At 38.4% G+C, this 133904-nt stretch overlaps 8 protein-coding genes and 1 gene segment (V, D, J or C); 4 read left to right on the top strand and 5 right to left on the bottom strand.

Annotated features, from left to right (window-relative positions):
* Positions 1-14238: 14238 nt before the first annotated feature.
* gas7a (growth arrest-specific 7a) lies at positions 14239-49341 on the top strand. Of its 3 annotated transcripts, XM_079455597.1 has the most exons (14): positions 14239-14371; positions 17513-17633; positions 28815-28880; positions 30093-30178; positions 32310-32378; positions 39201-39290; positions 40002-40114; positions 41572-41646; positions 42626-42704; positions 43232-43363; positions 44131-44254; positions 47088-47167; positions 47360-47458; positions 49021-49341. In XM_079455597.1, the coding sequence occupies exons 1-14, from the start codon at positions 14369-14371 to the stop codon at positions 49132-49134; spliced, it is 1251 nt and encodes a 416-aa protein (XP_079311723.1). In that variant the 5' UTR covers positions 14239-14368; the 3' UTR covers positions 49135-49341. The 3 variants fall into 3 exon arrangements, with proteins under 3 accessions (XP_079311723.1, XP_079311725.1, XP_079311724.1); XM_079455599.1 differs by lacking the exons at positions 14239-14371; positions 17513-17633; positions 28815-28880; positions 30093-30178 and adding an exon at positions 30642-30672; XM_079455598.1 differs by lacking the exons at positions 14239-14371; positions 17513-17633; positions 28815-28880; positions 30093-30178 and having other exon boundaries at positions 32208-32378.
* A 2570-nt stretch (positions 49342-51911) lies between these two features.
* On the bottom strand, positions 51912-54626 carry rcvrna (recoverin a). The gene is made up of 3 exons (XM_079455579.1): positions 53878-54626; positions 53525-53636; positions 51912-53437 (listed from the first exon to the last, which is right to left on the bottom strand). Exons 1-3 carry the CDS (start codon positions 54256-54258, stop codon positions 53319-53321), a joined length of 612 nt encoding a protein of 203 aa, XP_079311705.1. The 5' UTR covers positions 54259-54626; the 3' UTR covers positions 51912-53318.
* A 5488-nt stretch (positions 54627-60114) lies between these two features.
* gsg1l2a (gsg1-like 2a) lies at positions 60115-64892 on the top strand (the record flags this gene model as incomplete). Its single annotated transcript, XM_079456243.1, has 5 exons — positions 60115-60415; positions 60629-60676; positions 62156-62308; positions 64416-64527; positions 64622-64892. The coding sequence occupies 5 exons, from the start codon at positions 60115-60117 to the stop codon at positions 64890-64892; spliced, it is 885 nt and encodes a 294-aa protein (XP_079312369.1).
* Positions 64893-68677: 3785 nt separating this feature from the next.
* On the bottom strand, positions 68678-98161 carry LOC306894217 (immunoglobulin lambda-1 light chain-like). Of its 4 annotated transcripts, none has more exons than XM_079456575.1 (4): positions 98072-98161; positions 97667-97992; positions 69934-69967; positions 68678-69157 (listed from the first exon to the last, which is right to left on the bottom strand). In XM_079456575.1, the coding sequence occupies exons 1-4, from the start codon at positions 98109-98111 to the stop codon at positions 68835-68837; spliced, it is 723 nt and encodes a 240-aa protein (XP_079312701.1). In that variant the 5' UTR covers positions 98112-98161; the 3' UTR covers positions 68678-68834. The 4 variants fall into 4 exon arrangements, with proteins under 4 accessions (XP_079312701.1, XP_079312700.1, XP_079312702.1 ...); XM_079456574.1 differs by lacking the exons at positions 97667-97992; positions 98072-98161 and adding exons at positions 90557-90885; positions 90966-91049; XM_079456576.1 differs by lacking the exons at positions 97667-97992; positions 98072-98161 and adding exons at positions 83253-83578; positions 83665-83726.
* Positions 98162-100221: 2060 nt separating this feature from the next.
* Positions 100222-109878, bottom strand: LOC306894023 (uncharacterized protein; the record flags this gene model as incomplete). The annotated part of the gene is made up of 6 exons (XM_079456242.1): positions 100222-100714; positions 100795-100839; positions 108093-108133; positions 108469-108802; positions 108882-108975; positions 109864-109878. 6 exons carry the CDS (start codon positions 109876-109878, stop codon positions 100374-100376), a joined length of 870 nt encoding a protein of 289 aa, XP_079312368.1. The 3' UTR covers positions 100222-100373.
* Positions 109877-110342, top strand: LOC306894022 (immunoglobulin kappa variable 3D-20-like). The segment is given in 2 exons: positions 109877-109916; positions 110005-110342.
* Positions 110343-110881: 539 nt separating this feature from the next.
* Positions 110882-113107, bottom strand: sco1 (synthesis of cytochrome C oxidase 1). The gene is made up of 7 exons (XM_079457645.1): positions 112697-113107; positions 112251-112364; positions 112019-112109; positions 111702-111899; positions 111475-111567; positions 111270-111385; positions 110882-111158 (listed from the first exon to the last, which is right to left on the bottom strand). The coding sequence occupies exons 1-7, from the start codon at positions 112841-112843 to the stop codon at positions 111030-111032; spliced, it is 888 nt and encodes a 295-aa protein (XP_079313771.1). The 5' UTR covers positions 112844-113107; the 3' UTR covers positions 110882-111029.
* A 422-nt stretch (positions 113108-113529) lies between these two features.
* tbl3 (transducin beta like 3) lies at positions 113530-127541 on the top strand. Its single transcript, XM_079456808.1, has 23 exons — positions 113530-113762; positions 113909-113960; positions 114042-114137; positions 114221-114268; positions 114377-114518; positions 114654-114738; positions 115084-115254; positions 115465-115540; positions 115696-115792; positions 116811-117022; positions 117118-117259; positions 117429-117487; positions 117612-117718; positions 118151-118286; positions 119845-120075; positions 120664-120734; positions 120887-121043; positions 122070-122128; positions 125250-125353; positions 125824-125895; positions 126004-126162; positions 126246-126339; positions 126955-127541. Exons 1-23 carry the CDS (start codon positions 113731-113733, stop codon positions 127289-127291), a joined length of 2739 nt encoding a protein of 912 aa, XP_079312934.1. The 5' UTR covers positions 113530-113730; the 3' UTR covers positions 127292-127541.
* A 2229-nt stretch (positions 127542-129770) lies between these two features.
* Positions 129771-133690, bottom strand: noxo1a (NADPH oxidase organizer 1a). The gene is made up of 8 exons (XM_079455568.1): positions 133510-133690; positions 132803-132883; positions 132618-132690; positions 132351-132534; positions 132010-132200; positions 131765-131872; positions 131200-131317; positions 129771-130931 (listed from the first exon to the last, which is right to left on the bottom strand). The coding sequence occupies exons 1-8, from the start codon at positions 133573-133575 to the stop codon at positions 130307-130309; spliced, it is 1446 nt and encodes a 481-aa protein (XP_079311694.1). The 5' UTR covers positions 133576-133690; the 3' UTR covers positions 129771-130306.
* Positions 133691-133904: the final 214 nt, after the last annotated feature.

The raw sequence follows: 133904 nt of genomic DNA, 5'->3' as shown, positions 1-133904 counted from the left end.
ACTAACACTAATGGACTGCTAACAGGGAAACAAGGGGGCGGGGCTAAAGGACGTGACACCGGAGAGAGAGCATATCTTCTCAAACCAAAACAATGCTCTTTCTCCACACAAAAGTCAAGTCAAGTCAAGTCAAGTCAGCTTTATTTATATAGCGCTTTTTACAATTTTCATTGTTACAAAGCAGCTGTACAAGAAAAAATGACTATAAGTAAAACATAAAAGGTTATGGAATTCAAAACACAGGTCAAATATCAGACACACAATAAATTCCTATATGCAGTGTTAATTAAATAAGACTACCAAATTCTAGCAGCCCCCCCGGCCAGGCAAAACAGTGCAAAACAGTATGCAAACGGTGGCGAGGAACCCAAAACTCCATTGGAGGAGAAAAAAAACCTCGGAGGGAAACCAGGCCTAACCAGGGGATTCCAGTTCCCCTCTGGCAAAAACTGCAGCCTCTGCACAAGCTCAACAGTGCTTGCACAACAAGGCGAAAATAAAAAAAAATTAGATTTAAAATTATCATTAATAATCTAATAGTGGCTGAAGTTTTGTAGGGACGTCACTTCCTTCGTCCAGCATTTGTCAGGTCTAGGAATGGATTGCGCCCTGCCCGCTCCGCTCTTGTAACCTTGGAACAATGAGACAAGACTGGCTGAGAGTAGAGTACTGTTCTGCACTCTTTGATGCAACAAATGCATCAGTTGTTATTGGAAGTGTCCCTGGTTCCGGTTGATCTAACTAGTGCAGCCTAGATCTTTGAAATACATATATTATGATAATCTAGTGTATGCAAGATTAAAAAGATGCGTCTTTAGTCTAGATTTAAACTGACAGAGTGTGTCCGCCTCCCGGACATTGCAGGGAAGACTGTTCCAAAGTTTAGGCGCTAGATAGGAAAAGGATCTGCCGCCTGCACTTGATTTTGAAATTCTAGGTATTACCAACTGACCTGACGCCTGAGAGCGTAGTGCACGTGATGGACTATAATACGTAAGAAGTTCTCTCAAGTAGTGAGGAGCTAAACCATGCAAGGCTTTATAGGTAATAAGCAAGATTTTAAAATTTATGCGATGCTTTATAGGTAACCAGTGCAAGGTTGACAGAACCGGGCTAATATGCTCATACTTTTTTGTACGTGTAAGAACTCGAGCTGCCGCATTTTGGACCAGTTGGAGTTTTTGTAATAGGCCTGCAGGGCAACCACCTAATAGTGCATTACAGTAATCTAGTCTTGATGTCATAAAGGCATTTATAAGCTTCTCCGCATCTGATGATGACAGCATATGACGTAATTTAGATATATTTTTAAGATGGAAAAACGCAATCTTACAGGTTTTGGCGACCTGGTTCTCAAATGACAGAGTACTATCGAATATAAAGCCAAGATTCTTAGCTGAAGATGAGGGTTTTATGGAACATCCATCAATAGTTAAGCAGTATTCTTGGTTGTTACGTAGGGCGGTTTTCGGTCCGATAAGTAACACTTCAGTTTTGTCCGAGTTCAGTAATAAAAAATTGCTACTCATCCACTTTTTTATATCGACAATGCATTCCACTATTCGATGGAATTGCTGTGTTTCGTGAGGCTTCGAGGAAATATAAAGTTGCGTATCATCAGCATAGCAGTGAAAGCTTATTCCGTGTCGCTTTATTATATCTCCTAGGGGTAACATGTATAATGCGAAGAGCATAGGCCCTAGTACTGAGCCCTGTGGTACACCGTACTGGACTTGCGATTTGCGTGATACCTCATTGTTTATTTTTACATATTGGAAACGGTCGCATAAATAAGATCTAAGCCATTTCAAAGCTATTTCCTTAATACCGACATCATTTTCAAGTCTATGTAGGAGCATGCTGTGGTCAATGGTGTCGAATGCAGCACTAAGATCTAGCAGCACCAATAAGGAGATACAACCTCGGTCGGACGCCATAAACAGATCATTTGTAACTCTAATCAGAGCAGTCTCTGTACTGTAATGTGCTCTAAATCCAGACTGGAAATCTTCATTAATCTTATTCCTTTGGAGGAAGGAACATATTTGAGTTGAGACTACTTTTTCCAGAACTTTAGATAAGAAAGGTAGATTCGAAATAGGTCTATAGTTAACTAGTTCTCCAGGGTCCAGATGGGGTTTTTTGACAAGGGGCCTTATAACAGCCACCTTATATGCTTTAGGCACATGTCCTAATGTCAGAGATGAGTTAATAATGCTAAGTAGAGGATCTATAATTTCTGGGAGCATCTCTTTCAGAAGATTTGTAGGTATAGGGTCTAGCATGCATGTAGTCGATTTAGATGATCTAATGATTTTCGATAGTTCATCGTGATCTATAGTAGAAAATAAACGTAATTTCTCCTTAGGGGTGCTGTAGTAAGTCGTTTGTTCAGCGGGTTTCGCATCTGGTTGCATAGTTATAATTTTCTCTCGAATATCTTGGATTTTATTTGTGAAATAGTTCATAAAATCATCACTGCTATGCTGGTATACAGCATCAGAAGTCGCTGACGATTTATTTTTGGTTAATTTAGCCACTGTATCAAATAAAAACCTAGGGTTATGCTGGTTTTCTTCTATTAGTGATGAAATGTAGGCGGATCGAGACGTTTTTAGGGCTTTCCTGTATTTTTTAGTACTATCCTTCCAGGCAGTACGAAATACCTCTAATTTAGTCTTTTTAAAGTTGCGCTCCATTTTTCGTGCCGCTTTCTTTAGAGCCTGAGTGTGTTCATTTTTCCACGGTGTCGGTCTGTCATTTTTAATCTTCTTTAAGCGCAAGGGAGCAACTATGTCTAGCGTTTCCGAGAAGGTGGCATTAATATTTTCAATAGTAAAGTCAAGATCTTCAACGTTATTACTCATGCTAGAGATTTGAGACAATTCAGACAAATTATCAAGAAACGCACCTTTTGTAGTCGAAGTTATTGTTCTACAATATTTGTAACTTGGAATTTGATTTGCCACCATTGGGTATTGAAGCAAGCATGATACCAGATAATGATCTGAGATGTCTTCGCTCTGCTGAAGGATTTTAACATCGACCACGTTTATACCGTAAGACAAAATTAAATCTAAAGTATGATTACGAAGGTGAGTAGGTCCTGACACATGTTGACTAACGCCCATGGAGTTAAGAGTGTCTTTAAAAGCCATTCCTAAAGCATCGTTATCATTATCTACATGAATGTTAAAGTCACCAGCAACAAGGACTCTGTCTGCAGACAGTACTAGTTCTGATAAGAACCCACCAAAATCTTTAATAAAATCTGTGTGGTGCCCTGGAGGCCTATATACAATAGCCAGAATAAATTTTAAAGATGTTTTGTCCTTAATATTAGGTATTGATGCATCAAGTACCATGACTTCAAAAGAATTATATTTAGGATTAGACTTCTGAGAAATGCTAAAAGAGTTACGGTAAAGTGCAGCAACACCTCCCCCTCTGCCTTTTAGGCGAGGCTCGTGTGTATAATAGTAATCTTGGGGGACAGACTCATTTAACGCAATATAGTCATCTGGCTTTAGCCATGTTTCTGTTAGACAGAGCATGTCTATTTTATGATCTGTTATCATATCGTTAACAAAAAGTGCTTTATTAGAGAGAGATCTAATATTTAGCAATCCGAGTCGTAACAGTCTATTATCTGTATTATGTTCATGTTTAGTTAGTTTAACGTTAATTAAATTACCTTTGAGAGGTTTACGCTTTATTTTATGTTTACTAATCCGGGGGACAGACACAGTCTCTATTTTATGATGTTTGGGAGAAAGTATTATCGCATGTTGTGTATTATGTGTGTTCTGCAACGTGAGACGGCAAGCAGACCGTTGGTTAAGCCATTCAGTCTGCTCCCTGACCTGGGCCCCAGTGAGTCAAGTTTTAGCATTAAGACTATGTGCCATATTTCTAGAGAGTAGAGAAGCTCCAGCCCAGGAGGGGTGGAGACCATCTCTTTTCAACAGGTCAGGTCTGCCCTCAAAACTCTTCCAGTTATTTATAAAAACAATATCATTCTGCAGGCACCACTCAGACAACCAGCCATTTAGTGATGATACTCTGCTATGTATCTCATCACCACGATAAGTGGGGAGGGGGCCAGAGAATATTACAGTGTCTGACATCGTGCTTGCGAGCTCACACACCTCTTTAATATTATCTCTAGTGATCTCCGATTGACGGAGTCGAACATCATTTGTGCCGACGTGAATAACAATCTTACTGAATTTACGATTAGCCTTAGCCAGCACATTTAAATTTGACTTGATGTCAGGCGCTCTGGCTCCCGGTAAACATTTGACTATGGTGGCTGGTGCCTCTTTGTTAACGTTCCGAACAATAGAATCACCGATAACTAGGGCACTTTCAGCAGGTTTCTCAGTCGGTGCGTCACTAAGCGGGGCAAACCTGTTCGAGACTGTAGTCGGAACGTTTGAGTGATGTTTTGACCTGCGACTACACCGTCTCACAGTCACAAAGTTTCCCAGCTGCGGGGGTTGTTCAACCGGAACCGAACTGTGCGCGCTAGTATTGCTCGCATCCAAAGTGTTTTCTAAGCTCCTTACATTCTTACTATCCTCAGATAAAGATTGGATGCGAGACTCTAATACTGTGATCTTCTCTGTCAGCCTAGCTATTTCCCTGCATTTATCGCATGTAAAACCCTCGCCGCTGACAGAGAAGGCTAAGCTAAACATATGACATGAGGTGCAAGTGACAATAATAAGAGAAGAAGCCATAACTCACCGGGTTTGAAGAGTAATTCCAACTTACCAAGGCTGCTCGGTGATTCTTAGCATATACGCTTTAAAGAGAAAACGTTAGCACACAAGACAGCTAGAAGGCGAGATGATATTTAGCAGTGTAAACAGAAAGCCCGCTAGCACGCTTGTGCTATGCTAACGGCGCTGAGTGTTTTGGTTTAAGATTTTAAGTAAATAACCAGGAGGTTATTGAGATATCAGGATAAGTTAGCAACGACAGTGATAATTAACAATGTGTGCTATGAATAAAATACACTAATATGAAAGAAGTGCAAGTTAAGTGATACAACAACCTGATTCCGTGTTGTAGTAGAGGGGAGAGGTGAATAGGTAACGGGTCGGGGCAGTTTAGCGAAACAATTCTTGGGCACAAAACACATGGGACTGACATGATCCTGCCACAAGACTCAAAAACCAAGACAAGGAGAGGCAGGATCATGACATACTGTCCAATACTTTATAAAGGAATTGGATACTTGACGGCGGATATTTAGCAACTTCATTGATTCAGTTGTTGCGACATTAAACCCATTTGCAATTTGAAAATGATGGAGGGTTTTCAGCAGTGGCGGCTGGTGAAAAATATTTTAGGTGGGGCTGTTTGTGTGTGGGCATCTGGGGGATCCTCCCCCAGAATTTTTTTAATTTCATAGATGTGATTTCCTGCATTCTGGTGCATTTTAGTCCATGTCCCTTGCCTATACCAATAAAAGAACTCAACCCAGTCAATACCAATGGTCTAAAAAGACAATATTAATTGAACTGCCATGTAAAAATCAAGTCTCACAGGTAATGATAATGAACAAGTTACATTGAAGTGCCTTTAAAAACAGTGGCGTTCTCCAGGTGCACCTCCAACTCACGGTCGATTGAGGCCATAAGATCAATTAGACCCAGGAAAATGCCAGGGTTTCTGATGCGTCACTCTCATCATGACCACGCAAAGCAAGTTCAAAGGCACCACAAAATTTCACGGCATCAATGATCTTTGACAAAATATGCAGATTCCTGTCCACCTCCTCGTTGTGCCTTCTTATGGCAATGCGGTGTCCCTCATCTAGCTGTGTGGCTATGCTAATTCGGGCTAGCTTCACAGAGTTGTCCATATGCACTCTTGCCCGTTCATGTTTCTTAATGCGTTCTGACATATGTTTCAGGTCTGTCACCCCTGTCTGTGTCCACGAGTTATCACAAGCACTTGTTTTAAACAGTAAGCAAGGGAAGCAAAAGATTGCATTGGCGTAACCACAGCTAGTAAGCCAAACCTTTCGATCGAACCAACCTCGGGAAAAGGTTCTCTTTTAGGTTTTCTCATTTTCTCGCGCCTGTTGGGTTATATTCACTTCTGGCTTGTCTGGTCCGAGTTCTTTTACAATTAGTTTTTCCGCTAATGTTCTTTTTTCGAATGGATACAGGTGTAGAGATTTAACTGAATTTGGGGCAAGATTAACTCCCACGACTACATTAATGCTATTCAACGTCGCCGGCGCCACCGTACTGCACTCGCACTCCGCTCTGAGGTAAATGTCCCGTGGTGCACTGCTCTAATCTTGGTACTACGGGAGCTGTTTTCAGAGCCCCAAACCTTAAAATTAGACAACGATGATTGGCCAAATATAAACTTTTTTTGCGTAGCAACCGGGGAACCATTGGCTTAAATTCCAGCACTGTAGGGCTGAGCGAACTGGAGCCCAGGGAAGACAGCCTATTGGCTACTACTACTACACCGACATGCAAATATCATTCTGGAGAGTTCTGAACACATTCTAAAGTAAAACCATTAATATCATATAATTAACACAGATTACTTTTCAAAATGAGAGATTATTAAAAAAAAACTATTTAAAAAAAATACAAATACAAATAAAAAACTGTCAGGGAGGTCGGCGCCCCAGCGCCCTCTATGGGCGAGCCGCTGCTGGTTTTCAGTTTCCTTACATGATGTCGATTGCGTGCTATTTAAAGATGTCGTAAGCAGTGAAAAAAAGCGTGCTCATATCAAGCTGCTGTATCGTCAGCCATTCATCTGATAAATTATGATAAAGATCACATGCTAAAGCTGCCTTGTTACATTACATTATTTTTTAAATATTCTCTCGACGTTTTGTTTATTAGTCGATAAGTGGCACAGATAGCAAGCATGTGTGAAATCATCTGTCAATATTAATTCATATTATATGATTTAATATAGATTTGGAGGCTAAATAGTGGTTTTAGTTCGAATTGTATATATATATATATATATATATATATATATATATATATATATATATATATATATATATATATATATATTGCATACAATATATTAAATAATACATAAAGAAATTATACTTTTAAGAAATAGATGCACTGAAATTATATTTATTAATATGTATTATATTGCATTATACCTTTTTGTTTAATAATGAAAGGAAATTTGTAATGGATAATAAATCTGTATTAAAGGCAGTTTGTCAAAGGGTCACCACTTATTCATATTTATTTGCTTTTACTTTTGTTCATTTGTATGCAAACAATGACTCTTTTACTACTATAGCACAGAATTTTGTTTTTTTGCCTAAATATGAAGATTCATATATCAATCAGATGTTCTATTTTTTGTAACATCTTTTTGTTGTATTTGTTTTCTGAATTACAATAATATGTCTGTGGATAAGTAGGCGACATGAGGAGATGCCGCGCGTATCATCCTCAATAACCAGTTTAGTCGTTTTGATTTGTTGATCAATTACTTATTAATTAATTTTGATTTCTTAAAACATTTATAAGGGTATAAGAGTCCCGACAGGAGAAGTCCACAGTCCAAAAAAGCCAAAGAAATATGCAAATTTATGATTATTTAATTAATCATTTATCTGTTTGAAATGCGCAAGGTTCCAAGTGAATACGTGATCATTTTGGTGATTAAAATCTAAGCCAGGATTTGAGATGACATGATGGGCGCCACGATCTTACTGTAACGCTGCCTACATGTCAACTTCTTCCTTAAGGATGTTGTGGGTGTCATTTGACTTCATGTGCTCTGGAGCTCTGGGTGCTTACTGAAGCTTGCAGCTTTCAAAGTTGTAGGGACAAAATGTAACCAAATGATGTCGCCCTTGCTTCATTTACGATAGCAGATGACTTTCTTGTGTTTAAGTAAAGAACTTAATAATATTAGGCTACTTATTTGAGTATAGTATTTGCATTATAAGTATACTTAAAGATATATCTTTCAATGTGCTAACTACACATTAAATGTATACCATCTTATTTAATGGGACAGTATTTGCAGTTTCCATCTTAAATCCCTCTCGAATACATGTATCTTGTAGGTACAACAGCATCGTTCTCAAGTAATGCTGTAGATTACAATGATCATACTGCCATTTGCCTTCACTTGAAACCGCCAATTTCCCTGTTATTCCCCATTGACAGCACTACAAGTTCTACAGCCATCTGCCACCTAAAGCTTTGGCAGCCATGTGATCATAACACGCCCATGCCGCATCATCAAAGTCCCAACTCATAAACATGTAGGACCAACATCAAGAATCAAACTCAGCTTTTCCTAAAGATTTTTTCTAATTTAATAGTAGACTTTACACAGGGGTAGAGATATTTTGTCACAAAGTTAGTCGTGTGGGAGACAATCGTTATAACAATCATTAGCTGAACCATGAAAGCAGAAATAAATGACAGCGGTGGATTAGAGGTGTTCTCATGAGAGCAAGATTAAGCTTAAAGCACATTTATTCATTTGCTAGTACCGGCTTAAGGCTAATGAGGGGACCGGCCCGTTCATTTACAGTACATGTAAAACTATGCAGTATGATTATTACCACGATATGATGATTGACACACTGGGAGCCATAGTGACTTTTGTCATCTCACAGCTGTGAATAGGAATATAACCCATTGATATCTGCTCTTTTTCAGCTAAAGACTAGTTTTGTGCGCTGTGGTTTGTTTGGTCTTATAAAATATAAACTATCTGGATATTTAAGATTTATTTTCAGCTTGTCTTTGTTTGCTGTTTTTTCTATGAAGAACTGGCAACACTTTAGCGAAGGGCTCGTGAGAGTGATTAGCCCCGTGTCAAACTGTACGAAAGTAATGCATGACAGGGGAGCAGTCAAGAATATGAATAGAGGAAACAAGGTCAGAGGTTTCACGGGGTTCATCGGCTAGGCATGCTCTATGTTTGGGGGATATATGATAATAGAAATACAATGTATATTTGAATTTGGTTTTATATTCCAATTGATATCAAATCTATTTGATTTAAGCCATAATAACACAGTAAAACACAATAAAAACATAATTACATAATAAAAAACATTATAACTGAAACAATTTTAAAACAGAGTTTTCTACTTACCTTTCCTTGCTATTATCAGAGAGACATCTCATGCGTTGTTTATCTGACCGCACTTTCATCACATCTATTGTCCATGGTGAAAGATGCCTTTTGGTGAGGTGCTGCTTATAATACATTTTGTATGGTTCCCAACAACGCAACACATTGACAGTTGTGCACCTGAACCTCATTGGGCGTTTTGGCCCTTTGGGGCCCACTGCAGGTTGATCAGACCTGGGTGTGTTGCATTGCTACACGGTCAATTGGCAACCCATGTTGTGTCCATCCGCCTCAACCACAGCCAGTGGCTTCTTCTTTCCACAACACTTGCCAGTTCTTTATTATCTTCCACTTGACCTGTCCTCTGGCAAGCATTAACTGGCACTTTTAATACATGTTCAGTGCCCCCGGTTCAGTATGGCTTCACATTAAAACACACAAACCATTTTTTATGTGGTCATTTGGCAGCCCATACTGTGTCCATCGCTTTCAACCACAGCCAGTGGCTTCTTCTCTCAACAACATCCTATTGACTACCCAGGAAATGATCTCCCTTTCTGGTTTCTGTTCTCTCCTCTGTGAGTTTTGATGGGTCTAGTTCACATCCTGCAGAGAGTTCTCCCTCAGTTGGTCTAGTTCTCCCCATGTGGGTCCACGTCTCTCTGTAGGGAGTTTTTGTCGGGTCGAGCCTCTCCCATGGACTTTAGTGCTGCCGGCAGCAGCAATGTCTTTATTGTAATGCGATCCTGCCGATATGCATTAGGAATATATGCAATATGCCTATCTCACGGAGCATGCGGCACAACTCCTTGCCCAGGCCCTGGTAATCTCAAGGTTGGACTACTGCAATGCTCTCCTTGCTGGTCTTCCTGCAAAGGCTATCAAACCACTTCAGCTGGTTCAAAACGCAGCAGCACGCCTCGTCTCCCAAAAGGGCTCATGTGACACCCCTTTTCACCTCTCTCCACTGGCTACCGGTTGAAGCCCGGATCAGATTCAAGTCACTGATGTTTGGATACAGAACTATTACTGGATCTGTCATACTTTCACACCCTACTACACTCCTACACCCCATCAAGAATCCTGCGTTCAACAAATGAGTGGCGCCTTGTAATGCCTTCTCATAAGGGCACTAAATCCCTTTCCCACTCATTCTCCTTCACAACTCCTTCCTGGTGGAACATTCTTCCTAACGCAATCTGATCAACCACATCTCTCACAACCTTCAAAAAACTACTTAAAACCCATCTCTTCTGTGAATTCTTCACAGACAAATGAAAATAAACCCTCTCTCTTCTCTAAACAGGTAGGGGTCTAGCTTTTGTTGAAACTAGTAACTTTGTTACAAAACTTAAGATTTAAGACTTGACTTGACTTGACTTGACTTGACTTGACTTGACTTGACTTGACTTGACTTGACTTGACTTGACTTGACTTGACTTGACTTGACTTGACTTGACTTGACTTGACTTGACGACACCAGGGGCAACAGGACAAGACAGGGATAAAGACAAACGATCCAGCACAGGACAGCAAACATGAGGACATTAAATAGGAGAGGAACAAAAGAGGCATAACGAGGGCAACAGGTGAAGGCAGAGAACTGATAATGGAATAATGAATAAGGAAACAAGGGGGCTGGGCTAAGACACAGGAAGGAAATACACAAAGCACAATCAATGGCTGATGACACATTTAATACTTGGTCACTTAAGTAGAATTAAGGAACATTAAGATTTTTATAATGAAATTTACATAAAATACCATGCGCAGTTGTGTACTTACATTATCCCAAATGTTCCCAAGAATGTGCAAATCCAGAAATTCCTATTTAAAATAATTTAAAATATTGTCCCTTGTCTCCCTTGTATTTGTCGCATATAAGTGACTTAATATCCGGTGCTCCCCAATACCTTCAGTTTCCAGAAATTGCGGCAACACGCAAATGCGGAAGTGGTTATACAGCATCTGGGATGCAGCATGTATAATTCTGTTATTATGTATCACGATTACTCTTTGGTGAGTAAAGGAAACAAAAAAGCGTAAATGTAATTTACATTTTAAACGACGACTGTTTTAAACATGTAAAAGTGTGTAGCATTATGCAACCAAATTGCGGGAGCGGGCAGGTTTACCTTTGCGACGGGCAGGAATGGGCGGGTAAAACAAATAGTGCGGGTCCTGCGAATTATAGCCACCAGCAAGGCCTTGCATGCCTTGCCTTGCCTTGCCAATATACAATGGACACAAATCTGGCTCCTCTGGGTTGAGGCGGCATACCTGCTTGATTATACCGGGTCAAAGTAAGCTCTGCTTCAAAGATGAAGGACTTCTCCCTGCATGTGTAAGGCAAGATACTACAGAGAAATGCGTTTTTGTCTTTGCTGTAAAGACATTCGGCCATACGACTTCGTTGCCGGGAAAGGCTTTGTTGACATAGTTCAACATTTCATTAATGTAACCGCTAAATATAGCAGATTTGATGTTAAAGATGTTCTGCCTCACCCAACCACTGTATCTCGACATGTCTTTGTGAGAGATCCAGGCGTCAGTGGCAAGGGAGATCAGCCATCATTGAAGCCCATCATTGAAACCTATGGATGTGCCATCACGACAGCTATATGGACCAAAGACTACCATAAAACTTCCTTCATATCAAGCACCATCTATTAAACAAACAATGACTTTCGTCTCGTTTCGAGGGTGTTGTTTGCAGCTCTGTTTGAAAATCTTGTGTGCAAAAAACAGCAGAAAACATCAGGAACCTTTTGTTCCAGAAACCTAGGTAGCCATGTTGTGTTTGTCATTACCATGGAGCAAATATAGTTGCTGCTCTGTGTGGAGACACCAGGCTGAATTGCAATGCGCATATACTGAACGTAATTTTGTCCAGCGCATTTGCCCCAGATGTCTTGGCCAAGAAACCAGAGCTGTCTGAACTGTAGACCAATACGAAAAAATTGGTCAAATATTTGAAAGATTCAGGTCTGCAGAACAGCTTAAAGACATAGCTCTAACAATCATCCGAGACCCGGCGTAATTCAACTTATTATATGCTGCCCTCCATACTGCAACAGCATGAGGAAATCGTCACTTTACTGGTTACCAACAACCAATATGAAAGAATTTTGCAGATCAATTAGAACACTTTGAAAACAGTGGTTGCATTTCTCAAGTTATTCAAAGATGTGACTAATGACCTTGAGTCTGACTAATAAACTCCCAGCGCATGTCTTGTGCTACCATGTTCCATCAGACTTATTGAACACTGCCAAGCAGCGTCTCCTGAGCACGTGCTCTCCGAAGTCAGCGGTGTATGTGTTTCACGTCCCGCGCAGGGCTCTACTACCACCTCAATTTCCAAAGTCCAATTTAATTCGCAGGCTAACGCAGCATTACATTTCACGTTTCTAATTCATTATGATGACATAAAGTAAAATTCCTTCATTACCTCGTGCGTGAACATGATGGGCAATCTCCATACTCCTCTGGATTGCTCTATATTTCTTAGTTCACAAGGTTTACTACTCGTTTCATGACTAATACTTAGACGTTACACCTTACATTAGTCGCAAGAGGTCGTCCTATTACTCATCCATTTTTACGCAGCGCTTTTATCGATTTAATACTAAACCTACGACTTACAGCAGGCATTGAATTGGATTTTTGAGATACAGGAGCAGTTTGTAGTAAGTAGTACAACCATTACAGCCAAACAGTAAAAACAATTTTTTTTGTAACACAAGCATGTTAACCACACATTACCCAGGGTTTACGTCGACTCTGGACCTCGAGATACACTTTTCACCCGTGTACTATGCAATGTACTGCTGTCTAAAACAGCTGTGAGGCAGTGGTCCAGATCTGTTCTGTTACCATGAATGTTGATTTGTATCTATGAGTATTGATGTTTTTATACTTTTTTATAGTGTTTAATTGTGTCTGTTTTCATTAACAGTCGTTTGATGGCTGCACAAGCTTGTGGTGTCCCCTTGTAAACATCATTATTCTTCATTAGGCCCAAATGCTGTAAGATCCCTGCTTTTGTGTCATGTGGAAGGACACGTGTCTGCCTGCTCACTGTACAGTGTTTGTTGGCAGAGGTGTTTTGCAGGCAACTGTTCTTTGCACAGGGTTTTGTTTGTGCAAATAAACAAGCAATGCTGTTGTTTCTTGCACTCAAATATATTGTTATAGTGTAGTGATCATTTCTGTAACTACACCACACTGGAGACAGAAATCTTTTTTTATTGATGCCCATTCAAATGAAAGCGTGTAAAAGCTTGTAAGTGCAGAGTTATAAATTCATACGTTTATGGAGGTACTGTATATAGCAGCCAAGTAACCTAACATTAGAGATGTCCAAAAAGGAGGTTGTTGTCAGATTTAGTCAGGCTTACAGATTTGTCACTGATCTAAATGATATACTAAACTAAAATGAACAAAACCAATAGTTGAGAATATGCTTCTTAAGACCATATGCATTCTGAGGGAATCCTTTTTTTCATTTTGTCATTTAGCATGTTCCTAAATATTAGACCTTAAATAAATCATAAGAAAGGTCTGTTGTCACCAAATCACAGAGACTGTTGATGTGTATTCCTATCAAGATTCCTGCCAGATTGGCCGGTTGGAGATGCAGTCTAAAGGATGTGTTTTGTCTCCAGTGTCTTTTCTTTTAGCGCTCATGTCAGTTGCAGGAACGGTTATGCTGTTTTCCAACAGTCGGAATGCGTGTGTTTACAGGAGGAAATAAGGGACTGCATGGACAGCAGACACGACACACAAGGGTCAATTTGATTTATTAGAAATGGAGAGTTCAACAGCACAAAACGAGCCTTGTTGCTCCAGAGAGTGCCATCGCTTCAACCAGACAGTGTCAAGCATTGTGCAGCTCCTCAGTCTGTGGAGAACTGAAGGGTTGGCAGCAGACACTTTGGTCTCTTACATCTGGAACTCCCAAACAAAAGCTTTCAGAATCTTTACAGCCCAGAAACCAGAGCGAGACATATTTCATATGACCTCTTTTTTGGGAAATGTGAAAAAAGATGAGCGGAGTGACATTCATTCTTGTTCATTCTTTCCGAGTATTTATTGTTGACCCTGTTCTTGGCTCATTTTATGCATGAAGGAGTGAGAAGCTTGGCTGACTCTCATGAGACTGCTCGTTGCACTGCTCTTGGATGCACATTGAAGTGTATTTTTAAACCAAATCAGACTTTTACATCACTACACAACAGCTCATTTGGAGGAGGGTGATATGGTAAGAATGTTGATTTGTTATTTAATTTGAGTGTTACAGCAATCTACATTAACTGTGGCTGTAACTCTATGAAATATAGTCGATATCTGTTTTTATTTTATTTTATTTTCCACGTTCTCTTTTTAAATGTCTCTATTCGTTATTTGTAGTCTTGATCCATTGACATTTCGGAGAATCTTCTTTAAGTTTACCCGAGTTAACACAATACAGTTTATAAATTGAGTGTTGCAGCGGCGGCATCATTTTATCACCGCAGGCATAATAATAATAATATTTTGCTTTGAACGACTCCATCATTGCATTTACAAAAATTTTAGGATGTGGTTGTTTTGTTTCAATTTAAAAACAGACCTGAACTTTCTGCTAATTTTCTGTAAAAAATTATAATTAAAAAAAATTCTGAATAAATCATAACAATCAGGTATTAGGGTAAGGCCTATAGCTGGGATGGTGACTGTTTATTTTAAAGGGTCAGTTGTGGTCATCTTTCTAGATCGGACAGGGGTATATATGTAGTTGTTGTATAGAAATGTTGTTTCAGGCCCTGTTTGACTCATTTAAATGTGCATTATAACACTGAAGAACAAAGGACTTTCTTGTGAACATAGACACATCAGTCTAGAAGCGGTTTCCTTGCTTGGTACCCTTAAATCAGTTACGTACAATATGAGTTATGTAGGCATCGGCTCAATGCACTAAAACCAGATCTACTGTGTGTCTGAACCTCCAGTCAGAGAGATGGAAGGATGATTCAGAAGAGAAATGACGGGTTGATGGAGTGGGTGTGGAATCTCTTTAATGTCACACATCAAAAGAGAGGATCAGTCCACAGTGGTGCTCTCTGTCTGACGCTGTAAAGTGCACGATCACTATTTGTGTTATTTAATTAATAGCTCTTTATGTGTTTCAGCTCAGTGCTAAAAAAGATATGGATCTGTGTGTTCACTAACTGACCAACAAACTCCAGTCAGATATACTCTGTGTATATACTTTATATATATATATATATATATATATATATATATATATAACGCTTCACAATTCAATTTTCAAACCATACAATGCAAATGCAAGATTTAAAAATTAAAACGAAATGTCAGTGTAACCAAGTTAAATAAAAGTAAGAAAGGAGACAGGAACCGGCAAACGTTAAACAAGCTTTTAATAAAGTAAACAAACAAACAAAACGAAAGTAAAATGCCACACAAATACACTACATACAGTCCAGACCTGGTCCTCTTTCGCCCTTCCCTGTTGTCGCTCCTCTCTTATGCGTTTGGAGCTCCTCCATGAGAGATGTGAGAACGGTGCACCGCAGCTGACCCTCATTATCACTCGCATCACCGGCCTCGCGTCGCTCTCACGGCTCTCATACCGCCTGCTCTCCCCAGTCAGTTCATTCATTTTTTGGGTTACTTTGCCAATGGATTATTGTCATGGATAATATACTGTACATATATGTATGTTTTACAGCTTGTTCTAAGTACTGTTTAATTTAAAGAGTTTATCTTTGTCTTGTTTAAAACACATTGTACAGTTTGATGCAACTTTTAAGAAGTCATTTGTAATGTATATATAGTTAGTCATTTAAATACAATGTTGATGATGTCATTAGTCATTTATTACTTTTTAAGGTATTTTGCTCAACACTGTGTACAAGTAATACCGTTGGAAACACATTTTATATATTGCCACACTTTCAGTACACTCTTAAAAATAGCGGTGCTTAAAAGTTTCTTCACAGCAATGCCATAGAACAGTTGTTCTCAAGCTTTTCAGATAAATTACCACTTCAATAAAATGAGTTGTTCAAAGTACCAGCTAAAGACCTCCATAGACAAATCACATGAATAAACTCTCATGCTAATAGAAGAGCTGTGAAACTTTACTTGCCCCATGATTAGATAGACCTTGTCCTCCAATCCTCGTCCTTCATTGATTTAACCTTGAATAGATGCAGATGTGCTTGTTGAATTAAAAGTTCAGAAATACATAAGAGGATTAATTTACATGTTCATCGGAAGACAGACTCACAAGCATCTGTTGCTCAGGCTCTGTTTGGGCTGCCTGCACACGCCTGAGTTACGTCATTTATCAATGATAAATAAACAATAATTCATTACTATTACTTTAACAACTATATAAAGGCTACATGTGCTGTATTCTGTATTTATCAATCATGTATAAATTTTGAAATTGTATTTAAAACACGAAATGAATATATAGAGTTTTTAAATTTCCTGTTGTGTCACGTACCACTAGGGGTCTCTTCAAGTACCACTAGCGGTACGCATAACACAGTTTGAGAACCACTTGCCTAGAAGAACCAATTTTGGTTCCACAAAGACCCATTCAGTCAAAGGTTCTTTAAAGACCAGATTTCATTATCTGTAGAACGTTCAATTTTCAGATGTTAAAGGTTCTTTGTGGCATCGGAGAACAATTTGAAGCACCTTTTGTGAGTGAGAGTGAAGAATTTTACTATTTCAAATAGATTATTTCTAAAATGTTTTTGGCTTTCAGATACAATTGATGTTCATTTGCTAGCAGACCTCATTTCTAATCCATTCCAAATGTCTGTTAATTCCACACTGAGACAAGATCCAAACAAATGACGTGAAGTTCACTACGATAAACACAAATGACTTCAAACAGCTTTTGTACCTTGAGGGCTACACAGTCCTTTTGAGAGGCTGCTGAGATGAGGGGACAGACTTTAAATGAGTAAGCAAAATATCTGAGATAAATATTGTAAATAAGATTACTGTACATACATCAAGTGACCTGTTAAAAGTGGCCTCTTTGTTGAAAAATCAGCATGGCAGAAACCCATGAGAGACCTCCATGATGTTACTTTCATGGGACCAAAACACAGAAAATAAACGATGTATTGTTAAAATATGTGATGGAAAGTATTAATATATTAATATAATGTTCCATTAATATAATGTTTAATAAAGAAATCTTTTTTCATGTTTTTGCCCTTTAGAGTCAGTCAATAGGGTATACAAAATATATTAATAAACAATAACCGTATATATTCAGATATTCTTCAATGTTTGCAACAGGTTTGTTTTGATCAATTTTGATGATAAAGGTTTTGCATGTATTTATTGTTTTATGTTGTTTTTACCATTGCAGCATTCAGTAGTCTCCTGTTCTGCTCCAGCAAAGGAAGTAAACAGTGGATCTCTTCCTGCGGGCTGGAAAAGCTTCAGGTCAACTGAGGGAAGGAAATACTATGTCAACACCAGCACTAATGGTGGGTCTGGTTTTTTCACTATATGCCAGTGAACTTGACTGCCAGCCCAATGATCAGTCTTTGTCTGAAAACTGTTAACACAGTCAGATTCAGATTCATCTTTAATAAAGCTTCCTTGTAGACCCTCTGAAAGTCTCGTATTGCTCTATGGACCTTATCGTAAGAGATCTCAACACTGGCCCAAACTGAGCTCAGATTAGCCAAATCTGGTTTCAACATTGATTTTAAGATTTCAATATGAATTCAATGAACTCAAGCGTCTCATCTTATTTGCCCAAATCCAGACCTTTAAAATCTTAATTCATTTTACACCTGCATCCTCTTCATGTATTTTAACCATATTGACCATATTGTTTTAATTTCTCCTATTCCCATTGTTGCCCATGCACACACGCGAACAGAACTATATATGGCTCAAAGCTTATTTTGCTGCTCAGTCCACCTTTCTTGTTGTGGTATCAGTAAGAAGCAGGTCTATGCCACCGTTTCTCGAGACTTGAAAAAATGTGAAATGTTGATAATGTATCTCAGTATGTTGTAGTGTAATCACAGAATCCATCTCTTCCCCGCACGGCACCACAGGCTGGAAAACTTCATTAGCATTCTCCATTATCCTTGTAGCCTATTCATATGGAAAGAGGCGAATCAAGCTGATCTGGAATCATCTGATACTCTCATATTCCTTTCTTCATATTCATTCACTCACTTAAAGCATTTTCTTTTGGCTCTTTTCTCACTAACACGTTGCCTGGGACGCATACAGATCATGACCTCTTGTCTTCCACTGAAGCGTAATTGAACAGAATTCTCAATTCATAATTCATCACGTTAACTATAACCAGTTTCAATGTTTTGCGTAATTCAGGATGCAGATGAGAAGACTTGAGTATTAAAACACAACTAAAGGAAAAATTTACAGTGAATATTCAAAGACGATTTCATGACCATAGTGGACATTACATATCTTTTATTATGAAATCTTATTCGCTGTTCAATGATGGTTTATAAGACTGTGCTGTAGACTGTCTATCAGTTAATCTGCTTGTAAACACTGACAGAAGTGTCCAGAGGTGGTTTCTGTGTACAGTGCAACCGAAAGCCATTTTTCACTGTAAACAGAGTTTCACTCTTTCCTGAAAACAAACTACAACTAAACACGCTTCATATATGATTAAATAAAACCAGCGGTAACACTTTAGTATGGGGATCAATTCTCAGCACTAACTTTAGCATGAACCTCTTGGATGTCTGTAGTTATTATCATAACTGTGTGGTCAGTTTAGCTCATTATTATTTTCACAACACTTTTTAAAATGGTTTGGAACTGAATGCTTGAAATGAGGCATGTTGTTTTGCAGCAAAATACATCTTGACTCACAGGAAACAGTGTTTGGAAAAATATGGTAACAATTTTCAGCCACGACTGTGAAAAAGACATTCACGTTATTTTTCAGAAAGTGCCACATTCTTTTGCCCATAGTTGTGAAAAAATCATGAAGCGTTACTGTTTACATTTTTTTAAATGGATATACTGAGAACGAATTGCTCCTCCTGATAGTTTCATTTATTTGCATGTGCTGTTGTAGCATCTGATGCACTAAATGAAAAGCAGAAATCATGTAATGCTACAAATATGACCATAAAATTAATATTAAATGCAGTTCACATGGCTATATTAAGCCTGTACAGTATCACTTCACCACTGTGATTCCAGCCCCTTAACAGATGTTGAAGGTGCAGCAAAGATGAGATCTAACTTGATATATGCCAGCCTATCATCACCTCATCAGTTGATGAATTACGGCCGCCATCACCAATAGAAGATGTAAACAAATTTCAGCAGGCTGTATAGCACAACATATATTGCTGCAAGCATGCGCTCACTTTGGTGAATAGGCATGATTTATGATCTGCCTAATTAACATATAAAGTGTTTCTACTTAAAGACCCTATAATGTAGCCCTTTCACAACATGTAATATAAATCGTAGGAGTCCACGGAATCCGTCTTTGAAGTTTTAACTCAAAATTCACCACAGATCTTTTATTATACTGTGCCCTGCAAGTCTATTTTCGCCTGTGAGGGAAAACTTATTTGGTGTGTGTCTCTTTAAATGGAAATGAACTGTTGGTCTCTGCCCCCAGCAGAAAGTGCATGGCTCTTGTCGGTACACGATCCGTTCCACCTGCACAATCCGTTCTGAGCATGCGCGTAATATACGTATTAGAAAACGTCCCGGTTTTCCTACACTATTGGTACAATTTTCGGTAGTAATTAAAGCTATTCCCTCTGGGTGTCATGATTCTGCCTTCTCTTGTCTTGGTTTTCTGGTCTAGGGGCAGAATCATGACAGACCCACGTGTTTTATGTGGAGAGAAACATATTATTGTCAATCAGGACATAATATGTGTTCTCTCCAGTCTCGTCATTGGCCCCGCCCCTCTCGTTCCTAGTATTGCTTTCCTCCTGTGTCTCATTACCCACACCTGCCCATTGTTATCTCCTTTGTTAGTCTCCCTATTTAATGCCCTCTTGTCTATTGTCTTGTGCTGGTTTGTTGTACGTGTTACCCTGCCTGTGCATGTCGTATTCCTTGAATGTTAGAGTTCCTAGTTCCCTTGTTCTTGGTTGTGTTAAGTTAGTAGTTTGTTTTTGCCCCCCATGTGGGAAGTGTTTGTTTTCTGTTTTGTATTCTAGTTTATTTAGTGTTTGTCCCCATTGTGTTTGTTTTGTTATTTATTATTAAAGTCCTTGTTAACCCCTTCATCCCTGTTTCGCTGCCTGCAATTGGGTTCTCCTTCAGTTCCATAACAGAACGAACCAGCCAAATCTGAACCCAGCAGGCAGCATGGACACTGACCGGTCCAGCGTGGCCCGTCGCCTCTGTAGTCTTCGCCAGGGAAGTGAGACTGTGGACGAGTATGTGGAGAGATTCCTGGACATTGCGGAACAGGGCGTCTTCGGGGAGAGGGAGCTGGCGGTGCTGTTCAACACCGGTCTCAGAGAGCCGCTCTCACGCTCGGAGATGAGGGCGATGAGGCCGTTGGATTTCGACGCCGTGTGGGTAACTGCCGCAGCGCGTTCGGAGTCCGCGACCTCATCGAACCCAGTTTACTCATCTCCGCTGGTTGCGATACCCGAGTGGTCCTCTGCAGATTGGTGTTGTGGGCATTGCCACGCACCACTATCCAGCCTCTGCAGCCTCTCCACAACCGCCCAGTCTCACTGGCAAGCGGGGGAGACGGGAATCCTGGGGGTCCTCGTCCGAGGCCTCCAATCCCAAGCCGCCCGTCCCATTCACATCGTTCCTGCAGCCGACCACCAGGCGGGTGGCTCGGCTGAAGAAGAAGAGGCAACGGAGGGCGGCTCGGAGTCCGGTGGTCCCGGTGGTCCCGTCAAGTCCGGTGGTCCCGTCAAGTCCGGTGGTCCCGGTGGTCCCGTCAAGTCCGGTGGTCCCGGTGGCCTTCCAGCCGGCTTTAATTCCTGCCCTGCCGGCCTTCCAGCCGGCGTCAAGTCCTGCCCTGCCGGCGACTTCGTGCTCTGGAGCGCCGCCCCCCAAGTCCCCTGGGACTCCGCGCTTCCGAGCGCCAGGGACAAGAACTGTTCCCCCATGTCCCACACCCTTTGTTGTGAAGCAGTTACGTGCTTCACCTCTCCCCTCTAATACAACACGGAATCAGGTTGTTGTATCACTTAACTTGCACTTCTTTCATATTAGTGTATTTTATTCATAGCATACATTGTTAATTATCACTGTCGTTGCTAACTTATCCTGATATCTCAATAACCTCTCCTGGTTATTTACTTGAAAATCTTAAACCAAAACACTCAGCGCCGTTAACATAGCACAAGCGTGCTAGCGGGCTTTCTGTTTACACTGCTAAATATCATCTCGCCTTCTAGCTGTCTTGTGTGCTAACGGTTTCTCTTTAAAGCGTATATACTAAGAATCACAGAGCAGCCTTGGTAAATTGGAATTACTCTTCAAACCCGGTGAGTTATGGCTTCTTCTCTTATTATTGTCACTTGCACCTCATGTCATATGTTTAGCTTAGCCTTCTCTGTCAGCGGCGAGGGTTTTACATGCGATAAATGCAGGGAAATAGCTAGGCTGACAGAGAAGATCACAGTATTAGAGTCTCGCATCCAATCTTTATCTGAGGATAGTAAGAATGTAAGGAGCTTAGAAAACACTTTGGATGCGAGCAATATTAGCGCGCACAGTTCGGTTCCGGTTGAACAACCCCCGCAGCTAGGAAACTTTGTGACTGTGAGACGGCGTAGTCGCAGGTCAAAACATCACTCAACCGTTCCGACTACAGTCTCGAACAGGTTTGCCCCGCTCAGCGACGCACCGACTGAGAAACCTTCTGAAAGTGCCCTAGTTATCGGTGATTCTATTGTTCGGAACGTTAACATAGAGGCACCAGCCACCATAGTCAAATGTTTACCGGGAGCCAGAGCGCCTGACATCAAGTCAAATTTAAATGTGCTGGCTAAGGCTAATCGTAAATTCAGTAAGATTGTTATTCACGTCGGCACAAATGATGTTCGACTCTGTCAATCGGAGATCACTAGAGATAATATTAAAGAGGTGTGTGAGCTCGCAAGCACGATGTCAGAAACTGTAATATTCTCTGGCCCCCTCCCCACTTATCGTGGTGATGAGATACATAGCAGAGTATCATCACTAAATGGCTGGTTGTCTGAGTGGTGCCTGCAGAATGATATTGTTTTTATAAATAACTGGAAGAGTTTTGAGGGCAGACCTGACCTGTTGAAAAGTGATGGTCTCCACCCCTCCTGGGCTGGAGCTTCTCTTCTGTCAAGAAATATGGATCATAGTCTTAATGCTAAAACTTGACTCACTGGGGCCCAGGTCAGGGAGCAGACTGAATGGCTTAACCAACGGTCTGCTTGCCGTCTCACGTTGCAGAACACACATAATACACAACATGCGATAATACTTTCTCCCAAACATCATAAAATAGAGACTGTGTCTGTCCCCCGGATTAGCAAACATAAAATAAAGCGTAAACCTCTCAAAGGTAATTTAGTTAACGTTAAACTAACTAAACATGAACATAATACAGATAATCAACTGTTACGACTCGGATTGCTTAATATTAGATCTCTCTCTAATAAAGCACTTTTTGTTAATGATATGATAACAGATCATAAAATAGACATGCTCTGTCTCACAGAAACATGGCTAAAGCCAGATGATTATATTGCGTTAAATGAGTCTGTCCCCCAAGATTATTATTATAAACACGAGCCTCGCCTAAAAGGCAGAGGGGGAGGTGTTGCTGCACTTTAGCGTAACTCTTTTAGCATTTCTCAGAAGTCTAATCCTAAATACAATTCTTTTGAAGTCATGGTACTTGATGCATCAATACCTAATACTAAGGACAAAACATCTTTAAAATTTATTCTGGCTATTGTATATAGGCCTCCAGGGCACCACACAGATTTTTATTAAAGAATTTGGTGGGTTCTTATCAGAACTAGTACTGGCTGCAGACAGAGTCCTTGTTGCTGGGGACTTTAACATTCATGTAGATAATGATACAGATGCTTTAGGAATGGCTTTTAAAGACACTTAACTCCATGGGCGTTAGTCAACATGTGTCAGGACCTACTCACCTTCGTAATCATACTTTAGATTTAATTTTGTCTTACGATATAAACGTGGTCGATGTTAAAATCCTTCAGCAGAGCGAAGACATCTCAGATCATTATCTGGTATTATGCTTGCTTCAATACCCAATGGTGGCAAATCAAACTCCAAGTTACAAATATTGTAGAACAATAACTCAGACTACAAAAGGTGCGTTTCTTAATAATTTGCCTGAATTGTCTCAAATCTCTAGCATGAGTAACAACGTTGAAGATCTTGACTTTACTATTGAAAATATTAATGCCACCTTCTCGGAAACGCTAGACATAGTTGCTCCCTTGCGCTTAAAGAAGATTAAAAATGACAGACCGACACCGTGGAAAAATGAACACACTCAGGCTCTAAAGAAAGCAGCACGAAAAATGGAGCGCAACTTTAAAAAGACTAAATTAGAGGTATTTCGTACTGCCTGGAAGGATAGTACAAAAAAATACAGGAAAGCCCTAAAAACGTCTCGATCCGCCTACATTTCATCATTAATAGAAGAAAACCAAAATAACCCTAGGTTTTTATTTGATACAGTGGCTAAATTAACCAAAAATAAATCGTCAGCGACTTCTGATGCTGTATACCAGCATAGCAGTGATGATTTTATGAACTATTTCAAAAATAAAATCCAAGATATTCGAGAGAAAATTATAACTATGCAACCAGATGCGAAGCCCGCTGAACAAACGACTTACTACAGCACTCCTAAGGAGAAATTATGTTTATTTTCTACTATAGATCACGATGAACTATCGAAAATCATTAGATCATCTAAATCGACTACATGCATGCTATACCCTATACCTACAAATCTTCTGAAAGAGATGCTCCCAGAAATTATAGATCCTCTACTTAGCATTATTAACTCATCTCTGACATTAGGACATGTGCCTAAAGCATATAAGGTGGCTGTTATAAGGCCCCTTGTCAAAAAACCCCATCTGGACCCTGGAGAACTAGTTAACTATAGACCTATTTCGAATCTACCTTTCTTATCTAAAGTTCTGGAAAAAGTAGTCTCAACTCAAATATGTTCCTTCCTCCAAAGGAATGAGATTAATGAAGATTTCCAGTCTGGATTTAGAGCACATCACAGTACAGAGACTGCTCTGATTAGAGTTACAAATGATCTGTTTATGGCGTCCGACCGAGGTTGTATCTCCTTATTGGTGCTGCTAGATCTTAGTGCTGCATTCGACACCATTGACCACAGCATGCTCCTACATAGACTTGAAAATGATGTCGGTATTAAGGAAATAGCTTTGAAATGGCTTAGATCTTATTTATGCGACCGTTTCCAATATGTAAAAATAAACAATGAGGTATCACGCAAATCGCAAGTCCAGTACGGTGTACCACAGGGCTCAGTACTAGGGCCTATGCTCTTCGCATTATACATGTTACCCCTAGGAGATATAATAAAGCGACACGGAATAAGCTTTCACTGCTATGCTGATGATACGCAACTTTATATTTCCTCGAAGCCTCACGAAACACAGCAATTCCATCGAATAGTGGAATGCATTGTCGATATAAAAAAGTGGATGAGTAGCAATTTTTTATTACTGAACTCGGACAAAACTGAAGTGTTACTTATCGGACCGAAAACCGCCCTACGTAACAACCAAGAATACTGCTTAACTATTGATGGATGTTCCATAAAACCCTCATCTTCAGCTAAGAATCTTGGCTTTATATTCGATAGTACTCTGTCATTTGAGAACCAGGTCGCCAACACCTGTAAGATTGCGTTTTTCCATCTTAAAAATATATCTAAATTACGTCATATGCTGTCATCATCAGATGCGGAGAAGCTTATACATGCCTTTATGACATCAAGACTAGATTACTGTAATGCACTATTAGGTGGTTGCCCTGCAGGCCTATTACAAAAACTCCAACTGGTCCAAAATGCGGCAGCTCGAGTTCTTACACGTACAAAAAAGTATGAGCATATTAGCCCGGTTCTGTCAACCTTGCACTGGTTACCTATAAAGCATCGCATAAACTTTAAAATCTTGCTTATTACCTATAAAGCCTTGCATGGTTTAGCTCCTCACTACTTGAGAGAACTTCTTACGTATTATAGTCCATCACGTGCACTACGCTCTCAGGCGTCAGGTCAGTTGGTAATACCTAGAATTTCAAAATCAAGTGCAGGCGGCAGATCCTTTTCCTATCTAGCCCCTAAACTTTGGAACAGTCTTCCCTGCAATGTCCGGGAGGCAGACACACTCTGTCAGTTTAAATCTAGACTAAAGACGCATCTTTTTAATCTTGCATACACTAGATTATCATAATATATGTATTTCAAAGATCTAGGCTGCACTAGTTAGATCAACCGGAACCAGGGACACTTCCAATAACAACTGATGCATTTGTTGCATCAAAGAGTGCAGAACAGTACTCTACTCTCAGCCAGTCTTGTCTCATTGTTCCAAGGTTACAATAGCGGAGCGGGCAGGGCGCAATCCATTCCTAGACCTGACAAATGCTGGACGAAGGAAGTGACGTCCCTACAAAACTTCAGCTATTATTAGATTATTAATGATAATTTTAAATCTAATTTTTTTATTTTCGCCTTGTTGTGCAAGCACTGTTGAGCTTGTGCAGAGGCTGCAGTTTTTGCCAGAGGGGAACTGGAATCCCCTGGTTAGGCCTGGTTTCCCTCCGAGGTTTTTTTTCTCCTCCAATGGAGTTTTGGGTTCCTCGCCACCGTTTGCGTACTGTTTTGCACTGTTTTGCCTGGCCGGGGGGGCTGCTAGAATTTGTTAGTCTTATTTAATTAACACTGCATATAGGAATTTATTGTGTGTCTGATATTTGACCTGTGTTTTGAATTCCATAACCTTTTATGTTTTACTTATAGTCATTTTTTTCTTGTACAGCTGCTTTGTAACAATGAAAATTGTAAAAAGCGCTATATAAATAAAGCTGACTTGACTTGACTTGACTTTGGACTTCCTCCCATGAACTCTTGTTTTGCCCCACCCCCCTCCCTTGTTTGTTATTTTTATTGTCCCATCCCAACCCATTTATTGTTCTTGCTTGTCTGCCCTTAGTTTTGTTTACCATGTTTTGTTGGTTGTTGTCTGTTTCCCAGTCGGTCTTGTCTTGTTAGTGTTCTCCCTTGGTGAACGCCAGGGGGCGTTCATTAAGGGGGGGGTTCTGTCATGATTCTGCCTAATCTTGTCTTGGTTTTCTGGTCTAGGGGCAGAATCATGACAGACCCACGTGTTTTATGTGGAGAGAAACATATTATTGTCAATCAGGACATAATATGTGTTCTCTCCAGTCTCGTCATTGGCCCTGCCCCTCTCGTTCCTAGTATTGCTTTCCTCCTGTGTCTCATTACCCACACCTGCCCATTTGTATCTCCTTTGTTAGTCTCCCTATTTAATGCCCTCTTGTCTATTGTCTTGTGCTGGTTCGTTGTACGTGTTACCTTGTCTGTGCATGTCGTATTCCTTGAATGTTAGAGTTCCTAGTTCCCTTGTTCTTGGTTGTGTTAAGTTAGTAGTTTGTTTTTGCCCCCCATGTGGGAAGTGTTTGTTTTCTGTTTTGTATTCTAGTTTATTTAGTGTTTGTCCCCATTGTGGGTGTTTGTTTTGTTATTTATTATTAAAGTCCTTGTTAACCCCTTCATCCCTGTTTCGCTGCCTGCAATTGGGTTCTCCTTCAGTTCCATAACACTGGGCTTATTAATTTAATGTGCAGCCACCTGACTTATTATAAAGTTGAAAATAAAGATTACGATCTCCTTATAAATGGTAAATACATATTTGATAAAAAATTTACTAACAAAGATATAAGGCAAGTATTTAACGAACAAAAGAAAGTTACTCCGAGAGGGAAATTTTACTGGAATTCCATTTTAAGAGATGTTATTTGGAGAAAAGCATGGCTGCTCCCTTACAAATTTTGTATTTCTAATAAAGTAAGAGAAATTCATCTGAAGATCTTACACAAAATGTATCCAACTAATATGTGGCTTTCTAATTTTATGGATATTGGGAAAGAATGTTCCTTTTGTAACAACTGTGAGGAATCCTTAAATCATTTGTTTGCTGATTGCCTAAGTGTAAAGTCATTTTGGAAAGATTGTTTTTTTACTTTTTCAGTTAAAATTAATCTAACGATATCATTGAATGTGAAAGAAATTATTTGCTATTTTGAGAATGATGATAAAACTATTCAAAATTTTGTAAATTTTGTCATCTTGAATGGCAAATTTTTTATTCATAAATGTAGATTGTCAAAACCTCCTCCTTTACACAAGGTTTTCTCTAACGAACTCATTCTGTTAATGAAGTCTCTTAAAATTGTTAAAAACTCGAAAGCTATGTCTATTGTAAGATATGCTCAAGGGCACTTCAGTAATGACCTGCTGGCACTGAGATTAGAACCGGCAACCTTCTGATCACAAGCCCAACGCTCTAACCATTAGGCCACAGCTGACCCCTTACAGATTATGAATCTGGATTCATATATAATCCAAATACAGATCGTACTGAAAAGGATGCTGTTTTCAGAGTGAATGCACAAATGCCAATTCTTAAAATCCGGCACACTGCTTTTATTAGTGACAGTTAACATTATAAACGCATCATATCTATGAATACCAGAAAACATACTCTCTATGAGTGCACAACGCGTCATGTCTTTACAACGTGCACATTGTTTTTATATGTGACAATACACAGGACAAATGCGTCATATCTTTCAAAACCGAAAACATGACCCATTATGAATTCAGCATTTTACTAACATTAATTTCACAAGCTCGCCTTGCATACAATAACTGTTGATAGGGGACTGATATAAAGTGTATTTGGCATGCTGTCCCGGGGAGAGGGCCCCGGGCCCGGTGTGTGCCCGGACTCGGGTCGTTCCCCCCATTATACTGCGGTAAAGATAGGCTGATGGTGAGGAGTTGTGGTGGAGGAGGGATGCTGCGAAAATGTGGAGAGAATGCGAGTGAGGTGACTTGTCTATTTGTAGGGGTTTTCTCCCGGGCTAAAAGATGATTGGTGAGATTGGTATTAGGAAGGCAGCCGGGTTAGTTATCTGCACGTGCTCCTCCCAAACTTTGGTAATAAAACATCATTTGTGAAGCATCCTGGTGTAAAGTGTCTTCACCTGATGTTTTCTGCACATTCCGTTGAGACATAAGCTTCAGAGGCTCAGATGTCTGGAGTAAATGAAGACTGTGCATATCATGTCTCTGTCAGAAGGTGGAATGTAGTTAGCGATAATGGGCCGGGCTTATCATAGTGACATCACTTTTCTAGGAGAATGCCGACAGCCTGTTCAGTGTGGTTTATATGAGATTATGAAAATCAGAATTGATGGATTTGTATAATTACAGGGTGGTTCTACACACACACCGGTGACTCAAGTTTAGTTTATAATTTTTTTTAAAGGGGAATGACACACAACTAATTAAACTGGCTTGTGTAACCCTAAAGTGTAACAGAGGCATCAACATATAACAATGCATTTGTTTACTTTAGAGACAACGTGGGAACGGCCGTGCGATTCCACAACCACATTGAAAACCACCAGTCACAGAAACTCAGGTATCCTTTCCATACACAACTGAGTTGAGCATTTATGTTGAATGCTCAATATAATGTTATTGACAAAGCTATTTAAATCCAATAAAATCAGTATCGCATGACTCTGGAATACTTGATTCAGATTGGTCAATCAAGACATTTCAAGGTACATCATGCCATACATGTAGCATATCCTGACCGTAACCTTAAAATAATGGAATAAAACATATACAACATTATATGAAGAATATATATAAAATATCACCTAAATGATCTTGATATAGCATTTAATAAATGTAGTGCAGCTTTTGATCCATTTAAGAAACAGATATCTTGTAAACTCTTCATGGTTCGGAGGCTTTTATTTATTTAGATTTTTATAAATATTTTATAAAAACACTTCTGACTATTTGCAATGCATATATTTTCATTGGTTGTACCAACATCAGCCAATGCGTGACATGTCTTGTGCATTTTCTTTATTGTCATTAACACTAATGTATGAAGATGTTGACAGACAGAGAATAAGAGGCTTGGGAATGGCTTTGTGTGAAAGTGTTTCTGGAGACTGTAGTGTATGTATCACAGGCTGGATGTCAAGGCTTATATCTGGGATGGCCGGCTCATTAATTCAGCATTTCCTCCACCCCGAGGGAGGGAGGGAGGGAGGGAGGGAGGGAGGGAGGGAGGGAGGGAGGGAGGGAGGGAGGGAGGGAGGGAGGGAGGGAGGGAGAAAAAAGCTCAAAACACATACTTGTGTCACAGCCATTATAATCACTCATTGCTGGACACGATTGCTGAACTCCAAGGCTAAATGATAGGATTTCCCGGATGGACAGTACAGCCTTATCCTGCATATTTGCCTGAGCACTGCATCACTGAATGTTCATGAAGTAAACGTTCATACATCAGTGAATATTACCATGTGTGTAATGTGTCAGGGGCCAATTAAAAGACTGACAACAGTATGAAACACAGACTAGATTATGTAAGTATCCATTTAGCAAAAAGTTACTAAAAGCACACATATTTCAGAAACGAATCTTTTGGATGAGTAACTTCACTCATGGGGCTCAAAGGTGATGGGTCATTCTTTTCAGGACTCAGGACAACCTTCTGTTGTATAGTTGCACTATACCACACCGGCCTATTGAACCTTGAACATATGGTATATGCTAAATATGGTAAACATATGGTAAAACTTAGAGTTTGACTCACTTCTCTCTGTTGTAGTTCATGGTCGTCCTTCTCTAGGAGCCACTGGGAACGTACTGGAACATCCAGATGGTTTCAAGAGGAAAACCAGCATGAACAACCAGGTGCGGTCCATCTACATTTACAGTAGCATGACTGTGTCTATGTATTTGAAAGAGCATACAAACCACATGACAAAGTCATAAATCCCAAGTCACGTGATCTTCCATTGTTACTCAGATTCAGATAACGGTGTGTAGATATCAGTAGATCTGGTACATTCTTTGCCTATTTGGGGACACAAACAGTTAAAGTAGATGGTAAACCAGGGCCAAGAAAAACCCTCCGCAGCACACGTGACCGACTAGCAGGCAGACAGGGGCAGCTTGTGTCATCAGAATGAGAGCGGTAAGAAGTGGGACCATATGGGCGGCCCAGTTCTGGATCCTGATACATGCTTAGAGTTTGATTCCAGGCCAGGATTGGAAAGGTGTTGGGTTTAAGCTGAGAGCTGGAAAGAGGTAGGCACAGAAGACGAGGGATGCAGAACAGTCACTGACGGGACGGAGAGGAACCGAACAAGAGATTCAGGGCCTGCTCTGCCATGTTCTGCAGGATGGTGAGAGAGTTTGTTTGTTTGTTGAGAGGTCACTGGCTTGCATGGTGGGCCATGCATGCTGGTTCTTTGGCCATATACTGACCAAATTCTTTAGCAGAAGAATCTGGAGCTGTAAGCGCGTGTACAGACGGTCGGCACAGTTAATACGGCAGGAGCATAGAGAAAAAATGATGTATTGCGCCTGCATGCTGGGAAATGTTTGCTTGTACACTCGCACTAGTCACAAATAAACACACAGTCCGCGATGCGTGCTGACACACGGATGGTGATGTAGGGTCTGCAGCTTTAAATAACACACACCTTTCTCAACGCACTAACACTGATGCAAAATGAGCACAGATACCTTGCAGCATCACCCGGAGATAAGCTCACATCAGCACATACACACAAATATATACAGTATGCTGTGGGAAATAGCTTTTTTGTGGGTCATGTGATTTGTCTCTCTTGACAGCGAGTTGTTGTTTGCACCCGTACCTGTGATGGTAATTACCCATCAGTTTTCATTGCATGCTTGTTTCACCTCCTCTTCGCTCCTTCTTCACTTCGCTCAAACACACACACACGGTATGTTGCTGTTTCCACAGTTTTACATCTCCTGTCATCTTCATACTGAATCCCTTTTTTGGTGAGTAACTGACAGTATGTTTATGCTACGGACCTAACTGATACACCTAACTGTGTGCTGTTCCTTTTTTAAGCCTTTTTGTCCACATTTGAAGGCTATATTTAAAGAATGTCTTAGAGATGGATCTTGTGATTTTTCATTCAAACATTCTAATATCCAGTGCTGTAGTACTTGAGTCTGGACTCGAAACATTTTTTTGTAGTCTCGAACTTAGTCTACGTTGGTATTGAGTCAAATTCTCCTTCGAAACAAAACCATTTACGAAGCATATACGTTTGCTTTTTATTTGGACTCTTGATTTCCATCAAGTTAATTTACAAGGTGGGCAATTCATATGAATGTGTGTGTTCGTTTTAACCACCCCTGAACCTGTAACCATTACTGGTGAGAAAGCAAATGTTCCAATGAAATGAATTTATATAATTGAGCTACTTCGTAAAATAATTGTGAATTGTTCTGAGGTTGTGTTGGATTGTTTACATTGCAGTGTTATTTTCAACCATCCAAATGATCCTGAATACATTTTTGAGTACAGAATGAGCACTACTGCGTACAATTCATGAAAATGATACAAAATTGACAAAACAAGCTTTGTTTTTAATTCAAAATGCAACTTTCTATTTTCTTCTTTAAATATTTTTTCTCATGAGCTATACTCTCTCTCCTTTTAAGTGTGCGTCTCGTCAACTCCCTGTGGGGTTGAAGTCTTGTGTATCTCACCGGCTATTATTCCTCAAGTCTCTCTCTCTCCCTCTCTCGCTCGCTCCGTCACGCCTCCACGACCACCCTCTCCCCTCGAGCACCCCCCTCCCTCACGCCCCCCTACAGCTCCACATCGCTCGCCACGGCACCACAGCAGTCAGACTGCGTGCGGGAGTCAAGCGTGCGGCGGAGCGAAAGTGCAGAAAGAGTGAGACAGTGCGAGGAGATGAGCCACGGAGCAATCGAGATGGAAGAAAGCTTTGACGCAGAGGGCAGCTTTGACGATGCCTCGTGTTTGTCTCCCCAGAGCCCCGGGTCCACCTCCCCAGCCAGGAGGCAGACTAAGGAGCAGGAGATCAAGGAGACCAAAATCACAGTGAGTATTGACAAACACACTCATATACACACGCACACTCTTGCAGCTGTATAATGAAGGAGCTCCGCACTCCGAGTAATGAGTAGATGTCTCCCTGGAGGGCATCTGTAGACTCTGTAGATCCGATATTCTTAATGTCGATCAGAAAGCGCAAGTATGATGGAGTCTTGCAGGAGTGACCTGAGGGGTTTTAAACCAGTGGTCTGGTTGTTCCCTAAAGTGTTTGGCAGATGACTGCTCACTGTGCATTTGTGGATCTCTGTGCACGTGTGTGTGTTTTCTGAGTGATGTTGGTGATGTTTGTTTGCACGCTTCTTAAAGACGGGTTTCAAGTGTATGGATACACTATGACTGCTAGATTACATCACTTCTGTTTTGCAACACTGTGTTTTTGAGGATTTGATGAGCGAATGGAAGCACTGATCAAATGATCATCCCGAGATCACATCGCTGTGACGTGACCCCCTGGAAGAGCTTTGAATGGAAGAAAATGGAAAAGAACAGAGCGCAACATAAATCAAATCAGATTTTCTTTTCAGCACCTCAGAACCCCTCTGCATTGGCTTCTCTTCCACACACATTGAAACACTCGTATCTTCTCTCTTAGTAAAAGTCAAGAACTTGCTCCTTTAAACGCTGTAGACCACTATAGCACTAAACATGCTAACAAATGCATCGATTACTGACATGGCCGTTGCTTGCATACGCGAGATTCCCCGCCGTCACGCAGCTCCTGGAGCCTTGGCACTAATTTTCAAATTATGTATGCAGCGTGAGTGCGTGGACGTGGCTGCGCAGCTGCATTCGAATCCCGCTTTGATCCAGCTTCACCTGGAAACAACAACACATCGAGCACAGAGCTATACCCTCGCACACAGCTGATTTGACAGAAATCAGTAAATCAGAGGACTGAGTGTCAGATGTTGCAGGCGCATGACACTTCGGGTCATGTTGCATCACTGATCACGCAGATGTCTTCACGCCAGAGAACCATACGACTCCCACGAGAATAGAATGAGCAACAACAGCCGGGATGCATATGGCTGGATGATATTTTTGCTGAAAACTCTTAACACTTTAAAAATAAAGGTGCCAAAAGGGGCTCTTTTGATTCGCTAAAGATACTGAAAGGGTGTGCATTAATGTTAAATGTTTGCAACCATAAACCATTTAATAATTTTTAAGTTTACACTGTATTGTGAATGTCTTCTGAGCTTTGCCTTTATCCGCCTACATATGTTCACTAAAACATCAATACTGGGGTGGGTTAGTGTTAGGTAACCTGTATTTTGATAGTGGTGAGAGATGCTGTAGGACACGCAGCATTAGAGATAGGGCAGGTAAGGTGTCCGTCATCGGAGAGAGACCGCCCACCAGGGAGAGGGAACCAGAGAAGCCTAGAGAACTGGGGAAGACGTGGCTAGTTTCCATGGTGACAAAAGGCAATAGTACAGACTAATGGATGTTGAAATAAAAAAACACACATGCTCATTCAATGAGAGAAAAAGAGCGAGAATGAAGCAGGAGGAATGAAAGAAAGCTGTCATTCAACCTGTCGTTTGTAGGAAGAGACGACACACGCTGTGTTTGGAATAGAAAGTTTCAGAAGAATAGAAAGACCACTGTAGTGTTCATACGTGGTCTGCGTCATTATCAGCATCATTTCTTCACACAAAGGAATTCAGTTTGGCTTGAAGACACAGACGTTTCATATGTTAGAGATGATTTACAGTCAGCTTGCCATCATCACCAAATAAACATGATCACAGGGACATCAGGATGGTATATCACTCTGAAGGGATATTTTGGGCAAAAATGATCAACTGATTGCACATTATTCTGCTTATGACATGATTGCTTGACAAATAAATAAATGAATGAGTGATAAACATTTCAGTAATATGAGTTAAAATTATGGTATTTAGTCAAATTTTGTTTAAGTGTTTGCGTGAGACAATGATAGATACCTGTACATTATGCAGTTTAGCGCCGTTATACAAACCCTTTCAGCCAGATGAATTTCACATGTGCAAAAACACATGTGGTCACATCCATGCTGAATAAAAAAACGACCAAAACAAGCCAAAGATGGCGAAATCAGCATAACCAGTTTAAAAACCCACTAAAACAAGCCTGCGAACAGCTTATGGTTAATGCATTACTGTAGATGTCAATAATTTTGAAAATCTTTTTAGATTTGCCTGAAAATGGACTATTTGGCAAAAGCATTGCTAAAAATATCAATATTACTTAGTATTTTACTGGAACTTTAATCCATTTATGTGTGTTTATATACATTTATTTAAGCCAAATATAGGTATTTTTTAGCTCTTCTTGTAACTCACGAGCAATTCACCATGGCAACCGCTGAACAGGAGACACACGGAATCAATAGTGTGAATCTGTCGAGTGTTTGCGCCTGGAATTCTTTCACCTTTCACACACCTTCAGTATCTCTTAAGTATCACTAATGTGAAAGCAGAAGCATGTCAGTCAGGCACGTTTCCACTCCATCCCGCCTGCATCTGAAATAATAGGTGGCTGTCAACAGCTGGTCGGAGTGCAGGCAATTCAGAAGCCACATGTTAGCAACCGAATAAGATAAAATACATATATTGAGACCAGAATGAATTTGAAGGAAAACCAGAAATGGTGATGTCATCTGTTATAGTGTTGCACAAATATTGTTTTGTAGTTGGAGAAAAATGGCCTTTTGTCGCAATTTGTCGCTTAGCAACAGAGGCTGAGCCCCCTACAGTCAGAGCGATAGTTGAGATCTCTTAATGTATGTGTGCACATGTGTATGACTGCTGACCAGATGGGTGTTTCAGAGATTAATTTATTTGCTTGCCCGGTGATGTTGGGTCCCTGATGCAAGCCGCATGCTATCATTAGGTTTGTGATATTTGCAGCCGTTCAGCAGAAACAGCTGCTTTCCAACAGTCTCGTTCATTATGACATTAAATCAGAATGCGCCAACGGGTTCATGGGCCGTTGCCAGACATGCGCTGGCTGTGTAAGTTATTCTGCTTACCCAACAAATAATACCTCTGTTTTTAATGGGGACAATTGTACAGTGGAGATAGACCCAAAACAACAGTATGTGAGAGGGGGACAGAAGCTGTGATAGGACCACGAGCTGGGAAGTCAGTGCTCACATGACAATGAACCACTGTTTACCAATGTAATACCGGGGTGTTATACCAAGGTTACTGTAGTTACCTTTTTAAGGGACGGGAAACATGGACATTATATACAGCATATGGTTGCACAGTTGAGCATGTGCAAAACATTAGACACCGCATTGGTATGTAAATAGCTCATGTAGAGTTTTGTGGTATCTTGGGGAATCCTGTAATTGTGGCTGTATAAAGATGCCTCGGAATCTTAACTTTTACTGAAAATTAGTCCCCAATGGCAGACGGACGGATGTTGCCATCTTTAGTCTTTAGTTTTTTTTACCAGAGCAGTTCTGAAACAGGTAAGACATTTACTTTAAAGTAGCTAATAGAAACTGTTTAGTTTGAATGGCCGTCGGTGGAGAAGGATGCGTTTGCTGTAGTTTCAGTATATACCAGCAATGCCAAACTGCTTATTCAGAAGGCCAAACGCCTGAGCCACTCCAAAATGCTCTGATAGTGCCCCATACAGCGGAGGCTGCGGGGGCGTCCCGTATCCCAGCGTGTGTGGTGATATTATGTGCAGAAATTGCTTCATCTTTATGAAATCTAACTGTTCCACATGAAATGCACTTGGCATTTCAAAGCTCTCCCACTTTTGTGTAGTTGTCTGCCTTACAGACACAGAGATGAGTATGGTGATTTAGTAAGATGAGATGTCTGCTCCCAGAACCAACCGAACCAATCCACCCGCAGTATCAGGAGTAATATCCTTCTCCGCAATGACCCAAAACCAGTTTTGGCGTTTCCCAAATGGCGATTCGAGTAACCGTTTGGGTGGGAGTCAACGGACCCTACGTCAGCCCAGAGAAGGCTGAATGTGAGTGCGAGGATGGGGTTGTATTTCAACGTGTGGACGGAGGGTGTAATAAGCTCTTGATAAGGGTGGCTCACTTCACTTAAGAGTTCTAAAGGAGAGAAGACGTGCCAGCATCTGATGAATGGCCTCATTTTGGGGACGATGAGAGGAAAGGGATAAACAACACGAGTGATAGATGTGATGGCACTGTAATGGAAAATCTACTGGCCACGACAATCAGTATGATCTTCCAGGCATGAAATGAACAAAGTGACAAGGCCAGATAGACTAAATCACCTCAAACGGCATCCGATTAGGAAATGTATGGGGCGAGTGGATACGTCTTATCGCTGTTCATATGTAAGGCCTGTTTATTCACTGTTTTGATTATAATTGCGTGTTTTGAAGACGCAATGTACAGAGATGCACAATTTGCATTCCACTTTCTAGTGCGTCCTGAAAGAGTCTTGGAGACTCAAAACTTTGTGGACAGTGGAAAAGTTCATACAGGAGTTAATGCTGGAAGAGGCTGTGCTGAGGAGAGATAACAACTCATAATTCATCATGTCGAGCCTGAGTCTCATGTCCTCGTAGTCCTCTGAAAGTAAATTCACATTCATTTGTATAGCGCTTTTCACAATGTATACCGTTTTAAATAAGCTTACCAGAAAGGGCCAATACGTGAACAACTTTTTATTACTCTACTTGGATGTTTTGTTTGATGATTCAAATAAAATGGGTTTCCATACCATTTCAACACGTCTGTTTTATTCTTGACAGGCAGAATTGATCAATATTTGCCTATGATAACGATTACTTTTTCTTAGTCTAACTATCGAGTTTTGTACTCACAAATATCTTAATGTTATTATTATTGTGCTTTTAATGCAGAAGAAGCGCAGCTCCCCTGCATCTGCATTTGTTTACAGTCTATAGTCTTGCAACAACTAACATGCATTTGGCTCCCCTGCAGCCGTTGACACATCGCAGCAGCTAACCGAAGCAGCCAATGAGTGGCTTATTATATAAGAAGAAGATAATAAAAATAGAAGATAATCTTTTGCATTACATCTGATATAACTAGAAAACAAAGTTATGAGATGCATTATGCTTTTTGTGTCTTTCATCAATAGATTTTAACTAAGAGAGTGTGTCTTCGGGGAACTGTATCAGGAAGGCTATACCAAAGTTTTGGAGCCAAATGCGAAAAGGCTTTTTCTGCTTTGGTGGACTTTGCTATGGGAGCTTCCAAAAGTCCAGAGTTTTGTGATCTTAAAGCGTGCGATGGATAAATTTGGCATTTGTGTTACCCAGCATTCTGTGTGTTTGTAACATGTTTTAATGATTTAATTAAAAGAATGTTTTAATCAATAAAATACACACAAGGGTGTGTGTGATGCACTGAAGGGCTATGGTAGGGAGGACATCCTGTTTGGCAGAGGAAGGGAGGCGGTACAGATGGAGAGCATTACATAATTGCAGTGCTTACATGTTAATTGGAGACGCCATGGATCCCAGAGTGTATACTCAAACACATTATGAGCCTACACACTAACTGCAGTCAGAAGCAGGGAAAGCTAGCAGTGTGAGCGCTGTGTTGTGATGTGTTTCTTTGGGACTAATCTTACTCTTAACAACTCTATTTTTCGTGACAAGTTCACAATGACATACTGCTTTCTGCACAGTGTGCAGTAGGATACAGCACAGTTAAAGACCCCTGGGGTTGGAGGTCCATTTTAGATGAATTTTTTCAAAAAACACCACTTTCCCTAACATCACTTTATCACTTTACGTTCCAAAGGTCTTGGCTTGTAACATTTTTAAGATATATAGCTTAAAATAAGACCAGAAAGAAAACAAAAGTTAATACTTTTTTTGCTTGGTTAAAGGAACTATTAAATACAGATATATTTCAGAAATTGCAGTTCAGCTAAGTTTAATACATAACCGTATTAACCTTTTTTACAGTTTAGTAAAAGTGCAGTAGTTTTTGATAGATTGATCACCATCTGTATTATTAATTTATGTGATTAGGGCTGTCAAACAATATATCACAATGAATCGCATCTAGAATAAAAGTTTGTGTTTACATAATATATGTCTGTGTACTGTGCAAATTCATTTTGATTTGTTTTGATAAATACATACATATAAATGCATATGTTTAAGAAAAATATTACATTACATATAATGTATTTAAATTGTGGGTGAATATAATTGAATACATGAAAATATATCCTAAATATGTATCTTTGTATGTGTGTGTGTGTGTGTGTGTGTGTGTGTGTGTTAACAACACACACAAGAATATGCACATTATATATATAAACAAAAAAGAATATGCACATTATATAGACATATATCACATGCAGACACAACCTTTTATTTTGGATGCGATTAATTTCCAAGCCCTTATTTCTACCACAATATTATAGTGATTACCAATGGTTCAGTACCTATAGCCTAGTTAAACTATGGTTACCATGGTAAATCATTGTAAGGGATGATCGTTGTTCCAGCAAATAAACCTTTAAGTGTGGTGAGTCTACATTCAAGAGTCCCCCTATACATAAACATTAACCAAATACTTAACATAATTAACAATGGAGAAAACATTGATGACTATAAAAAGTATGTGACCCTGACTTCCTGTCTGAATAGAAAGACAACTGTTCTGCTAAAATGTACAAAAGCCCCCATTGTTCTCATATGGTGCTTACTGACCAGTCTGGCTCTTTTATATCATGACCTTTCAATCTACTCCCTGTTGATACACACCAGCGTTTTCTCACTCAACCTGTGAAGTGACACCTCTCTATCTCGCTTTGTTTCATCTCTCCACAGATCAACTGCGTGACTTTCCCTGTGTCCACGTCAACACCAGAGCAGCAGCTACTCAAGCCCAATGAATGGAGCTACTGCGACTATTTTTGGGTGAGAGAAAGCGAGAGAGTGGACGCATGTTTATCCTGGAGAAAATTAAGACACATACAGTGCACATGTTGCATCCGTACACATCGTGGGGACACCCATAGATCCAATGCCTTTTTTCACCCTTAAACCTTTCCCCTAACTCCAACCGCCACCTTTTTTTGTTATCAAATAAGCCTAATATAATATGTGTAATTATTAGTTTTATCACTGGACACAAAGCCAAAGAAAAAGAGTATATAAGATAACTAAAATTCTGGGGCAGTCAGCATGAGTTTACAAGTGGAATATGAATGAGAGGGGTTGAAGTGAACATATGTGGCTTTACAGGTTCTCTCTGGCTGCTTCTCGACCCACACGTGTTAAAAGGTTATGACACTTCTGTGATGTGTGGAATGGCACATCAGCAGCCATCACAACAGCAGACTCTTACACCCACACAAACAAGAGTATAATCGACATACCATGCACAAACACCGCATCAGGGGCACTCGTGTTTTAATAGTCATACACTGCATGACCAATACAGGCCCTTCTGTGAAGCACACTGCACAGTTACACCCGCGAGGGGCTACGCCAGCTCCTACACTCTCTGATTCACACAGACCCTGACGCTCTGACTCACACGCTCACGTGTTGTTGACAGTCTGTTGCTGATGATGTCACGGCCATGCACGCACGCGTACATGTGTAATAGCTCTCTACCCTCTGCAGGCCGATAAGAGGGACCCTCAGGGGGCCACAGTACCAGGGTTCGAAGTACTGCTGCAGAAACAGCTGAAAGGGAAACATATGCAGAAAGAGATGGCCGAGTTCATCAGAGAACGGTGGGCAGATGCGCTTTCCTTTAGTCTTACATAACAAATCACTCTGTTTTCAAAGCCTCTGTGCTAACCATACCGAAGTATTATACCTGACCAGACTGTATGTTTCACATGTGTTTCTCTCTGTTTTAAAACATCCTGTGAATGAGTATGAAGAAAATGTGTAGTAAACCTGTTATGACAGTGTTATAACAATGTCATTACAAACAAATATGTGTAATTGCAATTTGTCATTTCTTATTTATTTGGTATACATATTTCTGAAAGCAGTGCTTGTGTTTGCCCATACAAAAATTCAACAAATTAATATATGTAATAATAAATACAGTCACATTAATAAAAGGACAAATTCACAAATAAATGTGGTGCCCTAAAATAGCAATAATGTATATCATTCCTCTGCATCTTTAGTTTATTTATTATCTACACATTTAGTCGAGTAAAATCTAAGAGGTTTTCGAAAACATTTCATTTTTATTAACGTTTGAGCGCAATTGAACATGCAATTCAGACAAAAATTTAATAATTGGCCTGAGCAGCGCCATATTAAGTCAAATACACATGGAGTGTCCATCAAATCTCACTTCACTCATACTTTTTGCCTCATTTTATTAGTTGCCATTCGATTTTCTTCATACATATGATTATAATTTATTCCTTGACATTATGACAAAAATTATTTGTCAAGAAAAGGCTAGAGCATATCCATTCATGTTGGCCAAGTTAGAATGAATGTATTCAGTTTGATCCCTCTCCCAAAGTCAATATTATCCCTTAAGGATTGCCATGAGCACAGCTCTCCTTTTTGTCCAGAACACAGATCATGTGTTTGTTTATAGCATTTTGTTTTCACAATTGGCCGAGTTTGTCCTATTTGATTACAACCAAAGAGTGCCTTAAACCATGTCAAATCTTATACACTTCTTAAACCAAATCTTTAAGATACACAGACGACGAGACACACATTCTCGAATTTATAAGAAAAAATCCCATTAGACTCACTGTACATTTAAGAATGGACCAAACTTGAGATGTGAAGCAATCACCCTTAAAATGCCCTATTAAAAAAATACCTCTAATTCTAGCAACACCCATTGTCTAACCATGATAAATTCAAATGAAAATGTGTTTTATTCAGGTGATTTATGTATTTATTTTGTATGCATTTTTTGCTAGTAAATGTGTAGCTTCTATAGAGCTCTGAATTGTCAGGCTCTCCATCTCAAAAATGTTTGGAGATGAACCATAAACCTACCACTGTCGTCCGTAATGTGTTTCACATTAGCGGCATCAGTGAAGCTCTTTCTTGTTTACATCCCTTAAATGGCCTTGAAAAATAAATATGACACTGTTCACTGTCACTGCTCATTTTTAGTATTTGTAATCAGGAGTTTTGCCAGTAGGGTGCCATAATGTCACTTTGTTATCTATTCATCTTTTCTTGATTTCTTGTGCTTCAGGATAAAAATCGAAGAGGAATATGCCAAGAATCTCTCCAAACTCTCTCAGTCCCCTCTGGCAGCACAAGAGGAAGGGTGAGTCTACAGTAAAGTCCTTAATGCTCAATGGGATTTGGGGATTTCTGGTGACAGGGAGCACAGTGTTGTGTAGACTTAAATTAAAGGCCAATGATAAAAAAAGAAGACAAATCTGGGTTAACTTATAAAAATGTAATGGTTCTTCCGTATCATGTCATGTTTCTCTTGGATCATGACACAACCTCATGTTTAATGTGGAGAGAGGCATTTTTGCCCCTTATGGTTTGCCATACTCTCTCCGGTCTCGTCTCGTCTCTGTTCCCGCCCTCTCGTCTCCTCATTAGTACCTGATGCCCCGCAGCTGTCCCTCTTGATCTTGATCAATGTTACCTTTAGTCCTGTCTAGTTTAGTTAGTCCATGTTCCTGTTTGTCTGTCATGTTAATATGACTCTCTGTTATTTTACCCCCTCTTGTTTGGGTGTCTGGCTCCTCGGTCCTTGTGTCTCACCCCGGATCATGACAAAAAAAGAAATATGTTAACTTATTAATTTCATGTTAACTTGTTATGTTAACTAATATTTTTAAGTTCAATTAATTAAGATATTTAAAGCATTTATTTTTACAGTGTGTAGCCATGCACCCTCATCATACAGCCATCATGCATTGAATGCAATACTGATGCACTTTAGCACTAGGCTAATTATTTCGCTTCGTCATCATGAAATTTACACGTTTGTACAGGTTTCCTGCATCTTAGGTATTTTTGATTATGTGCTCAAATTAGATCTTAACACAACAAAGCTCAGATTTAGAGTTTCACTAAAGTCAATCTTTTTATGAATTCAGTATGAAATTAAACATTTATCTTTGTTTAAATGTAGTCATTACTCACATAATCTGCCTTCTGATATTATGTTACTGCAACAGCTTGGTTTTAAAGATTCTGAGAAACATGAACTCCTTTACCTGGTTTGCAGAGTAAAAACAGTGTTTGTGTTGTTTTAACCATGTTCATTGTGTTCCGGTTTGATTTAGGACTCTGGGAGACGCCTGGGCCCAACTTAAGAAGAGTCTCGCTGATGAAGCCGAGGTCCATCTCAAGTTTTCTTCGAAGGTGGGCAGTTCTCTCAGGGTGTTCCTCAACAGTGATGATGTAAGACTCAACCAAGACGCTGTACAATCGAATAACGCTTTCAAACTTGTGCATTGGCCTGGGAAGCTAAATAACCCTGCCATAATTTCTTTCCTGTGCAGTTTTGAGATGTTATTAGCTGCTCTGTGTAATGAGCTACACAGCTTTCCTCACATTGCTGCAGTTTGGCTTTTCTCACTGCTGCTCCATTTAGCTCTGGTGTGGGAGATTAATGGCAGGAAGATGGAGGTGATTCTGCCGTCTTATTCCTGCAGATTTACTGTACCTTCAGCACTCTGGAGACTACAAAATAAAAATAAAACTCCCTCAGACAACATCATGATCATTACTGAAGTACCTGCTCCAGATACAAGCTGAAGTGAAGCACATGCCCTATAAGACGTGTTGACTCTTGCCCAGGTGTGCAATGGATGGTCTGATTGTGCCAGATTTGGGCGGCGGTTCCAGATTGTGTGTCTTCACTGATTTAGAGGCGTCTATCTTTTTAGCTCCAGAGTGAAGTGGAGAAGCCATTACTGACCTTTAGAGGAGACAACTTTAAAAAGGACATGAAAAAATATGACCATCACATCTCAGATCTGAGGAAGCAGCTGGTCAGTCGCTACGCTGCGGTTGAGAAGGTATGACTCTTATTGGTTTTCATCTTAAAGTGTGTTTTTCAAAGTCTTTCAAAAATCTTTCTCCTCCCACTTTTGACTTTATTATGCGTTTCGAGTCTTTCAGAAGGGTGTAAAGGTGTGTGAGAATTAAACCCATGTTGTTGCAACTGTACCGTCATGTTCTCACAGCTTCAGTACCTGAACACCACCGTTTACCATTTACAGTACATTGTTTAGAACTGGGTCTGTTGTTTTTTTAAAGCCAATTTATAAATCAGCATGTCTGTCCAAACGTTATCACAGCAGATGGCTGAATGAGACATAAGAACGGTGCATTTTGGCCACATCTATTTGAATTTTGAAAAACCAACAGCTCAAGGCTGAGCTTTAAAGATCCTTTTGCAGATGATGTGGACAAATCATTCCCGACAACAGTTGGTATTCCATGTAATACTGTTTATTAGCCTAACTACGGGTAATATTTATATGTAATATTATAATAATATATCTAATGATAATATTTTTAATAATTTATATCTAATATATCTATATACAGTATATACTGTATATCAGATTTCATGAGGGAAATTAAATTTCAGTTGCTCAACACGTCAATTCAGTTGTGATTTAAACACAGCAGACAAAGGCAAGAAAAAACTCCCAAGATGTTTAGATAGAATGGATATGACTTGAGACTCAGCAGGGAAGTTGGTTGGCGCATGTATAAACACAGACACACAGATATAGTCCAGGTATGAATTAACACACGTGTCTGTGTTGTATTGCAGGCACGGAGGGCTCTGGTGGACAGACAGAAGGATCTGGAGGTGAAGACACAGCAGCTTGAGATCAAACTGAGCAACAAGACTGAGGAGGACATAAAAAAGGCCAGACGGAAATCCACACAAGCAGGTGAAAGCCTCCATTCAAGTAAACCTTCTTAACCTTACTAAACAAACCCGATGCCAGCTTTCTTCATTGAAATTGCTAAGTAATTCATAGTTTGTATCTACAATAGGAGGTACAACTACAAACCAAGTTCAGGCCCACAGGGAAATATGGTTACTCAGATGTTCTCATAGCTCAGCAGATCTATAGGAGTTTCAGCTGTTGCACAAAACTTCTTCTCAGACATTTCTCCTCAAATTACTGATGAGCAAAAATAATAGAAACAAATGAGACTATTGTTGACAAAAGTAAAGATCTACAAACGAATGTGGATATTATAACACTATCTCACTATCTGGTTTTATAAGAATTTATTGAGACATATTTAAGTTCAACCCGATCTCACAGGAATTTGTTACTATTTTGCAAGGTGGCTTATTCTTATGAATTCGTACGTTGTGAATGTGACAAAAACCTACGATTACTAGGAAAAAAAAGGATACTAAAGCCCCACCCCTAACCCCTTAAAGTCACTGCCGCAGAAGTATACACCTCCCTCAGAAACACTTGCTTTACTCGTTTTAAGTGATTCTCTTCCACTCTTGATGTCTTTTGTGAAACGAACTCTCCATAATCCAACATCGGCCCATTTTATTTTTTGGGTAAATCTAGCAAATTGCCTGCCCTTGTTGTAGCCAAGTCCAGTTAAGTCAAGTCAAGTCAAGTCAGCTTTATTTATATAGTGCTTTTTACAATTTTCATTGTTACAAAGCAGCTGTACAAGAAAACATTGACTATAAGTAAAACATAAAAGGTTATGGAAGTCAAAACACAGGTCAAATATCAGACACAAAATAAATTCCTATATGCAGTGTTAATTAAATAAGACTATCAAATTCTAGCAGCCCCCCCGGCCAGGCAAACAAAAACCTCAGAGGGAAACCAGGCCTAACCAGGGGAGCGTGACGAGTCTGTGGAGTTGGGACTGTGTTTTTGAGGCATGACGAACAGGATGGGAGAGAAGAGTGCAGGGGATAGAGAGGATCTTGGATCGGCCCTGGGAGCGGGCATTTAAAAGGAGCCAGGCCATATTGGTTCCAGACGTTGAGTTGGGAAATGCATGGAGTAATGATCTATTTTTGCAGTGGGAAAACTGGCCCCACGGGAGCTCACAAGTAGCCTGCAAAGCCTCATATTGCAGAAAACCATGCACTTTATCCTGTTCTGGTTATTGACACTAAACATTAGAAGAGCTGGCAGCCCGCAGAGGTTCACATGCTCTGAATGGTCGGATGTGTCTCTTAATATTTGAGATTCAGTGCTTATAGAACAACAGAGAGCCAAATGTACAAGATTCATGCCACTAGCTGCAATGTTGCTTCGCTGTGTATGATAGATGGATGGTAATATTTGCGCTTCATATTTGCAAAATGACTACATTAATATACTTTGTGCTTAAATAAAATGAATGCACAAAACACTTTCTGGTACTTAGACTTTTAATTGATCGGTGAAAAATAAGCCAGCAAGTAACATTGATAACCATAGTAATGGCATGGTATTTTTGACATGACAGTTTGGGAATGACATTCTTGAAAGTATGTATGTATGAAGGGAGGACAGTATGTATGAAAAGTGTTCCTGTAGTTAGTTTATTACTAAATAAACATGTTGTTCAAAATTGTATATTGTAATCTGAATATCCTGGACTAAATAAAGCCAGTTTATTAGCCAATAAGAGTACGCACACAGTAAATGTGAACTCCTTCAATACTGCTTAAAAGCATCTCTGGATAAGACCTTAAGAAACCGCTTAATAAAATGAGAACATTTCATCAAATTTTTATTATTTGACAATAATCAATTTCTAACAAAGTTTTGAATTGTTTTAGTCACAACATAAAGTACGTATAGTTACCTTTGTGTTATTCCGCAGTGTTGATGAGTTCATTATTATTATAAAATATCGTGGCTGTCCTTCCAAAACCTCAAATGTCCAAATTCACAGCTTTTGAGGAAATGAAAAAAACTCAGTTCTAATAAATGATTAAATACACTTTTAATACTACCTATTGGCTAGATATTTGCAAAACCCAGTGACGAAAAGGTGAATAATAATAATGATTTACAAAATCTGGAGATCTGGAGATGTTTCAAGAACAGCAGTGATTTGAAAAAGTCCTCAGCTACCCAAATATTTTGAGCGCTATGTTATAAGAATGTCATAATATGGTTATAAATGATAATGACTAATGTGTTACTTATAAGCATTGTTCCGGATGTATTAAGATCATTGATAGTGCTGTTTAAGGCCAGTGTGAAATAGACCTGAAATGAAAACAGATTTAGCTTTAAATGGTTTGTTTTTCCATCTTTTAGTGTTTCACTGCATATTGTTTTGAACTGTGCCACTGCCAACATTTTTACAGTGTAGCTGAGCTCAGTAGAAAAAGCCTGTATGATGTTATCCCCCCCCCATCTCATGGAAACTCCCACGCGCCGAGCTATTCACAGTTCCCAGCATAAATCAATGGGCAAACATTAAACATTGGTCAGATGAAACCTTCCTTCAATAATCGTGGCAGCTTAAAATAAATGTCTTTTAGAGACTGGACCTCATTTACATATAGATGGAAAGATTGGACCCCGTGTCCCAAGGGTGCCAATATTCAGTCTTTCTGACATAGGTCTACCCCGTTAGATTAGCTTTACTTGTGCATATAATGACAATTGTTCTTGTTATTACACAGTATCTCATAATAAATCAAATACAATTCAGTCAAATATATGATTTGAGCAGGATCCGCTCCTGTTATGTAACTAAAAGACTGATGCTTTTTGTGTTTAATGTCAATAGGTGATGATCTGATGCGCTGTGTTGACCTGTACAATCAGGCTCAGTCTAAATGGTTTGAAGAGATGGTCACATCAAGCTTGGTAAATACCATGTTTTACTACAATTTCCTCGTTCAAATAACATATAAATGATAACTGAAGACTATTATTATAGGTTTGATGGGCTTTTATTGGCTATTTTCAATACGGCTACGAATCAGATTTCAGAGCCGGATCTAATATTCCCACCGGCCTGCTTATGAGTGAGTGATACTCTGTGTTTGTGATTTGAAGGAATTGGAGAGATTGGAGGTGGAGCGGGTGGAGATGATACAGCAACACCTGCGGCAGTACACAACATTGCGTCACGAGACAGACATGTTCAACCAAAGTGTGAGAAACTCTCTCTTATATGACACTGAACCAGATTTCATTATCTTCAAACACCGAGAGCTTTTCTTTGTTTTCCAAAAAGCTGTCAAATCATGGATGCCTGCACACTGGTGGTGGTTGAGAAAAGAGCCCCCCAATATGCCAATAAAGGGCATGCTAATAATAACTAATTAATAGTGAGATTTGCCCCCTATACTGGAGTGATACGCATTATTTTAATTCATTAATACGTTTTTATTTCATCATTTTATTTTCAATAAAGCAGCTGTATCATGAGCTTCACATCTCTCACTTGACACAGACATCCTCTAACCAGAAACAATATGACCCTCAAAGATGCCTCTCTGCATACTATTGTACAAAAACATGCAGTAATATGTAGATACAAGTACAGTAAAACAAAGCCGATCAGATGTTCAGAATGTCTGGGTATATACAGTACAACACTTTGACTGAATCGGGTAAACTCAATAAAACACAGGAAATGTGTCATGACCCATAACAGAGGGTAAACAGTATAAGTCAATTCTTTTTTATTTATAAGATACTCATGCGGTGTGAAAGTTGAGGGATTAACAGCAGACTTGGCCCGAAGTCTCAACTACACATGGTCATGGAAACAGAGCAACAGTTTGTGTGCGTATCAACAGATGGATCTCAAACAGGACGTCATGTTTTCTGTGACACCTGACAGAGTTGCCAACAGAGACCATGAAGTCATTATACATGATGTCAGAGATACTATGTGGCTTTATTCCTCATTTTATATTTTACTAGCATATTACAGATATTAGTTAAAAGAGCTTTTTATACATATATTCGTACATTACTTGAATTAGCATAATTGTATATATTGAACAGTACTTAGTCAATAGTTCATCTCTGTTATGGGAAATAAATAATAGTGCCAATTTCACAACTAGCAAAAGAATAAGCAATGTTTCGATGTTACAGTGAAATGATATTTATTATTAGCTAAGTACCCATAACATTTTGTAAAAATGTTATTTGTTTAATAGCAAACAGTGAGTGACTACTTATTATCAAACCTTTCAAACATATTAATATTACTGATAAATCATTATTAGACTTTGCAAAGCTTTAAACAGTTATGAGTCAATATTTGGATTTGGAGGGTGTACAGTGCCCCCCTGTGGTTGTACCCCAATGTGTACAGTGCTTATAGCCCTGGTAGTTGTAAACCAGGATTTCTTGAATATAATAAAGTTAACATTTTCAATAACACTGCAATCCGTAGCTTTTTGAAATAAACCAATATTAGTTATGCAAGCACATGAAGAAAAATCTGTTTTCAAAACTCCATTCCCCCTTTCCTTTCACCGTGTACTTCCTAACCTTATTTGTTTTAACAATAGTTAGCTTATTACAAATATTGTATATGTGATAAATAATCTCCAGGATTGTTTGCGGCAAATGGCACTCTGAATAAGTAAAATAACTAACCATAATATACTATATACATTTGCGCATCATGTGCTAAATACATTTTGGGTTATTTCGTAACCTTCCTTGATAGTCAAAGACCTGTTTTTGTGTTTTAGACGTTGGAGCCGGTGGACCAGCTTCTGCAGAGTGTGGACCCTGGCAAAGACAGAGAGCTGTGGGTGAGAGAACACAAGACAGGTGACCAGAGGCCCGTGGACATGGACATCTAGATCAATCCACATACACAACATATACAGTATGAATTTACCTGCATGCCACATGAGTACTTCAACCTCAGCCGAAGCCATACAGGTATCTCCCACTTGAAGCACTGCTTGTTTTAGGGATCTCTGTTGTTGGAAAACAGTGGAAGATTGCAAAATCACAGCTTTACAGAAGAGTTTGTCAATGCGACGGTGAACGGGTGAAAGGACAGCAGCACATCTGAATGCATTATAAATATTGACCAGCCGTCCTTGTGCTGCGTTTTAATATACAATACAACATGTCCTTTCACAGATACATACAGTATATATGAAGAGTAAAAACTGCATTCCAATTCATATCAATCAAACAGCAGTTGGTTTGTTTTCATTTAAGCCATAATAGCTAAACAAATACAGCTAACAAACACAATAGAACACGATAGAAACATGATAACATAATTGAAAACATGTTTTACATTTTTTTTAAACTGAGTTATCTCACTGTGGAACCAAACTCTTCATATATATGTTAAATACTGTAAATATTCATACGGTATATAGTGAATAACTTTTTAATGCGACTTAAGACTTCCCAGTATGTCTTTGACATTTACACAATGAAAAAAGTTAAGGCTCCATTGATAAACATCAGAACAAGAGCTGTACAGTGAAACATTTGCTGCAGTGGATGCCTGTAAAGGAAATGCCATCCAACCCATTTTTATTTTAGCTTTGTCTGTGTTAAAGTGAAATTGTGTATGCACAACTAAACTCAACGCATGGTTGCAGTATTAAGGCACACATAGGGTTGTTTCTCCAGAAACTAGTTCACTAGTTAAAAAAATATAGTAACCCAGAAACAACCAGCATCAAAGTTATAAGGTAAAAAGATGAATCATATTGTCACTAAATGGCATGTTGTTGAATCTGTATTGTAATGAGACAAGGAATACAATGAAAAGATTTGAATGCTGTTTTCACAAGCTACACACAAACTGCTGGCAAATCTACAGCCTTCCTGAGCGAGGTCTGCTCTATCAGCACAATACATTATAAGGATGGAATTGATATATTTTCATATTTTTGCAGAAAAGCATGTTTTGTCTAAATGTAGGACTAGTTATGTATGGTTCATGGAAAAAGTAGATGTGTTACTAGAGTAATACCGGTTAATCCATTGATTGTGTTCATTGAAAGACAACAACCCAGGACTTGCTAGCAAAGTCATATCATTTTTCCAAGCTGAGGCCAAGAAATGCAGTCCGGATGATTTGCTTGGTGTATAAATTCCATCTATGGGCTATGTAAAGTAAAAATGACAGTGTAGATTTCTTGGAGTGAAATGATAGGCTTCAGCTGTAGAATCCAGGTGTCAATCAAAGCTTTTGACTTTTGTTACACCTTTTAGTGCCTAAAGGTAAACTTGCCTTGGAATGTTCACAATCTATTCTGTTAAGTGTTTGTTAACGTTGTAAATATGTGTGTGAGTTTTCGTCTGTTATTGTTGTCGAGCACATCTTTCAGCATTCTCATTGTACTGCGGTCTTTGTCATACGGTGTTTAAATGAATATGCGTATTAAGAGATGCGTAACTTTTGCTCGATGAATATCACAGTTTTACATTGAATGCACAATGTCATAGGCAGCTGACTTTCACTGGCAGATAAACATCAATTTTTATACATGCTGTAATTCTGAGAGATTTGTAACTTTCTTTTGGGAAAGATAAATATTTGAGCTTTGTTAGATTTGTATTTGTTTTTACGTCTCAAACAGAGAAGACATTAGAAGTCAGAATTAAAAGTCAAACACGAAGTTTACATGAAAAACTGCTACAGTCGTGAAACTAAAATGTACATGCTTGCTGCCTTTGTTACACTTGGAGGATATGAAAAAATAATTATTGTTTGATAATGTGAAAAATATCTTGCATTTACAAGTTAAAAAGATTTGTTAATGAATTATTATTATTTAATAACAATCATTGCCCTCACATATGCCCTAAGTCTTAAATACTGTAGGATATGACTGGTTTACATTTAGCATGTAATACATTTTGCTGTTCTGCATTGCCCAACAATTTCATGTATTGTGTTGAAAATCAATGTCAATTATGTGCATTCTGTGTATTCTGAACAAAAAAAGTTCTGTTGAATGTCTGTTACAAAGTTGATCTTACAATATTTTATATATATATTAATATATATATATATATATATATGTGTGTTGATTTTTTGCTCTCAACTTAATAGTCTTCATTGATAATATTCATTTATCAACATGTTTCTGAAAATATGATGTCTATGTTGAATATGCCCAGGAAGTTGTTGTCGATAATATTAATAAAAAAAACTCTAATTGTTTTTTTATACATTTCTTGTTTAAAGCAATGCGATTTATAGAGGTTTGTACACTCTGGAAGAGAGATGTTTGTTAACGTTTCAATTCATCTCATTGCAAAAATCGGACATAAATCTGGCATCATATTTCACACTTTAAAACTATATTTATCCATATGGTTGGTATGCCGTGGGCCTATATACGTACGTATATACTTTGAAAGCCGTTTAAAGGGATAGCTCACCCAAAAATGAAAATTCTATCATCAATTTGTTCAACACCTGCATATTTTCCAGTGGAACACAAAAGAAGATACTTTGATAAATGTCTCAGTGGTTTTGTGTTCATGCAATGGAAGTCAACGGGGTTTAGTGTTGTTCAGTTACTAACATTCTTTTTTTTCTGCTCAAGAAAAGAAAGTCACACACAGTTGGAATGACAAGGCGGGGAGCAAACGAAAGAATTATTGACATTTCCCTTTAATGGGGACAGATCCTTGCTGGACAAGGTGGATCTCTGATTCTTTCGAGTGTCTATACAGAGTGCCACTTAACCCTTTAGTTTGTGTATTTTGCTGGGTCAGCAGAGGCCACGCTACAGATCTCCATCCATTGTTTTCAAGCTCAGTATCCCAGTGCTTAAACCAGGCCATGTAGTGTATTAACCTGAGCCAAAGACGGCTTTAAGAACAGAGGGAGGTAAGCCCCTTTGTTTCGTGCTTGTCCTTAAGGCTTTGGCTGTAAGCAGCATCAACATGATAAAGATACAATTGGAGTTGGAGCCATTTCTAGTAGTCAAGTTTAGTAAATCTGAACTTGTTTTGGGACTCTGGATTTAACCAGTCAATTAAAACTTGATTTACATACCTATTTTTGAACGGGTTTGTTTTTGTGATGATGACGTACAAAAGTAAGTTAGTGTAATGAATCCAATGAAATGAAACAAGAAGTGATGGCAACATATTATTTGCACGGAAAAACGAAATTGTCTGCTTGAAAAAGAAAACAAAATTTCCAACATATTTTACAACATGCATTTACACTAATCTAACACATCAGGCTTCTACATTACAAATCAGGTACATTCATCGTTACAAAGCAGACACATGTGGGATGCACTCTAAGGTTGTATTTATTTGAACGGGGCAGGACGCTTTTACACGCCTGAAGTTTGGTTAACACCAAGAACGATAACAATAAAGAAACCTATAGCTAACGTCCACATGTAATATAAAGTCATGGTAATTCTAGATGGATCTTCTGGGTAAAAACACTTGGGTGCCGATGTACTCTTAAAGGACTCTTTTATTTATAGTTATCGTTTGTGAAGTAAACGGGCAATGGTTTATTTAATTACATTTTCTGATAATAGTGACATCTATTTACAGTATAATAATCCTCTACATAAAAATTTCCCATAAAAAGTTCTCTACACACAGTAGAAGAAATACATCCTATACAATTCATCCAGTCACCTGATAAACAGATTGTTCCAATGTCTGTTGAATGCATAATGAAAGCTAAAACCACCTTAACCCTGATGGGATCTATAAGAGGAGAGCCACTGGACCCTGCATGGGGATTTGTCTTGCCCGACCTTCACATCCTAAGAGGATTGAGGATTTTGGAGTAGGACTGTTAACAGGAGCCTAATTGCTCTTATTGAAATTGGACAGCAATGGCATGGCCAAGATTTCAGTCAGTTTCTCTTCAGGTCATATTTAAAGTGGTCCAGATATCAATAAAAGAACCACCGTGTTTATCTGCTTGAGTCTGAGTTTGTGTTTGGACGCATCCACAGGGAAAGTAGGTTCTGATGTCACATGAATGGAAATGGAGGTCTGAACAGTCTCACAGGTACGCGTGCAATTAGTGCTTCTTCTCCATGAGTTTGTCCTGAATCTTCTTTGGCTCGTCAAACTGTATCAACCTCAAGATATCTTTGTTTTCTGTGACACCCTGAACGAACTCCCCCTCTCCAATCTTATCTGTAAAAAACAAAGAGTCGTTGTCAAGACGTTGTGGACCATGACGTGATGCATGTACAGGCGAGAAAGTTCCACACCGACTCTTACCATTATCACTCTTTCCAAAGAAGGTCCAGATTTTGTCCGCTCGCTTTTCGGGTGTGTTCTCATCTTCTGGAAGATTTTTCTGGTCTTCAGCAGGAATCATGTTGAATATTGACTGCATTGGATAATAATATCAATTTAAAAACAATTTTGTCCGTTGGGTTTAATATATCATGAGCTTTCTCGGGCATCAAGCTCACCATTGGTGAAATGAAATACTGAGAAATACAACGACCAGCTTTATACTACCAGCACTAGACACATGAATGAATCACTCTCCATTATCCATGAGGACATTGGTCTAGTTTATTTTCCATATTCAACCACAAAGTAAAAAACACTTTAGCGTTACTCACCCGTACGATGTCCTCCACCTCATTTTTACTGATGGTTCCGTTGCCGTCTACGTCGTACAGGGCGAAAGCCCACTCGAGTTTCCGCAGAGTCTTGCCTGAAGAAGTGAGATGCAGCGCAACAATGTACTCCTTAAAGTCCAACGTGCCATCCGCATTAGTGTCGAAGCTGCGGAAGACATGGCGGGCGTAAGCGGTGGGGTCGGCGTCAGGGAAGAAGCTCGCGTAGATGCCCTCAAACTGCTCCTTGGTGATGCGTCCAGTAGGGCACTCTTTGAGGAAGCTGGCATACCACGTGCACAGTTCCTCCTCCGTGTATTTGGTGTGCATCTTCAGATCATCCAGTATCGCTTTGGACAAAGCACCGCTCTTGGTGTTTCCCATATTTTGAAGTCGTTCACAGCTAAAAAGGACGATTTACCTTTTTTCTACTTTCGCCGGACGTTCTCTGACTCTCACACTCTTTCTCCTGCTCCCGATTTGCTTCTCTACAGGATAATGTTGTGGTTGGGACCACTGCGTCGTCCTGGCTGGATTGTCCCTCTAAATGCTGAATGAGATTATGTATATCTCTGTTTAAATCCAGACAGGCTTTGAAAGATTATTTTGTTACGTCACACCTCTTCTGGTGAGTGTTGCATTATGTTGATTGGCCCCTTACGATGAGGTCTTACAGCAGAGGGACTGTAAACTAAATGCTGCTCTTTGCTATCGAAGTGACCTGTGTTGTACAGTGAGATGGGTAAAGCAGCAGGTCAGTGCACTTTTCATTTCGAATAAGACCCACCAGCTCACACCAACATCTGCTGGTGTGTACTAGCCTGGACCGGGACGGGGTAATTAGGATGGAAGCACTGTGTTACTGTATCGCTCAAAATCACCACCTTTGTTTATTTAAGAATTAGTCTATTCAAAACGTTTATTTTGATAGGACAGTCAAAAGGCCTTTTCAAGATGTAAAGCCGGACAAAGGAACCCATCCTTAACTTCATTTTGCAACCTTTGTGACAATTTAATAACCTAGACCTAAGCTGTTCTCTAAGGCCTTGTCCTCACAAACACAGGTATACAAAACCGTGATCCGTTGAAATGCGCGCTACCATGTCCTTTGTTTGACGTCGGATTCCAGGCTTCTGATTGGCCAACATGGCTTTATGGTTATATGGTTATATATGGCTACATAGTTTAGCTATTCATAGTTTAATGAAGAAGGGAAAACACTGTTTCTAAAAATACCCATGTACGTGTACGTGTGGACTAGACATATCTTTAACTGTCATTCAGAAATGTTCACCAGGGAAAGTACATGCAGATATGAAGAGTAAGGTGTCATGTTTGTCTGGTTAGCATGAGCTGTAACTACATCATTCTGCAGAAAACTCTCTCTATTGATGGTCAATCAGAAAAAGTTGTTTATTAATAAAAATGTTCTTGAAAATTATGAACTGCAAATATACAATTATGTTGACAATGTTTCACAGCATTAAAACTGTAGGATATCCACAAATTGACACAGTAACTAAACATCGACTGTGAGCATTGTACAGATAAAGAATGTAACTTTTCCTGACAGTCTAGTTTACTGCTAAATCGAGTAGTTGACCATTCATTTTGATTTGCACTTCTTAACTCTTAATATCATTTGAACTTATTTTGGTCTGTTTTGGTCGGGTTTGGTTTGTTTATTTGCTGTTGTGGGTGGGTGTGCCTCTGTTGGTGACCTCTCTATCCTCATAAACACACAGTTCAATCCTGTTAACCAGCTCAGCTGACGGTCACACGAGTTGACTGTCACACGTCTAAACATGTATATTAGTAGAGCATGGATGTACATATCAGGGGTTTTCAAAGCTGTCATATGACACACATGAACTCATCAAATCATACGTATTGACTGTACATGCAAACTTAAATGCAAGGAGTTGAATTTAATGTGTGATTGTTCGTGTGAATCACAGTATTGTCTAAGCAATACAACAGTCACGGTGTTTCTGCTATGCACTCCACTTTAATATCCTTTCCCAAAAACAGTAAGCATCAAGGGCATACTAGTATAATGGGATGTAGCAAGCAACTCTTAACATCCGAAAAACGTTTCTGTTTCGCAGAAGGTTCTTTGTGAAGAAATAAAGATTCTTCAGTTCGTATAAAGGTAAGAAAGAGATGGTCTTTAAAGAACCTGCGAAGAGTGTATGCTGGTCAAATCCACACCGCATCGTCTCACTTAATGAACAGCAACGCACATGTTGTCACTTCCCCTCCTGAACAACCACAGAATTATTATTAGTTTTGTATTATTTGTGTCTTATGCTTTAACTTATTATATTTTTTTATTTGTTAAAAGTGACACTCCATGGGCTTTGACAGGTCAACTTGAACAGTCAAGTCAATTATATTAATTTAGCGCTTTTCATATCTCATTGTTGTAAAGCAGCTTTACTGTAAATACTTTTAAATAAAATCAAATAATAATAGTTGTTGAAAGTATCAAATTAACCAAAGACAGTACATGGTGTTAAAATTACCTGATATTATTGCAAGATTTTATCCTCAAGGTGCATCAATGAAATGTATACGATGCTAGATTTTTAGAAACGATAAATTGTTCAGTTGAAGTATATAAATGTCACCATATCACACTCCTGTCCCATGCCAGTTTCTCCTGTGTTTTCCCATGATCCTCCACGCTCTCAGACCTGTCAATGAGCTCAATGAGTGTCCCAGCTACCACCACCACTTCCACACAATGTGCACCCGAGCCACAACACTCCAGAGCCCTCCTTAATGGACGTATTGCTCTGGGAGTTTGAACCCCTCTACAACATCCAGGCACCCACAGACTCTTTTAGGAAGTCTGTGTGATGACCCGGTGGTCTGTATAGAGTAGATGTATGGTTCATGGAAAAAGTAGATGTGTTATTAGAGTGATACTGGTTAATCCATTGATTGTGTTCATTGAAAGACAACAACCCAGGACTTGCTAGCAAAGTATCTCATATATCAAAAGAATATAATTTTTCCAAGCTGAGGCCAAGAAATTCAGTCAACGGATTAAGCAATTCAAACGATTTAAAATGAAGTTCAGATTAATAATTCACTTAAAATATTTTGTTATAATTTGTTGCAACGCCTTCCCCTCTACCTTTTAGCCGAGGCTAATGCTTATAAAAATAACCACGCGGGGTAGATTCAGACTTATTCTGTTAAACAGAACTGCATCCAAATTATGATCGTAAATAATTTCAGCCCGAATTTTAGCTTTTGATTAATCAGATGATGTATATCTTTTTCTAATTTAATATCAAATCAGACGTATGCTGTGGCGAGCAGGGCAGGACGAGAGCCGTGAGGGAGGGAGCGGCGCGAGGCCGGTGACACGAGTGGTAATGAACGTCAGCTGCGCGTGCACCGGTCTCGCATCAAGGAGCTCCGGAAGCATAAGAGAGGAGCGACAACTGTGAGGGGTGAGAGTGGACCAGGCCTGGATTATGTGTTGTGTTATTATGTTTGTGTGTTTATTATATTTTAAGTTTGTATTATGTTTGTTGCCGGTTCCTGCCTCCTTCCATCCTTTATTGAACTTTGCTACATATGCACTTTTGCCTATCCGAGTGCTGCAGGTTTTTGGAAATACAAGTCGCTCATATAGGATTTGGACGTTGACAGGTGCTCTTTCATATACGAATGACATTAATTAAACGTGATCATTTGAGAGAAAGGTTTACATGCGCTTTCTGTGCGTACGATCATTCTATGAATATGAATTATGCGCTACACTGCGGCAGGCTGTATAAAATACATTTTACATGGATCTTTTAGGGCCAGAGTTTGGTGTGTTCCGGTATATGTGCAGTTATGTGGATTACAAAGCACAGTATAGAAAATAAATCGCAAAAGTAATTGACTCTGGCATTACAGGCTGTGCAGGTAAGGATTATATAAAGCAGTTTTGTGGTTTAGCGTCCCTTTTCCTGGAATTTACAGCAAAGTCTCAATCAAGTGGGCAGCGGAGTCGTGTGATTTGAAATATCGGCAACATGTAACCTCATGAACAGATTACTTGCAGAAAAACTACTGCATGCTGGGTGGAGAGTACAGTATGGATAAAACTGAAATGACCCATCACAAAAATATATCATTTGTATATTTTTTCATAGTTTAAATCCATTACATTCATACCTTTGGCATACACTTTTATCCAAAGTGACTTGGTGTTTAATGTACAGTATACATGGATCAGTATGTGTGTTCCCCCAGCACGACCTTTTGTGCTGCTAACACAATAAGCTACAGGAAGAAATTAATGTGCTGGCAAAAATGTCTCCAAGCATTTAATCCATATGTAACAAGAGACAACTGCACAGGACAATGTTTAATTTTAAATATTGTGAGCAAAGAAGATGTAGGTCAGAGTCCTCATCAAATGTCAAGGATGTTTGCACGCACAAATGTACCTTGTGCTGATGAAAGAGGTAAGCCGGTATACTACTGCATACGTCAAATTAATTGTACACTGGAAAACACAGAATTTTACTTTCATTTTTTGGCAGATTTTCACGTATAATGTCCAAAGAAATTTATTTCATGATATTGTAAATACAGTCAAAAAATATAAATTTACCGGAATCCTGTAAAAAGAATGGTTAATTTAATATTTCTACGGGATTTTTTACAGTGTTATTACAGTAGTACAGTGAATTAAGCTGTTTGCCACATGACTGTAGAAAGTGTAGTATTATTAGTTTTATTTATAATTTTATCCTTCTGTGTCTTACAGTAAGTTACAGGATGTATACTATTTGTTGGGCTTTTTATGTTTGTACCATCAAAAAATGCTTGGTTATTTTCAATCCAGCGCTGGGTCAAAAAAGAACAAACATAATATTTCAGTTGATAATTAATCTATGCTGGGTTGTTGGGTCAAACATTGACATTTTCAGGGTCAATTCATCCCAGCGGTTGAGTTTTTCCCCTTTACTCCCACAGGAATTACTGAATACTGTCTTTATGTTTCAAATGTTTCTTTCTGTCATTATATCAAGCAGCTCTATAGAAGTGAATAAAAAGTGCTCTGGAGCTTAATGTATTTAGAGTCATGTCTTTGTACCTTTTTCAGAATACACTTGGTAAACCGTAATAGGACAGATCTGTAAAGGTTTAGAAAGGTAGAGTAAACAAAAAAATGGCATTGTATTAAACTCTGTGTGTTTGTAGTTCGGAAACAGATCATGCAGTGTTCTTTGATATAAAGAGCTTTAATCTGATTTTGGGATGTCCTCTTACCTTGGAAAATCGTGTTATTACCTCACCTTCTTCCCCTGTTACTGTATATGTGTGCTAAATCTAAGAGCTATGATAATGATAACATAGCAATAACCATGTGATGTTCATGCTTATGAACGGCTGTTTGAGCTTTAGGTTAAAATCTTACATTTAATTTGTAATAATAAAATATGAAAACATTCTTATGGGCAACAGACTATTTTCTACTGACATCTGTATTTATCAACATCCTATTTAGCTTGTTTTCTTACATCAATAACATATGCAATATCCCACATCAATCATCCGGCCGTCAGATCATACAGGATTTGCTGTGTGCACACACACATACAGTATAAACCGGTGTGTGTGGCTGGGCACAAACATCATCTGAAGAAATCGTCTTTTAGCATCAAAGAGGCTATATGCAGCCATTGGGCGAACATAGATCCTTAGATGTTCAATAAACTACTGGAAATCATGTATGTTGTCATTTGACATTACAATGAAATGTAGTGTAATGGGGTAAATTCGCATGCTAGCAGAGGAACCAGCATCAGATTGAAACATAATCTGATTGCGAATCTTTTTTATTGCTACGCCCGGCGAAATGAGCTACGGTTTAGATGAAACAACAAAACCAAGGTCTCCAATTTGCCCTTTGAAATGATCAAAGTGGGAAAAAGTTGAGGGGGAAGGGAAGACTTTGAGCGGGAGGGATGAGTTTGAGCCAAACATAAAGAGATTGATAGCATTAGAAGCAGACATGAGCAGAGCAGCTGTCATCCGTGAATCAAATCCAAGCACAGCACTTCCAGGGAGCAGAAAACACAGATGGCATATACAAACATCTATAATACCCCATACATCTGAAACGCTACGAAACTCAAAAAGTTTGAATGTCTGAAGCAAGGAACCATACAGTCGCTTGCCTGAAGCCAGGATTACTCGTCTCATTGTGCGTCATCCTGGAGTGCTATGGGTATACGGCGTACTCACCGAGCATCCCTGGCTCTTACCTTCAACTACGTGGCGTTCGCCATGGCTGTGTCGGCTGTAACCACCAGCTACTGGTGTGAAGGAACCAGGAAGGTGGTGAAGCCATTCTGCACGGGGCTTGTGACGGTCAAGCAGACGTACTGCATCCGGTTTAACAGCTCCAACATCAATGACACGCGACAGGTGCAGTACATCTACGAGACCGGAGAGGAGAAGTTCCTCATGAGGAAGTTTCACACGGGCATCTGGTTCTCCTGTGAGCAAACGGTCAACTTACAGGGTAGGCTATGACGCCATCGGTGGCTCTTTCAGGTGGACTTTTTGGGGCTGCAAACGTGCAAGACGTTGAAATATGTAGTCAAATCTGTACGTTTTAAATATCAAATGTTGTTGTTTTTTGGTCGTGCGGCAGTGTACATTTTTACACCATTTGATCTCAAATACAAATGCAAATGCAGATCAGACGTTTAACCAGAACTTTCTCCCTTGATAGGATTTAACTGCAGGAGCTTTTTAGAGATCGCACCGGATCATGAAAGAGGTGGGTAAGTACACTAAGAACAGTGAAAATGGTCAAATACACAAACCTTTTTCATTCAAAATAGATACAAAACCAAAATGTTATAGTGGGTTACATTCATTTTTTTGATAGACATTGATAACCAACAACACCCCACAACATATCTTATTTTTTGTTCCACAGAAAACAACACATACACAGGTTTTGAATGACGTGAGGATGAACAAATGGTGAATGTGATGGTTCACCCAAGAATCTAAATTCTGTCATCATTGACTCGCCCTCGTGTCATTTCAAACCTGTATGACTTTCTTTCTTCTGCAGAACACAAAAGAAAATATTTTGAAGAATGTCTGTAACTGGACCCCATTCACCTGCATTGGTTTTGTGTGAGTGAACGGTGGCCGGTGATGTTCAGTCACCAACTTTCTTCAAAATATCTTCTTTTGTGCTCTGCAGAAGAAAGGTTTGGAATGACACGAGGGCAGTCACTTGAGTGTCAAGTGCACACTATAGAAAATATAGTTAACATGACCAAAACTCACACAACCTGAAGCAATACGTTTATTAGTTATAGCACAGAATAAGAAAAAAGAAGAAATAACGCTGAAAAGCTCAGGATACAAACAGAGCAGTTTCATGTTTTTATACATTTTTTATTTATTTGCAGTGCATCACTCTCTTGCTCACTTTATCAATTGCAGTTCCTCAAAGCTGGTTTACCATGTTTTGGCATAACACACAGGACAGATGTCATACAAAACTACGACAGATATCAATTTGAAAGAAATGTCAAACAATGTCAAAGAAAAGAACTCACACCAACCTATAAAGACATACAGTGTGCTGTACAAATGGTTGGACGTCCCAGTGAGCTGTGTTGGTCATATTGTCACAGGAAGTGAAAACAACACAAATTGACCTGCACTATCAGTGGTTCTATACCAAATGTACAGTACAATGTATTCCTGGCATTTGACATTCTGAAAGCGTGTGAAAAAAACTACACATGAACATTGCGAAATACTTGGCACACATGTACAAAAACATGCATGCTTACATTTTACGGTGGACACGTGGAACCTGTGTAAATGTGAAGATTTGAAGTGAAGGATTTAGCGAATCCCGAACCTAAGCATTTGGCATGACAAACCATGAAAAACTGTAACACTTATTCAAACTGAAAATCCTTTCTATGGCGAAAAAAGTCTCGATATTTCAGCATTTTAGGCTACTTTTGAACACTAGACCCTGCAGTTTTTTATGCAAAATTATCATATTCTTACGTTTTGGGGGTTATAAGAAACGTTGGGATGTTGTTAGACAGCTATGGGTTAAAACAGACTAGCATTTTGGGTGGAATAACCCAGCGTAGGTTAGTAATCCAATGTTCACATTTGATCCAATAATGGGCTAAAAACAACCTAGGATTTTAGAGTGTTTTTGCAGAAATATCTATAGTCTAATGTTGACCGGATTGACTCTGTGTTTCTGTTTCAGGGGTGCTATGGCTGTGTATTGTGGCAGAATGCCTTTACATTACTCTGTTGTTCACGGGTGGAGCTCTCATGGTGATAGAGATGTGTCCCTGCTTTAACCTGATCAACAGGCTCAAGCTGAACGCTTTTGCCGCTGTGTGCACTGCTCTCTCAGGTAACAACCTCTCAAGATACAACAATGACCAATTCTTTGTGTTTCAGACCCTTCACCAAAACACGATTTGCTATTGATTTTACTAAAGCTCTGAAAGCACTCATGCTGTATCTGGGAGATGTCTATTCGATGTCTGTAAGATGTATTTTTCAATACGTCTCTGAGATGTATGTCAGATGTCATATAGACATCTAGAATTGGTCTGTAAGACGTTCCCAGGACGTTTAGCAGATGTTTTCCAGATCTTTAGCAGATATCTTACAAGACGTACCGGTGCTATCTGCGAATGTACATAAAAACAAAAAAAAGACTTTCAAGAGTTAGGTTTCAAAATGAGATGACTCTGATGTTTTTTATTGTGAATATCAATGAATATCAATCGAACTGCAGTTGTTTTAAGACAAGTAAAGCATGATAACATAATAAAAAACAAGATTTTTGAGATTTTGAAAGCATTTTGGAACCAAACTCTTCATATGTTTTAAGGTACAATAGCAAAGACGGCCCCAAGGCTGCAATAAAAAACACAAACCTTTTCATCTCAAAACAAGGAAGCAGCTGCATTGTTTTAATGTTTTTTAATACAAAGTAATAACTTTTGCAACTATACGAATATTTACAAAGAATAGCACACGAAAGATTCAATTTAAATATTTGTATAGTGAAATAAAGCAGAGCGAATGAAGAAAATGTATTGAAACTAAAGATCAAATCAACTTTATATCAAACATGGGACAGCAGAGTTGCATGACCTGTGTCTGTAAAACATCCAATATAAACATTTCTAGGGCCGTGCATACTTTACATATTTACACACAATTTCTACAAGATAAACTTTATTTTGCTCAAGAAATAAGACTTACACCGAAGTTAATAATTCATTGCTAAATACAGACCTCACCTCCACTTTCTTACTATTGAGATAACTTTTCAAAAGTGTCCCAATCGACCGGAATTTACTCTATTAAACCAAAAAACTATGAAGTCCTATATTCCCATTCATCCCAACTGCTTCTATGCACAAGAAAAATCTAATGAAACTTAGATTATTCACATTGAGTAACCACTCCCCTTTCTCGGATAGCCACGATAAGAGGATATTCCCTAATTCTTACAGTCCACATCTTCAGCAGTCCCTATTGAACGCTCATTTGCCAAACACAGAAAATCCAGCTAGCTCTACCCCAGCCAGTCAGAAAGAGAGATGAGATTACATACAACAAATCCAACTTTCAGCAAAGACGGGACAGAAATCAGCTACTATTACGACACAACTGTTTTATGACATAACCTTAGGACTGGTTTGAATTTGTTCGAAACAGAGAAATGTAAAAAGGTTTCTCTTAGACATCCTTACTGGGTGTACGTATATAACATATATCAGGTGTGTATGTGCGTGTGGATCAGAACGGCACACAGCCTCTCAGCTCCGCTCTGGATGTGGGAGCTATCCCAACACCACAGGGATTTGGTGGTTTGTGTTGTAATCGGATTGGTGAGGGGGTAGTGGTTTTGGTACGTGACATGACCAGAAGAGACCATCCTCCCTCCCCCATATAATTTCACTAATCCCGAAGGTTGTAGGAATGCTCATCCGCAGACTTTATGCACATCAGCACCTGCTATTAAAAGAGACGACACGAAACAGTCGCTACGCTCATATAATGCATGTGTGTGTTTAACGTCCACAGAACATTTACTCTCTGTTTGATGTTTGCATTTTTCAACAATTCAGTTGTATTTTTGTATAATCTTTTGTATCGTATTCTGTTGCTACACGCATATGCAAATATGCTGAGAACAAGTTGAGCTAGAAGAATGAAACAACATTTTATTTGCACTCTTGTGCTTTGGGACAACCCGAAGGTGCGGTAAAGTTTATGGGTGAATTATCCCTTCAATACTTTGGGTTAATACAACCCCCTCCTAAAACTGTTGTTTTCTCGTGATAATTCCAGCTTCTTATCAGGATGATCTTTCCAAACCGGATTGAGTTTTTCTTGGACCAGATTACAGAGATGCAAATATCATGCTGCCATCTAGTGGATAAACACAATAACCACGACACTTTCACAGTAATGTCTCCTACATTTTTCTGTGCCCATAGGTCTTCTTGGGATGGTTGCACATATGATGTTCACCACAGCTTTTCAGCTGGCTGTCAGTATGGGTCCGGAAGACTGGAGACCTAAAACATGGGACTATAGCTGGTCTTATTTGTAAGTCTCAGATTTGTAAGAGCATAAGAGATACTTTGGGTAAATGGGTAAAAATAGGTCAATTGCTTTTATAAATATGATCATTTTCTCTCAGTTTAGCATGGGGCTCGTTCGCTACCTGCATGGGCTCGGCGGTCACGGCCTTAAACCGCTACACTAAAACCATCATCGAGTTCAAGTTCAAACGGCGAAGCATCGAGAAGAAACTGCGCATCAAGCAGAAGATTCTTGAGCTGGAGGTGCCAGAAGATTTATGGTACATCACTTCATTACAAGAGCAACCTGACCAACACACTGTCTTCTCTGTTAATGGCATCGAAACTTCTTACGTCGGCCACGATCGGGGAGGAGAATATCACCTGTGAACGTACTCTGCTCAACAGAACTGAACCTTTTGTGCAGTTCTATCAGAACAAGGGCTTTTGTCAACATGGATTAAACTAAGTGATTTTTTTATAGAAACTGTTATTTACATGTGAAGCCCTATCGAAGAACGTTTATACTGTACTTGTACATTATGATCCTCCTACAGCGCTCTTACAAATATAAGAGTAGCATGTTTTTCAATCTTAAATGGCTTGCACTAAACAATTACAAAATGATTGTCTGTGGTGACAGAGATGCGATTAAGTGTCAATTTGTTCTGGACCCTGAGCATCGCTTACACACAGGCCTACACTGTAAGAACATGAAGACTTATATCTCATTTATTGGCAACAGTTTGTGAAAAGATGAACGAACAAGTCTTTACAGAATAAAACCAATAAAATAACAACCTCATGCAAAGCATTCTGGGAACCAGAAATCCTCATCAACCTTGTTCTGTTTTCTTTTCTAATTTTGGTTCCCAGAATGCTTTGCTTGAGGCTGTTATTTTATAGTTTGTTTCTGTAAAGATAAAGACTTTTAACATTCATTTATCTTTGAACAAACCGTTGCCAGTAAATTAGATAAATCTACAGCAAGTCTTTTTTTGAATGTATTAAAAAATGTGTTTCTTTCATGTATTTGTTATTGCTCAAAATATAAAAATGTATTTTTAATATATAAAAATATATAACATAATGAGAACCAGAACTCCTCAAATAATGACAACTGACAGATTTCACAGAGCAGTGCTGATCTAGGAAGAGGTTATATAATGACGTTTTTAATGAACCTTATAAGTAAATAACTGAAATGAATAAACAAATCAAAGAGTTTGCTATAATCTCATAATCTTGACATACAGTATATTGTATTAATCCACTTCCACAGTTTTATCTGGAGACATGTGAAAGAAACGTGGTGTTTTAAAAAGTATGAAGAGTCTAAACCAGTTTGCATTTTCGATCGGGTTGAGATGAGTCACTCTTTAGAAAGATGGTAAAGAATCTATTTTTGACTGAACATTTGTTTCTGTTCATCCTGAGCGAGAACAGAGAAACCTCACAATTTACATAACGCTGTGGACTGAGCAGGTGTATGTAACGGACTACGGAGAGGGAGGGCAGAACCATCCCTTGAGAATATCTTTACAGATCATCTTGTGTTTGATTTAGGTTATCATGTTTGCCCTTAGTCAGGATATATTCATATTTCTGCAAATAATAATCCGGCAATTCCATAAAACTGATCAAAAACAGCACTCAAAATGACAAGGATTTAGCAACACTGTAAAGTGTATTAACAATACATAAATGCTAAATTCAATCACATCAGCTTTGTTTTAATAAATTCTAAGCTTTTTTGACTAATGCAGAAATTCTGTATTATTTTTGTCCATGCAAAATATGATATGTATGCGATGACAACAGATACATGAAGTTTCTCTTATCACTTGAATCTGAACATCGCGGCCTAATTTACATAGATCTTAAATTATCAAGTGTTATAACGGCAGGTGTTTCCTGTGTCATTGCACTCGCCTTTATACAAAAATCTCCACAGTTCACCGAATCTGCAAGAAGAGAAACTTCAGAATAAAAGAAACCACGGCCTGACCAACTTTTTTAATAATCACATGGAACACATTTGAATTACACTGAGACATTTTTTATATAAAGTAGTTTCAAGCTACTTTATTGAACATTTCAACTGCCATAAAACCCATATTATTATTTTCAAAGGTGCTTGGAGAAGCAGACCACAGCAGTAGTCATCCTCAGGGCCTGGTTTTTCAAAAGTAATCCACTAAGATTTTGGATAACGGATTGGATCAAATCTTGAAAATGTGTTTTTCAAAAGAAAAAACGGATCACATAATCGGATTAGATCACGTAATCCAATTTTGGTTTTGATCTGGATCAAACCTTTAGTTTGGGTTTTTCAGAACTTTTTTGTAGGATTTGGATCACTTTGATCCAAAATATCTGGATTAAACTGATCCCATCAGAAGGGTGGATTCAGCGTGGATTTCATGCCCAAAATGTAATGAAAACTTTAAAAATGTATCAAATAATACTATATTTGGATCATGCAGTATCTTACAAGATATCCTATTTATTCATAAGGTTTTAATTTTATTTGTTCATCCGTCAGGCTACAGTGATTAGGTAGGCTTTAACGTATTCAGCCTTTCAGGCCTACAGCAAAGTAAAAAGAGTTTGGCCTCCAAACAGCTGTCAAAATTGACCAAAAACAATAAATTTTATTCTGTCACTAATTGATATATATATTCATCACAATCGAAAATATTTTTGTTTTTAGAATATTTTATTAGTGATGCATGCAAGGATTACAGAATAACCAAAAAAATGCAAAGAATGGCAATCACTGATTTTTGAAATCCAAAACAAATCCAAATCAGAAATAGTGTCTAACTATTGCATCCCGTGTTGTACATCCTTGTTTGCTCGTTCTGGCAGAGGAACAACTGACTCTGACCAAACTGCAGCAAACCAAGGCCAGACTTGAGATCCGCCTCCTAAAGGCTACGCTCAGACAAGCTGGTCTCTCCACATTAGATGATGAAGTCTGAAATTATTGTGGAGTATTTGACATTAAGTCTTTTATTTTTATTCAATATATCCATACTTGATACTTGTTATAAATATCCTCAATGTACAGTGTTTGTGTTGTAGGTCTCAGATGAGCGTGTGTTTTCATTTCAAATAAAAATAAATGTATATTGACCCCACACTGGCTATTCTACTTTTTGCTCTCTACATATCTGTAGTTCTACATTGTGATTTCCTATCCTGTTTGAGCACTGGTTATCCAGCACTGTTTATCCAGATTTGGTGATCCTGAAAAGTTCCTATCCGGATCAGATTGATCCAATCCGATGTTGCTTTAAAAACTGGCTCCAAAAGTAAAATGGATTACGTGATCACGGATCGCAAAAAAAGGATTACTAAATCCAGATCAATTTTATCCGGATTAAACCTTTTGAAAAACCGGGCCCAGGTGGCGCAGGGATAAACATCAAGTTTATGTGTCCTAAACAAAATGCTGTAAACTGAAGACTGTAATCTGACCATGAATTGCAAAAATGAAGGCGCAGGATACCATGTAAGGCTTTAGTAGCAGGAATTTAAAGTCGGTGTGCAATTTATATCTATATCAATGTGGGTTCACAAAAGGTACAGTGGGGGCCGCTGTCGGCAGTGTCAATAGGCAGGAAAGACTCACTTCACGGTCAAGGTATAATAAAGGGAGAAGCCTTTCCGTATCCTTTATTACCCAACAGCTTCCAGTAAATGGTGCCGTAACCACCAGAGCACTATGAACATTATCCAATTTAGACTACTCTACTAGCTGTGAGCCTGACAGTATCAGCCCTGAGTCCAAGCGAGATAACCATTGCAGTTGGGAAGCAAGAAACTGTAGTAAGGGAAGCAAAAACGACGCCTGCACTGGTGCCCCCATTATAATCAGAGAAGGAATATAACTTCCGCTCTGTTGTTATATTTATATTTACGTATATCTATACCGACTGTCCAATGAGTACCGGTGGTGTATCAGGCCAACTTACAACGATCCAATCTATCAAGGGATGCTTTTTTTCCTAAAATGAGAAAATGATGTGTGGCACATTTGAGATGTGATTATGAAATGACAGATTGCTATCTAACCGTGGAGTATGATAAAACATGACAACCACCTAATGAACATTAACAGTATTCTGTTTAAGAACTAGCATAAGAAAATGACTGGCCAACACAATAAGTAACGGTTTGATTGAAATGATTTTATTAAAATGCATAAAGAACATTAGTATTAAAAGTAAATGACAAAGTTCAAGATACTAAGTTTCATTTATTTTTCATTTCTATTAATATGCTCTTTCATAAAAACAAAGGATAATCACAAAACATTCATTGAGTTTATTGACCACAGTCAGATTTCTTGATCCTTTTGCTGGTCTTCGATCCGGCAGCGGTCACTTCACATGTAATATCTTTGTCTTTCTGCCACTCGGATGTATCAATGGTCAAATAACTGCTCAGCTTGAATTTCTCATTAGGCTGCTGTTCAGCAGATCCAGTGAAGACGCCTTTAGTAACCGGGTTTCCATTCACAAGCCAACGCACATCAGCAAAGCCCACAGACACGTCATTGATCAGACACACCAGAGTCACTTCTCTGGAGCTCACATCTTCACTGGATGAAGGCAGAATGTTCACAACAGGAGGAGAAACACCTGAATCTAAGATAGACAAGTCATGAAAAACAACAATTTTTAAATATTGCATTTTAAATACAGTCCAAATAAGTTCATAAAATGAACATCTCTACACACATATATATCCTACTTGACCTAAACATGACCTGCTAAACAATTATTAATAATAGCACATGGACAAAATGTTAAATACTTTCTTTAATCGTAAATCGGTTTGGATAAATACATAATAAGCTGTAAACAATTCCTTTATTAAGGAATTAAAGAACAATTGTTTTCTTAATAAATAAATGTAAACTAAATTAACATTTTAGTTTGACATTTACTGTAAACGTTTTAAAGGATGCTTCAAAAGGTTCTTTGAAAAAGGTCCATAAAGAACCTTTAACATCTGAAGCACCTTCCTCTTGCACAAAAGATACTTCAGATTATAAAAACGTAAGAAAGAGATGGTGCTTTAAAGAACCTTTGACTGAATGGTATGGCATGGCATCGCAGTGAAGAACCTTTTAAGACCTTTATATTTAAGAGTGTAACATGTAGTTCATGTACGACATCTCTATAGCTTTTGTCCTTTATTCAACATTAACATTTACAGTCAATTAAAAATGTTTTGTATCTCCACCACTTGTACATGTACAAGTACATACTGTTAGCTGTATATTTCCTTTAAGCAGTATTTTCATGGTTTATATAGTGAATCACATTTTCCACATAACAAAAAATTAAATTTGGAAAACTGGACGTTACTTTAACACATGAAGTTAGATCAATTAAAGTAAAGACGTTGTACGACTTACCGGTCACAAGCAGTTTTGTTCCTTGTCCGAATACCACGGTGATACATTTGGTATGTTCAGTCGTACAAAAACCTCCTCAGTCCTCAAGTAAAACAAACAGAAGTGAAACAGACGCTCATCTTCAGCCGCTCTGTGTGCTTTAGTCTATTCAATTCATGTATAAATACTTTTTTTTAATATTCACAAATACTTTATGTGTCGCAGTCATGTTTGTGTTCACGCTACTATTGTTTGTACCTTTTTCCCCAGGAGTTTAATGTGAAATCACCAGATTACAAACAAGATGACATGTATTTAAGTTCATATAGTTTAGTTCAGGGTGTCTGGTCTCATCTCTACTTCAGTTTTATTGTTTTTGCCTGATTTTGTTGTATATTTGTATATTATATATAACACTTTAAATCTGAGATGAGATGTGATGAAAATGTACAGCTCAGAAGAGTGAAGAAAGTGCAGAATAATCTGATCATCTTGTGATTTTATCTGTGTGATGTCTAAAGATGAGCAGATGTTGAAGAACAAAACCAAAGCAAATCCATTTATGTGTATAATCATGACATGATGCTTTAATATTAACTTTTTTAATGTCACTGTTCCACCAGGAGAACACTTACAGGGCTACTCGACCTAAACCATTTCATCATGAAATACTCGCCCTCATGTACAGTAGTTTCTAATCTGTGTAATGTGTTTGTTCTGTTGTTGAACACAAAGAAAGATATTTTTTGCCTGATTTTGTTGTATATTATCTTGTGGAATATTACCTGAGAGAATTTTCATTATCATCTTGGTCTTTACACCATGTTGAGACCCAAAACGTGACATTATTCATATTACAAGGAGTCTTTGTTTATTTTAGTCTAACATTTTGAATTATGGTACAATGTCATTTACAGGATTTTTTAATTGTTTTATTAGAAATCTAACTAACTGGGGACATGTTTCAGATTAAAAGCTTTATAATCCACCAATTACAATTTAAAAAGGGTTAAATGGTCTCAGTAAAATGTCAACGAGTGATTTTTTTGTTTATTAACATAAATCTTCTAAATGTTTGTAGTCTAATATAAAATCTTCTGCTGGTTTAAGATGAAGTGACTGTGAGCGGTGAGGAGGTTTTTGTCATGATGTGAATCACTGTGATACAGCGACATTTCCGCCCCATGTGTGACAGTAATACACTGCTGAATCTCTCACATCCACATTATTGATGATCAAACTATAATCTGACTGAGATGAATGTGTTGATGTGAATTTAGCAGCAGAGAAACCAGATCCATAGTTAGGAGAACTCCAGCCATGATAAAATCTCAACACATACTGAGGAACTCCTCCCGGAGTCTGTTTATACCATGAAGCAGCTGAACCAGTAACTGATCCCAGATTACAGTTCATTGTGACTTTTTCTCCTTTTTTCACTGTGTGTTCTGGAGGAACCTGGTTCACTACAGTCGCTCCACTCACACCTGCAGAATAAAATGAACCTTTACATCAGATTTTGTTTAAAACACTTTAAATCTGAGATATGATGAAAACTTACAGCTCAGAAGAGTGAAGAAAGTGCAGAATAATCTGATCATTTTGTGATTTGATCTGTGTGATGTGTAAAGATGAGCAGATGTTGAAGAATGAAGCTGAAATGATCCGACAGAAACTTAACTTGAAGACAGTAAAGAGATCTGGGAGGGAGGAGCTAAACACACAAAACCCTTTGAGACCCGCACACATCATCACAATTTACTGCACACACACACACACACACACACACACACGCACGCACACACGCACCAACGCACACACACACACACACGCACGCACACACACACACACACACACACACGCACGCACACACGCACCAACGCACACACACACACACGCGCACACACACACACACAGACGCACACACACACACACACACACACACACACACACAGACACACACACACAAGCTTCAGTTTATAGTGAAATTTATAAATACAGCTAATTCAATTGAATTCTGTCTTTATTTTCTATGACATATAAAGATACTACAGCCAAAAAAATCAACATTTCACGATTATTTCAGAAACTGGGCTACCATGTAATAATCAGGATGGTGAGAGAGATAAAAAAATTATTACAGTTTTTTTCGATTGCTAAACGACAGCGGGCACAACTGGAGTCACATGTGCTCTAACTACAGTCTGCACAGCAGTAGTTCATGTGGACCAAACTCTAGTTCGGTTTTCATTGCTTGAACACAGTTTTCAAAACTCTACACACTTATCCCACGACTTTAACCACAACCTGCACAGCACTGTGGATTTACAGCACTTTGTTCAAATGCTAACACACTGCTGTCAAAACTGTGAACCACACATTCAAAACAGAAAAGATTTCAGTCTTGTGCCTTTCAAACACTGCTGGTTGCAATTTCAGCTGAAAGGCTAAGCAGGTGTCTTGTTTTAGATTTGTGAGTGAACACACAGACATATATATATATATATATATATATATATATATATATATATATATATAGGTAGAGCTCAGAAAGACTAATTTTGGAAATGGAACAAGGAAGACGGGTTCGGGAGAGAGCGGATGCGTGGAGGAAGACACAGAAGACACAGATCTGTTATTTCAGATGAAATAAGGGCTACACTTATAGACCCTGTCGTGAATCATGGTCTCTCATTGAGAGAGGAAGGGTTGAGGGTGCAACACAATCTGCAAAGATCCACAGTGGCATCTGTAAGTCGGATTTTCCATCCTACAAACAGCTGAGAGTTACATCCTTACAGTAAATGAAAACATTACAGGAATTTATTTTGTATTGCAATTACAGTATAGAATATTTACACAGATATATATTACAGTAAATTGGACTGTAAAATATATTTTTACAACAGGACCCAAAGGCTGACCCCAACAGGAGGAAGAGGAGAAATATGACTTTGTATGAAGTCACTGAAATTATTGAAACTGTAAAGATGAAAAGTTGGTATTTTCTGTATTGGTGTTTGATGCTAGTGTTTTTACTCTCAGTGTGTTGTGAGTGACAGTGTGTGTTTTCTCAGTGAGGGTTGTGCATTGTGTTTGGCTGCACTGAGCTTTTGTGTTTTGAGCCGTGTGTTAAGAGTTGTGTTTCTTTGAATGAGTTTTGCAGGTGATGTGAACAGTTTAGCTCAGGTGACTGTTGGTAGTGCAGACTGTAGTTAGAGTTTTGCACATGTAGCTGCAGATGTGCTCACTGGCGTTTAGCAATCGAAAAAAAACTGTGAAAGAACGTGAACACTAAAGACAACAACTTTTTAAGAAAAGGCGATGTCAAGAAACTCAAGATGACAGTGTAGAGATGAGCCGTGATCATGATAATGACAGTGAATGTGTGGATGTTCATAAAGTAGCCGATGGTACTGAGTATGTTTCAGTACCTGTAAATGAGTCTTAGGAGCTGTTCAGCTGCAGAAAATAAGCATTTCTAGATGTATTGTGATCATTCTAATTTCAACAAAATCAATCCTCAGGAGTGACATAAAGTCATCCGACAGCAATGTGAAGGACAGACAGCATGACAAGACACGTCAAAACTATGATAATAATCGAGGTCTTTACCTAGAAAAAATTAGTTTTGAACTTTTCACTTTTCACAGAACGAAACAAAAATAATAATTTTACCTCAGTGTGAAGGTTAAGGAACATTTCGTAGAATTAACACTTTTTAACAGATTGTATGGGGCCAGTATAACATTACGTCTACAACTTGCTTCCACCGTAGGTGTTAAAACTCCACATACCGCCATTGGGGGTGGACTTACATGGGGGTACCACAGTGTTTCATGCATGACTGACTTCTTTACATAGTTAAACATGCTGTCATGCTTGACATGTTCGACTTTTCAAAAAATGAGTAGGACGTATGACGTTGTATATTTGTGCTCGATACACTCCCCCTGCGCTCCTATAGGTCTGGAAAGTTTTTTCGAACATTACAGTTTTTTTTCGATTGCTAAACGCCAGTGAGCACAACTGCAGCTACATGTGCAAAACTCTAACTACAGTCTGCACTACCAACAGTCACCTGAGCTAAACTGTTCACATCACCTGCAAAACTCATTCCATGCAACACAACTCTTAACACACGGCTCAAAACAGACTCAGTGCATCCAAACACAATGCACAACCCTCACTGAGATAACACACACTGTCACTCACAACACACTGAGAGGAAAAACACTAGCATCAAACACCAATATAGAAAATACAAACTTTTCAACTATTTCAGTGACTTTATACAAAGTCATATTTTTCCTCTTCCTCCTGTTGGGGCCGGCCTTTGGGTCCTGTTGTAAAAATATATTTTACAGTCAAACTTACTGTCATATATATCTGTGTAAATATTCTATAATTGCAATACAAAATAAATTCCTGTAATGTTTTCATTTACAGTTTTTCTCAATCGATTTGGTACATTTCTCCAAACTCAGGTAACAGCTCTCAAAACAGTTAACACAGCAAACTAAACACGCTATTATGCTGGCGAAACCGTTAAGTTATCACTGCACAATGAAACACAGCATTTTATTCTAATAATGCATTTATTAAAATTCAATATTAACATCAAAACTAAAAGTGTGTTCTCTGTTGATTTTATAACAAATTCAGCTGAAGATACACAAAGAAAAGAATGAAAATACATGTTTTCCATTAAGTTCTTTAATGAGGAGTTCAGCTGTATAACAATAAGTTGTCACCCAACACACACAAAAATATATATATTATGCAAATAAGTACATAGGTAAATAAAAAATAAAGTGATAAATGTACTGCATTCATTTGAATCAATTATTTTATTGATCATGCCTCTCAATTACATCTGGCCAGAGAATTTCATCAACATCACAGAAAATATTTTCACGAGTCATGCATCGTGGGAAAAAACGCCTTGAATGCTGTATCCATCCTTGACATGCTTGTGCCCCAATATCTCCACAGGCCTCTTCCATCGCTTGAAGAAGACTTACTTGGTTGTAAGGGTTGCGATCATGTACTTTCCATCTCCAAGAGGAGAAGAATTCCTCAATTGGATTCAGGAAAGGAGAATATGGTGGAAGAAACACCATCCTGAATTGTGGGTGATCCTCAAACCACTCTCGCACTAGTGCTGAATGGTGGAATTGGACATTGTCCCAAACAACTACAAAATTCTGCACCATTTGCTCCTGATCACCCTGCGGAAAGAGGATTTTATTGAGGAGGTTTAAAAAATGTAGGAGCCTTGCTGTGTTGTATGGTCCCAAGACAGCATTGTGTGCCACAACACCAGTTGTAGAAATTGCTGCACAGAGAGTGATGTTGCCTCCTCGTTGTCCAGGGACATTGACTGTAGCACGATGGCCAATCACATTTCTCCCTCTTCTCCTTTTTTTTGTGAAGATTGAAGCCTGCTTCATCAATATACAGGTGCTCATAATGAGTTGCACTGCTATCCAACTCCAATATTCTCTAGAGTAAAAAGAACACAAGGTAAAATATGGTAAATTTGGGTTTTACAGTAATGGCATTGATTGCAGTCAATACTACTGTGAAATTGTTGCTGAAGTTTGAGTTTACACTTTGAAGCAGCAGTATACATAGATATGCCTAAATCTTTACACATATAGTAGCATGGAATAGTTTATGGACACATACTTAAAATTCAGGAAAAATATATCTTTGAGTTGACAGTAAAATTGCAGTAATTGGGTTGCACATACTTGAACAAACTGGAATCGCAACTCCTTCACTCTAACGGAGTTCCTCTCAAAGGGCACTTTGTATACTTGCTTCATTCGGATAGCATTTCTTCTTAGAACACGGTCAATTGTGGAGAGACTGCATTGGTGGATATTGTGGAACAGTTGATTGTCCTGTGTTATTCTTTGCTGAATTTCTTTGAGGCGGAGGGTGTTGTTCTGGACCACCATGACAACAATGGCATGCTCTTGTTCAACTGAAAAAAAGTCTTGTTCGTCCACCTGAATGTTCTCTAACTTCAATTCTGAAAAAGGTTTGGACAAGCAGGAACATTTACTGTAGCGATCTAGACCTATATCAAACAAGACTACATGGACTCTTTCATTCTACTCTTACAATGATAGTTACTTACCGGTTTTCCCTCTGAAATGTATGGATAATTGAAGCCACTGTGGATCTGTTTATATTGGGCTGAACTCTCTGGCCAGCTTCTCTCAGTGAGAGACCATGATTTATGACATGGTCAATAAGTGTGGCTCTGATTTAATTTGAAACACGTGTGTACCCTATCCTAATTCTACCTCTCCTCCCTCCTCTTACACCTTGGCCTCCTCTTCCTCTTTGCCCTCCTCTTCCTCCCTGTCCACCTCTTCCTCTTTGCCCACCTCTTCCTCTTTGCCCTCCTCTTCCTCTTTGCCCTCCTCTTCCTCCCTGTCCACCTCTTCTTATATTTTCTCTTTCCACTACTATACCATTTCCCTCCAATCTATCCATCTCTTCAATCTCTTCTCCTCTTCCTACATCCTCAGCTCTTCTCGCTCTTCCTCCTACATCTTCAGCTCTTCCTCCTACATCTTCAGCTCTTCCTACTACATCTTCAGCTCTTCCTCCTACATCTTCAGCTCTTCCTCCTACATCTTCAGCTCTTCTTTCTCTTTCTCTATCTCCTCTTCCTCTTCTCCCTCTACCCTGGCCACCACCTCTCACTCTTAAACCTCTTCTGTTTCCACTGCTCATACTTCTTTTTTTTGTCTTACTGTATCTCCTCATTTGTCTTCTTTGTTCTTCTTCTCTTTCCCTTTTGTAGTTGTTGTAATTACGTAAGACAGCTGTGTCAACAATTAGGAAATTGGCTTTTTCTGTGTTGAGTGGATTACTAACTCATCAGATACAAATTTGGCGTTAATTGAAGACACACGGTGTGCAACTGACTATTTTACAATTCACAGAGTTTTGTTTGTTGTGTTTTGAAAATGGTACAAAAATGCTTGTGATCTTTGTGAAGAAAAATGAAAAAGTTACAAATGTTTTTCCTGATATACTTAAGATTTGGTTGGATGTATGAACTGCTGTGATAAAATGAGAGATGTTTGTGCACAGTGTTTTGAGAAAATTATGCTTTTGATTTGTGATTTGTATGAAATGAAGGAGAATTTACTATCTGTTTAGGACAATTACAAAGTGTACTGATCACTGTGTTAACTGTTTTGAGAAATGTACCAAATCGATTGAGAAAAACTGTACTGTAAGGATGTAACTCTCATGATGGAATGATGGTTTGTATGATGGAAAATTGGCATTACAGATGCCACTGTGGATCTTTGCAGATTGTGTTGCACCCTCAACCCTTCCTCTCTCAATGAGAGACCATGTGTCATGATTCTGCTGCATCATGTCATGTTTCTCTTGGTTTAGTAGCAGGATCATGACAGAACCTCATGTTAAATGTGGAGAGAGACAATTGTTGTTCTTATGGCCTTCCATACTCTCTCCGGTCTCGTCATTGTTCCCATCCTCTTGTTACCTCGTTATTGATTAATGCCTACACCTGTTTCCCTCTTGATTTGCTCCCTTATTTAATGCCCTTGTGTCTTCTGTCTTGTGCTGGTTCATTGTGGTTTGTGTGGTGAGTTCCTGTGTTATGTTAGTTTAGTCATGTGTAGTTATGTCAAAGAGTTAATTTAAGTTTTGTTTCAGTGTAGTTAGTCTTAGTCCTGTCATGTTATGTATCCATGTTTTGTTATGTTACCCCCACGTGGGTCTTTGTTTTATTATTTATTAAATATATGTTAACCCCTTACCCGCTGTCTGCACCTGGGTCCTCTCTCCGTGTCTCACCACTCGAGAATCATGACAGAATGAACCAGCCATAATCGGACCCAGCAGACAGAGGGATCGTTGTGGCAGCAGTTGAGGCTACCGGATTCCCCTCCAGGGTTAGAGGTTGCCGGACTCCCTTCCAGGGTCGAGAACGCCGGACTCCCTCCTGAGTCGGGGCCGCCGGACTCCCTACCAGGGTTGAGACTGCCGGATTTCCGCTCGGGGCCGAGACCGCCGGACTGCCTTCCAGGGTTGAGACCGCCGGTCTTCCCTCCAGGGTCGAAGCTGCTGGAATCCTGTTGCCTGCAACCGATCCCCAGCCAGGCATTCCAGGTCGGTGCAGCCGGGCATTCCAGGTCGGTGCAGCCGGGCATTCCAGGTCGGTGCAGCCGGGCATTCCCGTCTGGTGGAGCCGGGCATTCCCGCCCGGCGGAGCCAGGCATTCCAGCCCGGTGCATGCGGCCATTCCAGCCCGGTGCATGCGGCCATTCCAGCCCGGTGCATGCGGCCATTCCAACCCGGTGCATGCCTGTTCCGTGTCTGCCTGCTGTCCTGTTCGTGTTTGCCGGCTATCCTGTTTGTGTCTGGTACCTGTCATGCCGGCTATCGTGTCCGTGTCAGCCCTTGTTTGGACTTCCCTTTGGACTCTTGTGTGCCCCTTCCCTTGGACTCTTGTGCTTGCTCGTTTTGATTTATTGTATTGTCATGTTGTATTATGTTGCCATTGTCACAGTCTGTCTTGTCTTGTTTGTGCCTTGAGGAGCATCAGGTTGCTGCTCCTTTAGGAGAGGCTTATGTCATGATTCTGCTGCATCATGTCATGTTTCTCTTGGTTTAGTAGCAGGATCATGACAGAACCTCATGTTAAATGTGGAGAGAGACAATTATTGTTCTTATGGCCTTCCATACTCTCTCCGGTCTCGTCATTGTTCCCATCCTCTTGTTACCTCGTTATTGATTAATGCCTACACCTGTTTCCCTCTTGATTTGCTCCCTTATTTAATGCCCTTGTGTCTTCTGTCTTGTGCTGGTTCATTGTGGTTTGTGTGGTGAGTTCCTGTGTTATGTTAGTTTAGTCATGTGTAGTTATGTCAAAGAGTTAATTTAAGTTTTGTTTCAGTGTAGTTAGTCTTAGTCCTGTCATGTTATGTATCCATGTTATGTTACCCCCACGTGGGTCTTTGTTTTATTATTTATTAAATATATGTTAACCCCTTACCCGCTGTCTGCACCTGGGTCCTCTCTCCGTGTCTCACCACTCGAGAATCATGACACCATGATTCACGACAGGGTCTATAAGTGAAGCCCTTATTTCATCTGAAATAACAGCTCTGTGTCTTCTGTGTCTTCCTCCATGCATCCGCCCTCTCCCTGCCACCCTTCTCCCACCACGAACCCGTCTTCCTTGTTCCATTTCCAAAATTTGTCTTTCTGAGCTCTCTTATATATATATATATATATATGTGTGTGTGTGTGTGTGTTCACTAACAAGTCTAAAATAAGACACCTGCTTAGCCTTTCAGCTGAAAGGCACAAGGCTGAAATCTATTCTGTTTTGAATGTGTGGTTCACAGTTTTGACAGCAGTGTGTTAGCATTTGAACAAAGTGCTGTAAATTATCAGTTGCTAACATTGTTCTAAATATCTTTCTTTGTGTTCAACAACAGAACAAACACATTACACAGATCAGGAACTACTGTACATGAGGGCGAGTATTTCATGATGAAATGGTTTAGGTCGAGTAGCCCTGTAAGTGTTCTCCTGGTGGAACAGTGACATTAAAAAAGTTACAGTTTTTTTCGATTGCTAAACACCAGTGAGCACAACTGGAGCTACATGTGCAAAACTCTAACTACAGTCTGCACAGCAGCAGTTCATGTGGACCAAACTCTAGTTCGGTTTTCATTGCTTGATCACAGTTTTCAAAACTCTACACACTTATCCCACGACTTTAACCAAGACCTGCACAACACTGTGGTTTCCGGGGTAGTCAAAAATGGTGATCAAATGTGCCCCAGAACTCTTTGTTTTCCAAAATTCTTCAAAATATCTTTTGTGTTTAAAAGAACAAAAAAATAGACAATAACTACTTTGCTAGTCAATGGTGCCCCTGGAATGCACACACACACACATTATATATATATATATATAAAGAATTATCTCATAAAAACTCTCATAAACATAATTAGAGTTATTTTTTTGCTCAGCGATAAATTGGCAAATGTATTCTTTCATTAAAAAATTAGGTCTGTGTTCCGAAGTATAATTTACAACAATTTTTTGGAGAGCAGTTTTCCCTGCTTTTAAACATATTTCATATTTTTATGGTATCATCATAAGGTTTATCCTGCTGTATTAAAGCAGAAGTGACTGTGAGCGGTAAGGAGGTTTTTGTCATGATGTGAATCACTGTGATACCTCCTCTTTAGCAGAGTCGTCCCATGTGTGACAGTAATACACTGCTGAATCTCTCACATCCACATTATTGATGATCAGTTGATAGTCGATATCTGACTGAGCTTTAGATGTGAAATGGTCTGATGAAAAACTGTCTCCATAGCTGTTAGGAGAGCTTTGAGAATGATGGTATCTTAAGACAAACTGAGGCGCTGCATTTGGAAGCTGTTTAAACCAATAAACATATTTCTTCTCATCCTTTGCTATATTACAGTCCATAGTCACAGAATTTCCTTTTTCTTTTGTCACTTCTGAGGGTTTTTGTGTCAGAACTTTTACAGAAGTGACACCTGTAATAACAAATGAGAAAATAAGCGTTCATTTCATGTCTAGACATCAATATGTGAAAAGAGAAATGTGTAACTTACATGAAAGAAAAGTGATGAGAATGAAGGATTTTGCGAGCATGTTGTCTGTGTGTGGAGCAGTTTGAGTTTAGTGAAGACAACGAGTCTCTCAAATAAAGAATTAGAAGAAGAGAAACTGTGAGAGAAGGAAGTTCATTAAGATTCAGCCAATCATCTTCTCTCTGATATTATCTGTGTAAACGCTGCATTCTGACCCTGTGTTATTTGAGGGGCAGATATTGTCATGTTTATATGAACAGCATTATAATGCTCATATTGAGAATTGTCTCAGAAAACTAATGTCTTTGCTTTGCTCTTTGTGTCCATTCATTTATTGAATAAGCTGGTTAATGTTCATTCATGTAATGCATAATACACTTATAGACTTGTTATATCCCTCATTTCAGACATGAAAATAATCATATGATCCAAACATTCATTCATGAAGTCAGTCAAACAAAATAAACATCAACATAAAATAAAAATGATTAAAATGAAAATAAAAGATTGCAAGAATTTTTAAAATGTTAAATATTTTTGTTACAAATAATGTTTTAAAAATTTACATTTAGTCATTTAGCAGACGCTTTTATCCAAAGCGACTTACAAAGAGTTCAGGGAGCAATAAGCGATATGTCATAAAGGAGCATTAGGTGCTAATGCAAAGTTATTAGTTTCAACAAAAGCTAGACCACTACCTGTTGAGAGAAGAGAGAGGGTTTTTTTTCAATTGTCTGTGAAGTATTCGCCGAAGAGATGTGTTTTAAGTTTTTTGAAGGTTGTGAGAGATGTGGTTGACCGGACTGAGTTAGGAAGAATGTTCCACCAGGATGAAGTTGTGAAGGAGAATGAGCGGGAAAAGGATTTAGTGCCCTTATGAGAAGGCATTACAAGGCGCCGCTGGTTTGCTGAACGCAGAATTCTTGATGGGGTGTAGAAGTGTACTAGGGTGTGAAAGTATGCCGGTGCCGATCCAGTGACAGTCCTGTATGCAAACATCAGTGACTTGAATCTGATCCGGGCTTCAACCGGTAGCCAGTGGAGAGAGATGAAAAGGGGTGTCACATGAGCCCTTTTGGGCTGTTGGAAGATGAGGCGTGCTGCTGCGTTTTGAACCAGCTGAAGTGGTTTGATAGCCTTTGCAGGAATCCAGCAAGGAGAGCATTGCAGAAGTCCAACCTTGAGATGACCAGGGCCTGGACAAGGATTAGTGCCGCATGCATAGTGAGGTAGGGTCTAACCTTGCGAATGTTAAATAAGGCATATCGGCATTATCGTGTTGTCTTTGCAATGTGATCATTGAAGGACAGCTGTTCATCAAATATGACTCAGAGGTTCCTGGCTGATTCGGAGGGAGTGATAGTCGAGTTGCCAAGCTGGATGGTGATGTCGTGTTTTACCGTGGGGTGTTCCGGAAACACAAGTAGTTCTGTCTTGGCCGGGTTCGGCTGCAGGTGATTCTCTTTCATCCAAGCTGAGATGTCATCTAGGCAGGCTGTTATGCGAGCTGTAGATCTGGGTGTCATCAGCATAACAGTGATACTTTTTCCATCCGGTTACCGCCCAGAGTCTGTTGATTGGCGTTTGTGAAATATGCTTCATAATTATGAAAACAAAACTGTGGTGAAAGTCGGTCTTATTATTATGAAAAACATGCTTATGGAAAACATATAACTTATTGTGAAATTCATCCTACTTTATTAAAAAAATTCATTAAAAATGTATATTATGAAAAAGTTTTACCACCGTCCTCGTTTTTGACAGTAGCTCTTATGAATTTATTTTACAATTAATAACATTGTTTCAGGGGACATTACTAAATAAATGAATGCATTTATTAATGGTTAATTTTAGTAATGATTGCTTTGTGGAGCGTTAAATTAAAGAATTTGATAAGTGGTTCACTGAATTCATATTTAAATTATTTCATTTTCAGTCCTCCATAAGTTTCCAGTTTCCTAAAACTGAAATGTTTCGTTCTGAGTAAAGAGCAAAACTTTATAATGTCATTTATATAATGACTCATAATTCCCTTTAATCTTACTGTAACAGACCGACTTTACTGAGTGAACACAGAGAATGAAGTGAAATTATGGGGTGTGAATCTTGATATTGACTGGTGGTTTGTGCTCTAAACAAAAATGTTCTCTGCATTAAATAAATAAAAAAATTGTGAATTCTCGATTTGTAAACTACTCTCTAAAATATCACAGATGTTTAACATTTACATTTATTCATTTGGCAGACACTTTTATCCAAAGCGACTTACAAGTAGTATTTTTTTTACAGTGGCACATTACTGCAGAGCAATCAGGGGTAAGGTGTCTTGCTCAAGGGCCCTTCAGTCATGACCTGCTGGCACTGAGATTAGAACCTGCAACCTTCTGATCACAAGCCCAACGCTCTAACCACTTTTCATTTGACTTTAAAAGTACAGATTTTCCAAAATGTACTCAAGTAAATACAACGATACAAGTGTATCGCGTCACTACCCACCTCTGCTGATCACTAAACTCTATAATCTGTAAACACTGTATTAGTTTATAACTACATCTATTATTGGAGGAATTATAACAAACAATGTTTCATTTTCTCTCAGATTGTCACTAATGTGCTCGTGTCTTTTCTTCTGTGTCTTAAGCAGAAGTGAGACTGTGAGCGGTGAGGAGGTTTTTGTCATGATGTGAATCACTGTGATACGTTCTCTTTAGCAGATCTGTCCCATGTCTGACAGTAATACACTGCTGAATCTCTCACATCCACATTATTGATGATCAAACTATAATCTGATTTAGATGAATGTGTTGGTGTGAATTTAGCAGCAGAGAAACCAGATCCATAGTAAGGAGAACTCCAGTCATGATAAGATCTCAACACATGCTGAGGAACTCCTCCTGGAGTCTGTTTATACCATATAGCAGGTGAATCAGTAACTGATCCCAGATTACAGTTCATTGTGACTTTTTCTCCTTTTTTCACTGTGTGTTCTGGAGGAACCTGGTTCACTACAGTCGCTCCACTCACACCTGCAGAATAAAAAGACAATTAATTCACTTCCATATGTTTCTGATCATATATGTGAAATCTTTCACGGCAGTCATACGTGTCTTACAGGATAAAGTGATGATGGAAATGAAGATTATCAGCATGATGTCATGTGTGATGCGAGCAGGTTTGAGGTTGAAGGAGAACAGAGAAGAGCTATAAGACTATGAGAAGAGACGTATGAAGAGGGAGGAGCTTCTCAATCAGGACACACCCACCGATGCTGTTAAATAATCATAATCCAACATTGATCAGGTTTACGAAACCTTAGACAAGTTCATGTGTGTCATCATGGACATCTAGATATCATGGCAGTTTGCGTGATTCATTCACTTTGAATTACTGCAGGGGGACACTTGTGCATTATCCTATTCACTGTTACCTAAAAAGAGTTCAAATTTTGTTTTCCTGACATTATGCATGAAAGGTTTGAGGTAAAAATGTTACGTTTAGCCGAATTTTGCTTTGCTGGACTGAAATGCATGAATGCGGGATTAATTCTGCTAGTAACTTTGTATTAGCACCTAATGTACTATTGCTCTTTTATGATATATCACTTATTGCTCCGCAAACTTTTGTATGTCGCTTTGGATAAAAGCATCTGCTAAATGACTAAATGTAAATGCATCTAAATGAAACTGACAGTTAAAACTAAAACGCACTGAGAACAGATTTTGTCATTTATTGTTATCAAGCACACTGTTATCTGTGTGTCACACAGTCTGAATCTGAAGAGAATTGCAAAGTGTGATGGGCTGAAAAACCACAGATTTACATGCTGAAGTAAATGAACTGCAGATGTTTCCTGTGTGCATCTACTAGAAGACAAATATCTCAAATATTATCAAACTGAATAAAAAGAATTCTGTAGCTCTGCAACAAAGTCTTTTGAACTGCTCTCATTAATTCACATTTCTATATAAAACTGAAATATGACTTCATTTAGAAAGACTTTAAAAGGGGGGGTGACACAGAGTTTCATGCATTCTGACTTCTTTACGCTGTTAAACGTGCTGTCTTCTCATGTTTGACGTATGATGTAGTATTTCTGTGCTCGATACACTCCCCCAGCGTTTGTAAAGATTCGGAAAGTGTTTTTTAACATTAAATTCCCTTAGCTAACAACTTTTCTTAGTCCCTTATTGGACAATTCTCCCAGAAAAGCACGTTCGTGTGTCAACCTGGGAGAGCCAGATGGAAGAGCACGCCCATGCATCAACCAGGGAGAGAGGGAGAAGGAGCTGCGCACACGTCAACCAGCTGGAGCAAGAGAAAGAGAGCACTGCGTTCCTGAAGTTCATCTGTGTTTGTTTGCTCACTGCATTTGGGTGATGAATGTTGTATAAACGGTGGATGTAACGCAGGATTTGGAGATGGTCTGAAACGGATAGATGGCGCGGTCCCAGTGCTAAAAGATGCCGGACATGAACTGCACATGCTATGTGAACCTGAGTCATAGTGTTTTGTTGACAATCGGCACATCATGCATAATGTACACAACACGCATTTATAGTGAATCAACAGTTAAGAAGGGATAATGTGATGATGTATTGTGTGCTCGTGCTTTAGTTCCGCCCCCTTCAGGAGCTAGACTGAAGGAAATAATGGTACAGCTGTATCTGTCTTTTATTAATGTGCTCAAACTAAAAACACTTTGAAGATTCGAAGTATGCAATACTACTGTAGGTACTCAAGATTAATATGAGATTGGCAGAAACTGTGTGTGTTTGTCACATAATTTAAGACGTGTTAACAAGTCTAAAACATTCTGAAAGAGATTAGTTTACAGCATATGAGGCATAAGATATGACTGTGTGTATATGGTCCCTTTTATTAGCATGGAATGATTTAATAGACTGCAGAACTGTCATCACGGGTCATGAAAATACTTCTCATTTTTTAGTCAAATTTGTATTTCGTGTACAGTTTTAAATAGCTTATTAAGCTTTTAAGCTACTTTCTTACAAAGGGAGAATGTTTTCGCTCCTCTCTTCTCAATTTATAAATGGTACGCTTTTTAAGACGTCTTAAATGTTGGTTTTGGACTTTATAGCTGATGTGAAACAATATTTGTTAGCAAAGTCTGGTCACACCATGTCACCGTCAGTATAAATTACGTTATTATATTACATGGACATGTTTAGGCAGACTTTTATGTTATTTTGATGTCTATTTGTTGCTAAGACTATACTGTTTAATGTTTCATTGACTTTGCAGGTGGCATGAAAGGTAAAAAAACATTTACATTTATGAAGTATAGTGCTGTAGAAGGGTTTGTGCATCAGCGCATGTTGTGTTATGTTGCGTGCATGGTTTTGTGGGCCGCTCCTGCCGAAGAAGTCCTGCACCACGTTTTCCTCCCAGTCTGCCCCTGCACCGTCTTCACTGGATGAAAGCAGAATATTCACAACAGGAGGAGAAACACCTGAATCTACAACATATGTAGATCCTACATGACATTTTCAAATCATTCAATATCAGGATGCCTAGTGAATATATGAACTGTACAGTAATATTCAAATGCTTATAAAATAAAAATACAATAAATCAATGACTTAACAGTCACAAAGCAGTTTTGTTCCTTGCTTTAATACTCTCTGACATTACATGACTCTGTGAATATTGCATTCTGATTGGGTACCTGTGTTTGACAGTCAGATATTGTTGTTTATAGCATTATTGTAAAACGGATGTCCTTGATTGAATCATGTCTCTTTGTGTTCATTCATTTATTAAATAAGCTGGTTGGCTGGTTACTGGTACATTAAACCTTACATGTGTGTCATTCTGTGAATAGAGATAATGATCTTCTGTTATAATGTCATTTCTCCATTTATGTTGTTATAATGACTCAGAATTCCCTGTTTCCTCTCAACAGACTGACTTTGTGTCTTTATTCAACATCATTTACATGAAGTGAAATTATGGGGTGTGAAGCAGGTGTATCCTGAGTGAAAGACTTCAACAGATGTTGTGATTTGTGCCCTGAACAAAACTGTTCTCTGCAGGGCCGCATGAACACACAGGCTTACATGGGCTGTAAAACAACAAACTTGAACATGTCATGAGAAAACAAATCTATTGTCATTGATGTTTATACACCATTTTAAACAGCTTATTCAGAACGTCTTTACTTGAAACACTGACACTGTGGGTGGCCCATGTTTTTACTGGTTTCAAATGAAGTTACCAATGTCAGCACCCAGTTATTGCTTGTGTCTCTGCAGCGTTTGCACAGACGTAGCGTTCGGCTTCTTCTGAACTTATGCCAAATATTGCAGCTTCTGAATTAATTTATAGGTTTGTGTTTAAGAAGAATTATCCAACAAAAGATGCTCTGTATGTTTTTAGACCTCAAATACTGCAAAGCAAACACGTTTCTAATTTAAACAACACATTACTAATGTTTGTACATGTATTTTGTCCTTCGACTCTCTCATGTTTTTATTACACGGCTGTATGTCAGAATATGTGCTTATGTGTAGTTTATGCATTAATGTTTGTGCATATTTTATCTGCAGACCTGTCGTTTTGGAGTTTTTTGTTAATGGCATTTATTCCATTTCTACACATTTCATAGACAAAACATGTTTTTGTATCTCTTTTGTTTAAAGATGTTACAGGATACATATTAACATCAATTTATTAGATTTTAAAACAAAAGCTAAAGACAAAAAACAACATACAGAACATCTGTAACTCATTAATATCTTTAAATAAAACAATATAAATAACCTCTCTTACAAACTGAAATAATTTCATTCACATTTTTAATTGTGATTGAAATAATTAATAATAATAATTAATTAAGTTTTTAGTTTCATATTTTTATTATATAAATATAAAATAAAAGTATAAACTTACTTACCGATCAAATTCAGATTTATTTCATCAGGGAACATGTGATATCTTCACATCACAGAGACACTGAACTGAAACTTAATGAAGCACTTTCAGTAATTAAAACAGTATATTGAAAAATATCTTCAAGAAGTTTGCAAATGCTGCTGTTTTCATTTGCTGTCTAATATCAAACTCATCTTAAAGAATGATATCAACACCATCTCATGTATGGACCACTAAATTACACTAATAATATGTAAATAAATAACTGTAATGAGCTGAAAATAAAATAAAAACAAATGTTATATTTTTAAGATTGTCACTTATGTGCTAATATCTTTGTTTCTGATTTTCTTAAGCAGAAGTGACTGTGAGGAGGTTTTTGTCATGATGTGAATCACTGTGATACGTTCTCTTTAGCAGAGTCGTCCCATGTCAGACAGTAATACACTCCTGAATCTCTCACATCCACATTATTGATGATCAAACTATAATCTGACTGAGATGAATGTGTTGATGTGAATTTAGGAGCAGAGAAACCAGATCCATAGGTAGGAGAACTCCAGTCATGATAAGAGTATAACACAAACTGAGGAACTCCTCCTGAAGTCTGTTTATACCATATAGCAGGTGAATCAGTAACTGATCCCAGATTACAGCTCATTGTGACTTTTTCTCCTTTATTCACTGTGTGTTCTGGAGGAACCTGGTTCACTACAGTCGCTCCACTCACACCTGCAGAATAAAAACAACCTTTACATCAGATTGTGTTTAAAACACTTTAAATCTGAGATGTGATGTGATAAAAACTTACAGCTCAGAAGAGTGAAGAAAGTGCAGAATAATCTGATCATCTTGTGATTTGATCTGTGTGATGTGTAAAGATGAGCAGATGTTGAAGAATGAAGCTGAAATGATCCGACAGAAATTTAACTTGAAGACAGTAAAGAGATCTGGGAGGGAGGAGCTAAACACACAAAACCCTTTAAGACCTGCGCACATCATCACAACGTACTGCACACACACACACACACACACACACACACACACGCACGCACGCACGCACACACACACACAAGTTTCAGTTTATGGTGAAATGTATAAATACAGCTAATTCAATTGGATTTGGTCTTTATTTTCTATGACATATAAAGATACTACAGCCAAAAAAAAACATCTACATTTCACGATTTTGTCAGAAACTGGGCTACCATGTAAAAATAGGGATGGTGAGGGTCTTTTTTTTAAGAATGTGAATACTAAAGACAACAACTTTTTAAGAAAAGGCGATGTCAAGACACTCAAGATGACAGTGTAGAGATGAGCCGTGATCATGATAATGACAGTGAATGTGTGGATGTTCATAAAGTAGCCGATGGTACTGAGTATGTTTCAGTAGGTACTGAAAATGAGTCTTAGGAGCTGTTCAGCTGCAGAAAATAAGCATTTCTAGATGTATTGTGATCATTCTAGTTTCAACAAAATCAATCCTCAGGAGTGACAAAGTCATCCGACAGCAATGTGAAGGACAGACAGCATGACAAGACACATGAAAACTATGATAAAAATCGAGGTCTTTATCTAGAAAAAATTAGTTTTGAACTTTTCACAGAACGAAACAAAAAGAATAATTTTACCTCAGTGCGAAGGTTAAGGAACATTTCGTAGAATTAACACTTTTTAACAGATTGTATGGGGCCAGTATAACATTACGTCTACAACTTGCTTCCACCGTAGGTGTTAAAACTCCACATACCGCCATTGGGGGTGGACTTACATGGGGGTACCACAGTGTTTCATGCATGACTGACTTCCTTACATTGTTAAACATGCTGTCATGCTTGACATGTTCGACTTGTCAAAAAATGAGTCGGACGTATGACGTCGTATATTTGTGCTCGATACACTCCCCCTGCGCTCCTATAGGTCTGGAAAGTTTTTTCGAACATTAAATTACCTTACGTAACAACTTTTCTTAAGATGCCGGATATGAACCGCACGCGGTAAGTGTAACTAAGTCACATGTCTGTGTTTTGTTGGTAATCGTCGTCTACATACATAATGTAAACAACACAAAACTTAGTGAATCAACAGTTATGAAGGGATAATGTGATGATGTATTGTGTGCTCGTGCTGTGCTCTATACGTGTTCAGGGCTCGCCTGTATTCAGAAATAATCGTACAACTGTATCGGTCTTTTATAATTGAGATTAAAATAAAGACTCTTCAAAGATATGAAGCATGTAGTACTCAATAGGTACTCAAGATAAATCTCAAGATTAATATGAGATTGGCAGAAACTTTGTGTGTTATGTCCATTTTAAACATTTAAAAGTGCTAGATAGGAAAACATGACTGATGTCTTGAAACCATCATAGAAAATAGCAGACAAACAGGCGTTTGTGATGTTGGAACCAGATGTGAAGTGAAAGGCAATGCTAACAAAACAAAAGCAAATCCATTTATGTGTATAATCATGACATGATGCTTTAATATTAACTTTTTTAATGTCACTGTTCCACCAGGAGAACACTTACAGGGCTACTCGACCTAAACCATTTCATCATGAAATACTCGCCCTCATGTACAGTAGTTTCTAATCTGTGTAATGTGTTTGTTCTGTTGTTGAACACAAAGAAAGATATTTAGAACAATGTTAGCAACTGATATTTCCGGGGTAGTCAAAAATGGTGATCAAATGTGCCCCAGAACTCTTTGTTTTCCAAAATTCTTCAAAATATCTTTTGTGTTTAGAAGAAAGAAAAAATAGACAATAACTGCTTTGCTAGTCAATGGTGCCTCTGGAATGCACACACACATATATGTATATATATATATATATATATTGCACACACACACGTATATTTATATATAAAAACATAATTCGAGTTATTTTTTTGCTCAGCAATAAATTTGCAAATTTATTCTTTCATTAAAAAATTAGGTGTGTGTTCCGAAGTATAATTTACAACCATTTTTTGGAGAGCAGTTTTCCCTGCTTTTAAACATATTTCATATTTTTATGGTATCATCATAAGGTTTATCCTGCTGTATTAAAGCAGAAGTGACTGTGAGCGGTAAGGAGGTTTTTGTCATGATGTGAATCACTGTGATACGTCCTCCTTAGCAGTGTCGTCCCATGTGTTACAGTAATACACTGCTGAATCTCTCACATCCACATTATTGATGATCAGTTGATAGTCGATATCTGACTGAGCTTTAGATGTGAAATGGTCTGATGAAAAACTGTCTCCATAGCTGTTAGGAGAGTTATGAGAATGATGGTAACTTAAGACAAACTGAGGCGCTGCATTCGGAAGCTGTTTATACCAAGAAACATATTTCGTCTCATCCTTTGCTATATTACAGTCCATAGTCACAGAATTTCCTTTTTCTTTTGTCACTTCTGAGGGTTTTTGTGTCAGAACTTTTACAGAAGAGACACCTGTAATAACAAATGAGAAAAAATAAACGTTAATTTCATGCCTAGACATCAATATGTGAAAAGAGAAATGTTTAACTTACATGAAAGAAAAGTGATGAGAATGAAGGATTTTGCGAGCATGTTGTCTGTGTGTGGAGCAGTTTGAGTTTAGTGAAGACAACGAGTCTCTCAAATAAAGAATTAGAGGAAGAGAAACTGTGAGAGAAGGAAGTTCATTAAGATTCAGCCAATCATCTTCTCTCTGATAGTATCTGTGTAACCGCTGCATTCTGACCCTGTGTTATTTGAGGGGCAGATATTGTCATGTTTATGAACAGCATTATAATGCTCATATTGAGAATTGTCTCAGAAAACTAATGTCTTTGCTTTGCTCTTTGTGTCCATTCATTTATGGAATAAGCTGGTTCATGTTCATTCATGTAATGCATAATACACTTATAGACTTGTTATATCCCTCATTTCAGACATGAAAATAATCATATGATCCAAACATTCATTCATGAAGTCAGTCAAACAAAATAAACATCAACGTAAAATAAAAATGATTAAAATGAAAATAAAAGATTGCAAGAATTTTTAAAATGTTAAATATTTTTGTTACAAATAATGTTTTAAAAATTTACATTTAGTCATTTAGCAGACGCTTTTATCCAAAGCGACTTACAAAGAGTTCGGGGAGCAATAAGCGATATGTCATAAAGGAGCATTAGGTGCTAATACAAAGTTATTAGTTTCAACAAAAGCTAGACCACTACCTGTTGAGAGAAGAGAGAGGGTTTTTTTTCAATTGTCTGTGAAGTATTCGCCGAAGAGATGTGTTTTAAGTTTTTTGAAGGTTGTGAGAGATGTGGTTGACCGGACTGAGTTAGGAAGAATCTTCCACCATGATGTTGTGAAGGAGAATGATCGGGAAAGGGATTTAGTGCCCTTATGAGAAGGCATTACAAGGCGCCGCTGGTTTGCTGAACGCAGAATTCTTGATGGGGTGTAGAAGTGTACTAGGGTGTGAAAGTATGCCGGTGCCGATCCAGTGACAGTCCTGTATGCAAACATCAGTGACTTGAATCTGATCCGGGCTTCAACCGGTAGCCAGTGGAGAGAGATGAAAAGGGGTGTCACATGAGCCCTTTTGGGCTTTTGGGAGACGAGGCCTGCTGCTGCGTTTTGAACCAGCTGAAGTGGTTTGATAGCCTTTCCAGGAAGAACAGCAAGGAGAGCATTGCAGAAGTCCAACCTTGAGATGATCAGGGCCTGGACAAGGAGTTGTGCCGCATGCTCAGTGAGGTAGGGTCTGACCTTGCGAATGTTAAATAAGGCAAATCGGCATGATCGCGTTGTCTTTGCAATGTGATCATTGAAGGACAGCTGTTCATCAAATATGACTCAGAGGTTCATGGCTGATTCGGAGGGAGTGATAGTCGAGTTGCCAAGCTGGATGGTGATGTCGTGTTTTACCGTGGGGTGTTCCGGAAACACGAGTAGTTCTGTCTTGGCCGGGTTCGGCTGCAGGTGATTCTCTTTCATCCAAGCTGAGATGTCATCTAGGCAGGCTGTTATGCGAGCTGTAGATCTGGGTGTCATCAGCATAACAGTGATACGAGAAGCTGTGTGCCCGTAAACATGATCCTATATTATAATATAATATCCCCTGAAAATACATCATAAATTATTTTATTCTTTCCACAATAGCTACAGTCAAAAACTATTACTTCTCCTCAAAATCAATTAGGACAAATTTCACAGTAAAGAGCATAATTTCATAATAATAGGATGAATGTCAGAATATTGGACAAAACGTATATATTTCACCACAATTTTGTTTTCATAAAGAATATATTGTACAAACACCGATCAAGAGACACTGAGCTGTGTGGTGTGCATTGATCTGAGCTGCCAGTAGTATGCAGTAGGCCTGATACTTTTTCCATCCGGTTACCGCCCAGAGTCTGTTGATTGGCGTTTGTGAAATATGCTTCATAATTATGAAAACAAAACTGTGGTGAAAGTCGGTCTTATTATTATGAAAAACATGCTTATGGAAAACATATAACTTATTGTGAAATTCATCCTACTTTATTAAAAAAATTCATTAAAAATGTATATTATGAAAAAGTTTTACCACCGTCCTCGTTTTTGACAGTAGCTCTTATGAATTTATTTTACAATTAATAACATTGTTTCAGGGGACATTACTAAATAAATGAATGCATTTATTAATGGTTAATTTTAGTGATGATTGCTTTGTGGAGCGTTAAATTAAAGAATTTTATAAGTGGTTCACTGAATTCATATTTAAATTATTTCATTTTCAGTACTTTGGTCCTCCATAAGTTTCCAGTTTCCTAAAACTGAAATGTTTCGTTCTGAGTAAAGAGCAAAACTTTATAATGTCATTTATATAATGACTCATAATTCCCTTTAATCTTAACAGACCGACTTTACTGAGTGAACACAGAGAATGAAGTGAAATTATGGGGTGTGAATCTTGATATTGACTGGTGGTTTGTGCTCTAAACAAAAATTTTCTCTGCATTAAATAAATAAAAAAATTGTGAATTCTTGATTTGTAAACTACTCTCTAAAATATCACAGATGTTTAACATTTACATTTATTCATTTGGCAGACACTTTTATCCAAAGCGACTTACAAGTAGTATTTTTTTTCAGTGGCACATTACTGCAGAGCAATCAGGGGTAAGGTGTCTTGCTCAAGGGCCCTTCAGTCATGACCTGCTGGCACTGAGATTTGAACCAGCAACCTTCTGATCACAAGCCCAACGCTCTAACCACTTTTCATTTGACTTTAAAAGTACAGATTTTCCAAAATGTACTCAAGTAAATACAACGATACAAGTGTATCGCGTCACTACCCACCTCTGCTGATCACTAAACTCTATAATCTGTAAACACTGTATTAGTTTATAAATACATCTATTATTGGAGGAATTATAACAAACAATGTTTCATTTTCTCTCAGATTGTCAATAATGTGCTCGTGTCTTTTCTTCTGTGTCTTAAGCAGAAGTGACCGTGAGCTGTGAGGAGGTTTTTGTCATGATGTGAATCACTGTGATACGTTCTCTTTAGCAGATCTGTCCCATGTCTGACAGTAATACACTCCTGAGTCTCTCACATCCACATTATTGATGATCAAACTATAATCTGATTTAGATGAATGTGTTGGTGTGAATTTAGCAGCAGAGAAACCAGATCCATAGTTAGGAGAACTCCAGCCATGATAAGAGCTCAACACAAACTGAGGAGCTCCTCCTGGAGTCTGTTTATACCATATAGCAGGTGAATCAGTAACTGATCCCAGATTACAGTTCATTGTGACTTTTTCTCCTTTATTCACTGTGTGTTCTGGAGGAACCTGGTTCACTACAGTCGCTCCACTCACACCTGCAGAATGAAAAGACAATTAATTAACTTCCATATGTTTCAGATCATATATGTGAAATCTTTCACGGCAGTCAAACGTGTCTTACAGGATAAAGTGATGATGGAAATGAAGATTATCAGCATGATGTCATGTGTGATGCGAGCAGGTTTGAGGTTGAAGGAGAACAGAGAAGAGCTATAAGACTATGAGAAGAGACATATGAAGAGGGAGGAGCTTCTCAATCAGGACACACCCACTGATGCTGCTAAATCATCATAATCCAACATTGATCAGGTTTACGAAACCTTAGACAACTTCATGTGTGTCATCATGGACATCTAGATATCGTGGCAGTTTGCGTGATTCATTCACTTTGAATTACTGCAGGAGGACACTTGTGCATTATCCTATTCACTGTTACCTAAAAAGAGTTCAAATTTTGTTTTTCTGACATTATGCATGAAGGGGCTGAGGTAAAAATGTTACATTTAGCCGAATTTTGCTTTGCTGGACAGAAATGCATGAATGCGTGATTAATTCTGCTCATCTAGTAACTTTGTATTAGCACCTAATGTATTATTGCTCTTTTATGATATATTACTTATTGCTCCCCAAACTTTTGTATGTCGCTTTGGATAAAAGCATCTGCTAAATGACTAAATGTAAATGCATCCAAATGAAACTGACAGTTAAAACTAAAACGCACTGAGAACAGATTTTGTCATTTATTGTTATCAAGCACACTGTTATCTGTGTGTCACACAGTCTGAATCTGAAGAGAAATACAAAGTGTGATGGGCTGAAAAACCACAGATTTACATGCTGAAGTAAATGAACTGCAGATGTTTTCTGTGTGCATCTGCTAGAAGACAAATATCTCAAATATTATCAAACTGAATAAAAATAATTCTGTAGCTCTGCAACAAAGTCTTTTGAACTGCTCTCATTAATTCACATTTCTATATAAAACTGAAATATGACTTCATTTAGAAAGACTTTTAAAGGGGGGGTGACACAGAGTTTCATGCATTCTGACTTCTTTACGCTGTTAAACGTGCTGTCTTCTCATGTTTGACGTATGACGTAGTATTTCTGTGCTTGATACACTCCCCCAGCGTTTGTAAAGGTTTGGAAAGTGTTTTTTAACATTAAATTACCTTAGCTAACAACTTTTCTTAGTCCGTTATTGGACAAATTTATAAATCGTACGCTTATTAAATATTGGTTTTTGTCTTTATAGCTGATGTGAAACAATATTTGTTAGCAAAGTCTGGTCACACTGTGTCACCGTCAGTATAAATTACGTTATTATATTACATGGACATGTTTAGGCAGACTTTTATGTTATTTTGATTTCTATTTGTTGCTAAGACTATACTGGCCCTTACTGTTTAATGTTTCATTGACTTTGCAAGGTGGCATGAAAGGTAAAAAAACATTTACATTCATGAAGTATAATGCTGTAGAAGGGTTTGTGCATCAGCGCATGTTGTGTTATGTTGTGTGCATGGTTTTGTGGGCCGCTCCTGTCGAAGAAGTTCTGCACCACGTTTTCCTCCCAGTCCGCCCCTGCACCGTCTTCACTGGATGAAGGCAGAATATTCACAACAGGAGGAGAAACACCTGAATCTACAACATATGTAGATCCTACATGACAGTTTCAAATCATTCAATATCAGGATGCCTAGTGAATTTAAATGAACTGTACAGTAATATTCTAATGCTTATAAAATAAAAATACAATAAATCAATGACTTAACAGTCACAAAGCAGTTTTGTTCCTTGCTTTAATACTCTCTGACATTACATGAGTGTGTGAATATTGCATTCTGATTGGGTACCTGTGTTTGACAGTCAGATATTGTTGTTTATAGCATTATTGTATAATGCAAATGAAAACGGATGTCCTTGATTGAAACATGTCTCTTTGTGTTCAATAATTTATTAAATAAGCTGGTTGGCTGGTTACTGGTACATTAAACCTTACATGTGTGTCATTCTGTGAAGAGAGATAATGATCTTCGTTATAATGTCATTTCTCCATTTATGTTGTTATAATGACTCAGAATATAATGAAGTGAAATTATGGGGTGTGAAGCAGGTGTATCCTGAGTGAAAGACTTCAACAGATGTTGTGATTTGTGCCCTGAACAAAACTGTTCTCTGCAGGGCCGCATGAACACACAGGCTTACATGGGCTTTAAAACAACAAACTTGAACATGTCATGAGAAAACAAATCTATTGTCATTGATGTTTATACACCATTTTAAACAGCTTATTCAGAACGTCTTTACTTGAAACACTGACACTGTGGGTGGCCCATGTTTTTACTGGTTTCAAATGAAGTTACCAATGTCAGTACCCAGTTATAGCTTGTGTCTCTGCAGCGTTTGCACAGACGTAGCGGTCCGCTTCTTCTGAACTTATGCCAAATATTGCAGCTTCTGAATTAATTTATAGGTTTGTGTTTAAGAAGAGTTATCCAACAAAAGATGCTCTGTATGTTTTATACCTCAAATACTGCAAAGCAAACAAGTTTCTAATTTAAACAACACATCACTAATGGTTGTACATGTATTTTGTCCTTCGACTCTCTCATGTTTTTATTACACTGCTGTTTGTCAGAATATGTGCTTATGTGTAGTTTATGCATTAATGTTTGTGCATATTTTATCTGCAGACCTGTCGTTTTGGAGTTTTTTGTTAATGGCATTTATTCCATTTCTACACATTTCATAGACAAAACATGTTTTTGTATCTCTTTTGTTTAAAGATGTTACAGGATACATTTTACATCAATTTATTAGATTTTAAAACAAAAGCTAAAGACAAAAAACAACATACAGAACATCTGTCACTCATTAATATCTTTAAATAAAACAATATAAATAACCTCTCTTAAAAACTGAAATAATTTCATTCACATTTTTAATTGTGTTTGAAATAATTAATATGTAAGTTTTTAGTTTAATATTTTTATTATATAAATATTAAATAAAAATATGAATTTACTTACCGATCAAATTCAGATTTATTTCATCAGGGAACATGTGATATCTTCACCTCACAGAGACACTGAACTGAAACTTAATGAAGCACTTTCAGTAATAAAAACAGTATATTGAAAAATATCTTCAAGAAGTTTGCAAATGCTGCTGTTTTCATTTGCTGTCTAATATCAAACTCATCTTAAAGAACAATATCAACACCATCTCATGTATGGACCACTAAATTACACTAATGATATGTAAATAAATAACTGTAATGAGCTGAAAATAAAGTTAAACAATGTTATATTTTTAAGATTGTCACTTAAGTCCTAAAATCTTTGTTTCTGATTTTCTTAAGCAGAAGTGACTGTGAGGAGGTTTTTGTCATGATGTGAATCACTGTGATACGTTCTCTTTAGCAGATCTGTCCCATGTCAGACAGTAATACACTGCTGAATCTCTCACATCCACATTATTGATGATCAAACTATAATCTGACTGAGATGAATGTGTTGGTGTGAATTTAGGAGCAGAGAAACCAGATCCATAGGTAGGAGAACTCCAGCCATGATAAGAGTATAACACAAACTGAGGAACTCCTCCTGGTGTCTGTTTATACCATCTAGCAGGTGAATCAGTAACTGATCCCAGATTACAGTTCATTGTGACTTTTTCTCCTTTTTTCACTGTGTGTTCTGGAGGAACCTGGTTCACTACAGTCGCTCCACTCACACCTGCAGAATAAAAACAACCTTTACATCAGATTGTGTTTAAAACACTTTAAATCTGAGATGAGATGTGATGAAAACTTACAGCTCAGAAGAGTGAAGAAAGTGCAGAATAATCTGATCATCTTGTGATTTGATCTGTGTGACGTGTAAAGATGAGCAGATGTTGAAGAATGAAGCTGAAATGATCCGACAGAAACTTAACTTGAAGACAGTAAAGAGATCTGGGAGGGAGGAGCTAAAAACACAAAACCCTTTGAGACCATCACACATCATCACAACGTACTGCACAAACACACACAAACGCACACACACACACACACACGCACACACACACAAAAGCTTCAGTTTATGGTGAAATGTATAAATACAGCTAATTCAATTGGATTTGGTCTTTATTTTCTATGACATATAAAGATACTACAGCCAAAAAAAACATCTACATTTCACGATTTTGTCAGAAACTGGGCTACCATGTAAAAATAGGGATGGTGAGGGTCTTTTTTTTAAGAATGTGAATACTAAAGACAACAACTTTTTAAGAAAAGGTGTTTCAGAAACTCAAGTTGACAGTGTAGAGATGAGCCGTGATCATGATAATGACAGTGAATGTGTGGATGTTCATAAAGTAGCCGATGGTACTGAGTATGTTTCAGTACCTGTAAACGAGTCCTAGAAGCTGTTCAGCTGCAGAAAATAAGCATTTCTAGATGTATTGTGATCATTCTAATTTCAACAAAATCAATCCTCAGGAGTGACATAAAGTCATCCGACAGCAATGTGAAGAACAGACAGCATGACAAGACACATGAAAACTATGATAAAAATCGAGGTCTTTATCTAAAAAAATTAGTTTTGAACTTTTCACTTTTCACAGAACGAAACAAAAAGAATAATTTTACGTCAGTGTGAAGTGTTAAGGAACATTTCGTAGAATTGACACTTTTTAACAGATTGTATGGGGCCAGTATAACATTACGTCTACAACTTGCTTCCACCGTAGGTGTTAAAACTCCACATACCGCCATTGGGGGTGGACTTACATGGGGGTACCACAGTGTTTCATGCATGACTGACTTCTTTACATTGTTAAACATGCTGTCATGCTTGACATGTTCGACTTGTCAAAAAATGAGTCGGACGTATGACGTCGTATATTTGTGCTCGATACACTCCCCCTGCGCTCCTATAGGTCTGGAAAGTTTTTTCGAACATTAAATTACCTTACGTAACAACTTTTCTTAAGATGCCGGATATGAACCGCACGCGGTAAGTGTAACTAAGTCACATGTCTGTGTTTTGTTGGTAATCGTCGTCTACATACATAATGTAAACAACACAAAACTTAGTGAATCAACAGTTATGAAGGGATAATGTGATGATGTATTGTGTGCTCGTGCTGTGCTCTATACGTGTTCAGGGCTCGCCTGTATTCAGAAATAATCGTACAGCTGTAGCTGTCTTTTATAATTGAGATTAAACTAAAGACTCTTCAAAGATATGAAGCATGTAGTACTCAATAGGTCCTCAAGATAAATCTCAAGATTAATATGAGATTGGCAGAAACTTTGTGTATTATGTCCACTTTAAACATTTAAAAGTGCTAGATAGGAAAACATGACTGATGTCTTGAAACCATCATAGAAAATATCAAGTAAAACAGGCGTTTGTGATGTTGGAACCAGATGTGAAGTGAAAGGCAATGCTAACAAAACCAAAGCAAATCCATTTATGTGTATAATCATGACATGATGCTTTAATATTAACTTTTTTAATGTCACTGTTCCACCAGGAGAACACTTACAGGGCTACTCGACCTAAACCATTTCATCATGAAATACTCGCCCTCATGTACAGTAGTTTCTAATCTGTGTACTGTGTTTGTTCTGTTGTTGAACACAAAGAAAGATATTTAGAACAATGTTAGCAACTGATATTTCCGGGGTAGTCAAAAATGGTGATCAAATGTGCCCCAGAACTCTTTGTTTTCCAAAATTCTTCAAAATATCTTTTGTGTTTAGAAGAAAAAAAAAATAGACAATAACTGCTTTGCTAGTCAATGGTGCCTCTGGAATGCACACACACATATATGTATATATATATATATATATATATATATATATATATTGCACACACACACGTATATATATATATATAAAAACATAATTCGAGTTATTTTTTTGCTCAGCAATAAATTTGCAAATTTATTCTTTCATTAAAAAATTAGGTGTGTGTTCCGAAGTATAATTTACAACCATTTTTTGGAGAGCAGTTTTCCCTGCTTTTAAACATATTTCATATTTTTATGGTATCATCATAAGGTTTATCCTGCTGTATTAAAGCAGAAGTGACTGTGAGCGGTAAGGAGGTTTTTGTCATGATGTGAATCACTGTGATACGTCCTCCTTAGCAGTGTCGTCCCATGTGTTACAGTAATACACTGCTGAATCTCTCACATCCACATTATTGATGATCAGTTGATAGTCGATATCTGACTGAGCTTTAGATGTGAAATGGTCTGATGAAAAACTGTCTCCATAGCTGTTAGGAGAGCTTTGAGAATGATGGTATCTTAAGACAAACTGAGGCGCTGCATTCGGAAGCTGTTTATACCAATAAACATATTTCTTCTCATCCTTTGCTATATTACAGTCCATAGTCACAGAATTTCCTTTTTCTTTTGTCACTTCTGAGGGTTTTTGTGTCAGAACTTTTACAGAAGAGACACCTGTAATAACAAATGAGAAAAAATAAACGTTAATTTCATGCCTAGACATCAATATGTGAAAAGAGAAATGTGTAACTTACATGAAAGAAAAGTGATGAGAATGAAGGATTTTGCGAGCATGTTGTCTGTGTGTGGAGCAGTTTGAGTTTAGTGAAGACAACGAGTCTCTCAAATAAGGAATTAGAGGAAGAGAAACTGTGAGAGAAGGAAGTTCATTAAGATTCAGCCAATCATCTTCTCTCTGATATTATCTGTGTAACCGCTGCATTCTGACCCTGTGTTATTTGAGGGGCAGATATTGTCATGTTTATGAACAGCATTATAATGCTCATATTGAGAATTGTCTCAGAAAACTAATGTCTTTGCTTTGCTCTTTGTGTCCATTCATTTATGGAATAAGCTGGTTAATGTTCATTCATGTAATGCATAATACACTTATAGACTTGTTATATCCCTCATTTCAGACATGAAAATAATCATATGATCCAAACATTCATTCATGAAGTCAGTCAAACAAAATAAACATCAACGTAAAATAAAAATGATTAAAATGAAAATAAAAGATTGCAAGAATTTTTAAAATGTTAAATATTTTTGTTACAAATAATGTTTTAAAAATTTACATTTAGTCATTTAGCAGACGCTTTTATCCAAAGCGACTTACAAAGAGTTCCGGGAGCAATAAGCGATATGTCATAAAGGAGCATTAGGTGCTAATACAAAGTTATTAGTTTCAACAAAAGCTAGACCACTACCTGTTGAGAGAAGAGAGAGGGTTTTTTTTCAATTGTCTGTGAAGTATTCGCCGAAGAGATGTGTTTTAAGTTTTTTGAAGGTTGTGAGAGATGTGGTTGACCGGACTGAGTTAGGAAGAATCTTCCACCATGATGTTGTGAAGGAGAATGATCGGGAAAGGGATTTAGTGCCCTTATGAGAAGGCATTACAAGGCGCCGCTGGTTTGCTGAACGCAGAATTCTTGATGGGGTGTAGAAGTGTACTAGGGTGTGAAAGTATGCCGGTGCCGATCCAGTGACAGTCCTGTATGCAAACATCAGTGACTTGAATCTGATCCGGGCTTCAACCGGTAGCCAGTGGAGAGAGATGAAAAGGGGTGTCACATGAGCCCTTTTGGGCTTTTGGGAGACGAGGCCTGCTGCTGCGTTTTGAACCAGCTGAAGTGGTTTGATAGCCTTTCCAGGAAGAACAGCAAGGAGAGCATTGCAGAAGTCCAACCTTGAGATGATCAGGGCCTGGACAAGGAGTTGTGCCGCATGCTCAGTGAGGTAGGGTCTGACCTTGCGAATGTTAAATAAGGCAAATCGGCATGATCGCGTTGTCTTTGCAATGTGATCATTGAAGGACAGCTGTTCATCAAATATGACTCAGAGGTTCATGGCTGATTCGGAGGGAGTGATAGTCGAGTTGCCAAGCTGGATGGTGATGTCGTGTTTTACCGTGGGGTGTTCCGGAAACACGAGTAGTTCTGTCTTGGCCGGGTTCGGCTGCAGGTGATTCTCTTTCATCCAAGCTGAGATGTCATCTAGGCAGGCTGTTATGCGAGCTGTAGATCTGGGTGTCATCAGCATAACAGTGATACGAGAAGCTGTGTGCCCGTAAACATGATCCTATATTATAATATAATATCCCCTGAAAATACATCATAAATTGTTTTATTCTTTCCACAATAGCTACAGTCAAAAACTATTACTTCTCCTCAAAATCAATTAGGACAAATTTCACAGTAAAGAGCATAATTTCATAATAATAGGATGAATGTCAGAATATTGGACAAAACGTATATATTTCACCACAATTTTGTTTTCATAAAGTGGTTTCTGAGCTGTGTGGTGTGCATTGATCTGAGCTGCCAGTAGTATGCAGTAGGCCCGATACTTTTTCCATCCGGTTACCGCCCAGAGTCTGTTGATTGGCGTTTGTGAAATATGCTTCATAATTATGAAAACAAAACTGTGGTGAAAGTCGGTCTTATTATTATGAAAAACATGCTTATGGAAAACATATAACTTATTGTGAAATTCATCCTACTTTATTAAAAAAATTCATTAAAAATGTATATTATGAAAAAGTTTTACCACCGTCCTCGTTTTTGACAGTAGCTCTTATGAATTTATTTTACAATTAATAACATTGTTTCAGGGGACATTACTAAATAAATGAATGCATTTATTAATGGTTAATTTTAGTGATGATTGCTTTGTGGAGCGTTAAATTAAAGAATTTTATAAGTGGTTCACTGAATTCATATTTAAATTATTTCATTTTCAGTACTTTGGTCCTCCATAAGTTTCCAGTTTCCTAAAACTGAAATGTTTCGTTCTGAGTAAAGAGCAAAACTTTATAATGTCATTTATATAATGACTCATAATTCCCTTTAATCTTACTGTAACAGACCGACTTTACTGAGTGAACACAGAGAATGAAGTGAAATTATGGGGTGTGAATCTTGATATTGACTGGTGGTTTGTGCTCTAAACAAAAATTTTCTCTGCATTAAATAAATAAAAAAATTGTGAATTCTTGATTTGTAAACTACTCTCTAAAATATCACAGATGTTTAACATTTACATTTATTCATTTGGCAGACACTTTTATCCAAAGCGACTTACAAGTAGTATTTTTTTTCAGTGGCACATTACTGCAGAGCAATCAGGGGTAAGGTGTCTTGCTCAAGGGCCCTTCAGTCATGACCTGCTGGCACTGAGATTTGAACCAGCAACCTTCTTATCACAAGCCCAACGCTCTAACCACTTTTCATTTGACTTTAAAAGTACAGATTTTCCAAAATGTACTCAAGTAAATACAACGATACAAGTGTATCGCGTCACTACCCACCTCTGCTGATCACTAAACTCTATAATCTGTAAACACTGTATTAGTTTATAAATACATCTATTATTGGAGGAATTATAACAACAATGTTTCATTTTCTCTCAGATTGTCACTAATGTGCTCGTGTCTTTTCTTCTGTGTCTTAAGCAGAAGTGAGACTGTGAGCGGTGAGGAGGTTTTTGTCATGATGTGAATCACTGTGATACGTCCTCCTTAGCAGATCTGTCCCATGTCTGACAGTAATACACTCCTGAATCTCTCACATCCACATTATTGATGATCAAACTATAATCTGATTTAGATGAATGTGTTGGTGTGAATTTAGCAGCAGAGAAACCAGATCCATAGTAAGGAGAACTGTCATGATAAGATCTCAACACATGCTGAGGAGCTCCTCCTGGAGTCTGTTTATACCATAAAGCAGGTGAATCAGTAACTGATCCCAGATTACAGTTCATAGTGACTTTTTCTCCTTTTTTCACTGTGTGTTCTGGAGGAACCTGGTTCACTACAGTCGCTCCACTCACACCTGCAGAATAAAAAGACAATTAATTCACTTTCATATGTTTCTGATCATATATGTGAAATCTTTCACGGCAGTCATACGTGTCTTACAGGATAAAGTGATGATGGAAATGAAGATTATCAGCATGATGTCATGTGTGATGCGAGCAGGTTTGAGGTTGAAGGAGAACAGAGAAGAGCTATAAGACTATGAGAAGAGACGTATGAAGAGGGAGGAGCTTCTCAATCAGGACACACCCACCGATGCTGTTAAATCATCATAATCCAACATTGATCAGGTTTACGAAACCTTAGACAAGTTCATGTGTGTCATCATGGACATCTAGATATCATGGCAGTTTGCGTGATTCATTCACTTTGAATTACTGCAGGGGGACACTTGTGCATTATCCTATTCACTGTTACCTAAAAAGAGTTCAAATTTTGTTTTCCTGACATTATGCATGAAAGGGTTGAGGTAAAAAAAATTCATTTAGCCGAATTTTGCTTTGCTGGACTGAAATGCATGAATGCGGGATTAATTCTGCGCATCTAGTAACTTTGTATTAGCACCTAATGTACTATTGCTCTTTTATGATATATCACTTATTGCTCCTCAAACTTTTGTATGTCGCTTTGGATAAAAGCATCTGCTAAATGACTAAATGTAAATGCATCTAAATGAAACTGACAGTTAAAACTAAAACGCACTGAGAACAGATTTTGTCATTTATTGTTATCAAGCACACTGTTATCTGTGTGTCACACAGTCTGAATCTGAAGAGAATTGCAAAGTGTGATGGGCTGAAAAACCACAGATTTACATGCTGAAGTAAATGAACTGCAGATGTTTCCTGTGTGCATCTACTAGAAGACAAATATCTCAAATATTATCAAACTGAATAAAAAGAATTCTGTAGCTCTGCAACAAAGTCTTTTGAACTGCTCTCATTAATTCACATTTCTATATAAAACTGAAATATGACTTCAGTTAGAAAGACTTTAAAAGGGGGGGTGACACAGAGTTTCATGCATTCTGACTTCTTTACGCTGTTAAACGTGCTGTCTTCTCATGTTTGACGTATGATGTATTTCTGTGCTCGATACACTCCCCCAGCGTTTGTAAAGATTCGGAAAGTGTTTTTTAACATTAAATTCCCTTAGCTAACAACTTTTCTTAGTCCCTTATTGGACAATTCTCCCAGAAAAGCACGTTCGTGTGTCAACCTGGGAGAGCCAGATGGAAGAGCACGCCCATGCATCAACCAGGGAGAGAGGGAGAAGGAGCTGCGCACACGTCAACCAGCTGGAGCAAGAGAAAGAGAGCACTGCGTTCCTGAAGTTCATCTGTGTTTGTTTGCTCACTGCATTTGGGTGATGAATGTTATATAAACGGTGGATGTAACGCCGGATTTGGAGATGGTCTGAAACTGATAGATGGCGTGGTCCCAGCGCTAAAAGATGCCGGTCATGAACTGCACGTGCTATGTGAACCTGAGTCATAGTGTTTTGTTTGACAATCGGCACATCATGCATAATGTACACAACACGCATTTATAGTGAATCAACAGTTATGAAGGGATATGTGATGATGTATTGTGTGCTCGTGCTTTAGTTCCGGCCCCTTCAGGAGCTAGACTCGGAAATAATGGTACAGCTGTCTCTGTCTTTTATTAATGTGCTCAAACTAAAAACACATTGAAGATACGAAGTATGCAATACTACTGTAGGTACTCAAGATTAATATGAGATTGGCAGAAACTGTGTGTGTTTGTCACATAATTTAAGACGTGTTAACAAGTCTAAAACATTCTGAAAGAGATTAGTTTACAGCATATGAGGCATAAGATATGACTGTGTGTGTATGGTCCCTTTTATTAGCATGGAATGATTTAATAGACTGCAGAACTGTCATCACGGGTCATGAAAATACTTCTCATTTTTTAGTCAAATTTGTATTTCGTGTACAGTTTTAAATAGCTTATTAAGCTTTTTAGCTACTTTCTTACAAAGGGAGAATGTTTTCGCTCCTCTCTTCTCAATTTATAAATGGTACGCTTTTTAAGACGTCTTAAATGTTGGTTTTGGACTTTATAGCTGATGTGAAACAATATTTGTTAGCAAAGTCTGGTCACACCATGTCACCGTCAGTATAAATTACGTTATTATATTACATGGACATGTTTAGGCAGACTTTTATGTTATTTTGATTTCTATTTGTTGCTAAGACTATACTGGCCCTTACTGTTTAATGTTTCATTGACTTTGCAAGGTGGCATGAAAGGTAAAAAAACATTTACATTTATGAAGTATAGTGCTGTAGAAGGGTTTGTGCATCAGCGCATGTTGTGTTATGTTGCGTGCATGGTTTTGTGGGCCGCTCCTGCCGAAGAAGTTCTGCACCACGTTTTCCTCCCAGTCCGCCCCTGCACCGTCTTCACTAGATGAAGGCAGAATATTCACAACAGGAGGAGAAACACCTGAATCTACAACATATGTAGATCATACATGACATTTTCAAATCATTCAATATCAGGATGCCTAGTGAATTTATGAACTGTACAGTAATATTCCAATGCTTATAAAATAAAAATACAATAAATCAATGACTTAACAGTCGCAAGGCAGTTTTGTTCCTTGCTTTAATACTCTCTGACATTACATGACTCTGTGAATATTGCATTCTGATTGGGTACCTGTGTTTGACAGTCAGATATTGTTGTTTATAGCATTATTGTAAAACGGATGTCCTTGATTGAATCATGTCTCTTTGTGTTCATTCATTTATTAAATAAGCTGGTTGGCTGGTTACTGGTACATTAAACCTTACATGTGTGTCATTCTGTGAATAGAGATAATGATCTTCTGTTATAATGTCATTTCTCCATTTATGTTGTTATAATGACTCAGAATTCCCTGTTTCCTCTCAACAGACTGACTTTGTGTCTTTATTCAACATCATTTACATGAAGTGAAATTATGGGGTGTGAAGCAGGTGTATCCTGAGTGAAAGACTTCAACAGATGTTGTGATTTGTGCCCTGAACAAAACTGTTCTCTGCAGGGCCGCATGAACACACAGGCTTACATGGGCTTTAAAACAACAAACTTGAAGTCATGAGAAAACAAATCTGTTGTCATTGATGTTTATACACCATTTTAAACAGCTTATTCAGAACGTCTTTACTTGAAACACTGACACTGTGGGTGGCCCATGTTTTTACTGGTTTCAAGTTATGTCAGCACCCAGTTATCGCTTGTGTCTCTGCAGCGTTTGCACAGACGTAGCGTTCGGCTTCTTGTGAAATTGTGACGAAATGATGTTAAAAAATTTAAATTTTAATCTAAACTCTCACATAGGCTAGGGAACATGGGCCGGCCCTGTAAGGTACATTATAGTCCCCATGAAACGTCACATATGCCAAATATTGCAGCTTCTGAATTAATTTATAGGTTTGTGTTTAAGAAGAATTATCCAACAAAAGATGCTCTGTATGTTTTGTAGACCTCAAATACTGCAAAGCAAACACGTTTCTAATTTAAACAACACATTACTAATGTTTGTACATGTATTTTGTCCTTCGACTATCTCGTGTTTTTATTACACGGCTGTATGTCAGAATATGTGCTTATGTGTAGTTTATGCATTAATGTTTTTGTGCATATTTTATCTGCAGACCTGTCGTTTTGGAGGTTTTTTTATGGTATTTATTCCATTTCTACTCATTTCATAGACAAAACATGTTTTTGTATCTCTTTTGTTTAAAGATGTTACAGGATACATATTAACATCAATTTATTAGATTTTAAAACAAAAGCTAAAGACAAAAAACAACATACAGAACATCTGTAACTCATTGATATCTTTAAATAAAACAATATAAATAACCTCTCTTACAAACTGAAATAATTTCATTCACATTTTAATTGTGATTGAAATAATTAATAATAATAATTAATATGTAAGTTTTTAGTTTAATATTTTTATTATATAAATATTAAATAAAAGTATAAACTTACTTACCGATCAAATTCAGATTTATTTCATCAGGGAACATGTGATAGCTTCACCTCACAGAGACACTGAACTGAAACTTAATGAAGCACTTTCAGTAATAAAAACAGTATATTGAAAAATATCTTCAAGAAGTTTGCAAATGCTGCTGTTTTCATTTGCTGTCTAATATCAAACTCATCTTAAAGAACAATATCAACACCATCTCATGTATGGACCACTAAATTACACTAATAATATGTAAATAAAAAACTGTAATGAGCTGAAAATAAAGTAAAAACAAATGTTATATTTTTCAGATTGTCACTTAAGTCCTAAAATCTTTGTTTCTGATTTTCTTAAGCAGAAGTGACTGTGAGGAGGTTTTTGTCATGATGTGAATCACTGTGATACGTTCTCTTTAGCAGATCTGTCCCATGTCAGACAGTAATACACTGCTGAATCTCTCACATCCACATTATTGATGATCAAACTATAATCTGATTTAGATGAATGTGTTGGTGTGAATTTAGCAGCAGAGAAACCAGATCCATAGTTAGGAGAACTCCAGTCATGATAAAATCTCAACACAAACTGAGGAACTCCTCCTGGAGTCTGTTTATACCATGAAGCAGGTGAATCAGTAACTGATCCCAGATTACAGTTCATTGTGACTTTTTGTCCTTTATTCACTGTGTGTTCTGGAGGAACCTGGTTCACTACAGTCGCTCCACTCACACCTGCAGAATAAAAACAACCTTTACATCAGATTGTGTTTAAAACACTTTAAATCTGAGATGTGATGTGATGAAAACTTACAGCTCAGAAGAGTGAAGAAAGTGCAGAATAATCTGATCATTTTGTGATTTGATCTGTGTGATGTGTAAAGATGAGCAGATGTTGAAAAATGAAGCTGAAATGATCCGACAGAAACTTAACTTGAAGACAGTAAAGAGATCTGGGAGGGAGGAGCTTAACACACAAAACCCTTTAAGACCTGCGCACATCATCACAACGTACTGCACACACACACACACACACACACACACACACACAAGCTTCAGTTTATGCAAATGAATTATTTTCATTTCATACTGTAATCACGCATTGTAAATGGCATTATAATTTACAGAAGTATTCATCATTTCACAATACACTTATTTGCAGTTGCATCTGCTTCTTGCACGTGAATGTTTTGTGTATCACACATGTCTTCACTACAAGATTTCAGATGCTATTAGATTATTAATGATAATCTTAAATCTAAGTTTTGTGCAAGCACTGTCGAGCTTGTGCAGAGGCAGCAGCTTTTGCCAGAGTGGAACTGGAATCACCTGGTTAGTCCTGGTTTCCCTCTGAGGTTTTTTTCTCCTCCAATGGAGTTTTGGGAGTGTGTATGAATCTTTGTTTCTGTGTTTTCACCTTTTTTGTTTTGACTTGCATAACCTTTATGTTTTGCTTGGAGTTAATATGTTTCTTGTGCAGCTGCTTTGTAACATTGAAGATTGTAAAAAGCGCAGAATAAAAGTTGACTTGACTTGGAATGAAACATGTCAATGTATCAGATAAAAAAATAAACAATGCTTTCCCAAAGCTAAATTCTATTTTTTTAAATCAATCCATTTCTGTTTACCCAGAAGGCCTATCAAAATGCCCTTGCCCTATGAGGTCTGTCTCAAAATGAGAAATTAATAAAATAACGTTTAGTTTGACAGGGATTGGCTGGTATTTGCTCCTCCCATAAAACTCCTTTAAATAACCTCTTAGTCTCTTCTCGCTTTACTCTCTGATCATAACTGACCTCAACTGCAAACATGCTGATAGAACTCTACCTTCTCATCACTGCGTTGACACGTATGAACCTCCAGATGTCACCACAGAGATTTTCCTAAAGCTTGTGTTTCCGATCATTTTATCAAGTATTTCATTGTGTTTTTTCCAGGTGTCAGTGGTGTTATAGTGGTGACTCAGAATCCTGCAGTTCTCACAGTAAATAAAGGACAGACGGCCACACTGAACTGCAATCTGGACACGGTTACTGACAGTGCTGCACGGTGGTATAAACAGATCGCTGGAGCACCTCCACACTTCGTCTTATTTTTCTACCATCCAAACAGTTCTCCTACCTATGGATCTGGTTACTCTGCTCCTAAATTCACATCAACACATTCATCTAAATCAGATTACAGTTTGATCATCAATAATGTGGATGTGAGAGATTCAGCAGTGTATTACTGTCACACATGGGACAGCTCTGCAAAGGAGGACGTATCACAGTGATTCACATCATGACAGAAACCTCCCCACCGCTCAGTGACTTCTGCGTTTACACAACATTAGAAAAAAACAAGTTATTATAAATAGATGCAACATAAAAAATTTAGAAATACAAGTAACACTAACTAACATTAGTTAATGCATTTGCTAACACAAATGAACAATAAACAATCCTAAAGCATTAATTATTGTTGGTTCATTGTTACAGCATTTACAAATTCTTTTTTCACCAAGATGATTTTTAACCAACATGACATGAACTAACATTAACAAATATGAATAAAAAAATTAAAAAAGTCAGCCATGTTAGCAAATGCATTTACTAGTGTAAACAAATACTGTAAAGTGTTTTTACTTCAGTTGAGAATATATTTTCTTTCTATACTGGTCATTTATAAAAATGTTGTTTTAAGCAAACGTGACTGACACAACCCAAATAAACGGCAGAATTGTTTTGCCAGACAGACCTGAGCAATAAAAACACTCATTCTTCACTCTGAAAAATGCACATCTGTGACGCAACGCAATCCATTACCAAAATGCCAAGCGAAACATTGTAATTTATTCAAGACGAGTCATTTGAATATCATAAACATAACACAAGAAAGAAAGCACTTCCTTCAGTCTGAGACATCTTGTGAAGAGTGTGGCTTTTGACCTCCACACCTCAAACATCACAGCACATTATGTTCACTGTTTGTACTTCCTCATGTGGGATGCAATGGATGCTGAGATCTCTGAAGATTTTTTGTTCTGTCCAAAATACTCCACGAATTGACCATCAGGTCCCACCAGATACATGATGATGGTGTGATCAACCTACGTTCAAAGAGAAAACATTGCAATGTGACAGTCTATCAGGTAGTGGATGACTATATAGTGGATGTTATGATTTTCATTAACAAACAACTGCATGAACTAAAAGCTCACTATGTAGTCGTTGTCTTCATCTTTAGGGCCCTGGCTGTAGTACACTCTGTAGGCTCTGGACACCTGTTCGATTTCAGCAGTTGTGCCTGTCAAGCCGATCAGCTTTGGAGAAAACTCTGTATGAGATATAAGATATCAGAAACATCCACATCCATGTGGTGTCTGTTGAATAATAAATACATACAGTAATGTTTCTTTTGCTCACCTTTGACGTAAGCTGACATCGCCTCGGTTGTGTCTCTGTCAGGATCAATTGTGATGAGAATAGGTAATAAATCTGGAAGCGTCTTTATTCTGTCTGTGACGGAAAAGCATTACAAAATAATCACCATATTTCAGATACATTTCATACAGTTATTTTGCATTTGACATTCTGCCAAAAGAACGAAAACGATCTGTGGCTTTAAGTTACAAAATTAAACGATCCATTACCAATCTCATCTACGACCTCGATCATTTTCTCCAGCTCATCGGGACAAATATCCGGACAGTGTGTGAATCCGAAATAGATGAGCACCCACTTGCCGAGGAAATCTTCACTCTTTGTGGGTTTATTGTTGTGGTCCACCAGTGAGAATGGACCCCCTATTGCTGGTCTTCCTATTGACTTAGTTCTTTCTCTCTCGATCACTAAAATTCAAATTAAAAAACATTATCGTCATATTCTAAGCAAATATCCGCAGTAGGAAAAGAGATAACCGTGATTGAAACAAGCGTTTATTACGAACAAGTTTCTCAGTCGTACTCACTTTCTTCTCTTTCTCTCTTGAAGTACTTCATCCCCAAAAGCAAACCTCCTCCCAACGCAAATGTGATAGCAAGAGATTTCCAAGTGACTGGCTGTAAAAAAACGAGGCATTGGTTTAATTCAGGCCTGGCTGGATTCAACCCCACGGTTTCTCAGTCCCACAGCACATCAGACACCAAGTGGTAAGTTTAAGGTTCAGTTTTGCAGCCCTGTAAATGGTAAATGTTGCTTACGCCAGTCTTTTTTTTGCTGGATTTGTTCTGTCCAGATGAGGGTGGAGGAGGTAGTGCGGACAGTGTCCGTATGCTTATAAGAGACACACCAGGTGCTGTCCAACATCTCCTAAACTGAAGAAGAGGATCACATTCAGTAGACGCAAATGTCAAGCAGGTGCATTGTGTATTAAAAATAATTTACAAATAATACAGACATTTTTTTTATGATTAATTAATGACGATAGCACTGAGACTGTCATTCAATAATAAATCAGCGGTACACAAGTAAACACTTATGCAAGTCTGTAAACGTAATGCATTGCAACCTTACATGCATGCATAGAGCGGACAGATGTGAAGCTAGAAAAACATTTGGGAATAACAATGGAATTAATAAAGCGATAGATGTTTAACTATTGTGTTAATAGTATGAAGAGTGAATGAATAAGAAGCCAGTGACCTACCCGTGTGTGCCTCTGTGGAAGCACTGCGCATGTGTGAGCTTCTCTTGGGTTAAAGATGTGTGAATTGCTGACAGGTTTGCTGACACGCAGCGATCGAAACATTTGACATCTCAAACTCTGAACACTTAACATCGTTGTTAAACCCATAGTTCAGACTTATGACATCATGCCTCCTCAAGGCGGAAGTAACTGTCGGGTTGACGCGCATGCGATTGTGTGGAATAGAAGCAGGAGGTTAACTGACCTGGAATCAGGCGTAGATTCATAACAACTTGATTATAAACTATGAACTGCGTTATAAAACCGACAACAGCTGGTCTGAGATCTGTTTGCGAGTGTAAAAGGCAAAGCGGAAGTTACGTAACGTTAAACGTCTTGCTTGCGCGCTCACACAGTTGCACACATGAGTAGAGCATTAGCGACATCTAGCGCTAATATATCAACTAAAACTCAACTCAACTATTTAAACTAATAAATTAAATTAGCTAATAAATATAATAATATTGCTAAAAAAAATAATAGAAAAAACAAAATGTGCCGAGGGGAACTTTTGATACGTATTAAAAGCATCCCAGGGTGCACCTGCAGAGCTGTAATCTAGGCATTAAAAAATATATTAAATGTAATTTATTTAGTAGTAATAGGACGATGTCTAGATTATTAGCAATAATAATATTCATATTTTATTAGGAATAAGTAAATTGTTGTTTGTTTGCTTGTTCAATTACGTATTACTAAGATTCCGTGTTGTTTTTTCATTTAAATGACAAATTTTATGCTGAAAAATTAGTAATAATAGAGTGTATATAAAATAGCATTTGTTTATACTTTTTACAAATAAAAAAGCCAATTGGATACAGTTTGTGTACCTGCCACTAGATGTCGCTTTGTGTTGGCTGTTGACGTCATATGAATGCGACATTTTAATACACACATGTACCATGCGTGCAAAATATAGGAGTAAATAAGTAATACACATGCTTTTAATATTAACTATTTTACTAACAAGAAGTTGAGAAACAGTGCGGATTGTCATGGCTGTCAGCACGCTGGCATTTAAATCAAAGTAAGTGTTATTTTCGTACATTTTGACGGGTTAAAAGGGAAACGTGCTTCCAAAATGCAGAAAACTCGTAAGTTTCGAGTTACGATCACATGCGTAAACTCAGCTATCTGACATACAGTTCATACTCGTTTGATTTCTTTCTTCAGTTATGCGGTGTCCAGCAAAATCGAGCCGTTTTACAAGGGAGGTAAAGTACAGGTAAGATCACATCACATCAGCAGGTCAATAAACGCGAGTCTTCGAAAAATGTTTAACATCTTGTCTCGCATCTCCATCTAGATCAGTCAAGATGAACAATACATATTTTGCACATGTGGACCACGAGTCAACATTTTGCAAATTGACACAGGAAAGATCATCCATAGCATCGAGCAGGTCAGTGTCTTATAGCCCTGTGCCTGCTGTTTTAATGCGATTACATATAGCATTGTGTATTTCACACATTTTCATCTGAACAGGATGATCAGGAGGACATCACATCATTCTGTCTTAGTCCTGATGATCAGGTAAGATCATTCGCTCATCTATTAATTACATCATTATTAATGACAATAGTAATATATCCCATTGTTCTTATCTTGATGTTAAGAGTGTTTTAATGCTTTTCTCTGCAGATGCTCGTCACCGCCAGCAGGGCTTTGCTTCTGAAGCAGTGGGATTGGAAGCAGGAGAATTGCACTCGATCATGGAAGGCCATCCACAATGTGCCAGTGGCCAGCATGACGTTCGACTGCACCTCCACTCTTCTGGCTACAGGTGGGCCACACACTTGCTCTTTAATGCCTAGCAGTTTTAACGTATCATTTTTCAATCAGTAAAATTCCTTTCCAATATTGTAATGTTGTAATGTAATGATTTTAATGTTATTACTGGTGCTCTTTGTATTTCCAGGTGGTTGTGATGGCACTATAAAGCTCTGGGATGTTGTGAAGCAGTATTGCACCCACAATCTCAAAGGATCTTCTGGAGTTGTGCAGTATGTAATGAAGTGACAAATGTCTGTCTTGGGCAATATGTGACCGCACCCTTATAATAGCAATAAAGAACAATATCCTAAATCTTTAAAATCACAGTTTTACATGGGTAAAACGTTACAGCATAAACTTAAGTTTAAACTACAAAAATCTGTCATTCCTCTCAAAATTATATTAAGCTTTTTTTATGTATCCGTATTATTTACGAAAATATGTCATACAGAAGAACGTTTCTTCATTTATTTATTTCTAAAAATGTCAATGCTGTGAAAATGTCTAGGAGCAACTGAGGCCACTGATATGAATTATTTGGTAATTCAGAGTCTCCTTTGTGTTGTTGTTTAAAGTCTGGTTGAGTTCCATCCAGACATCAGCAGGCTGCAGCTCTTCTCCTCTTCAATGCACTACGGCATTCGTATATGGGACCTACGGACCAGCAAGTGTATTTGTGTTCTTGAGAGCCACTACAGTGCCGTCACATCTTTGGCTTTCTCTCCGGATGGCCAGACTCTGGTCAGGTAAATATGAAAACCATCACCCGGTCTCGTTTAGGCTAGGAACAGTTATTAAATCTTTTCAAATACATGTTAAAAGATGGTAAATCTTTTTCAAATCTATTTTTGTAAAGTTGCATTTGAATTTTTAGTGTGTTGCTCAAAATTCAGAAATGGTTATTTTGTTAGGTTGTGGAATGTTATTCACACTGGTCAAATTTGAATGGTTTTTAGTTCTGGCCGAGACAAAATCTGTACCGTGTGGGACCTGAAGGAGAATAAAGTGAAGAGAACTGTGCCTGTTTATGAGGTCAGATGATATCTATGACCCATGGACATATTTTTTGATTGATTTAATGTCTTTGTAGGTTGTTATCTTTGCATAAATAGTCATTATAATAATAAATAAATTGCAGAAGTTAAAAGGTGATTTTGGATGCCTTGATTTCATTTGTTTGTGTTTAGGCAGTGGAAGGTGTTTTTATTCTCACTGGGAAGAGCGATTACTCCCAGATGGGTGTGAAGAGCGACGACTTATACTTTGTCACAGCTGGCAGCAAAGGTAAGCACTGTAGTTCATGCCAGAAGCCATTTAAACACAAAATGACTCAATACACATGATCATTTGTGACCCTGGACGACAAAACCAAAACGAAATTGAGCTTTTTCTATTGTTTTATGGTTTGTGGGGATATGGCAATATCTGGCGGAGAGTTGTTAATCAGAGGCACGGTCCAAGGCCATCCACTCCAAAAAAAAAAGGTTTTATTTATTTAGAGTAGAACATTTACAAGATCTCTTCATGGAACAGGATCTTTACATAATATCCTAATGATTGTTGGCATAAAAGAAAAATCTATAATTGTAACCCGTTCAATGTATATTTGGCCTTTACTAAAAATGTTCCTCTGTTACTGGTTTTGTGGTGCAGGGTCACATTGTGAATTTTATGTACAATAAAGAAGGGTCTAACTGTGTGTTCACATAGAGCGCGAATGAGGCGTCAAAAACGCGCTATTCGCGAGTAGTTTGACGCTTGAACATTTTGTGTTTACTCGCTTCATTCGCGCTATTCGCGCGTGAAATTTGCGTCATTCGCGAGTGAATTTCGCTTCACAAAATTCTTTTTACAATTTACCGGATTCTCCGACCTCCTCACTCACTTTCTTCCAAGCAAGATCCTTTTTATTTCTATTTTTATGAACACGTATCATATAGCTCCGGGTGTCCACACACTGAGATGAGCTTGTCCTCCATTTTTTATTTCTGCCTCTGCTCGCTACGTCGTCTACGTCACTACTCAAGCAGGCGCCTGATTGATTAACGCGGCGCGAATTTTCGCCAAAGTTCAGATTTGTCAACTCGCGTCATTCGCGCTATTCGCGTCATTCGCGCTATTCGAGCCGCAAGCGCGTCTATCGCGTCTTTGCATTGACTTAACATGTAAATCCCTCGCGCTTGACGCCTCATTCGCGCTCGGTGTGAACACACAGTAAGGACTGACCATTGTGTCACACCATTGTGTAGTTGATGTAGAAGGGGATTTTTATGTGTCCAAATGTTCTTACGGTCCTCACCAGGTGTTCTTCGAGTGTGGGAGTCCAGCTCAGCACGTTGTGTGTTCACTCAGACCTTCCCCGATGCTCCTGCTATCAGCACAGATGAGGGTGATGCGGACCCACGCAGTCTGGTGCACTGCCTACCCATGCTCCAATCCGGCAGACTCGCCACAGTCACAGCAGAGCACAACATCCTCATCTATCAGCTGCCCTCTGTCACAGTACAGCAGCAGGTTTAGTTCTTTTTTCACTTTTCATTTTCCCTCAGCGTAGATATGTTCTGTACTTTATATTTGAATCTATAATGCATTTTCTTGTTTTTATGAAGTTTATTGGCTACAATGATGATATCTTGGACACAAAGTTTCTGGGCAAGGACGACACCCACATTGTTGTGGCCACTAACAGCTCTCAGCTGAAAGTCTTTGAATTGGCCACCAATAGCTGCCAGATATTGTATGGACACACAGGTACATTTCAACCACAAGAGGGCAGCAGCATGCTGCAAACGTAATGTTTAATGTGCGCTGTTTCAGCCTGTATCGTATCGTGTCTTGTGCTGAAAGACAGATATGTTGGTTCTGCTTAACTGCTGCTTAAAGCATTCTTTCAAAAATATTTTTTTTTATCTGTTTTCAGATACCATCTTGTCTATAGATGTGTTTCGAAAGGGTTCCATGTTTGCAAGCTGTGCGAAGGTGATTCTTTTATATTCTCCCAAAAAGCCAAAGCACTGGCTTATCGGTCAAACCTGCCACGCTAAATATCTTTTGAATGCATAGTTTCACCCAAGTGACAAACAAGTTGTTTCTGTAACTACAGGACAAGAGCATTCGGTTGTGGAGTATGGATCCTGAGAGCGGCCATGTGCACTGCGTGGCTCAGGGCAGCGGACACTCTAATGCCGTGGGCTCGATTGCCTGCTCCAGGTCAGACGTCAGCTGATGTGTTATAAGATAAAGCATGCGGTTACAGATGAGATTTTGCCTGCATCATGAAGCATCTGTGCCACTGCTGACATGTTGACCTTTAGTATTTTTCAAGCTAAATCTTTTTCCTCATTCCACAATCAAATATCCCCGATCTTTCATTTGTTATCAGAAGAAAAGTGTGTTTGTTTTATGGGCTTCATGCCAATAATTGACACACTTTTTACTAAGTTAACATGAGTGCATTCCTGTTTCAGATTCAGATTTTCAAACTGGAGCCATTGGTTTATAATAGTACAGCTTTAAAAAAAAGTTTCTACATAAGATCATTGGCGCTTCAAAGTCATTATTTAACTCCAAGTGTTGTGCCTTTAATAGACCGTTGACACTTTATATGATTAATAATCTTCCTTCACCTGTTCTCGTCTGCAGGTTGAAGAAGATCTTGCTTGTGTCAGGCAGTCAGGACTGTACTGTGAAGGTTTGGGATGTGTCGGAGACTCTGTCGGATGCAGGTTGTGAACCAGCTGTGATGACAGCTCGACACACAGAGAAAGCTCACGACAAGGTGAGACTCTTGTGTTCACGTTAACACAGGATATGATGTATATCAGGGGAGAACTGGGTTATCAGTGTACGTGTCCTGATTATAAATGTGTTTTAGCAGTGGAAACAAGGTCTTGGAGCACATTCTTCATTCTTTCGTAGTTGTCTAATTGATCTCATTCATGCATATTTGTGATGTCATCACGTCTTGTTAGTGTAGTTGACAAAAGCATTCGAAGGCAGCCCAGAGAAACATAGGCAGCGTAACGTAAGTCTATTTGAATTATAAACAGAGAGCGTCTTTGCAAAACTAATCACATGTCTAAAAACTACAAAACAAATTTCTCGATAGAAATGCAATCAGAAGTTGTTGAAAGTTAAGCTTACATTTATACGAAACTATCCTCCAACGGGCGTTTCGGACACCATTTGTTTTTCGAGCTAGAGCCTTCACGACCCATCACGTTCCTTGCATGTTGTTATGGAAACAACAGGTCTTTTTCATTGGTAAGCTGTGAATAGGGAGCTTGACGCAGGGCATTTTATTTCAGAGGGGTTGAACTTTATTTCAACCTCAAAAGACGCTCTGAGCTGCAGAAAAAGACGCCGGCGCTGGCGTTTCAAAAAGTAAAACCACAGGCTTCACTTATCCATGCTTATTCGCGCCAGATGAAATACAGATGTGAGGAGGTCATTTCTAAATCACACGAGGTCCCCAGATAATACTAATCCTCTTCGAATAGGCCTTAAATTACATTTATCATAACAAAGCGCGAAAGAACAACCGATGAAACCGTACCCGTCTGTATTAACACAAACAAGGGAGCGCCGGTTTTTTTCTTAGCTATAGAAATGTCTTATCTGTTCAGAAGAAATAAAGTCATGCCAGCATCCCTTTTAAATCCTTTCAAAACACAGAGTTCACTCCACCTTTGAAATGCCATGCCAATATTCATTCCTGTTTTCGCACGAGTCCAATCACATTCACATTTATTTCGTAAAACTGTCATAAGTTCGTACTTTCTTGTTTTTCACAAATGATGAATCCCCAGATATCAACCACCATAAATAATACTAAAAGTTATATTAAATCCTATGTGAGTACACGCACCAAATGGCAGCATCCTTTGCTGGCTAGCAGCCGGATCCTCTTCGCTCTGTGTACGAATGTGACGAAATGACGCATAGACGAAAGACACCAAATAGGGATCCCTGGGAAAGCCGACCCGACAGGGCACATTACAAACCATTATAACAAGCTTTCCGTGGTGAATCCCGCAAGGGTAGTGACACAGTTTTAAACACTGTTCTTTCATGTACTTGCTCAATAATTGGTTTTAGCTCATTTTGACTCAAAATAAGTGACGGACTGCCACTTTAATGTTAAGTTAATAATGAAAAGATTAAATATGAGATGTTGTAATTGATAAATACATTTAGAGTTAAAAACATGTTATAACACACCTCTATTTATCCTCTGTCTGAAATGCTCTGTTGTAGCTTCTGTCTCTGTTCAAAATGATCTGTGATATTGAGATATTTGGTGTGTTTAAGCTCTGTCCCGTGTGTTTTATTGAAAGGATGTGAACAGCGTGGCCATCTCTCCCAATGACAAACTTGTTGTGTCCGGCTCTCAAGACCGCACAGCTAAACTCTGGTCTTTGCCTGGTATGAGTCTGTTGGGGGTTTTCAGAGGTCACAGTCGGGGCGTCTGGTGTGTTCAGTTCTCTCCTGTGGATCAGGTTGTGGCCACAGCCTCGGCCGACGGCTCCATCAAACTCTGGGGCATTCATGACTTCAGCTGTCTCAAGGTAAATGACACATTTAAGACATAGTTTACTGCTATGGTGCAGGCTTGTTTGGATTCGGCAACTAGATTTATGTTAAAGACCATCAGATTAGAAAACTCTGAATAGTATTTTATTCATGAGGTCATTATCCAGAATCTATACTTTTGCATTCCCATTTGAAATTCTAAAAAATTAAATTTCTTTTTTTTCTATGCGCAAATAATATATTTCCTAAACGGGTTTTAACTATATCATTATTATTATTATTTAATCATTCTTTTTACTTCTTACTAATGTCAATATGGCCAACCATGACAAACGCGGTCTACAAAACCCAAATAACAGCCAAAATGAAGGTCCGTCCTTGGGTAAAGATTTCTTCCAGTAAAATATGGCGCACAGTAAAAACAATGCAAATATTGTGAGCGTGATCCCTAATCATTACTGTTCACATTTTAAATGGTTTATTTTTGTTCATACGAATCTTGTACATTGTTGTTTAACTTTGTCCCATTTCAACTGTATAATATATGAAATCTATTATTATTTTCATGTTATGTATGAGATTTTGTTTATTTCAATGATTCTTGGTATGTTTTGTGGTTGTAGACTTTTGAGGGCCACGATGCTTCTGTGCTGAAGATCATATTTGTCAGTCGAGGAACTCAGGTGGTCTCTGCGTAAGTTATTCTATTAACTCCTTCTGTGATCACATTTCACATCGTAAAGAGAATTAAATCTGTGATTTGAAGTCTTTATTAAACTTCTGTGATTGTGGTTCAAACATTGTGGTTTTGGCCTTGTTTTTCCTCAATTCTCTGTTATTTCGCAGTGGTTCCGACGGGCTGGTGAAATTATGGACTATAAAAACAAACGAGTGTGTGAAGACCTTCGACGCACACCAGGACAAGGTTTGGGGTCTGCACGGCAGCGGCAGGGATGACCTGATGGTGACCGGATCCGCCGACTCCACCATCACCATCTGGAAGGTCAGTTCACACACATTGCATCTAAAGCTCTCAAGTATACTTGGGGTTTTTAGGTGTACTGTCACACCAAATGTTTTTGCCATGTGTGTCTCTGAAGTTATTCACAATAATAATTGGGTACAGAAGTTGGAAAGCTATTGTGATTCTAAAACTGAAATGAAACTATTTGTTTGTGGAAGAATATGATACAGTGTATATATATAACTTTGTCAGCGATATTAACACATAAGAAGCTTAATATATTCTCATCTGTCCTTTTGTATCTGGTGAATATCATAGGACAACTAGACACGGATCATGCAGGAACCAATGACATCTAAAGTTATTGACTTGTAATCATATTTAATATATTTAAATTTGGTGCTGGATTCTGTTTGCTAAATAATCTAAAAATGTCAATGTTTTACTGTAATGCTGTTTGTTTTAGTTCTCATGTGCTGCCTTATTTAATTCATGGGCAAATAGGTCAGTGGGTTTATATTGGAGGATTCTCATATCTTTACCTAAGACCGGGGTGTTGAATTAACCGTTCACATATCCATGGTACATTCATGTGCTTAGGTCACTTGACGCCGTGAAAATGTGTTTTTAAATCTTCTCTCTGTGTAATTTCAATGCACAACTGTTTCATAACATACACAACCTTACGTATGTGGGCACCACCTTAAGAATGAGGTACTAACCACTCGTGTTAAATGAAAGTCATACTTTGTTATGTAACAGGGTCAGGCCAGGGAGCTGGGTTGCTTTTGCACAAAACTTTACCATTACCCACACATGCGTTGGTGAAAGTACTAATAGATTTACAAGCCTGTCTGTCAAAATGACGGCCAATAAAAAGTCTTGCACAACCTCTGGTTTGGATATTTCAGCTACCAGTTTCAGCGACTCAAGTTTGAGAACCAATCTTTTCCTGTTCCTGTTGATTGTTTGTTCTCTCTTCACTGTCCTGTTTCTTTAAACTGTAAACAAAATGATAGGATCATTTTTTATCACAGCACTTGAATTTGTTTTTCTTGCGTTTAGGATGTAACTGAGGTGGAGCTCGAAGAAGAGCAGGCCAAACAAGAAGACCAAGTCCTCAAGTAGGTATTCACTGCCATGTAGTTTCATATATAACATGAAACTATATAATGTCTGGAAAAAAAATTCAGAATGAGAGTTTGTGAAACTACAAAATGCGTGAGGCTGAACGATTAACAGCATTTGCGATCAAATCGCGGTGTGATAAAACGGGATTTTCTAACTGAAAACACTGCCATTTATCATGGGGATGTACATTTTGAAGCAACCCTGCCCAGAGCTGACACTACCATCTCCAAAGCATAAAAATGCATGGAAAATACGCTGCTTTCTCCTTTCCCTCAAAGGAAGCTTCTTGGTCTTTCGTGGTGACTGCCTTCGAGTGAAGAGCACCTCATGAGTGCCGCATCTGCGCCTGTCTATTTAAACGTGCTTCCCGCGTGTCTGCATTTCAAATAGTGAATTTGTACATTGACCTGTTGTACAACGAAAGGTAGAACGTGGCACTGTGGAAACTTTAGTGTAAAAGAGCAACAGCACGTCAGTTGCGCGGGACTATTCTGTGTGGATGATGCTGCGCAGCATTAATGCAACCTCAAGGGGCACGACTACTAACGTCACATGCAGCCCTTACACAATAATATATTATCTTTTATAATATGGATCCGCCGATGTCGAATAAAAATGAAACAATTAGCTGAAGGCAGGCTTTTCGCATTTCTTCTATTTATTTAGCCAATTTTTACACAATTGCATAAACTGAATGGTCAAAATGTGCCTTTTTATATTTTGTCTTGCTTTTCAATATAATACAATAGAAGTTAAAATAAAATTGAGTAAAACAAGTAGTCTAAATTCAAACAGAAGAATGTTATTTTCAGTTCTGGACATCCTGAACCACCATAGCAGGAACAATTTAATGTTAGTCAAAGATGCCTCGGTAGAGTTCAACAGAACAAAAACATACAATATACTAAGGCAGTAGATGATAACCCAGAACTGACATTGACCAACATTCTTACAAATATCTTTCTTTGTGTTTAACAGAATTGCTGCGGAAAGCACAGAACCTACTTTAACAAGTTGTTTAGTACAGGGAGCCAAGTGCACGAGACCACTGTATGATGTCAAAAGATGTCTAAAGTACACAAGTTACCAACCGGTAAAGTTGGCAGACAACATGTTTATCAAGTGCAGTCAACATGTTTATCGTATGTTTATTACAGTGACTCTGCATGTTTAAATGACTGAGTGCGGAAAAGGCAATTTTTTTATATTTATGTTATCTGCATTTAGTTTCTGTGTTTAATGACTTTCGTGTTACACCTAGTTTATTTGTCACTGCTTAGTCATGATCATTATTACTATTATTAGAAACGTAAGAAAGCATTTAATATATTAGTATTGGGGTAGTTCTATAAAAATATGTCAATCAATTCATGCATCACCTAATATCGTCATAAACCTGGCCTACAGTTTAATCTGTCTAATATTGCGTTGGTTACCATGATTTATTGATTTTCTTTATTAAGTAACAAGGTGCTTTAAACATGTGAATATCAAATTCAATCACAATATTGGTACAATAAAGCGGAAAGGAGACGGGGCTTTCAAGCTCCTCGCGCAAGGTTCTCCTGCGGACTGATTTCGCGTCGATCTGGGCGGAATGATGGATATACCTTTACCACAGAATGAAATGTCAACCGAAAGAAGTTTCTATTCAGTGTATTCCGCGGAATATTAATAAGTAAGGCTGGTTGACTCAGCGCTCTGCAAGTTGAGAGTTATGAAAGAATGCACCCATAACAAAGTGAGTAATCAAATACTCTTGACCTTCTTTCAGTCTGTAGTTTCGTGACGAGCTGCATACCCCCTTTTGGGGGAAGCGTGTGGACTTTCCAGAGACTCACAGTGCAAAGACTAGCGCAAGAACCTAAAGACAGAGTCACAACACACTAAAAGTGCTCATCTAATACGAGAGTGAAGAGCGATGAAGACCTGCAGTACAGACCCCAAGTTTATAACACTAGTCATATACATGTACAAGTTGTTTGTGCATATATTCAAACTTCATTGTTATAATTGTTGTCCATCTTCCTACTGTATACATATACATTTAGTCATTTAGCATACGCTTTTATCCAAAGCGACTTACAGATGAGGAAACATTGGAAGCAATTATAACAACATAGGCAACAAAGTGCATAAGTGCATCAAAACTAGTCCATTAAAGCCTAGCACAGTATACATATGAAATAGCCAGAAGATTAATAAATTATAAATCTCATTATCAGAACTTCTAACTATGGTGAGCATTCAAATGAACTGTAATAAATGAAGTCAATCTAAGAAAAACTAGGTATAAGATATAGAATTATAATGGGATATTGTTACAGTGAAATATGGTTATAGTGAAATAAAATTACTCATTCGGTGAAATCTCAAGGTCATTTCGCTCACCCCTAAATCAATCTGATGATGACTGAAGCCATGCTGGGCAAAACAGATGGAAATGACATGAAATGTACAAATGTATTTAATTGACAAACATTGTGCGATTGACGTCATTTGCGCTCATCTGGGAAACCACATTTCCGGTTCGTATAAAACCGCTAAGTGTTCCATTTGGGACGATACTGCCCTTCTTAAATTCATACACTGGCAATCCTGGTCCTGGAGGGCCGCAGCTCTGCGGCGTTTTGCTCCAACACACCTGCCTTGAAGTTTCTAGCAAATCCACTAGATGGAAAGCCTACAACCTTTAGCCAAAAAAGTTCAACGGCCAATGCGCTTCAGCGGAGTGCAGGAAAGGCCGGTTTCTTTATTGGATGCCAATGGGTTTTGTTAGCCATTACGGTTTCTCCAATTGGAAGTATTACAGACCCTTCATTCTCCCTATAATAAGAGTGTCTCTGTTTCTAGTAATCCTGAAGACCTCGATTGTTTTAAAGGTTAATGGAATCGTGTTAAATAATCGGGATCTCAATATAAGCAAAAATAATTGCGATTATCATTTTTGTCATAATCGAGCAGCCCTTGTTGAGTGCATAGTTTAAGTGCATTATGTATAGTATGTCATTTGAACAAAACCTTGTGGTAGTTTCTTTTATAAGGTGTAGAACCTCCACCCCCCCAAGAAAACTGAAACTAATTGATTGATTTAACTTTGGTGTGTCTCCACAGGCAACAGGAGTTGAAAAATCTCCTTCATGAGAAGAAGTACTTGAAGGCTCTGGGTATTGCCATCTCTCTGGATCAACCACACACTGTCCTCAAAGTCATCAAAGGTACTTCTTCATCTTATCTAAGTCGGTCTGTCTGGTTTACTTTGGGAGTACATTTCTCCCTATCAGGCTTTTTGATTATTTGATATCAAAAGCAGGTTGAACAACATTTTCAGTTTATACTTCCTGATGGTTTTTCAAAAGTGAGACACACCTCAACTTTGGTTTTTTAATCCCAATCGTGACGGCGTGTGGTGAATTGGTGCGTTATTACCGGCTCAGTTTCCTCTGTGAACAATGCTCCTTTTGTAAAAGCCCTGTGGAAACACAATACGACACGCGTGTAGTTCTTCCTTGAATGTCACATCCGCCTTTGTTATGATCAAGAAATGGTATAATTATGAATCCATGGAAAAGAGTACGGGTGAAATATTTTTGGAAAGATGGAAAAAATGTGTGCAGGAAATTGAGATTTGGGCTGAGCTGCTAGGCCATAGCTTTTTTCCCTTTTTTCATATACGTGCCTTCAACAGAAATTCGCCAGCAGGACAGTGGCGTACCACAACTAGAAAAGACCCTCCTAAGACTGCGTCAGGATCAGAAAGGTTTGCTCACTTCATTCTTGATACACATTGCGTCTTTGCGTAGTTAAGCGGGTCATCGGGTTCGTTTCGACTGTCTGGTCCGACTGTTTGCCATTGTGTTATATTCAGAGTCGGTGTTGCGGTACTGTGTAGTGTGGAACACTAACTCCCGGAGCTGTCTGGATGCTCAGGCTGTCCTTCAGGTGCTCCTCACACACGTCAGCCCAGAGGAGATACTGCAGTATCAAGGGGCCCGTACCCAGCTCGAGGGCCTCATCCCGTATACGGGTGAGTTCTCAGGGCCCTAAGTGCACACCTTTTTAAAAATGTTATTCAGATTACGCAATAAACGTTTCTCGCTTTTCCCGCAGAGAGACATATGCAGAGGATTGGCCGTCTCCTGCAGTCTTCCATGTTTTTGGATTACATATGGCAGAAAATGCGTATCACGGGAGGTATAGAGAGGTAAGAGCAGCTTACTGAAATATACCACTTTTGTAGTCATTTGTGCTGGTTGCTGAGGTGAGCACGCAGTTTTATAGTTTGGCATTTAAACAAATTCCTAAATAATTATATATTAAACTGAACTCATTCTGCACCAGTTTCACTATACACATGAATCTTAAACAGGCTTGGGGTGTAAATAAATGGCAAATAAAATGTATTGAGTCAGTAACACCAAACATATGAACCATCGAGAACACCCTGTCAAACAAGATCCAGTCAACTGGGCATGAACATGAACCATCCACATTTGAATTTTGCACCTTCACTTATGCAATGAAACCCTTTTTATTATTGTGATTTGTTTCCTTACTGAAAATCGTGTTGCATCAAAAAGAATCTGCGTCTACAATGAGTCACTCAGTTTTTAAGGAAGTGTTTCAAATCAAAACCGTCCAAAACTCATTGAGTGATTTCCTGTATTTGTCAAACACTTAATAATGTTTCTTTATACTGTATGAGACATTATTGACAGAAGTTTTGGTTGATGTTTAACTACGTTTTTCGTGGTAACCGTTCTTCCTTGTTCATCTGAAGTTTGACATTTTCTGTGGTTGATTTGTTGTTTTCCTCTAGTTTAAACTTGGATGATGATGAGATGGACACTAGCGCTCAAGACATCTTCATCATAGACAAGCAACTGATGAAGACGGGACCCGGTCAAACAAGTGAGCCACGAGAAGCTGAAGAGGAAGATGTAGATGCCTCAGACAATAGCGTAGTAGAGCATATTGATGAAGATGAAAGCGTCACTGCATGTAAAAGTGCCAATGTACGCAACAAGAACGGGGGTCAGAATGAAGGTGAAGAGTCCAGTGAGGACAGTGAAGATGAGGATGACATCATGGAAATATCCTCTTTTCCAGCTAAATTTGCAGGCCCCACCCGCTGTATAACAGCATCTATAAGGTGATTGACTGAGTGAGTTGTCAGTCATGACTCCGTAATTCAGTACTGGATCTTGAATTCATGGACCATCTCTGATCTGAAGAGATTTAGGGAATCATGTTGCTCATGTTTCTCAGTTTGCCTTTTCTAATTCATCAATATGTTGTAGCAGCATTGCTTTGACATGACAAATGTAACAAAACGATAATATTTTCATGTTTCATTTCAGCAATGTTCATATCTATTGGAAAAGAACAATAAATGGTATTACTTTCTGTGGGGGTGCTTTTCTTTTAAAATATTGAGGATGAAGTACATTTTAAACTTTAAAGGGATACTTTTACATGAACACATAGAAAAATATTTGGAAGAATGCTTATAACCAGACAGATCTTGACCGTCGAAAAAAAAATACAATGGCAGTCAAAAGATCCCCAGAACATTCTTCAAAATGTCTTCGTTTGTGTTCAACAGAATAAAAACATACCATAGTTTTTCCTACTATGGGAGTCCATGGGAGGCAAGATCTGTCTGGTTATAAGCATTCTTACAAATATCTTTCTCTGTGTTCATCAGAACAAATACATTTATACAGATTCAACTCGAGGGTGAGGGAGAGGAAATGATGATTTCATTTTGGTAAAAAAAAATGATGACAGAATTTTTGAGGGTAGTATCCTTTAAAATAATAGCAGCATCTGTGGCTCGCCAACGACCACAAAAAACTTGTAACGAAAATAAAAATAAGGCAAAAGAAGTCCATTTGCCAACCAAAAGCAATGTCTTGACGGGGACCAATCGCCAATGTGCTACTGCTATATTGAAGGCTACTATACAAATATTGTATTGGTTAAAAACCTGTGTTGAAATGATTTTCTTACCTTACCCTGAATCACAAAAGTGTCAAGTTGAGCTGTCTTTTATGTTTCGATAAAGGATGTCGATACAGAGATAAAAGTTTTCTGTAGCTTTCCTGTAGCTCAGTGGTAAGAGCATTGTGTTTGGATCCCAGGGGATTGCAGTTACCTATGTAAAATGTATAGGATAATGCAATGTAAGTCGCTTTGGATAAAAGCGTCTGCTAAATGTAATTGTAAGTTACACATTACAGGTTTAAAGTTACATTTCATAATAGCAAGTAAGACTTTGTGAAAATTACGGAAATTGAGTGATTATTCTTTGTAAATGAAACAATAGATTAGGTAAACCTCATACAAAATGTAAACCAAATTTAGCACACTCTAATACTATTTAGGATGGACGCGAAATGGTGTGCAACAACCTGATCAAAAGTTTATCCAATTAAATAAATGTTAAATGTGCCTGCCAAATTTTACAGTAAAGTCTAAGTGGTTAATCGTAACATAAGTAAATGCTTAACTGTGAGCAAAATATCTTTTCAACATTTATTAATCTAAATGTTTCTACTTGATAAACATATGTTTATTGTACATTGGCAATGTTAACACGTGCAACTTTCTCAATGGTAAGTGATGAAATGAACATGACTAGACGAAGGACTTCTATTTTATTTGATACCTCTTCTAAGTGTTGCGTGACAAGTGTTACAGCCATGAAAAAAGTTTTGGAGACCATTTCACAGACCGTCTGATTTTAAAATGATCGTTTTTGCTTCATTCTGTCAACTACTAACAATATTTTTACCAAATTTCAAACAAAACTATTGTTTCTATTTGCATTTATTTGCAGTAAAGTAAAACTGGAGAAACAGGTCAAAATAACTGAAAAGATGCTTTTTTTCTAACCTCAAATACTGCTAAGACAACAAGTTCATATTCACTTTTATGCAATACAACAGTATTTCTACATGTATTTAGACATTCTTGTCATGCTGTCAGTCTTTCACATTGCTGTTGGATGACTGACACTCCTGAGGTCTGACTTCGTTGAAATTCAACAAACACTGGAAAGGAACGGCCAGAATACATCATGAAATGCTGATTTGAAATGAAAATTTGGAATGGTCTCTTCATTATTTCCGTGGCTGTGTGTATTAATGATAATTTTAAATCTAATTTTTTTTATTTTGCCTTGTTGTGCAAGCACTGTCGAGCTTGTGCAGAGGCTGCAGTTTTTGCCAGAGGGGAACTGGAATCCCCTGGTTAGGCCTGGTTTCCCTCCGAGGTTTTTTTTCTCCTCCAATGGAGTTTTGGGTTCCTCGCCACCGTTTGCATACTGTTTTGCACTGTTTTGCCTGGCCGGGGGGCTGCTAGAATTTGGTAGTCTTAATTAATTAACACTGCATATAGGAATTTATTGTGTGTCTGATATTTGACCTGTGTTTTGAATTCCATAACCTTTTATGTTTTACTTATAGTCATTTTTTCTTGTACAGCTGCTTTGTAACAATGAAAATTGTAAAAAGCGCTATATAAATAAAGCTGACTTGACTTGACTTGTAACGTACAATGAATTACATTATAATCCTATAGCTACAGTACGTATATGTTATATAACTAGAGTACACACTCGATACACAAATAAAGCCTCTTCCACACAAATCTGTTTTGTTTCATTTTATTGTAGGTACAAAAAAAATAAAGAATTAATTTTCAGATATACTGAAATACATGTACAGGTACAGAATGCATATAAGGCACATATCATCATTTCCACTATGGAAGGACTTATAAGAGGACAAATTAGGACAGACACACATTTGAGATAAATATTTAGAAAAAGAACTGAATTTATATACGTGTTTTAAAAAAAAGTAAAATCTGCTGCCTTCCCATCCAGACAGCAACATAGGAAAACAGCAGCAAATCATTTTGTATTATACAGCTATAATAATAATCTGTTCTGAGAATAACAGGCAAACTTTAAGTGTTAAAGGAATAAATGTGCAATCGTGGTTTAAGGACAAGAGTCTTCTCTCCTGATCAGTATTAAGCTTCATGCCATCCGCTGAGGTTGAATGGTCTCCTGTAACAAAACCCGCTGTTTCACATCAGCAAGGACATCTGCATTCTTGGCAATATCACCAATTCAAATCAGCATTTGTCAGAGATCCAGCGACCTAACTGATTCTCTGCAGGTTCTTGCGTGTGACTGTTGTGCAGCGTTTGATTATCTCTTGAGCGTGGGGTCTGGGCGGTACTTTGGGCGTGCCTGGCATCTTGGTGATGCTTGCATCTGATCTGTTGTCAATCATCTTGCCTTCTGTGTCACTGTCCGGGCTAAGGCTGCCTGAAGAGTTCGGTGTGGGGGTGCACCCTCGTCCGAACGGTTCCCCTGAGCCGAAGAGTCTTGGCGATCCGCTGCCTAAGGAGCTGCTGTCATCACTTAAGCTATTTTCCTCGCTGTCCAAACTCAGACTGCGCTGCTCACGGTCCTCTGCAAATTGCACACGGATGGGTGGTTGAGTCTGGTGTGTTGCGCTATCAACCGGGAGTATGCTCAATGAACGTGACATCTGCTTATCTCTAAAGGACAGGGTGCTTCCTGAAAGCAACACTAGGTTTCCCTGGGATCTGCTGAGTTCGCGTTTGGAGACCCGTAAGGAACTGTCTTCAGTGCCCTGAAGTTTTGACAGCTCAAAAGTGGAGTTGGTAATCTCCTTCTGATTTGGCATTATACGAATCCATGGGTTATTGTACTGTTGCAGGTACATAGATGGTACATAGCCAGCCTTTCGGTTGTATCTAAAGAACGACAAAGGTAGTTAAGTATCAGCCCTTGATTCATTCAAACGAAAGGAACAAAGAGCTTATATAAATTAACTGGGCTATTCTTTTTATTTTGCTTGAGGTAAACATGCACACAAGGAAAATGTGCAAACCGCCAAAACTTGTTTACACAAAAATGAGGATGTAGAGTGGCACTTTCCTGTAAATCCAGGAGGAGGTACCGCATAATCTCTGACTTAATAACAGGTGTAGACTTTGTGGTATAAATGATAGGAAGTCTTACCTGATTATCCACCAGCCATTGTCAGATTTCTGTAAGACCTCCACCACTGCGCCAATCTCGACAGATATCTCGTCACTGTTCATGGCTTTGTAACTTCTGGAAGCAATGTAGAGAACACCTGAAGAATTGAAATTTGGTCAGTATGCATGCAACAGCTAATAAATTCCTTGTCTATATACAAGGGTAAGTACTTTTACAAAGAGGCATTCATCCAGCGACCAAGCTAGAAAATGACTTTTGGCAATCAAGCAAGGTTTAGCAGATATTAACTATATGCATGATCAATAGCGAGTACCAATAAAAGGGCAGAAAAGCTAAGCTTAAAGTGATCTGATGTGTCTGCTGATGCCTGAAGCGATCAGCACCAGTCAGGAATGCCAAATAGACGCCAACAAGGGTTTTGCCATTATTGTAAGTTTAGTAAGAATGACATGTAATAGCCTTCCTAAGTAGTCCTGATCATTTGTAGCATTTCTTGTAAATCTCAAGTTTTGTAGCATGTAGTATGTAATATGAATGCTCATTAACAGTCAAATCTGTGAGGTTCGATGAAATCTGCCCTTACTTCTATCCTCCGTCACATCAGTTGCATAATCGTCTGTCTCGGCCTTCACCAGGTATGGTGCAGGAAACCATGCCAGACGTTTTGATTCATTCTCCACCAGCCACCATCCTTACAGGACAAGTCAAGAAAATTGAGGTCAACAGACAAAACAAACCACTCTCAAAGTTGCCACATCAGCATGCTCAAGTAAAAGTAATTCAGAAGACAAAAAACAATTTCAGCTGCTCTGATGTGTAACGTCTTACCTCCTTTGTCTTTAATGAGCACGTCCACTGTCTCATCAGGTTCAACCTTGAAGGGGTGGTTTTTGGTGTCCTTGGTCTCATAAGAGGCCACACAGCGGTATGTTTCAGTAATAAACGGTTGAGTGATGCCGCTGAAGGAAGTTTTACCATCACTGATGCCTGGAGACATCTCTGACGGCATGATCACTATACTGATGCACAAAGCAGACTTTTTATAATAATGCTGTTAATATTGTAGGCATCCATATTGTTTGTATTTTAATTTAGCCTGCCATCTGGTAGTTGATATCTAATAGCTATACATTTGATCGGTTTTGGTTGTTTTTGTGGTATTTATTTACCTGTTTTTTGCCAAGTCTGAACTGAGATCCTGAGGGTTGGGTTGCAGGAACTGCATGAGTTCGGTACTTTGGGAGATACAGGGATCTCTCTTGAGTAATTCAGTGCAATATTCATCCAAAGCTTTCAGCCTAAGCACCGACTTACTCGGGTTCCACTTCTGCATGGTCTTAATGACTTTTGCCACTGCAAACAGAAACACAATTTAAAATGTAAATAAAAAAAGCTGAAGGCGTGTTTCATTAAGATGCTACGGACAGAATATTTACCTTTAAACTTGGGTACAATCCTTTCTGAACCTTTAACGTGGTTTGATGGAGAGAATTTCTTCTTGAGTTGTCTCTGTAGTTATAACACAAATTGAACTCAAATGAAAAAAAAAACACAACCAAATATATTCTATTTATAATAAAAATATAACCAAATATAGATTGATAAAAAATAGGAGACTCACATGTAGAGTTTTATAGTCTTTAAGTGACCTGTACACGGTGATCTCATTGTCATCTGACCAGAGAACAGTCGTCATGTACAACTGAAGAGAAAATATGTTATTAGACTCATGTGTCTTGTGTGATGCATATATTGTTCACACATGTATGTATGAGTACATAAGCTTTTCATTCAAATACGATATTAAAGATTTTGTGTAGTTGAGTTTGGAGTGTAAACTGAAGGGAGCAAAGCCTCAGAGAAAGACTGCAAAGAAATCAACAAAACAAACTGTACCCAATGTTTATTTTCATTGGGCTTTTTGTTTACACTTTTTATCCAATATATGATATGCTTTAGTTTTGCCTTTTTTGCAAAATAACTGTTCAACAAACACCTTAAGAGTTTAGTGTTTCGTATCAAAATTGTTTATACTTATTTGATGGTTTAATCTAACCCGGATTATTTGCTCTAAAAGCAAAATATTGCATAGACATAAACCCTCGAGAAATCTCTTTTAACCATGCTGAGCAATTTGAATAAACTCCATACATTGTACAAAAGTGACCAATGGCTCAGTGTAACCTAATATTGATTTAATAATAACGTTTTTGTAATAGAAATATTTAAATAGTTAACACATTTAAATCATGTTTACATTGTATAATAGCTTTCAAATGAATAAAGACGGATGCAAAACGTGAAACTGTAAGAAACAGCGTGTCTTACTTTAGATGTCTGTCTGTGCATGACTCCAGTCAGGTGAATGTTGACGGGGTATCTTTGCTCATCCATTGTGGGCAGATGTATGGCGGTAGATGTATCTGTGATGTGCCTCAGGTGGGATCTCTGCAGATCTGACTATGACTGAACAGTGTCCGTCTTTATATACATACACACGTCCAACAGCGTGCGTGCGTGCGCGCTCCCGCAGACTGGAGAGTCCGGTTTTACAACACCAACAGTGACGTTTATCCTACTGTACTACACATAATAAAAAGAAGAATGACTTAAATAAACACAAATGGTATAAACCTTTGATATAGCAGAAGTTTTATTTCTGTAATTATTTACAATTAATGATGTTAAGACTTATTCCCCAGATCTTTTTAGATAATAATCTA

The sequence above is a fragment of the Barbatula barbatula genome (genome assembly GCF_947034865.1).
Source record: "Barbatula barbatula genome assembly, chromosome: 5".
NCBI classification, from domain to species: domain Eukaryota; kingdom Metazoa; phylum Chordata; class Actinopteri; order Cypriniformes; family Nemacheilidae; genus Barbatula; species Barbatula barbatula.
This window is presented reverse-complemented; position numbering and strand designations above follow the sequence as displayed.

Bases quoted from the DNA above. Each gene is read 5' to 3' on its own strand.
- gas7a (XM_079455597.1), top strand. The intron at 43,364-44,130 runs GTATGACTCTTA...GTTGTATTGCAG, and splicing joins GCTACGCTGCGGTTGAGAAG to GCACGGAGGGCTCTGGTGGA. The intron at 44,255-47,087 runs GTGAAAGCCTCC...TAATGTCAATAG, and splicing joins ACGGAAATCCACACAAGCAG to GTGATGATCTGATGCGCTGT.
- rcvrna (XM_079455579.1), bottom strand. From the start codon at position 54,258: ATGGGAAACACCAAGAGCGGTGCTTTGTCCAAAGCGATACTGGATGAT. The intron at 53,637-53,877 runs GTGAGTAACGCT...TATCCAATGCAG, and splicing joins AGGTGGAGGACATCGTACGG to TCAATATTCAACATGATTCC. The intron at 53,438-53,524 runs GTAAGAGTCGGT...TGTTTTTTACAG, and splicing joins CTTTGGAAAGAGTGATAATG to ATAAGATTGGAGAGGGGGAG.
- LOC306894217 (XM_079456574.1), bottom strand. From the start codon at position 91,005: ATGCTCGCAAAATCCTTCATTCTCATCACTTTTCTTTCAT. The intron at 69,968-90,556 runs GTATCACAGTGA...TGTATCACCGTG, and splicing joins ACGACACTGCTAAGGAGGAC to GTATTCGGACAAGGAACAAA. The intron at 69,158-69,933 runs GTAAGTCGTACA...TGTCTATCTTAG, and splicing joins AACAAAACTGCTTGTGACCG to ATTCAGGTGTTTCTCCTCCT.
- sco1 (XM_079457645.1), bottom strand. From the start codon at position 112,843: ATGGGTTTAACAACGATGTTAAGTGTTCAGAGTTTGAGATGTCAAATG. The intron at 112,365-112,696 runs GTAGGTCACTGG...CCTCTTCTTCAG, and splicing joins TTCCACAGAGGCACACACGG to TTTAGGAGATGTTGGACAGC. The intron at 111,386-111,474 runs GTGAGCAAAAGA...TATCTCATACAG, and splicing joins GATGTCAGCTTACGTCAAAG to AGTTTTCTCCAAAGCTGATC.
- tbl3 (XM_079456808.1), top strand. From the start codon at position 113,731: ATGGCTGTCAGCACGCTGGCATTTAAATCAAA. The intron at 113,763-113,908 runs GTAAGTGTTATT...TTCTTTCTTCAG, and splicing joins ACGCTGGCATTTAAATCAAA to TTATGCGGTGTCCAGCAAAA. The intron at 113,961-114,041 runs GTAAGATCACAT...ATCTCCATCTAG, and splicing joins ACAAGGGAGGTAAAGTACAG to ATCAGTCAAGATGAACAATA.
- noxo1a (XM_079455568.1), bottom strand. From the start codon at position 133,575: ATGGATGAGCAAAGATACCCCGTCAACATTCACCTGACTGGAGTCATG. The intron at 132,535-132,617 runs GTAAATATTCTG...TTCTGTTTGCAG, and splicing joins GATTGTACCCAAGTTTAAAG to TGGCAAAAGTCATTAAGACC. The intron at 130,932-131,199 runs GTAAGACTTCCT...GTCGTTCTTTAG, and splicing joins AATGGCTGGTGGATAATCAG to ATACAACCGAAAGGCTGGCT.